This window comes from Numida meleagris, chromosome 19 (genome assembly GCF_002078875.1).
Source record: "Numida meleagris isolate 19003 breed g44 Domestic line chromosome 19, NumMel1.0, whole genome shotgun sequence".
In the NCBI taxonomy this organism is placed as follows: Eukaryota; Metazoa; Chordata; class Aves; order Galliformes; family Numididae; genus Numida; species Numida meleagris.
Window position 1 is genome coordinate 8,501,932 of NC_034427.1, and position 107,434 is coordinate 8,609,365.

At 44.9% G+C, this 107,434-nt stretch overlaps 4 protein-coding genes and 1 long non-coding RNA gene across 20 annotated transcripts in view; 3 read left to right on the forward strand and 2 right to left on the reverse strand.

The window, feature by feature from the left end:
* Positions 10,557 to 23,273, reverse strand: YTHDF1 (YTH N6-methyladenosine RNA binding protein 1). 2 transcript variants are annotated; one of them, XM_021416693.1, is made up of 5 exons: positions 22,905 to 23,273; positions 22,517 to 22,541; positions 21,005 to 21,084; positions 16,404 to 18,009; positions 10,557 to 12,066 (listed from the first exon to the last, which is right to left on the reverse strand). In XM_021416693.1, exons 1-4 carry the CDS (start codon positions 22,929 to 22,931, stop codon positions 16,435 to 16,437), a joined length of 1,707 nt encoding a protein of 568 aa, XP_021272368.1. In that variant the 5' UTR covers positions 22,932 to 23,273; the 3' UTR covers positions 10,557 to 12,066; positions 16,404 to 16,434. The 2 variants fall into 2 exon arrangements, with proteins under 2 accessions (XP_021272368.1, XP_021272369.1); XM_021416694.1 differs by having other exon boundaries at positions 16,483 to 18,009; positions 22,905 to 23,272.
* LOC110408205 lies at positions 23,367 to 25,547 on the forward strand. The gene is made up of 3 exons (XR_002444220.1): positions 23,367 to 23,664; positions 24,383 to 24,496; positions 25,375 to 25,547. It is a non-coding gene; the product is annotated as an uncharacterized LOC110408205 (long non-coding RNA).
* BIRC7 (baculoviral IAP repeat containing 7) lies at positions 28,189 to 37,958 on the forward strand. Of its 2 annotated transcripts, XM_021416749.1 has the most exons (8): positions 28,189 to 28,302; positions 30,640 to 31,165; positions 33,784 to 33,883; positions 34,110 to 34,188; positions 34,274 to 34,319; positions 35,173 to 35,391; positions 36,334 to 36,390; positions 36,864 to 37,958. In XM_021416749.1, exons 2-8 carry the CDS (start codon positions 30,649 to 30,651, stop codon positions 37,064 to 37,066), a joined length of 1,221 nt encoding a protein of 406 aa, XP_021272424.1. In that variant the 5' UTR covers positions 28,189 to 28,302; positions 30,640 to 30,648; the 3' UTR covers positions 37,067 to 37,958. The 2 variants fall into 2 exon arrangements, with proteins under 2 accessions (XP_021272424.1, XP_021272426.1); XM_021416751.1 differs by lacking the exon at positions 35,173 to 35,391.
* NKAIN4 (sodium/potassium transporting ATPase interacting 4) lies at positions 39,110 to 86,992 on the reverse strand. 12 transcript variants are annotated; one of them, XM_021416758.1, is made up of 8 exons: positions 86,570 to 86,988; positions 64,536 to 64,673; positions 63,959 to 64,039; positions 55,948 to 56,145; positions 49,968 to 50,050; positions 48,562 to 48,622; positions 45,384 to 45,468; positions 39,110 to 40,431 (listed from the first exon to the last, which is right to left on the reverse strand). In XM_021416758.1, the coding sequence occupies exons 1-8, from the start codon at positions 86,621 to 86,623 to the stop codon at positions 40,418 to 40,420; spliced, it is 714 nt and encodes a 237-aa protein (XP_021272433.1). In that variant the 5' UTR covers positions 86,624 to 86,988; the 3' UTR covers positions 39,110 to 40,417. The 12 variants fall into 12 exon arrangements, with proteins under 12 accessions (XP_021272433.1, XP_021272434.1, XP_021272437.1 ...); XM_021416754.1 differs by lacking the exon at positions 39,110 to 40,431 and adding an exon at positions 40,654 to 42,373 and having other exon boundaries at positions 86,570 to 86,992; XM_021416756.1 differs by lacking the exon at positions 39,110 to 40,431 and adding an exon at positions 42,387 to 45,291 and having other exon boundaries at positions 86,570 to 86,991.
* The window catches only part of ARFGAP1 (ADP ribosylation factor GTPase activating protein 1), an 18,535-nt gene continuing 4,096 nt past the window's right edge, over positions 92,996 to 107,434 (forward strand). Inside the window, exons 1-14 of one of the 3 annotated variants that reach the window (XM_021416371.1) lie at positions 92,996 to 93,116; positions 93,233 to 93,369; positions 95,616 to 95,679; positions 96,226 to 96,335; positions 97,168 to 97,339; positions 97,459 to 97,559; positions 98,313 to 98,402; positions 98,979 to 99,075; positions 100,193 to 100,249; positions 100,573 to 100,605; positions 103,332 to 103,388; positions 105,455 to 105,514; positions 106,677 to 106,753; positions 107,195 to 107,434. The exon at positions 107,195 to 107,434 is cut by the window's right edge and continues 4,096 nt beyond it. In XM_021416371.1, the coding sequence (XP_021272046.1) occupies positions 95,620 to 95,679; positions 96,226 to 96,335; positions 97,168 to 97,339; positions 97,459 to 97,559; positions 98,313 to 98,402; positions 98,979 to 99,075; positions 100,193 to 100,249; positions 100,573 to 100,605; positions 103,332 to 103,388; positions 105,455 to 105,514; positions 106,677 to 106,753; positions 107,195 to 107,434 (1,154 nt within the window). In that variant the 5' untranslated portion in view covers positions 92,996 to 93,116; positions 93,233 to 93,369; positions 95,616 to 95,619. The remainder of the gene's footprint in view (positions 93,117 to 93,232; positions 93,370 to 95,615; positions 95,680 to 96,225; positions 96,336 to 97,167; positions 97,340 to 97,458; positions 97,560 to 98,312; positions 98,403 to 98,978; positions 99,076 to 100,192; positions 100,250 to 100,572; positions 100,606 to 103,331; positions 103,389 to 105,454; positions 105,515 to 106,676; positions 106,754 to 107,194) is intronic. The other 2 variants (XM_021416372.1, XM_021416374.1) reach the window with 2 other exon arrangements.

Here is a 107,434-nt window from a genome sequence, read left to right on the forward strand (position 1 = left end):
GATCAACGAAACGGCTTTAATTGCTTTATTCCTTCCCGATCCCTCCCGATTCTTCTTCTTCTTCTTCTTCTTTTTTTTTTTTTTTTTTTTGAAATTAACATTTAAAAAACAATAATAATAAGTGGAGCGATCCTGGTGCCTCACCGCGGCGCAGCGCAGCGACCGGATCCCCGCGCCTCCCTCTGCCGCTTTCCCTTCGGGCTGAGAGCGATCGGCTCCTTCGCGTTGCGAGCGAAGGGAACACACGAGGGGGATTTTCCCTTCGTTCTCCTCACCGCGGGGTTCAGCGGGAGGAGCCCCCGGAGCCCCGGGGCACGGCGGCGGCTGCCCCCGGGATGCGGGCACGGCTCCGGGGGTCGCCGGGGGGGGGACGGGGGGGGTTCGCGGCGCGGTGCTCCCGGCTCTGCCGCCCGCAGCACCGCTTCTCGCTGCTCAGGGCTCGCGTTGCGGCCGTCTGTCCGTCCCGCGGGGTCAGAGCTGCCGGCTGGCGGAGCCCCGGGGGCGGCTTTGTGGGGCCGAACCCCCCGCCTTTGGGCTTTGGGGATGGAAAGAGGGAGGGAAGGGGGCGATGCCCGCCCTCCCCCGGCCCCGCTGAGCCCCCGCGGCCGCCCCGGCGGAGGGGAGCCCCGGGCCGCGGAGTGGCAGCGGCCCCTCGCTCACAGCCTCTTTCTCTCTCCCGCGACCCCCTCTCTCCTCCTGCCCTGCTCCGAGCGGGGCCAGCCCGAGCCTCTCTCTGCGTGTTCACAGCGGACCTTGATTTAATGTCCATACAATTAAGGCACGCGGTGAATGCCAAGAGAGGAGCCTCACAGCTTCATTTTCATGGAAATTGGGGACATACACCCTCTAATTACACTTAACAACAGCCACGGAGCGATCTATGGAGCATCCCCGGCCCTTTGACAAACAGCGGGAACAATGCGGGCAGGGCCCGAGGGGCCGGGGGAGGCGGCCGGGGGCCCCGAGGCCCCGCTCCCGCACTGCGGCTCGGGGCTGCCGCCCCACAAAGGGCAGCGGAGACCGAGCACGGCGGCTCGGGGAGGGGGTGCCAGCCTCGGGCCCTGTGCCGAGCTGCGGGACCTCCGGAGCGGTGCTGGGAAAGCGGCGAGAGGAGCGCGACGCAATGCTGGAGGTGCCCGAATAAACCACCCCCTCCGGAGGTTGCTTTTTTTTTTTTTTTTTTTTTTTTTTTTTTTTTTTTTTTTTTTTTTTTTTTTTTTTTTTTTTTTGTTTGTTTTGTTTTTGGTTTTGGTTTTTTTTTGGAATGGCAAGGGCTCTTTTTGCCGCGTTTTCCCTTTGCCTTGCTCTCTTGCCGCCCGCTGCGCCGCGGGGTCACAACGCGGGGTCCCGGGTGCCTTCCCCTTTGCACCCCAACAACGCGCAGAATTAAATCACGAGCCTGCTTCATTTATTTATTTATTTATTTATTTATTTATTTATTCCCCCCTCCCAAAAGCCGAATGGGCGCAGCGACCTGAGGGGCTGCAGCATCACAGCCGCCCCAGGGCCACCTCAAGGTGAGACGCGGCCCCTTCCGCAGTTTCCCCGCGGCCGTTCCTAGGTTAGCCCTTAGACCTCAATAAACCTCTGTTGTGTGACTCGTGTTTTCAGCTTCCTAAAGACACGCCGAGCCCCGGGTCCTGAGCCTCCTGAGAGCTGTACTCATGCAAGGGAATACCTCATTATCTGGCTGCGAAAAGCCGTGTAGCTGGATTCAGCCGCACACGCTCCGCACCCCCTCCCCTCGGCATCTCTGCTCCACTTTTATCAGCATTGCGTCTTGTCCGAGGAAGTGAGTCCATAGACAGCTCCATCCTCCATCCCTGCAGTGGCTGACGTGGGACACGCGACCTTGTCTGCAACAGAGATGCCAGTAGCAGAGCGTTTTCCTTGTTTAGGAGAGGGGCAAGAACAGCCCTACTGCACCTGGCGGGATCGCTTGGTTTCACGCTCGCCTGTGAAAAGCGGGCGCCTTTAGGGAGGGCTCCTGGGGGAAGCGGGACGAGGCAAAGGGAAGAAGCATCGGAGGACGCTGCGTGGCGGTGAGGAAGGGAGCTGCCCAGCTCTCTCGAGGCTGTTCTGCAGCAGACGCGTCGCACGAACAAGCAGTTGGGAACGGGTCTTGCCTGCAGCCCTGGGAAGAGGCAGGAGCGAGGAAGCACGCCGTGCCCATACGGCCACATCCAGCGCTGCGGCAATCCGCTCCTCCTGCGGACCTGATCCTGAGCATTGCTCCAGCAAGGCCAGGTATCGTGTAACTGCAGACGCTCCCGGGGCAAGAGGCTGCGAGGTGCAGGCAGCCCCAGATTCACCAGGAGGGCTCTTGAGGCACAGAGATGTATGAGAGAAGCTGGATTTTCCCCTTCCCTTTCCCAGTAGATCAGCGCAAGCACCAAGGTGTCGGAGACCTGCTTGCTCCCACGTCCATCAAGCACCGCAAGGTCGCAGGACACATTTTTGACCTCATTTGCTCCCACCATAAATCAGGGGCTAAGTGGTGATGTGCTCACTGCTGGGGACGGGACATCTGCACCACCCTGGCCTCTCTGGTGCACCCTGGGGGGCAGACTGCCAGCCACGGGGCTGTTCTGCTCTTGAAAATGCCTGGCTCTTTGCAAAGTAGGTATAGAGGGATAAGGAGCCAAGTTCAGGGAGCCAGTCCCCACTAAACCCAAAGCGGCCTCAGCTGGCATTAAGGGACAGAAGGGAGCAAGCCACGAGGCAATCTGCAGTGCAGCAGGAAAGCTGCTGGCTCCCTCCAGGGGCCAACAAGAAGCCAAGGACAGCTCAGCAGGATGCAGGTAATGGGGAGCTGCCGGGGCTGATCTGCACCGGGCCTGGTCCCCAACACTGGGGTGTGAAGGGGACCACGGATCCATACCCACTGCGTCAAGACTGTGCCAGACATCTCCTGCTCCTGCACCAGATTCCTCTCCAGGTTTGCAGAGGAGGGAGCGCATGGACTCTGCAGCACACAGGACTGCCGCGATGCGCAAACATTCCCTCCTCTCCCCAGCTTCCAATGGGCCCCCTTCCTAGCCAAGAGGGAAATCAGAGAGGTCAGATGTCTCAGACTAAACCCTCTTCCGCACACACAAAGCCCCCTGCAATGCAAGCACGCACATTGCTCCAGTGTCCCCAGGCTGCAGCTGGGGCTCTGTAGGATTGCCCTGAACGCACTCCTTGCTGCAGCATGGCTAAGGGGCTGCTTCCCGTGCTTCCACCCCACACAGCCATGAGCTGGAGGCTGCTGTGCTGCAGTGAGCTCGTCACGACTGCATGCATTCTGCAGTCACAAGAGATGAGAGCACAAGGCAGCGAGTCAGATCAGCTGCAGCTGGGGGAGGGAGAAGCAGGAAAGGCTGGGGACAGAGCAGCCATGGTCTCACTTTGCACGTCTCCTTCTCCTATACTGACCCCTGCTTGTTTAGGTAAGCTGGGACCCAAATGCCAGATGACGGCCAATGTACGCCCCTAAAAAAACACCCCTCTCTCATCCACCATGCTTTGTGCTCAGCAGTGGGATCCCACGTGCTCAGGGATGCGGTCCCACCTCTGTGCCAAAGGCAGCCCACGAGACCTGGCTGCCTGCCATCCTGCAGTGGCTCCCAGCTGGGGGCTCGCTCTGCCCGGGTTCAGCTGGGGGCAGCTCCCCAGGTCACACACCCTGCAGCAACAGAGCAGCACCGTCAGCCACGGCCTTGCCATCCTGCCACCGAGCCACCTCCAGCACCAGGCATCCATTCAGCAGGGGGATTTATCCAAGAGCAGATGCACTCCTGTGCCACTCATGGCATTAGTGGAGCCAAGTCCTGTTTCCTGATGGAAAAACACCAGGAAATAGGAACCGTGCTTTGTAACAGAAGGGCTAAGTGAGGCCATTGTATGACTAAATCACCACAAAGGGCAAATTGTCACCTTACTTTCTCTGCGGAGTTGCCCCACACTCAGGAGAGCTACACAGTTCCACTCATGAGGGGAAAACACAGCAGGATCCAAGCTGAGGGCAAGGAGGAAGGTTGGCCTTCAGCCCCCCAAGCACCCCTTCCTTGCAGTACACAAAGCACCAGTCCCCATCCCTCATTCACAGGCCAGCTGGAGCAGCTTTACATATGACTGCTTCATCCTATACAAATCCTGCCATCAGTCATTAAAGACAGATTAAAAAAAAAAAATACATGTCTGTGCTCTCGAATCACCACGTAGCAGATGGAGCTGTCCTGCATCCCACTGCACATGCCAGGAAGGCCCCGGGTTTGGGATATGCTGAGAAATACACGGACCAGTTGCAGATAGGATACGGAGAAATAAATGTGGGCAGATCAGTGATATCAAAGGGTAACATTAAAAAGAAAGAGGTTAAGGGAAAGATGTTAACAGTCAAGTGCTTAGGAAGCCGCAGTAAGGGGAAGGAATAATGCATCTTCCTATACCTGCGTAGGCAGAAACGGGCCAAGCCTGACGCAGATATTATTCAGGTATTAGGAAAAGAGCTTTCCAGTGGAAAGGAAGCAGAAGCACCCGAACAGCCTGGGAAGGAGGAGAAATCCCCATCTGGGGGAGGTACATGGGAAGGGCCTGAAAGCACTCCCAGGGCAGCGCTGGTCCCAGCAGCCCTACGCAGGTGTCCCCAGCACAAAGCAACTGCTCCACTGGCATCACGCATCCATCTGCCCCAGAACTGAGCCCCCGCAGCCATCTTCACCTCTTTTCCTGGGGCCCAAGTGTTTCTGTGTCACCACAGAGACCTGGAAAGGCAATGGCAGAAGGCAGCGTCCCTAAGAGCCCAGGGCTGCCGTCCTGCTATGGGAACAGGGCAGAGGCATCCCGACAGCAGGGACTGAATTCAAGGCCCCGTTTTCCTTTCCTTCCAGAAAGACAAGGGCTTTCCAGAAAGACAGCACAACTCCAGGCTGCTGCTTCAGGTCTACAATAAAATCAATCCCACGGAAACAATCCCGTTTGGGATTATTCCCTCACCCACTTTGTCCCAAGCCAGCTCAAAACCAATTGATGAAGCTGTAACACCCCCAGGTGACATACTCCGCGTGCCATCCCGGAGGGACTGCTCTTTTTTTACACTCTCCTAGTAGGCTCCTTTCGATGAGCACCGCACCTTGCTGGGTGCGTTTGCAGAAGCAGGAAACCGGTGATGACCTGATGCGTACAGGAGGGCACGCAGCTGTAAGGGCAGGCACATACACAGCTGTACCTTGAAAACGACACGCACAGGGGACTTGCAGAATCAGAGAAGCATTCGAGGAAGTTGCACAAGGACTCTGCCACCCCCCATCTGGGAGGAGGTTTTAGGGTCGTCGGGAACATTCACTTCCCCTGCAGCACAGCTTTCCCAGACTGGGCTGTCCGCTCTGAAGCTGAAGGTATGGGCTCTGTCCATGGGGATGGTCTCCCCACGGCACAGCCTGTACTGCAGAGCGGCCCCCCCCCCCATTGCACAATGGCTGTAGGGCCGTTACAGCACAAGGATCACTTTCAAGGGCTGCTCTCATAGCCCTGCAGGTAACTCCGCCGGCAGCCGCTTGGGCAGGCGGCACCTTACTTATGTTTTTATCGCCCTTCTTACAAAGGGAGAGCCAAGATAAAACCGGTTCCTGCACAAGCAGAGGAAACAATAGCGGGACAAAGCCACACTCCGCGCTGCAAAGGCGCGGGTGGCCGCAGGATGGCACTGCTGCCACTTGTCCTTCAGGGACACGAGCGCCGTGCCAGGAACCGCAGGCGGAGAGCCGAGAGCCGCTGCGGGCAGCAGCCGTGCCGGCAAAGCGCCGGGCGTCGGCCTCCCAGGTGCGGCCGTGGAATGATTCAGCATCCTGACTCCATCCAGGCACGGAGCCACGAATTCGGTTTCAAGGCTGGCGGCTTGAAGGAAATTACATTCCGAACCGCGGAGGCAGTTCTGCCTCCCTTCCTGCAGCCTGCGTTTTCTTGAAAGGGAGAGCCACCTTCCCGCTCCGTCCTTTACCGAAAGAGAAGCGATGCTTCACCCTCAGCGCTTCAGGCGGCCCGGCCCCGCCGCCCCCTTCCCACCGCGGCCTTGCGCGGGCTGACCACCAGGGGGCGCTGCTCTCCGCGCAGCAAAGCGCCGAGGTCGCTCCGCCGTGGGGACGCTGCCGCGCGGGCGCAGTTCGGCCACGCAGGGACCCGCGGCGAGAGAGGCTCGGCAGCGTTAACGCCAAGGAATCGGGCTGCAAAGCGAGGGGACAACTGAGCCGCACGCTCAGAGCATAAGCGCGAGGAAGCAACACCTAGATGTCTGGAACTAAAATAAGGGGGGAGAAAAGGGGCGGAGCACGCAAGCATTGGGAACCGGGGTGCTGCTCGGCCGCGTGCTTTGCTTGGGAGCTCCCGCTGCTCCTCCGGTTGACGCTCCCCTCTTCCCAGCGCAGGGACCAGGTAGAGGTGAGACCAAGTCAGAACCTTGCACTGCCAAAATCCCAACGCGAAACTCTGCCGCCTTGAAGACCACTGTTTCCCAGCTAAACTCAGGTGCAGACCCCAGGGCCAAGAAAGCTTTTGGCATCGTTACAGGAAAAGATCTAGAAGTGCTGTAAGGAAGTTCCATTCCAATTAGCTTCACATCAATGGTGGGGTAAGCATTACAAAGCGTTCAAAAGATCAAATGCAAAAGCGCAGCTTGAGTAATAGGGACCGAGCTGGTTTCAGCTAGGAACATTTGTGGTTAATCTGATGGAGCTCTTTGAGGCTGTAACTGCTGCAGCACTCAAAGCGGAGGGAACAGGCAGAGCACAATTAGGCTTACGGCACGCAGTGGACGAGGCTTTGCAAAAGAAGCTAATGACTGAGATGGGGAGTCCCACAATAAGTGGATGTGCCGTGGCTTTATGCGCTGGAAATTGCCCAGAAACAAAAGATGGGAGCAGGAAGGTATTGATGGAAACCTTCGATGTCGGAAGGGAACGGTTCCCGGAATGCAGCAGCACAGCCAGCTCGTCTGGAGCAGAACAAAAGGCAGCAAGGTGAGACACAGAGCTCCCCGGGGCAAGGAGCTGCAATTTGCTGCTGAACATCGTGTTCCACGGCGCCTCCTGCACCAAACAAACAACTCTCTCCTGTTTCCTAACACACAGAGCTGCTGGAACTCTGCTTTCTGTATTCTCCCCCTTATTTTTTGACAAAAGCAGAACCTTCTTTTGGAACAAGCAGTGCCAGTGGCACGCACAGGCCCACGTAAGGGAACGGCTGCAGCTATGGGCTTGGTGGGAAGCTGCAGCGAGAGCTACGCGGGATGGCACTGACCGAGAGTCACACACAGTCCCCTCCATGCATCCTGAAGCCCTGCACATAACGGGAACCCAGGCAATGCCAGGCAGGAGGAGACCTCATTTTGCAGCTGTTTGGTGAGAGAATGGGAACTGATGCACACGGGAGCAAATTCCAGGAGAACAGCACCGGAGCGCATCTCGCTTCCCAGGGCTTTGTAACCTGATGGTTACAGAGACAGAGCTGTTTTCTCCACGCCTGCCTGAAGGAGTCAGTGCTGCCTTCATGTTCCGAGGAACCAGGTTGAGAAACACATTTCTTATTACCAACCAGGTGAGGTTTCCAGCTGGGGGAACCCAGCAGCGTGGGGTTGTGCCAATCCAGGTCAGCTCAGGCACGCAGCAATGTCACCGTCCTTTCATTCACAAAGAAGAAGCCCGCACTATTTCTTATCACACTTCTCCTCCAGGCATACAACTGTACGTGTGTAAGACGTGTAACATACACACTCATATGCATGAGTGCATATTTGAAAAAAGAAAATAAAAACAAATAAAACCCTGTGTTTTGATGCGTGGCTCGTAAAATCTCTCTTTTTCCCCTCCTGGTATTTTACTCGCCATGGGCAGATTAGGTTTCCCATAGGAGCTCATTACTGCTGCTCTTTGCTTAGCATCAGGAAATCTCTTGGAGTTCTCTTTACTCCCAGCTGGTAAAAATTGCTCAGTGCGTCTTGTCCTGAATTACCCCTCCCACCGCACCCATTTCAGATCGGAATAATTCTGTTTAGAAAGCAGCTTTTGGGCCAGAAAATCCCACCGCGCTTCCAACCTTCATCACGATCCCTTGGTTGTCTCCTAACTTAACAGTGTCCCATAATGGGAAGCCTCACTGGCAACTTCTGCCCTCACAGCTCCTCCCCCGGCAGCCCCGATGCCCTCCGCAGGCTGCCAGCCCTCGTCCCCCTCCCTACCAGGTCACCTATGGCAAAGAACCCAGCATCTCCTTAAGATTCACACCGTGCAACCTTTGAACAGAACAGTCCCAAAGATCTACGTGACAGCAGCGCTTTATCCACCCCGCAGCCTTTGCACCTCTTCCACGCTCTCCTCGTTACCGAAGCCACAGCAGACACCGTATCCTACTGATGGAGCAGAAGCGCGTTTGGTGAAAACTTCACCAACTGTCTGTTGTCATGGTAACGCCCCAAGGTAAAAATAATTCCTTGAATAGAACTTACAAACAGACAGATGGCAGAAATCCTCCCACACGCTCCGACTGAAAGCAGAGTCGCTAAGAGGCCGTTTACGTACCAGCTCTGTGGAGCTCTGGAGAAGGGTTTTCTTCCACGAGTGAGGTCATTGCCATGGTGCCCATAGCTCACCTACAGAACCTGGACAGCAGCAGGAGCAGGGATGCTGCAGAAGCACCGTGATGGTACGGCAGCCAAGTCAGCACGCTTCCACGTGGGGTTCCCCAAGGGATTGGGAACACGCTCCAAAATAAAGATCCCCCACAAGATGCAGAAGTGAATCCAGCAGGAAACCACGGAGCTCACGGAATCCAGAGCCCCTCTGGCAAGTGGCGCAGTTAAGTCATTTCAGCATTTTGACTTGACTCCCTCACGTCTAAACACAGGCTGAATAAGGGCTGTCATTTCTCAAAAGAACTGTGGATAGGGCAGGCTGCTGACCAGGTGATTATCACAGAAAAGCACAGCGTCACTCACATTTGGTCTTGGGCAGTATCACAAAGTCTAATTACAAACAGGCCCTTTCCCCAAACTAGCAGACAGCTTCCTCCTTGAAGGAGCAGATGCCGAGCGCTGCTGTCATGAAAAGTCACAGATTTTTCCAAGTGAAACTGGTTGTTTGACCTAAAGAACTCAGAGCAACCGAGAGACACAGACAAGGAGTGTTAGAGCAGAACACCTCCTGCCTCCTATCTTGGCATCGCGTTTCATCGTTACATTTATCTGTTCTGAGCTTCCCTCCCTCCTCTCAACTACTTTTCTCAACAGGTATACAAGAAAACAGCGGTGACATTACAGAAGTTATTTTCCTTCCATCAAAAAGCTTTTTTAAATGCTCATATCTACTGGAATCTTATGTCTCCCCTACCTGAATAAATTAGCAATTATAAAAGCCAGGAGCTTGGCACAACCTGTGTTCTCTAGCGCACTGAAATTAAGCACAAAGGCAAGTTCCTTGGGAAATACTACTTGGTTTAAAGAAAGAATAATTAAAGCCTACGACATTATTCTACAACAGACACTAGACAAATGCTTTCCCCACCTCACAGTGCAATTTGTACACTCAAAAAAGCTATGCGTCTCTTTAAAGCAGAAAAGACAGTTGATTGAAAATGAGCATGACTGCCAGTCTGCAGTTCAGATCTCTTAGCACTGTGCCTGGCAATAGCAAAAGTGATTATTTTCCCACTTTGAAACATTTTCTCCCAACTTTTACTCAGCTACTGCTGTACAACGCGGCCACAAAACGCTGCAGTACCTGTAAGGGGAACCTCTGCGTGCTGAAGTTATGAACTCTTTCTGCTGCTCACAAGGCCAGAAGACAGGTTGAGATGCATCGTAGCTTTTCTTAACAATACAGCCAAGCCAGGTGGAGCCAACAGCTGTCTCTCTGTGGTAGAAAATATTTACATTGTCTCTAGCTAAATCACAGCAAATAAACTTTTCAGATCTAAATTAAGAAAATAAATCAAAGTTGTGTAACTAACTTTTCTGTTCAGGGCCTGGATGGAGCTGAATTCTTTTCAGCTCTGCAATCACCAGTTGTAAGCCTGCTGTCTCCCAGAAACTTACAGCATGTCCTTTTCTTAGACGTTATGAAATCCGGTATTGCTTTAAAAAGTCAATTAAACAAATCAAGTCAAATTACAAAAAAAAAATTAAGAGTGGCGAAATACAGCTTCTTGTTGTAAAAGGAACAGTTGGGAGCACTTTACCTCTCTTTGGCAGGTTCTTTTCTCCTCCCATTGCCCCACGCCCGCTGTTCTGAAGGCTACAGGGCAGCTTCCAATTTTAAACTCCAGCTTTCAGAAAGGGGAGCACCAACGACAGCCATCGTATGCGTGCACGCTTCCCTGGGATGGAAGCATTCAGATCAGCTGAAGCGTCCTCTGCAGAGCCCTGGGAAACCCTTCAGCCAACACTGAGCCTGCCGACAGCGAACGTCCAGCTTGTTATAACCAGAACACTTCTCAAATTAAATCTAATTCATGAGCTTGCATCATGGAAAGGCTGTAACTCAGGAGCATAAATGAGTGCGGAAAAAACGAAAATGACATCAAGCTTGCTAAATATGTATTGTTTATTAAGGCTTGTATTCTCCTAGAGGAAAAAGTTAATCCGATGCTGTCCATTACTCCTTACAGGCAGTAACAGTCCAGAGACAGTTATATGTTCTAAATACAAGTCTAAATGATACAGATTAAACTTTATTTAAATTGGAGGTCCTTTTGGAGTAAATAGTATTCAGAAGATACTTGCTTTCTAATATAGTAAAAGATCCTCTACAATAAACACGTGCAGATTCAGTGTGCTAGAGCAGCGGACATGAGCACCATTTCCATGCTTAATTGGAACTCCAGTTGGTGACAGGTTCTCTGACAGTCCCCTCACTCCACAAAAACATGACAGCAAATTCATTTTTCTTAAAACAGGTTTTTTTTACTCATCCAACAGAAAGAAATTAGACATACACACTGTCAATTTTAAACATCTGAGGCATAATCCATCATATTATCCATACTATTAGTTCCTACGTTAAAGCTCAGCATTATTGGTATAAAAACTTTAAATGGCATTGGGATTTGGGGGGGGGGGGGGGAGTAATGAAGGGAGGATTAAAAATGATCTGCAGTTAACTAATAACACCTGAAGCCGAAACAGGTTTAAACACATTGTCCAAAAACCCCTGCAATGTTGATAGCATCACATTATTATTTAATTATTAAGCTACAAAAACCATAAAGCAGAATTATGGCTGAGAGAAAGCACCTCGCTCACTCCCGGCAGGATATGGGATAACAAATGCACACTGAAGCACTGCTGAACAGAATGTGAAAGGGAAATATCTTCCAGAGAAACAATTTCACTGACAATTGGATTTCCTACTAGACAGAAAAAAAAAACCCAACGATGGCGCGTTAGCAATTTTAGAAGGGGAATCGTACAGATAAATAAAGAGGCATAGCAGCTGCACAAACTGATCTCAAATCCCGTAGTTTTCATCTCAAAATTCTTAAGTGCAGTATCTCAAAAGATTTTTAAATGGCAAGAAAAATAAAATAAAAAAAAATCAAGGCATGGTTTCTTACGTTTGCCATGAAGAAACAGGGTTTGGGAAGAGGATGAAGGAAGATTTGTCATGTATTCTCCACAATCTCCGCATCTGGCTAGGAACATAATCTGTGCCAAAATAAAGTCTTTGGGAAGCACTGACACTTTAGTATGCTCATGTATAGGTCCCACATTAGGTTAATAGAACTGTTTACCAACTTAAAAAAATAAAAAAGGAGACACACCTTTATTAATGATTTCTACAGAATTTTACATAGAAAAAGATACAAATTAATGCAGATCCACTTGGGCAAAAATAAACTACAAAGATGCAACAACTTAATTTCCCCTGCACGAGAAGATATATCGGAGCTGAAAGCTTTAGTTGGTCCTGATGCCAGGATACAGCACCAGAATACTTAAATTTTGATTCTCAGTCGAATTTAATATCAGTTCTAGTATATATATATATATCAAACTGTATATGTATATTCTTATTGTTTGTTTCGATTCTGACGTTCCTGTAAAGAGAAGAGAGTTAAAAATAGTTAAGGATTTTAGTCAAATGAACGAGCAAAAGCATTTCAGTAACGTTACAGCACTGATGCAATCCCAAACAACCATTTTATGCTTTGTTAAAAACTGCCAATACATTTTAAAGTACCTGACAAACCCAGTGACTGGCTTAGAACTTAAAACCCATGTACACCTTCAAAAGGAACAGCTGAGTAGATACCTGCAGTCACCCCAAACTGACAGCATCTGAAGGTCACAGCAAGGTAGGTACAGAATGCCATCAGCCCAATTAGAATCGACATCTGTAACGTTCTGCTTTCTCAATTACTTTAGCTACTGCAGCAGCAGCACAGTCTTGAACAGGAACTGCCTTTCGAGGCTGATACTCTTATTTCATAACAACTAGGAGTACATTATAAAGTATTTTGTACTTAACAGAACTACTGTTTTTACACTTCTACCTTACGCCAAATTTATTAGCCTAGCACTTCAGGCTCAAACTGTTTCTTTACTGAATCTAGTGAGCACTGATCACGAAGCGAGCCACTGACCACTGCAGAACAGTATCACTATTTAAAGGAGCCACGGCAAACAGAAGCTGCACGGTTGAACCCCCTTCCTGAGGGCATAAGTGTAGATGCGGTACTTAAGGACACGGCTTAGCAGGCAATGCTGGTGGCAGGGGGACAGCTGGACCAGGCCATCCTAGAGGTTCTTCCATGCTTAATGATTCTATGAAGTTATTCACCTTCTGACACAAGAACATCTTATCGTTTTATCAGGAACCACAATTCGCATTAGTCTCACAATAGCAATGTTCCTGCTTTTCACTGACGGACAGAACTTCATTCCTAAGAAGCTCTGTTAACTCAAGCTCACAGAAAGCACACCAGGAGGGAATCTCTACATCACGCTACAAGAAAATGAATATCACTAACACCTTACAACACCTATTTGCTGATAAGAAGAAATAAGCTGGCTGATTCAAGAGCTTTCTGACACACAACTCCTCTGCGGTTTCAATGACACCAAGGTGCAAACCTTGCAATCCCTGACTGCCATGACACGGACCAGAGGTGAGCACATCGTACCACAGACACCCAGTTAAACACAGATCTGCAAGGATGAATTGCAGACATTTTACTGCAGAACTATCCTTCTGCCCTACGAGTAGCAAACGAAAATACGAAAACCTGCAACAAGTTTCTTTTCAAGACTTTATTTTCTTCCTAAAGATTTTCTCACATGCGTTGCAACTTCACATTTTAAGAGCTTAAGCTCTCATCTACAGCTGCTACAGCAGCTTTTGGAACTGAGTGAGAAAAGCAGTGGGCAGGAGAAACTTCATGCCACTTGCACTTTGGCTTACTCCTTTCCTAGGTTCTGGATCATCAGATTAGGCAAAAAACAGCTTATTACTATGGCATATCAGAAGCTGGATTTGCATGTCAGCATGAACAAATCTACCATCAGTTAAGGAAACACTGGCTGGAAAGATGTTAACATTAAAAAAACTGAATGCAAGCAGCTTGCATCAAATAGATCACATGATGACATTCTTTTCCCTGGTAAACACATGCATAAAATAAAAGCATCCAAGGTCTCCACGAGTAATTTTTAAAGAATTCCAGCCTTTTGTCATCATGGCAGTGATGAAATGGAAGCACCATTTGTAACAAGAAATTGTACTGCTAAACAGAGTACGATGGATTAAAAAACAAAACATGCCAACCTGAAATCCAATTAAGATGCTCCAGATGCAAATAACCATTTGAAAAAGTCATTTAAGTTACCTTAGCCAGCAATAAGACTCTTCAAAAATTGTCACTGGGAAGTTGATTCTGGCATACAAAGGATGGTGCAATAGCAGGAACTTTGCAATAAGAAGTTTAATTGTATGTATATCCTGCAAAGAAACTCTTCCACTCATCAGCTAGACTTCTAATGTTCATTTATACGAGAGTGGGAAAAAAATTAGCTTTCCAGTCAATTCTGTAAAATGCATCCCAATGAGCAGCACCTTTCTTTTCACACCCTCGCTGCTGATCTGCTTTATTTCCTCTAGCACTACCACCTTCCCCAGTGGACTCTGATTTTCTATCCACCGTGCTATTTTCTAACCTAGCCAGGTGAATCTAAGAAACGTTAACGTAAACTTCAAAGTTTCTTTTCTGCACGTCATACAAGCTAGAGCCTGAGCTTTAAATGAGGCAAAAAAAGACATTACTGTTTTGCCACAGAAACAGCAACCTACTCAAGCATATCGTATTAACTCTTGAACTGAAAGTGCCCAGTAGCTGTGTATATTGAAGTAACACAAAGCGGGGTCAGCTCAATAGGAATATCAGCACGCTGAGCTACTTCAAAGCAAATGAAGCCCAAACTCAGTAAGCTGCCATCTGAACCTCCTCAGGCAACTGAGTTAACTGTTCAAGAAGGCTGGATGCCTATCACTTTCACTACTTGATGCAAATACACACCAACTGTTCCAGATTCCCCAGCACTCCCACTCCTCACACACATTATTCTCCCCTCCAGCCTTGGTAACAAGTCACAGGGAGACTCAGCATGAAAAACAAAACCAACCTCCTCCCTAGACTGTGAGCACTGGACTTTGACTTGCTACAGACAAGTCTGGTCAGCGGATCGAGGGATGTCATTCTCCCCCTTTATTCCACCCTCATGAGACCCCACCTGCAGCACTGTGTTCAGCTGTGCAACTCCCAGCACAGGAGACATGGACCTGTCAGAGCAGGTGCAGAGGAGGGACACAGGGATGATCAGAGGGCTGAGCACCTCTCCTAGGAAGACAGGCTGAGAGTTGGGGTTGTACAGCCTGGAGAAGGCCAGTACCTAGAGAAGAATACAGGAAAGCTGGCAAGGGACTCTTGGTCAGGGAACATAGGGACAGTGCAGAGCGTAGCAGTTTTTAAATAAGAGGGTAGATTTGTATTATATATGGGAAAAGAAATTCTTTACTATGAGGGTGGTGGGGCACTGGAATGTGCTGCCCAGAGAAGCTGCAGATGCCCCATCCTTGAAGTGTTTGTGGTCAAACTGGATAGGACTCTGAGTGATGTGACCTAGTGGAAGGTGTCCCTGCCATGGGACGTGGGGTTGAAACCAGGTGATCTTTAAAGGTACCTTCCAACTCCAGTCATTCTGTGATTATTTAGGATTCCATCCCACACATGAAAACAGCTCTCCTCAAGATACAGGCTGCATTAAATATTGAATTGCCAATCATCTACTGAACAAATGAAACGTTGAGATAATGACTTTTAGGTTTTAGTTTGAGAAACCCTGCAGAGAGTACAGAACAAAAACTTGCCATCCCTGCTGCGTTGAAGTATGCTACATATGCCATATCAGATGGTTAGAAAAAGTTGAGCTAGAAGTTCTTAAGACACTGATCTCCTTTTCTCTCGCATTTTAAGGGTACATTCTAAGAAGATGAAGGTTAAAGCAATTTTATCTTAATTTTTAAATACCAGTAAAGCCATTAAAATGGCAACTTCAATTTGAACACCACCAAACCTTGCTTTACAAACATTTACAAGCAAGTGTAAGCTGCACTAAACCAGCCAGCTCAATACATGCTTTATTTAAAACACCACTCAAAAATGCATACGAAACACTACTGATAAAGCAACTTTTAAGTGTTACCTAGCTGATAATTACACATCCCCACCAACCTAGTGTTCTGTCAGTACATTGCTTCCAGGCTGCCTAACTAGAGAACGGCATTCTTGAAACTGAGCTCATGGGACAGATGACTCTTGGGGCTATGAAAGCGTATATAAAACATTTACCATGCTTTCCCAGTTACTGCCCCAGTTTCTCACGCATCCTCAGCCAAGACTTTTCAAGAATTAATGAACATATTAGACCTGAGAACCATTTGCCTTTATTTACCTAAGGAATATACACATGGGACTTCAGCAGCAGAAACAATCTTTCTAGCACTATTCCATACTCCAGCAATTTTATGTAATTCCTTTTCCAGGGATTAACTGAACACTAAGATCAATCTTCTTGCTCTTAAAGGTAATATACAAATTTCAAATGCCAACACAGGTATCAATTTTGGTAAGACAAGTTCCTGTCAAACAGCACTGAGATACCTCATATTTATGAAGCAAAATGCTTATGGGGCAACTCTGAAATAGAAACTAGCTTCTAATCTATCAATTATTTTAAGATACTACAAAAACCTGGACATGACCTCCTTTACCTGCATCAGTGATTAAGCTTTTGCTTTGAAATATATTTGCTATGAAATTACGTGACATAAATAAGCATCAGTTGAGACGTATTAAAAACATTTTTAATTCCTACTTACATTTTTTTTCCATTATAGCAGCCTTCACATTTCATTTTCCCCATATCTGTGTATAAAATAAATTTTTTAATAAGTTTACCTTCCGCACCACCTCCTCCTCTTCTTGGCGCTTTTCATAATGAGAAAAGTCATCAAAGATGGAGGTCGTGTGCTTGTAAGTAGCAATAATTTTAAGCACTTGTTTTGCTTTTTCTAAGGGCACCTCCTGTGTATCACGGGAGTTTGTAACAGGTTTGTTGTCATTGTTCTCCAGCCGGATGTGTCGGAGCTGGTTGTTGGGCACATCCTTCACAAAGATCCACTTGACATCAAATTTCCCCTTCCACTTGTCCTGAGACCAGACACCTGCACTGGTGCCATAGTCCACAGGTGATTTCATCTCTGCAACTCCACAGAAGTGTCCACTGCCATTGACACTGAATAGCAAGTAGACTGGGCCCTTACTATTCATGGACCGAAAAGCACTGTCCAGGCGTTTGTTGCCATGCTCCGTACTACACCAAATAGAATACTTAATGGAACGATGAATATCATCCTCAGAATAGCTCTTTATTATGAACACGCGTCCATTTTTAAGGTTCCATTCAAAATCTTTAGGATTATAGCTGTGAGCAGCTTTCAGTTTTTCAAGAACGGGATGGGACTCACCGCTCGGAACGGGGTTAGGCTGGGTACTGCCAGCTGAATTGCTGTCATTACCAGTTCCTCCGCTTTGGCCAAAAGCTGCATTTCTGTTGCGAGGAGCAATCCAGCGATTTTGGGGTGGCTGCTGAGGGCTCTGATACTGTGGTTGAGTCAATGGAGGAGGCTGAGCTGGAACAGGCTGAACAATTTGTTGCTGTGGCTGCGGAACAGACTGAGGAGAAGGTATCTGCTGGGGCGCAGGAACTTTTGCCACCGGGCCCTTATTGTCCCAAGTACCTATGTCCATATTATGCTTTATAGGAGGAGGAGGCAACGCTCCTCCAATCACAGGTCCAGTTTTTGTTTTCATTTTAGGCTGTGGTTTTGCAGGTTTGCTAGCTATAGCAGCCCAAGAAGTTGGTTTAGATACTGGCAAGTTTACATTTGATCCACCATTCCCAGAGAGGGCACCCGTCATCCCAGCACTGTTAACAACGGAACCTACTGTTTTCACAGCCGAAGTTGTAACATCTCCACCAATCTTAAGTCCAACCATTCCCTGTTCAATACTGTTCATTCCAGGAGCTTTATTTAATGTATCGTTATGAAATCCTGTTTGTCCATCCACGATGGTACCTCCCAGTGAACTAGGTGGATAGCTGTAACTGCTCCCATACGCTGAACTTTGAGTCTGCTGTCCTTGGGATCCGCTTGTTCCCCAAGCTGAGAAGGCAGGATTTTCGGGGAAAAAATTAAACCGGTGTTGATAGATATTATTTCCCAGACCCCCAGGCTGTCCAAAAACAGCATCATGCATAAAATGATGATCTCCATTACTGAGCTGTCCATAGGTGGTGAGATACGGGATAGGAGGATCTCCTCCTGTAGACCATGGCGCTTCACTGAGAGAGTAAGGAAACCCAATAGATGGTGGATAATAACTTGACAGATAAGGATCAGTCATTGATGGATAGCTACTGTTCTGTTAAAGAGAAAAAAAAGTAACTTGAGATATCTAAAACTTTGTATACAAATAGCCACAGCACTACATCACCAAACAGAAAAGAACAATGGGGCTAAGGGAATTAACTTCTAATTACAGATCCTACTTTACATTCCAAGAACAACTCAGTGTATTTTGGCCCTACCTGGACATTTACAATACGCTCCAGTACTATTGGTTCACAATGATGTTAGTACTTGCGATTTTGAGTCTGTACAAATTTAGTTACATTAGTATAGAGTCTTTTGTGGCTTCTTCTAGAACTATCTAATCTGCTAACACTCCAAAAGATTTCAAAGAACTTTAATAACAATACGTTTTGTGTCTCAAGAGAACGAAGGATATTTAGTATATCTTAACTCTCATAAAGTTGTAGGTGAAATTGCTTTAATATGACGGCAAACAGAAAATATAAACACAGTCCTCATTATGGGATTGTTCTGAAAAGCCAACAGATCTTAACAAGCAAAACATACCTGAGGTGGTAAAACATACAAAGGCTACTTCTTTCAGACAGGACCACAGTAAGATCACATACTAAGAAACGTGTCAAGTCTGGAATAAGACAATCCAGTCACTAGAAACTGAAATTAAGTTGGCTGATGCGCTAGAGACAAGTACACAGACATTATACACGCCAGTAAGCTAAACTGTTTGAATGGGATTTGTCACAATTGTTTCTCAAAGTCTCTTCTTCCCTCAGCAGCCAAGCTACAGAGTGTCTGTAACGGTCCTTCCAAACAGAACATCTTTTTCACTCTATGAAATAAAAGACTGACCTGTAATAAACCAGCAAATTCCTGCAAAGAATAAATACAGAATACTCTAAAGTGAGATTTCTAATTTTTAAGTAAAGTTGAAACATAGATACTGGAGACATTCTAAAAATGATACCCTAAATGTAATTACCAGCAAGGAGGAAGGAAGGTCAACATCTCCTGTTAATGAGTTGAGCAGTAGTTACCCATTCCTTACTCACAGCAAAAGGTGATTTTCAGAAGAGGAACTAAGATTTCTTTCAAAGTGCAAGATCCCAATCCTAAATATTCCCTGCAAAGCCAGCAAAACTGCACTGGAACTCCAGTCATTTTTCCAAGCGTAAGATTACTTCCTAGCTTATTCAGAAAATGAAGTAAAATGACTCCCTGCTGAAGATGAGCATTAATATCCAATTGATAAGTTAGAGTCATTTTTATTACCCGTTTTTCAGTTTATTCTCTTCCACAGCATCAAAATTAATAACCTTTCCACAGAAAGAATGACACCATAAGATGCCACCAAGTCTTACATTCACCACCACAACCACTACTGAGATTTCAGCAGCCTAAATTCAATCTTGCTGATTCAAAAGACATCACCGCTGCCAATGCTCACACTGCCTTCACATACAAATTCTATCACTAACAAGATGTAAACCATCTACCTTCCTGAGAAGGTATGAAAAGACACCTTAAAATGGAAGAAATTATCTAAGCCTCCCAAGCCAAAAGAATCTATATTTAGTACAGGAAGAGTTTTTTTTCTTCTGGGAGACTCTAAATCAAGATTAATATCAATGCATTATTTCTTAAATTGTTAACGCAGGAAAAATGTAGAAACAAACGCTGGCAAAAAGGAGGGGAGAACAGTTCTTACAAGATACTTACTCTTGTATATTCCACAGATAAACAATTTGCTAAGACTGAGAAGTAATCTAGAGAAAGCAGGTGTTTCGTTCTGAAGTATTTCTGCCAAAGGATTCTAGACAGTTACTGAGACTCACCTCCTGTCATCAGTTTGTAAAGCTTCAGCAAGGTTAGTAACACTATTAAGGAAAGTTTCAGCATCTTTACAAAGCATGTAATCTATTTTGACTGGCATTATGCCAGAGCATGTAAGAGAAACCCTGACAGAGATCCTTCACTGCAACAGCAGTGACATTCATTACAACAAATTTATCCTTGACCTTTTCCTATTTATTTTTTTTAAACAACCATTGTATTAATTAGGAAGGGAATCCTTTCTCCAAGCAGTACAAGATCGGAGTCCTATTCAATGCTACTGTCACTTTCCACTTAGAACTATTAAGACCACCTGGTTATTTCTTGCAGCATGCCAACTTATTCTAATGCTGCAGCAAGAAGAGTCAATGGAGCTATGCTTTAGCATACATAGGTATCTAGACTTCTAAGCACATACAGGTTCTTTCACCATCATGTTCAGCAATGTCTCCAACATTAACAGTGGCATCAATTAGTTTCAGACTGAACTGCGCTTTTACTTTTTAAAACATACCATTTAATAATAAATGTACCTCTGCCAGGACTCTCTCAAGTTTCTAAACATTTTGTTCACTTTAAAAAGATTGAAAGTTAAAACAAAAATTACTTCAATTAGAAGATATTTATAGCAACAATGGTATTTAAGTTCTGGATGTTGATTTAATGTACAGTATAATGAACAGAATTATATTCAGAGTTTGCATTACAAGGTGTTCATTACCTTTAAAACGATATGTTTTTCAGACTTGATATATTTTAGAGGACAGGAAGAAGAGCAATATTTGTTGAAGTGTGAAAAGCAAGCAGGACATCTGCGATCTTTTCTTAAAAGCAATATCCAAATTTCAACAATAGCAATATCTAGGATTACTGAGAAGACGAATTGTGAGACCCCAAAATCAGCAACTCCAGACTCTCAAATGCAACTTGCCTATCAAAGAATTTCTCATAGTCCAACTATATCAATAACCTGCAACATGAAGAGCAATCAGCAGACACTAGTTGGAGCATTAACAATTTTCACTGGTGGCCATCTGGATATTCATAGTAATACTAGCTTTGTGAGCACAAGGCTAGTTGTATCACTAAGTAACACAATATGCCTGTCATTTCTTTTTCCATTTCTGTTTAAGGAACTTGCTTCCTCAACACAATCCTATGGAACTGGGTGCCAAAAGAATGCCTAAGATGAAAAAAATTAAAAATACACTAACCTGATTTGATTGCCCAGAAAGGTAAGGTTCAAAATCGTTGTCGTGAACTGTATCCTTCTGATGTAATGAACCATTTTGTACTACAAAGAAAAAAGTTACAAGATATTATAACACTGCTTAGGAATATTTCAGTAGAGTTCCGCTTGATGTTACTTTAGGAAAAGCCATACTTGTTCACAGCATGAAGAATCTCAAAGATATAGAGATAACTTCTGTCCCCTGATTTCGCTTTGTATTACCGCTTACAAAATTGAGCTTGAGTAAGTTTTTTAAAATCAAGCTTTCCTACAAATGAGTGAAAAGACAACCCCTGTGAATCATCTCTGAGCCAAAAAAAAATACATGAGTTTTGTAAAATAAAAATAAATTAGGAAACATCAGATGTTTTGGTCCATAATTAGAACTCTCAGAAACTAATTCACAGCTCTCCCAGCATGTGGTGTTCACTGCTTAAGTTAAGTTAGCTAAAGTGAGATCAGGTGGGCTTGCATTTAATTATAAAACAATGACTGCTGCGTGCCTTGATATTCTGCTATTTTTAATCAAAATTTAAATATTTTAAGTCTGTAAAAGAGATATTTGCCTTACCCAAACGCCTACTCATACAAAAATTATTATGTGAAAAGCAATCAAAACCCATTACTTAAAGCTATACAAAAGCAAAATTTATTTGGTTACACCAACTCATTTCCTTTGCTGTTTTAAATCTGAAGAAAAAAGGTCAAACACCCCATGACGTGATGAGAAAATCCAGCTACTGTTCCACAGAACATATGAAGTAAAGCTACACAAAACGCAGCGTTTAGCAAGCAAGTTTGGGAATGCATGAGAATAACTCAGGAAAGATTGTCCATGGAAGCAAAAGAGTGTACGCAAATATTGGCAAGCTTGTGACCAGAGATAGCTGGATTTTTAAGGCAGGTTATGATAAATTAAAAAGCATTTATGAGTTGAAGGTATCGCTAGTTTGTAAAGCTGAACAGTTACACACTTACATAGCAATCATAGAATGAATCAGGGTATTTTCATGAATGACTTACTGAAATTAAAAATCAGCGTGTGAGTGTTGACGTGAAAAGTTTATTATTTAAGGAATTTTAAATAGATATAATTAAGTTTGTAGGCTTATTTAACACAGATCACACCTACAGAGCCAACAGCAGCCCAGTAATGGAACTGTATTTGTACAGCGGGAAATGACTACACAAAGTATGTAGAAATACTCATACAATGAACAGATACCCTTACCATTTTTTGTTGTTACAAGGATGTAAATATGCTTAGTATTTTCTCGTATTTCTTCCCACTGCAAACTTCATAGCAGTAAGTGGGATGCAAGCAAGTCCATGCAAATAACAGTTTATACATCTCTGAAACAAAGCACAACTTCCTTTGTTCCACATGTTACCCACAGGGGCTGCGAGCAAAACCTGGCTGTTAACCCACAGATACCTGCAGAGCTCATCTCCTACAGGGCTTACTTCAACAGCAAGATCTCAGCGTGATCCTCACCTTTATTATCCTGTCCTTTCGGTCTCTGGAAAGCCACAGCGCACGATTAGGTACAGGAAAAAAAAAACCAAAATAAACAGAAACAACAAAAAAAAGAGGGAAACAGGTAAGTTGATTTTAGGAAAACGTTCATATCGACACACAGCTGATGGAGGGGGACGTGGGGGGGGTCCTCACAGGAAACAGCTGTAACGCACCGGGGGCTGGCTGCACCGAGCTTGAGGAGCAGCTTTCAGGGCTCGTAAAGCCCCGGCCTCCCCCAGAAATACCCCGGCCGGCAGCGCGCTGTGCCCGCGGGCGAAGGCACCGAGAACGATCCGGGCCCGAAAGCGCCGAGAGGAGCAGGGCCGCCCCCGGCCGCGGCACCCCCCGACCCCGCGCCGCTTACCTGAGGGTCAACGCTTGTGGCAGACATAATTCATGTACAGGGCCGCCGTGGTTCAGCAGAGAGGCCGGGAGGGAGGCGGGGCCGCCTGGAGCTCCGGGGCGGCGGCGGCGCCTCGCTGCACAGGGCCGGGGAGGGGAAGGGGCCGAGGGGGAGGGGAAGGGGCCCGCGCGCCGCCGCTCGGCGTCTCTTCAGGGGGCCCAGAGGACGGTAGGCCGACGCCGCTCGCACGCCTCGCCGTGCCCTGCCGGCCCCGTCCCTTCACATGCCCCCGGGCCTGCCCGCCTGCGCCGGGCCGCTGCGAGGGACGGAGCCCGAACCGCCAACTCCAATGGCGGCGGGCGCCGGGCTGCGGTGACGTCAGGCCCTGAGCGCGGGGCACGCCGGGACAGCGCGGCCGGGCGCCGGCGGGAGGCAGGGGAAGGCGCGCGGCGCGCGGCCGCACCTGTCGCGCATGCGCAAGGCGGCGCGGCGGACTGAGGGGCGGGCGGCCCGAGAGTGATCGCAGCCTCTTCATCGTTCCCCACCGCCTCCGCTTTTGGGGATTGGGGGTTCGGTTGCCTCGGCCGATGGGGTGGTGGCTGCGGGGCTGGCACTGTTGTGAGGTCTGTGAGGAAAAGGCAGCGAAGGGCTGTGCCCCAGGACAGCAGCCCCGTGGCTGTGCGGGCAGGAGCTGCTGTCACACAGAGTGCCAAAGAGCGCCCTGTGGAGCATCACCAGCATAACTGCTGGCTGCCGGTGCTCTGCCACGGCTTTTTATCAGGTTAAGTCATCTTATTTCCCTTCCAGCTGTCGCTTAGCAGAAGGGAGGTGAAATCTTGGTCCTGTTAGCATCGTTGATGCTGATTTCGGAGGGCTGAGAAGTGAGCAAGTGGTTTCCGAGGGTTGCTGACCTCCATCCACGCACCATTCTGGGAGAGCCCAAGGAAATGAGGCAGCACTGAAGAGGCCTGCTGAGCTGTAATCCTGCAGCGCTGACATCTGCCAAAGTTGAATCTTTGTAAATTTCAGGGGAGCCGGGCATTTCCTTAACAAGAAAGGGGGTGAAATAAAAGCAGTAACGCTTCTATTTCTAGCATTTCTAGTGGTTTGGTGGGATATGCGGTCACCAGAATTGTTGCAACTTTGTGATAGTTGTGAGAATCCTGCTTAGAATCCTTTGGGCAACGTAAAATTAATAGGTGTTGCACAGAACAAAATGGCATTTCATGCCCTCCCCAGGGTCCTGCAGTTTCTTAGATGATTTATTATTATACAGAAGTTTGTATGATCATCTTTTATATCTATTCGGGTTCTGATGGCCAAAAAAGAAAAGTTTCACCCCAATGCTCCTATACAACAGTGGATCTTCAGTACTGTTGGAGATTTGTAGAATTGTAGAATATAATGTCTGACTTCGGAAACTGGTGCAGTAAAAGGATTAGTAGCAATGTTAATTGACTAACAATGATACTGAATCTATCTTTTAACATCTTACATAGGTGCCTGATGTCTGTTTGGAGAATGGGAATGACCTTAATTTGGCCTTCTAGCCTGTTTTTTTTTTTTTTTTTTTCTTCTTAAAAGTTTCAAAATATCTGCAGAGATTTAGTTTGGTAAGTCTCTATTGCCTTTAAACATACTTCTTGTGTAGGTTTCTTGACATAAAACTACCACTTACTGTTACCAGATACACACAATATAAGCGCATTTGAGAGAAAAAATGGATCCAAATTAGATTCTCAATATATGTATAATGTGTAAAGTAAGCAAACCTGTGCTGTAGAGAGTCCCTGGGTGAGCCAGAAAGGCCATCTTGGGGCATTGCTTCAGTAACGAGTGTGAAAAAGCAAACAGCATGGCATGAGAGTGGAACATCTATCAGAAAGAAAGAGGAAAAGGATAGTCCTGGGTGCTTGGGTGATGGGCACTGCTTTGAAGTCTATGTGATTGTATATATTCACTAGTCTTGATATAGAAACTGTATGACTATGAATCATCCTAGCCATGAATGTATGTAGGCAGCATGTGAGTACTGTATTTGCTTCAACATCCTAAGGTACAGTGAACTAAAGCTATTAGACAATACCTGTTATTTTAGATTAGAAGACAGTGTATGTCAGTGATCTGTGTATGTCCAAATCCAGGTTTGTGGGATTTTTTTTTTTTACTTTTGCATTAGGGAAATGTGAGTTGTTGCTTCTTCCTGGTAACTTTAAGAACACTTGTCATGCTGTCTCCAGCTATACTTTAACCCTTGCAATTACTGATTACTTTCCTTCCAAATCAGCCTGGTATTAGCAAATATATTATAATTGTGTTTATGTTCATTTCTGCTTAGAGAGTTTCCAATCACTGCCTAGCATGGATTTCTGGTAATCCTTGAAATGAGCTCAGCAATGTAGAATTTACCACTTTACTCATACAGAGGCATGGTGGTGATGCTGTCAATCCTAGCTGATGTTTTCTGTTTCCTACATTTGTTTTCCTGTAGCTCGTTTACACTCCTTGGTTTAAGACAAGCTCAGAAGCTCATTAGGATGCCTTAATCCTCTGAAAAAGAACTAGAAGTATATACAAATTGCTGACAAGGATAAATATTAGTTGTGTACAACACATTATTGAATATGCTGTTTGCTTTCAAAATTTTGATGTGCTAAAATAAAAGTCCAAAATCTATCCTTGAGCATGCTGGCTTATTTTTTCTCTCTTCTGCAGACTTGTCACTTCATTTTCTTCTGCTACAGTGACCTCAGTAGTAGTACTTCTGAGCTTTCCTTTGTTGGTGAAATGCTCTCTCCAAAACCTGAGTGTCTCCCCACAGAAAACTAACCTGAAATCTGTCTTGAAGATTGCACAATGTTCAAAGAATGGTACATTAACAATAACAGCAACAGCAAAACCCACAGCTAATAATCACTGCCGGAATCAATCCAATTTTGTAAATTGTCTTAGGAGATGCCTTTCAGTTCTTCTTAAATTTAATATTGCTTTTCCCTCCTTAAGAGACTTGGTGGATAGGGAAATGACAATACAGAAAAAGAAAAGCTCGTTCTTAACACTGCCCGAGGCATCTCACAAACCTGACAAGTTACTCAGCTTCCACGTGTTCAACTTCACCATCTTTTAAATGGAAGTAAAGGATATCTGTGATGTATTTTGAGAGATTTGCCCTTGAAGCAAAGCAAACGTGGAACCATATCTCCAGTCACCATCCAACCCCAACCCCAGGGGCTCTCCCTGGAAGCAATGTAATTGCAAAGGCTAGGCAACTCAGCACACCTCTACCACAACACTGCAGTGCATCAGTACTGCCTTCCATGTGCCACAGTCAGATTTCTTAAGCCTTCTGTGACAGCATCCCTGACATCTGCCTGCAGACTGCTAACACCTAGGCATGAAGCAAGCAGATCGAGGAGCCTCTCATGTTCCCAGCACTTCCTGAGGTCACATTTAGAAGAAAGTTGATTTATAAGCAGTAGAAGACCAGGTCATAGCTTGTAAAATGCTTCCTGAGAACAACTAATGATTCTTACCTAGGAGCAGGTGATTTGCTACAACCCATTAACAGAGCCCTCAAACAACCTCTGTAAGAGGGATTTTGTACATTCTGTATCTTACTTTTTTATGATAGGTTCTTCAAGAACAGGATATGTGGAGCAGATGACAATGTACAATTACATATAAATTCATTACGGAAAAATTAAAAAGAACCAGTTCTGCGTTACAGTTCTGTAAATTTTGTATATAAGTACTGCCCCCTACTGCTCAAGGGATTTTCACAAATGTGTATTTAATTTTTAAAAGTTTCAACTTTTTTCTTTTTTAATTAAAATGTTTGTGAAGGCTTGCCTGTAAGAAGAGGACATGTGGATCCTTTTTCTTAAAATAAAAATCTCCATTTATCATTTTTTACAAGCATAAGACACCTCTGTTCATTCTTATGATAATGGGCAAATTATGCTTTCCCAAATACATTCTTCAGAATAAGCTGCATGCATCTTCTCAGGCACAAAAGCCATAGAGATAAACACATTTTCAAGTAAGTGCACCTTTCAAAACTGACCTTAAAATTCTTTATTCTAAATTATGACTGCAGGAAGGCAAAGGAATAGAAAGATTTCAAATTGTAGAGATGTGATGGTAGCAAGAGTTAGTGTTAATTCCCAAAGTAAGGGCAAAGGAATCTACTCAAGCATTCTTCAGTGAATTCTTGTTGATATTAGTACATTTTCTTGGAAATTTTAAGGTGCGAAACATACATTTGTGAGAGCAAAGTGAAAAAGATAAAGTAAAGCTATCGTAGTCACAGCATTGCTGCAAGTGCTGGGGGCTATCAGCTTCTTTCTAGGGAACTGCTGTCATACCCTGGTGCAAGATACTGTGAAATATTTGATGTATGTCATAACTTACATCCGATCAATCTCCTTTTAGAATGTGGTTGTGTTTGCCTCTGTTATTATATCAGTAGAAATTAAAGAAAAAATCATTGTTGCACAAAATATCATTGATTTAGGAAAAACTGTGCTTTTCTGTCGTGGTATAGATCAGTGTCATCTGCTCTGGTTTGGAAGCAACTCCCTCTTAATACCTTGTTGCATGAGTGATATTTGGACCTGATTCAGCAGACAATAAAATCCCTCTGTTTCTCTGAGGCTTTTGGAAAGCTGTATTAAGATGTCTGTATATTTGCCATGGAGGTAATTTCTGTCTACTTAAAGACTCCATTACATTGCCAGATTCCAAAGGGGCTTTAATAGACATCAGCATCAGACTAATTAATCCTTAGACCATGTTTCTGAACTAGGAAATATACTAGTCCTTATTTTAGGGATGGGGGAAACTGCAGCACGGAGTCTTTCAGGCCTTCAAGCAACTACTTAATTGCCTATTAGAAAGTGGATTTAACATCTGCAAAATCAGGAGCGCACTGAATGTATCCGTACTCGAAGTGTGTAATAGATCCGTCCCACCGTGGAGTCATTAAACAGTGCCCAGTGCCGTGCACGCTGCTGTTACTGCCATTTGTATGTAATGTTTAGTGATTCCTCTGTACATCTTCACAAGTGCTGAGGCGCATTCTGTTTCTTGGAGTTTTAACCACACCACAAAACTGAGGGGCTCGAACAACTGCCTTCCACGAGAAACTTGAAATTGACTCCCTATCTTTCCCTGGTGGCTCACGCTTACAACAATGCAAATCGGGCCACTTAGCCAATAGAGAATTTCAAAACAAAACCAGCCAATCTGGGGAAAATGAAGCATTTAAAATGGCCTCTGTGGCAGGTGGGGTTGCTTACATCTTGTAAGGGCTTCTGCTGCTTTTGTGGAAGGCTTGTATGCTGCTGAGAAGAGTATCAGCTTGAGGCTTGTGCGGTTGGGAGAGGCTTACTTATTGGTTGTGGTTTGTTGTTTCCTTTAGGTAAGCAAGGCTCTTTTGTTGTTGTGTTGCTTTTTAATAACTTCTCTACTGCTTTTGTCAGAGAGTATTGTTGCTCTTAACTGTGATGTTGCTTTGAAAGTATGTTACAGAGTAAAGATAAGCAGTGGTTAATAGGAGAGCATTGTCTTTTATTTGTGTTACAGCATCAGTTTGGAGAGTTCTGTTAGTAGTTATCTATGTGCTTTGCAAAGAATCAAAGGTCTTTGAAGTAGGGACACCACAATATTTTTTTTCCACAACTAAATCATTTTCCTTGATCCCTTGTTGTACTTTAAAAAAAAAAACAACAACAACTTGATTCTGCTGTGGGCTTGGAGTGTAGTAACTCTATCTTTTCCTTTTGTAGTTTTGTTGTGAGGCTTGCTACAATGCTTGTAATGTGCACTCACTGAGTGGAAGTAGCCTACAATAGCTCTTGGTCATCTTCTAGGTGGAAAATAATGCTTTTTGTCTCTTGAGAACAATAATTCTCATTTAGCCTGGGCCCATGATCAGAGCAGCTCTCCAGCTGTGGAACTGCTCCTAATGATTGAGTCTCTGTCACTTCCCTGTGTTTTGAGACCAAAATCTGCTGGGTAGGCTGAAAAACTGTGTGCTTGTAAAATTGCTTAGTTAACAAATTCTGCTGTGTGTTGGTGCTAATGCAGCTTCTTGGTTTGTTTTGCTATGGATTTTTCTTTCTATAAGCAGCTTAGTATACCAGCAGCATAGTTCTCAGTTACTGCTTCAATATATTAAACAAAAGCACAGTTTCTAAAACAAGCACGTAGAGCCATTTTCCTTACCATTGTCTTCTGTGATTATGGCTATAGAAGAGAACTCTGATTTCTAATGAACTTCCTTTTCCTTGCTTCTGGGAGCTGAGCAAGCATGCTTTCTGCTTTTAAAATCTCATTCTGCAATGCCTGTGAAAAATGGGTTTATTAACTTTTCCTACAGCTCTGGCATCTAAAAGGTCCTGTAAGTTGTCTTCCCTTAAATGTACTGCAGTGCTTACTTCAGAGGAGTAGTCTTTCAGAGATGCTGGTGGCTTAAGTGCCTCTTAATTCTTATATGACCATGCTTACTGTAGAGTAAGCTGCTGTGCTGGTGTTCTCTGTGTAAATGTTTCTTTTTTATATAGTGTACTCAAAAAAAAAAATGTGTGCTGCAGTAGTTAGCTAGCAGTTTAAACTCTTGGTTTGTATGTCAGGTTTGAAATGGTATATTTCTTTCTAATCTGCATGTGTGGTGCATTGGATCTGTGTGCTTAAGTGCTTACTTTTGATAACAAGTAGTCTGCTTTTCCTTGAGACAAGTTGACCTGCTGAGCTGGGTAATGAAAGGATTTTCAGGATGCAATTCAAAAATAAAAGTAAATAGTACTTACCATTTAGTCATGTGTGTAGTGGCTTCACTCCAAGGGGATTCCTTAGGTATTAAATAAATTAAATTGATCCTGATTCTTGGTTGTGTAACTGTATGACCTTTGCAAGTGTTTGCTGTCCATCTAAACAGTATTAGAAGCAGTAGCTGAGCTGTGACTTACTTGTTCCCTGCATAATTAAGCTATTACCCCCAGAAGGGTGGGAGCTTGGAAGACTTGGCATTCAGTAACTTCTTATTCTGCCTGTGCTAGTTCTGTGCAGGAGGTTTAATGTCTTACCTTTCCTTGATTGACCCCCCTCTCTAGAAACTGGACTTAATTATTTTGGACTGCTTCCTGCAGGGTAGTCTGTAATAGATATTTCTATGTATAATGTTTAATTCCTGTAATAAGGCTATGAGAAATCTATTGATATCCTGCAGCACTTAGCTGTTAATTGGATATTGAGAGGATGCTTGTTTGAGCGTGGCTATTCTTGGCTTTATGTGATGTATTCTGAGAGGGTTGTCAAGTTTTTGTTGTATTTCTGAGGTAGGACGTAGTCCTTCTGATGTTAATTTAAAGGCTGAATAAAGTGACTGGGGATTTAACACACAGATCAGAGCCTGAAAGCTGGATTGGCTGAGCAAGAGGCAGCATAGATTTTCGCCCTCCACTATTTGTTCCTGCTAGCATTTCTCCTGTAAATTGGTTGAGAGGATCAGAAAGTGCGAGTCTTTTCCCTTCAGACTCACTAGTGAGGATTCAGCAAAACTTGAGCAGTAAAGTCCAGAAGCACCAGACCTCTGACTGGGCTGCAATTCTGAAACCAACTCAGCTGTGTAGAGACCATGAGCATTCCAGAATGCACATGGGGATGAGCTGTGGGGATGTAGAACAAATAACACAGGCTGAGTTCAGCCTGACACCAGGAATCCAGCTGACTGCTCTGGATTCTCATTCTCTTTCAGAACGAGGACATGGCAGACACAGCACCAGCAGAGGGGACTCATCTCAGGACTACTTGCTGCCAGCTGTTCAATTCCAGCATGAGGGATGAAGCAAGAAGACTGAGGACTTTCTCGCAGTGGCCACGCAGCTCACCGGTGTCTGCCTGGGATTTGGCCAAGGCTGGCTTTTTCTATGTGGGTCCAGGAGATCAAGTGCAGTGCTTCTGTTGTGGGGGTGTCCTGAAAGACTGGGAGCCTGGAGATTGCCCAATAGCGGAGCACCTGAAGTTCTTCCCGTTCTGTAAATTCATCTACCATGGAGCTGTTTGGAGCCAGCAGGTTCCTCTTCAGGGAGTATTTGACAGTGTGGATGGGCAGTTCCTCAGCCTCTTGCAGAGGATAGACAGTGAGGAGACAGCCCTGCCCAACCAACCAGAATACCCAGAAATGGTAACGGAGGAGATGAGACTATCAACGTTTCACAACTGGCCACAATATACTGAGATGCGTCCTGAGCAACTGGCTAGAGCAGGATTCTTCTACACAGGTAGGGACACCCAGCAATGTCTCTTCTTTCTGTCTGTGTAATGCTGTGGAACAACATTTATGTAAATTGCTGTATGGGGAATCCATAGCTGAACTTTGATTTACTGTACCAGTGTTAGAAGAATTGTCACTACTTAACATGAGCTAGAAAGAGAGGAGTGAGATTCAAGTTCTGCTTAGCTGGACCATTCTGAAATGCAAATAATGAAGTCACTGTGGAGCCTGTAAACAGTACTTGAGATCACTTGTTAATAGTGTAGTGTGAACATTACATGCACATTGTAGGTCAACCAAATGCACAGAGCAATGTGTTTATTTGAGGGCTCTGGTAGAGTAAATGTGGTCCCATGTAAAACAGTATCATTGTACTTATGTTCTGCTGCTGTACAATATCTTCATAAAGGCAAATGTGTTGCAAGGACACCTTCAACTGCTACCTTGGTTCAGACTCAGTATCCTGCAGTAACTTAGAATAGTTGTTGGTGTTGCTGTTTTTTGGTGCTGCTTGTGACTTCATGCTGAAATATTTTTTTAACTTTTTGGTAGTGAAACTCTTCTGGCTCTGTTCTGGTGGCAGGAATATGTGTGTATCAGCTGATATTCTTATATCAGCTTCTAGTTATTTCAAGCACTACTTTAAGAACTGCTGCATTTTCTTAGCTCTTATTCAAGTCATCTTTTGAAAGATGTCACTGTATGTTACTGTTCTTGCTTGCTCAAATACTTGCAAGTACATCTGGTATAGTTATGAACCACATCCTCCTGTGTGCTGTTTGCCCACTTGGGTAGGATTCACTACTGTGCTGGTATCTGGTTTGGATACTGATGAGTCCACTACTAGGTCTTCTCCTACTAGCAGGAATGGAAAGGCAGTAAGTTTTAAATCGGTTTTACTGGAATGAGTGTGCTTTAAGATGCATTGAACCTATTTACTTGTGCTTTTAGAAGGACCAGAGGCACTTCCTTGGCATGCTGCGTTTCATAAGCTCTGTTGTGCACTCCAGCCTTCTCAAAAATACAAATTTGAATAAATTTGTGAGACAGCAAATTTGGCTGTCACTGTGGTTTGTTGCCGTAAGGACTTGTGTTTTTACTAGTTTGGTAATGCTTTTTGGCAAAATATGCAATATTTCTTATCATATGCATATAAATATACATCCTCAGTTGTTTCTCCTAGGGAGGGCTATGCTGGCTAGGAAGCAATTCTGAGTAAGTACTGCTTCCAGGAGTGAGCAGTTGGAAAAAGTCTTTACAGTACATTCATGATTGACTGTAATTCAATATTGAGTGGGGGTGGGGAAATCCTTTTTGCAGTCCAATATAGTGATACTTGTGTTAGAAACATCCTGTGGTAAAGGAACCTATTGGTTTCATATTTCCACATCAGTAACAGACGTGGAAGGGTCTGCAGAATAAAACACCCACGTGTGTGGGAGGAGGGACTGTGAAGTTGTAAAATTGTACTGCTGTTCTCTAAGTACTTGGTAAAGATGAAAGGGAAGGGCAGCCTTAAATGTGGTGAATTTTGAGATGCAACTCAGCAACATGCCCATCGGAAAGTCTGTCTAACTGATCTGATCTTTCTGGCCAGCTAGAGGAAGTGGCTGGCTTGCTCACTGTCAGCTTCTGCAAGATTTTCACTGAAACTGTAACCTTGTGGTAAATCCAGTTAAATACTAAGAATCTATGTCTATTTGCTCAGAGTGCAGTGGTGGGGGCTAAGCAGCATGCATGTCTGTAACAGCAGAGCAATATAGGCTTTTTCATCTGATCTACTGCTTTTGTCTTTTAAGTTGCAAATCACAAAAAAAGAGAGCAGCTTGGCCGGGAGCACAAAATGAACTGTGAAGCAGAGTCTGCAGCTGAAATCCCATCTTCTGTTGGACTGGGTCACTTGTGGAAAACCAGCATAAGAGTCCAGCAGAGAGGCTCACTTTAGGGATCATTATTAGGAAGCGGTCTGTTCTGGCACTCCCCTGCTGTTACTTGAGCTGGAGAACTCTGGTAACAAATGCTCAAACAGTTTTCTTAACACAAGTGTGTTTAGAAGATTGTGACTGTAACCCACACTTACTGGCAGGCTTCACTGAAATTTTCATCATCCTTCAGACAGGGCAGTTGTAGGTAGTTCTTAACTGTGCTTGGCTTTAATTCCACCTCTTGAAGGGTGAGGTGAAGGTAGCAGGGTGTGGTGGCTTGGGAGTGTGCTGTGAGAATTTATGCCTATAAAACAGAAGCAATGTTTGTTGTCTCACTATACCAGCTGCTGATTTATGGCAGATCGTGGTAAGGAAATAATGTTTATAGGTATAATTACAGCTGTACTCTAAATCCAGGCGAGAGAGGGCTGGATGGTATGTGTGTACATGTGAACTGTGGTGCTCCCATGCATGTTGCTTTTTAGCTTGTGACTCAGTTCTGGAATCAGCTAGCTGCAGCTGTGGGAGTTCTGTCTTTGGACTTTGTGCCCCTGAACAACTTGTATGATGCTGATAAGCTGTCATGTGCTCCTCTGTTCTGTAGGCTGTGATTTGTGCTGAGCCTCCTCAGGTTCTGATCAAGAGCTAGGAGAGCATAGGGTGTATCAGATGTCAAATCATCTTGTAATGTCTTTTTCAGGACAAGGTGATGTGGTGAGGTGTTTTTACTGTGACGGAGGTATGAGGAACTGGGCGTTTGGAGATGATCCTTGGAGGGAACATGCCAAATGGTATCCAAGGTAACTGTCTTGGCTTACAAGTGCCCCTGTAGAAAGCCCTAAAGACACATGCATTCCACTCAGCTCTTTTGTTTCATAAGGCAGAAGTACTACCAGCTGATAGTCCCAAGTGTGCTGGTAATGGCTCTAAACTCATGGCACTAATTGTTTCTAAATCTTAACACTACTACCTTCTTACCCTCTCAAGAGGTTCTGTACTAATGTGTTGAAATCTTTCTGCTTATAGGTGTGAATTTTTGTTGCGGTCAATGGGGAGAGAATTTGTTAGCAGTGTTCAAGAGTCCTTTGCCAGCACTCCACTTCCAGTGAGTCATGAATATTTTGTGTGTAGTGAATGAGAGTTTGTTGCTGGGGGGAGTTCTGAGCACATTTCTCTTGTGGCATTTTCAGAGAGATTCCAGGGATCAGATGGGACAAGGATCCTCTGCTTACCAAGGTTGGTGCTGTGTTTTGTTTAAGTGCTGTAGCTTTTTCTTCTACCCTATTCTTGCCTGTGTATTCAGAGTTGGTGTTGATGTTTTTATATTTTAGAAGCAGTTTCTCATTGTTCTTGGGAAATGGTCTCTATCACAAGGAGTACTTGTTCTTGTGAGACCTCTTAGCCTGTTTAAGACCAATTGTGTTTAGCTAGTCTGGATAATGACTTGTTTGTCTCATCTTACTTTTACTTGTCTATTCCGTGATGTTTTTGTCTGAGTCTTTTAGACTACAGCATTTTAAGCAGGCCAGAGAACAGCTAGAAGGTCCCTGCTGTTTATGAAAGCATTAGTCTTGGGGATCTATCCTCATCATTTGCTGCTGGAAATTTAAGTAGGTTAAACTTGGCTCCTATAACTGTGGAAAACTGATTTCCTCATTCTCTTGAAGATCCTGTCTGATAGGTGAGCTTAAAAATTTAAGCCTTTGAATGAGCTGCCAGCTGAATTTTGCATTTCAGTATTTACTGATGAATGCTTGAGCTAGACTGAGGTAGAAGAGGCGCATCAATTAGGAGGTTCTACTTAATCTTCATCAAAGCTGTTTTGAGACTTCGGCTGTTGGACTGGGGCCAAAAATGGGAGACTTTCATCACTGATGCTGGAGAATAAAACATCTAAAGTTAGTCTCCCAGCTCTTATGAAATTTCTGGTTTTTTTTGAGTTATGATTGGACGTAGATCAACATCAAGATTTACAGTTTCTATATAGATATCTTCAGAAGATTCGAATTAATGCCATTTTATATGTAACAGCTTCAGAGCATAGCATACTTGCTCTTTTTTTGTGAAGTGTCTGTTCACTGCTTTACAGATCTTTTAAGGAACTGGAAATTGCAGTCTCTTCCTTCTCTGGATCAGTTTTCCGTAGCACAGAATGTCCTGGAGATGGGCTTTAACCCTGCCTGGGTGGCTAGCCTAGTAGAGAACAAATACATACTGACTGGGACTTTCTACCTTTCTGAGTCTGAACTGATTTCTGATCTGCTTCGGCCAGAATGGGAAGAGAGCAGCAGTGCAAAGGAAAGCAGAGGTATGCCTGATTGATTTGCCCACCCACGATCCTGGTGGATGTTCAACCTCTTATTCACTTCATCTTGAGCACTGTTGAGAATGTCTTGTGGGTCTGCTTTCTCTCTTCCTGGACTGGAATTAGGAGTAGTCGCATGCCAAAGGCTGCCTTTCTTTGAGAGGCTGAAGAGTGAGACACTTTAAAGAAACCTGGAGGGTCTGTGATTACTGGACTAACTGATTCAGATACAGTAACTGTCTCTAGGTTGTGGCTTAGACATCTTTGACGTTTTCTGCTGCTCTGAACTGCAGTAGCAGGTGTGTTACGTGGGGCTTGTGCACAAATTGCAGTCTGTAGGCGTAGATGACTAAGGCGATTGCCTGAAGCAAGGCTTTTAGGACAAGTGCATGTTCTAACAATATTTAAGACTGCATCAATAACTTCATTAAAAATAGCTGCACTTGAGTTTGGATAACGCATATTCTACTCAGTTTATCTATGTCTGTTTTGTGTTATCTGTTTCATGGAGTCTGCTTGATAAGTGAAGCTTATTTGAAGATGTGTTTCCCTGTAGCCTTTCTTTAGTAGCAAGCCTGCTTTCTAAAGCTACTGTCTCCATATTATTTTTGTCTTGTTAAATGTAGCAGACTAAAATGACTTCTCACAAAGCTGAGAGTGATTAAATAGCAAAGGAGCAGGAACAAGCATCTGAAGGCTCCTGCTGCCTGATAGAAAAAACAGCTTTGAGAGGATAATATGACATAGGAATGTGTTAACCTCCTTATGAGGATGTACTGGTGTAAGCACCAGAGAGCATCAGCTTGACCAGGCTGAGCAAGTGAGGTTGACAGTTCTGTAAAGGCTGCTTCACTGAAATAAGGATTTTTCTGCTTTTTAAGCAGCATTGTCTGAAGAGGGTGGAAAGGAATACGTTTAATGCCTTCTTCTTTCCTGGTTAAACAGATGCTGTTCAGAGAGAGACTGAAACATCAAGTTCAAGAGGAGAAATGAAACAAAAAGGTGCACTGGGGTGATAGTGGTGGGGGAATTATGCCCAGGCATAATCAGGATAGCTTTTGTAGTAGCACTATCAGTGATGGTTGTATTTTTTCATAATCTTGAAAAGGAATGTGTAGTAGCCTGAACTGTGGCAGAATGTAGAGACCCTGCTCAGGATTTAGAGCTCCTTTGATGCAAACTTATCTTAAGACAGTTAGGGTTTTCATTAATCAGGGATAGTACTGAAGCACAATGATATTCACATCTGTCCCCACTCACTCCATGATGTGCAGGTATGCTAAGTCTTAAGTAGATAAGCTAGAGTTTATAACAGCTGTAGATAATAATACCTAAGCAAAATCTGCTTGAGAAAAGTACTTCTGCTGTCACTCTGAGAAACTGCACAGTTGCTCTGAGACTTCCTAAGAAAATGATTTGCTCTCTGGAGCTGTTATAATACTAACACTTTGGGTTTTCTTTTTTTCTTTGTAAAGAGGAGTCTCCATTGAGCACAGAAGAACAGCTCCGACGCTTGCAAGAGGAAAGGATGTGCAAAGTGTGCATGGACAGGGATGTGTCTGTTGTGTTTGTTCCCTGTGGCCACCTGGTAGCTTGTGGAGAATGTGCCCTCAACTTGAGACTGTGTCCTATCTGCAGAGCAGTCATCCAAGGAAGTGTGAGGACTTTCATGTCCTGAACCACAATGTGCAAAAAGGAAAAATAAGCATCTAGAATGCACTCCTAAGGCAGCAGAGAAAGAAAATAGATGTTAGTTACTGGACCAGTCTTATTTGCAGAGTAGCTTGGCCTAAAGCTCCTTCCTATGCACAGCACTACCAGTAAGAGCTGCTCATTAGCTCTGATCTTGCTGTAGGACTGCTCCAGAGAAGCTATGCTAGTTTTTCCTCATTCAAAATGAGGCTTTCACCGGAGTTAATCCTCCCAATTCTTGACTTCTCAAACCCCTTTTCTCCGCTGAAATCAAAAGCTGTTCTCAGCAGACTGTCTAGTTGTCTTCATTTAGCAGTTTAGAGAATATCCTGCTAGGGCTGATGGATTCCTTCATAAGTGTGTGTAAAATTAGAGTATTTTTATACCAAATGTGTTCTGCAGTAGCTAGGATTCTCAGTAGGAATGTATTGGGAGGGGATGTAGAAAGGAGAATCTAGATCTTCTGAGGTTGAATTTTTTTTCTATTGAATTTTCAACAGCTGGAGAAACTTTTCTTTTTTAACAACACTCAAATCTCCTTTACCCTGCTCTGTTTCTCCAACCTCTTTGCTCTCAGCTCATTATCTTCCTAGACAGAGGTTGAGAGACTCTCCGATGGTCTTGGTGACAGGATGATCTGAAACTTCCTCGTGGAGCCTCTTCACTGGCTGTCAGGGAATAGTCTTCTGCTCAGAACTTTTTTTTTCAAAGGAAACTTACTCTTTTAGGGCTTCTGTTTGCTGGCTAAACCAGCTTTTAATCTAGATATAATACTCTATCATGTAGCAACGGACTTGTAAGCATGCTAACTGCAGGGAAAAAGGTGTTTTTAAAATTTCCTGTTCTGTTTAACTGAATAAAAGGCTTGTCTTGTGGAGGTCTGAGTATCTGATTCCATATAATGCCCTGCTGGTGGGGGTGGGATCCTAGAATAGCAGTGGGGAGCCAGGCTTAGGTCATTTAAATTTCCATCCTTTGCAAGCGTGAGTGGGAGAAGCAAATTCTTACCATCCATTAATTTCCTTTGAAATACACAACACAGTGTGGGATCTCCAGGTTCCTAGCTGCAAAATAAGGGACAAGGGAGGATAAGGACCAGATACATGAAGTTGTATAAGTGGGAATAATTCTGTGTCTGAACTTGATGGAAATCTTTAGTATCTGTCTCCTAAATGCATCTATGGAGACTGGAGTGCAGGCTCTAACCCTGGATGCTGAACAGGGCTGTACTCCCCTCCCCGGGCCATGTAGGAGGGCAGTGCTCTTCATATTCCTTTTCAAGAGAAGGTAATTCTAATGTAGCTCGTGGCAAAGATGAAATTACTAGCTGAGCAGTTTAAACTTTCAGACTCTGAGGGTTGGTGGATCTCTTGCCAGCCAGCAGCTCTTGTAGGGAAGAATTGTACCCCTCTGATAAAATAAGTGTTGTGGCAAGGTTCAAGCTATCATTGGCTTTATTTTGCCACTATAAATAACAGCAAAAGCTGCCTACATTTAAAGTGGATGTGCTAATCTGTGAAGGGAGAAATAAAAAATAGCTCAGTGTTGGAGTACTGCTATTTCCTCTTAAACACAGCTCAGAGCCTGGAACCTAGCCTAGCATCAGAAGAACTACAGGGTGTGAAATCGCCCAGCTATTTCTGGGATTTTCTTGTAGCTTTTCCACACTTAAAGAGTGTGGAGACGCTGTTTCTAAGGAAAAATGTCCCTTCAGGAACAGGTGCACGTTGGTTTTGACTGGCTGTAGTCCCGAGTGCTGCCTATCCCCAATAGAGGGCACTCCTAGCCTCTGATAAAGGGACCCCCTCGTGAAAAAGCTATTGCTCCTTCACCTCATGGCATGCTGGAGATGCAAATAGCTGCGAGTCACTGCCCTAACAGAGTATAGGGTCATTGTGTAGTCTTGCAGTACTTGGAGTAAGTCTAGTGCAAGCAGACCAGTAGGAAAGCTTTGTCAGAATACAAAAGGATAAATTTCTCTACTAACAAAAACTTAGAGGAGGTACAAAGAAAAGTGCATCGTTCTACCTTTGACTTTTAGCACTTAATGTTTTTATTTTTTTTTAAATCATTTCCTTTTACTTTCCTTCCCTTGCATGGCTTCTGGCTTGGCTCTTTTGTGAAGCATTATTCAAGAATCCCAAATGGTCTTAGACTAGACAACACAAAGAATTACAACAGCTTGTGGAATGCTTCAGCCAAAGAATGCCATGCATGGCAGACAAGCACTCTTTTTCCCTGCTTGATGCTTAACATCCTGGGAGATGTAGCTAACAAAACTGATGCTGTTTTTTTAATTGCTGCAGCTTATTAATGCAACTTAATTACAGTTCTATTGCCCCTTTCTTCCTCCCCACTCCCTCCCTTCAAAATTACCCTGCCACAAAAATACCTTCCAGCAGGAAGCTGTTGGGCCTGTGCCTGGAGTAAGTGTGGCTGCTTGGCAAAGAAAACAGGTACAAAAACATATGATCCATGAGGAACTAGAGGTTTTCCAGCGTCCTTTAGTAGGTATCAGCTGTGCATGTGGCTATACCAGTAACTTAATGTGGATGGGCAAACCCAGAGTAAGCTACAGCTGCTCTAAGTTTGGCATGTTGCAATGGGGTTAGGCTCCATACTGAGTACAGATTTGGCAATTGTACTAGGTTTTTTTTTTTAGCTGTTCAGCATTTATAGTAGTTAAATCACAACGTTAGAATCCAAGACAAATTCCTTACTACCAAGGAGGTGATAACTGATCAGGAGCGGAGAATGAGGGAGTCCTGGATAAAGGGGAGAAAGGGAAGATCTCTTATCTACAATATTTAAAAGAAAAAAAAAAGGGGGGGTGTTTAAGAGAGCCTAAATAACTCAAATAGCCCTTGCCTAGTTTTATACAGGCAGGGAAGAGTTGAAGCTGTATTTGGGGATTTAGGCTCTTTCCAGAACAAAGGAAAGGAGAAAGGGAAGAAACTAACTACAAAACACATGAGATGTCCCAGGTTGTTGCAGTGTTTCCTTCTCTGTGGATCCATGGTGGAAGGAAGCAGCTCCGACTTGTACTGCATCTCTTGAGATAGGCTCCTAGTGAACTTCTGCCTGAGGATTCCCAGTCTGTGCCATTTGGCTAGAACCACCTACTGTGGTAGGAATGGTTCATCAGGGCACTTGTAGAGTTAAGAACAGACTGCGTGGTCATCCTTCAATGTACATTCATTGCATTTGGAAAGAAGAACAAAAAATGGAATGGAGTTCACCATCCTGCATTTCCTCTGCCATAGACCCAGGCCACAGGGGATTGTTTCCTGCAGCACCGTTGGTGGAGTGCAAGATTTATCCATCCTCTGGCTCCTCCTCATTTACGCAGGCCTGTAAAGAAGAAAGAGTGAAGGCAGTGCATTAATGTAGAACAAGACTTTTTTTCTTTCTTACTTAAGGTAACAAGCTGGAAATAATGATGACAAAATGTTTGGTTTTTTTCTGTTCCAAGTTTCTAAATGTGGTTGACTACATATAAGGAATAGGATTGAGAAATCAGATACAGTGTGGTTAAGTAATCTTCAAGTCTAGAAAGAATGTTATGTATATACCAGACTTGAATATACTGTAGTTAGAGCAGGGAATAGATGTGAGCCAAAGTGTTAGATCCGTGTATTGTGAGCCTTGGAGATGCATAAAACTTGGTTAGGAATTTTAAAAGCTAGGGGTCATCTCTGGAATCAAGTAGCTCTGTAAAAAGCGTATCACTGCAGTTTCAGTGCAGAAGCATCAGTATAAGCAGATCTACTTCTGTAGCCAGCAGTAAAGGTGAGTGAACATTTTCAGCTGAATCATCACCTCTTAAACATGTAGCTTCAGGTTGATAGTCAGCAATTTTTATTTTATTTTTTGTTTGGGAGGGAAGTCTACCTAGAAAGAAAAGCAGAAGCATTTGTGTATCTGTAGTTCTTCTTTGGTTTTGCCTTTTTCCTGGCTCCTTTTTCCTGCTCTAGTAAAGGTTTCCTTTGCAAAGTGTTCTGATCATAAAAAACAGTTTGGAGGAAACAAAAAAATCAATCCTAAGGAAGTTTTAGTTTTTCCTCTTCCCTCCCAAAGTGTTTCATACCTGTCTGCTGCAGTGAAGAACCTACTCTCAGCCTGCTCTAAGTGTTATCTGCAGTCTGCTCCTTTAACTCTACATGCTCACGGCTGCTTCATGCCTATGGCTAGCAGACTGACTGCACCAGAGAAGAATGGATTAGCAGGTATTAAAGTGGGCAGTTACCGATGAGAGCCTGTAATCATTCAGTCAACCAATACCTGTTGCTATCCTGTCAATACTGAAGTCAGCATCTGATAAAAGTCACACTTGCTGTTACCTTATGGCCTTTCAGAGTGATAGATGTGAGGGAAGTGGAGTCAGTGAAATTGAGGCTATGTAACTAAAATCAAATTAAAGCTCTTAAGTTACTAATGTGATGTAGTACTTAGTGTGCCAGATTGCATTAACATTATGGGCAGGAGCTTTACAAAATTGTGTGGTTTGCTGCTGGTCCTGTAAGTATGGTGTTTGAAGGTGGGGAGATGTTTTGCCTTTCTCTGTATCTTTAAAATGAAGAGGCTACTTCCTGACATCTACTGTGTTCCTGGTTTTGCACTGAATGATGTCCAAAACCATGCTACAAGACTTCTGCTTTACAACTGAGATTACACAGTGTTGCTGCTTGAAACAAATCTGGAGAACGATGTCAAAAGAATGGCTACAGCCTCCAGGAAGTGCTGGCCGGTTATCGGGGTGATCTGAACCTCCTGCTGTCTTGGCAGGCATTACAGATTACTTGGAGATAACAGCTTTAGTAAGAAACTGCAAAGCTGTGTTGATTAACCCTTTTAGTTACAGTACAAGAATACTTTTTTTTTTTTGCTTCAAATGATAATTCTTTTACTGCAAAGACAAAATAAGAAAAGCATGTCTGCCCTGATGTCCTTTCCTATGAATCCGGGACGGAGACAGTAGTGGAAACAAGCACAACATGAATTTGAGCTTTAACTAATGAAAAGCAAGGGCTCAGCCTTCTCTCCATTTGAAAGTGGCTTTCAATAACTAAGTTATTGTTGTGTCATTAAGTATTTGCACCCAGAAAGTAACAATAACAATATATTAGGAATCTTGATAAGTACTTAGTGTAGTACGTTGAGGTAAACAGCAGTGAGATTAAGGGCAACTCATCTACACAGTGGAACTTCTAGCAGTCTCTTAAGTTTGTGACTTGAAACAGGAACCAAACCTCCCTTGAGGCAATGAAATGTAGAACAGAAGCAGTTGTAGAACCTGAAATAGAAATAGCTGTATTTATAGAACATCACTGTTGCCCTCTGAGTGGTGGAAAGGCTAAGTAAGATGAAGCATATTTAAATCATGCCTTTGTAAGCAGTAGTACAAAACCATCAGTGATTGTTTGAGGTTTTTTTTCAGTAAAAATAACAGCTGGCTTTGACCACTTGCTTGGTTTTCCATAAACTGGAGCCTTGCAACTGAACTGAAGTCACGTTCAGTAGTAGAGTCAGAGATAAAGCAGGCTGATAAGAGATACTTCCAGACCACAGCCCAGTTACCAGTTATAGTTTTGGGGGGTGTTTTTCAATACAAGGCAAAAGTATTTAAAAATCTCTTTCAGTGCAGTGGGTAGAAGCTGAAGGCTTGAAATAGGGTACATGTCTCCAATACTGAATTTAGTAGCTGCTAATCACTGAAGTAGATTAACATAACAGTCTACATTTAATAACTTTGAGAGTATATTTAAAAGTTATGTAACTCATAGGCTGTATACTCATTACAGAAACTATGGGGGGGTTGGTCTCATACTTAAGCTATGCATAGCAGAATAGGTCACTGTCATTGTTCTGTGGGGCCTTCACATCTGTGGAAATCCATAGATTTGGAGAGATAAGAGACTAGAGAAATAGGTTAGCCAGGACAAGGAAAAGGGCAGAGTCAGAAGAAGAAGGAATGTGATCTTGTCAGAAAAGGATAGGTAAAACTGGTGCGAAGATGATAATCCCATTGGACAAGGGATGAATGAAAGTGATCCTGTTTAAGAACTGTGGCAACAGGACCATTTCTGGGGAGAAGCTGCCTACTGACAAATTTCATCCTAAAATGAAACTTAAGTTCACAGCTCCAGTTAGCTCAGTCAGTAGCTGTAGAACGAATCTGGATTCATGCAGGGCTTCCGTCAACAAAAAAAAAGGAAAAAAAGAATGGAAAGCATGTGTTCCTTGCCCTTGTCTGCTCTAGAAGTTTCAACTTGAAAGAAGTTGGATGTATTTGTTGTTTTGCATCTTGTTGGAAAGATATAAAATGTCTTTGGTCACTATATTAAATGACAAGGGCCTTCGGCCCTCAGTGCCCCATACTGCAAAACTCCCCCTCATCACTAGTTGAAAATCAATTATCCACTCCTACTCCCCCTCCTGCATATGGAAGAGAGGCAAGAGCTAGCCTGGAATAAATAAAAATTAGTATTTGGTGGCTGTTATGAAATTTATAGAGGGTCACCTTATCTACTCCTCAGCAGTTGTTTTCACCTCCAGTTAGCCAGAAAGAAATATTATACTGTGCTGGCAGAAGCTATCAGTATGTGAGTGATGGTCTGAAGAACAGAAATGAAGAACAGAATTATTAGTAGCTTACTTAAGACCCTTTTAAGGAAGTTTTGCATTTCTAGTTTCCTCAATGGGGATTACAATCTTCCCATACACAAATCTTCATGTATATGTAGAAGCTTTTTTAACAAACATAATTGTCATTTTAAGACAAAAGCAACCCAAACGTCATACTATAAAAATACACCACTGTGTCAAGCTAACAAATCATGGAGCTGCCTAAAGAAGTTCCAAAGCTTCTGCTGACTGTGGAAAATCCCATCTCACTGTGACAAAATGAGAGATAAATCAATATTTAATCTCCTGTAGCATCCTTGCTAATAATACTATTGTACCCTCAAAGTTATAGGGAATTTAGCTGCTTTGCAGAAATGACTTGTTCTCCTGGTTTTGCGCTGCAGTGACAAAGTGTGAAGTAAGTTTTTACTACATTACAAGGCCACATCTACAAATCTATTTTGAGGTAGTTTTTCTTCTCTCTACCCCAATTTTCTCTTCTATCCTCACACTTTTTCAAAGAGCTCTCTGGTAACATTATTCCCCAAAACCAACCTCCCTTAGCGGTTGCTTTTAAAAATTTCTGCACATTGAATTGCCTTCTTGCGGCTTGGTGTAAGAAGCATCAGAAGTTCAGATCTCATTGCTGCTTTAAGCAGATAATACTGGCCTTTATGTTTGAGAATCTCATTAATAACCAGCTTTCAAGTGGACTGCATGAAAGCATGCTCTTGTGCATTCAGCAGCAGAAGGGGATTAGCAGAGGGCAGAAGCTGGAATTTAATGTCTAACATGTTGGTGTAAGAGGAGCTGCTAGGATGACTGCCCTTCCTGTTTCCCCCTCACTACTAAACTCTTGGGATGCCACGTGCATACAAGTTACTGTTCTTCTAGGCAACAGAATTCCAACTAAGTTGAAACCTTAATAGCAAACGTGTCCTGCGTACAAACTGTCTAACACTCATTTTTATTTGGTGATGTGATAGTTTCATAACTCACAAGATCTCTAGAAGTGCAGACAGATACAGGGAGACTCTGCAGGCAAGACAGAGTCAAATTTAATGGTGCCCTTATGAGAAGATTATGGAAGGATTGCAGAGACATGGCCAAGACTGCATTGATGCATAGGTCTGAGTTCAGCTGTAACTGCCCACAGAGATAAGGTATGGCTTAAATAACTAGCAACTGCATATATTTTATCCCTGTAATTCAGGCTTGACCTGACATACCATAATTCAGCTTTAAGACTGAGAATCATATTCTGCTATTGCTATGACTTATTCTCAGCATTCACTGAGGCTGACTCTTCCCTCCTCATGGCTCCTACCTGTACCTGCTCAGGCAGCACTCGTTGCTAAAGTCTCTCTTTGCTTTCTTCAAAGAAAAATCCATCCACTAGTTTCCTTATAGTAACATCCTACAGCTAGCACAATTGTGTCCCTTCAAACTGCACGGTCATAAGCTGAGCATAGCAACACAAGCTTCACCCTTGCAAGCAGGAGCTGAGGAGAGACAGTTTCACCCTTTCTGGTGTTCAGCAACTTATTCCTTCCTTCCATACCTGAAAAACCTGCTGGAGAAATTGACCTGTGAGAAGGAAAAAACCCAAACCCATGGCACCCCTGAGCCATCGAATGTAGAGGCATGCACTGCCTCTTAGCATAGAAGACAATACTTACAGGTATGTCTGCTTGAACAAAAGGTTGGTGGGTTTTTCATTGACATGGTAGAGAGGAAATGGATCAAATCCACCAATGAAATCAACTGAAAAAAAATCAAAACTCAAATAAACAAATAAACATGGCCAGAAAGTTGAAAGGAAATGAAAGGAAAAGTTGGTGTGTGTCATGGTGTAACAAAAAAACAGAGACAGAACAACAAAAATATGTTTTCAGGTATGAACTGTCAAGTGGAAAGTTCTGCCTGTACAGACCTCTTTTCCTGGATCTCCTAGGACAGCAAGTATGCCAAGGAAGAGATTCAGCTAACATCAAACTTAAAGCACAGAGCTAACAAAGGAACCAAACCAAAACAAGACTCCAGAAAAACAAGTGGACCTCTCAGGCTTCTTGAGTATTACCACCATGCTGTGACTTCATATGATAACTGAGCTGACAAAACCTCAGACATTTAATCATGTGCTGAAAGGAGGAAGCTGAGGACTGGCTTGGGAATAAATGCCAGCAGAGAAGTTGGCAGCACAGCAGTCCTCATGAAGGTTACACAGTGAAGTGGGTACTTTATTGCCCCACTTGTCTTTTCTGTAAGACAGACTGAAGCAGCTTTGGAGAACTGCAGATAATACCCCATTATCTTCAGTTCTGATATTTTTCAGGTCCTCTCTGCCAACTCAATTTCTTTTAATTGTATATAAAGAGGAACAATGCTTCCCTTCTCCAGCATTCACAAAAGGGCAATGTAACTAAACAAGGAATGCTTTAAGTGACAATTCCCTTAGTAACCATGGAAGAATTTTTCAAGTCCCTCTTAGTTCCCCTGAAATTAGGCCAAGTCTGTATTACCAAGCTGGCCAACATAGCTGAATCAGGAGCAGTAAGATGTGGTGCAATTTGTGACTCACCTAGTAAGCCTTGCAGAAACCTGTAGCGTTTATCCAGTCTAGATCACTTCTTGGTGCCAAGTCAGGGCATCTTGTCTGGAAGTGTGAAAGCTATCCCATTCAAATGCCACTTAAATATAACTGGAACATTACTAACTATATGAATGCCTTTTCCTTTCCTGAAGGTGGCACTATTATTTTAGATTTTAGCTAAAGAGTTTCGGTATTTTTCTTAATGAACAAACAATAGAAAAAAATACTTACTGAATATATATGATGGGAAAAAACTCTGAAAATACATTTAGAAACCCAAGGACAATGTATCCTCATAAATTCCATATTAATGAACAGCTTCATGATGATACTGTGAGTTTATGGGAAGTCTGCAGAGGTTCTAAGTAAATTGGGGTGATTATTCCAAGTAGTTCCAGGGAGACTTAAAATTTTCTTAATTACTTTTTTAGTTTTTTCTTTAAAAAAAAAGATGCTAACTGTATTACAACTCATTTGAAAATGAGTAAACCAGTAAACCATAAAAACACAAAATTTTCAGTAACTGTCTAGTGCCTGGCACAGACAAGAGTCATTTCAACTGAGCATCCTATTGTGTCACTTAAAAATCTTAACTATGGATCACTGTTGCTACCACCAATACATCTCAGTGCACTAGCATGTCTAAAATATTCCTGCCCACAGTTCAGCGTTAGTAGATCTCTACTGCTGTGTTTTCTCATGAAAATCACGTTAGCATGAGCTTCCTGATTAATGTGCCTCAGCACTTATAATTACTTCATGCCGCATATCAAAGGAACATTTAAAGGAAACCACAAATGGAAAAGAAAATTAAAACGCAGCTCAGATTTGTTCGGGTCACTGGAAGGATCTACCACTGTGAGTGTAAAATATTGATGGTTTGTCATTGTTAATTATTCAAGCTGACATTTTAACTCCAAGCTGAGAAACTGGGAGGGAAAAATAATTTGTTAGTGGGGAAAAAAAACCACCAACCAACCATATCCTGAAATTTACAGCTCTGCATTTCTAGATAATGCTTCCTCCCCACCCTAAAATAAGCCCTGTCAAGTTGTTACTTTACAATATTCAAAAGAGGCTCAGGATTCAAGCTATTTAGCTAACTGGAGAGCTATAGGGTAATTTTTAAAATATTACATACAATCTAACACCTTCACTAAATGCACTTCCGCTCTGAACAAATGATCTATAAAGCCAGTAGAATCGCAGAATGAGTTCAGCCACATAGGAAACAACAGCCAAACATGAGGACAAGTCAGATAAGCAGCATATCTCATCTCACCCATGTGAAACCACCATTCTTCACATACTTTCAGATATCCAGTTCAAAGCTGTCATTTTTCAGCTAACATCCATACCAGCTGTTCTTTAAAACAACAGAGCTACTTGCACGAAAGGAAGTGATGTTCAGATATAAAGCCTTTGAATCAGATCCTGACCTAGAGTAAACTGGCCTAGACCCACTGATTTCATTAAGGCTATTCCAATTTAAACATTCTGAGAGTTCAAAAACAGAAGGGCAAAACATTGCCATTGAAAGCAGATTATATATTCTTTTGAACTCTATGCATCCATTCTTTTATTTATGAAAGTATTGGTCTCAAGAGGAGTTTTAGAAGGGCAGTAATCCAGGACCAGGCTATAGGTATCCGCATAGATCCTGCAGACTCAACCATCCATGTGATTTCTCTGAATCTTATTTTCTGACTCATCATAGTGAATACATGACACGTGAAAGATTTGCCTACCAAACACAATGGAGTCAGCTCCCTCATCCTTCCTGTAACTCACTTCTTCTGCTTTTAAATTAAGGTCAGATTGGTTCTTCACAAGAAAACTCATGTTCTGCTTTATCCTCCTCCATTTTGGCACACGATACTCATCAGGTGGCCCAGTTAAATACCAGGCTGTATTCTTCGCTATAGGTTATCCTAGTTACATTTCAGTGGTATTACTCTTCAGCTATAGAAGCTTGAGAAGCTGCCCAGTTTCTCTAAAGCCTCTCAAGTGAGTAGATAACGCCAAGCATTTTTTTTTTTTTAAAGTGTGATCTAGCTGCTCCTTCAGAACAATCTAACACTTACTGGCATGGGGAAAAAAATCTCACAGAAAAATAGCCAATCTTTGAAAGGTACATAGTACCACATCACATAGATGGAGAAGTGGAAAGAAGTCTTATGGCAACTCATTCTTGATAGATGAACATCTGAGAGACAGAAAATTTAATAAAATCTTTGCCAAAGGATCTGTTGATAAATACTTACAGCTGTCTTCTTCTTCTGTAAAAACACTAACAACGTAACAGGCGTAGACAAAACCCACCAGCTAGAAAACAGAGAGAATAAATCATTTCAGCATCAATCTTGCAAAGCTGGTCAGAACTCACTTGACATGATTTTAGCAGCCAATATTTATTCTCCGCTTGGCAGCACTACTGAAATGGTGTCGCCAAGTCATATTTATTGTAAGGTAGGGAGTGCAGGTGTAGGTTTAGATGAAGACACTGCAGGGAGTGTACTCAAAGCTCAAAAGAAAATACTTGTGAGACCCATCCACACCTTCAGAGTAGCAACCTGCTGTTGCCAGAATGATTGGGAAAAACCATGAGCTTGCTTTATTTATTTATTAATACTAGAACTACCATGTTATGTTAACTTTTAGTAAGAAGTGATGGGGATGCAGGAGTGTGCCTGATATAACATTTTAGACTGATGTCTGCATACAGGACAAACACACAGACATACAGTGATAGATGTTATTAACAGGAACAAGAACACATCAGCTCTGTATTTCTGTAATAAAGGGCATGGAAGGGAAGAGAAATTACTTGGGTGTAGGAGTTACCAGCAAGATGCGAGTAGTTTTTAATGCAGATGAGACAGAAATTTAGTTAACCAGAAAAACAGAGATGTTGTAGCAGTAACATTCAGAACTACTGAGATCTTTTGTAAGTTAGGCTTGGAGATCAAAGTTCATTGGAAGGAAATCCCAGTCTTACTCTACTCTAGGTTCACATTTTTTAAGTATCTTTCTATCTTCGGAGAATAAACACTTCTGCGTGAAGTAATCAAACTCTGGGCATGCAAAGTAAACGGGCTGGAGCATGGTGACAAACAAAGCAATAGCAGTGGTTTTAATTTATACATTGCATAGGCTAGCGGAAATTGCCACTTCCTAGGAACCAGATAGAAACAGTAAAACAACAGGGTGCCTCTCAAGTAACACCTACCCTGGCATGGTGTGACCATCATGTCACCTGATTACACAGAGCAGCATTTAGAGCAGAAAACTTGAGTGAACATTAAAGAGCACTTTATGACGGCCTAGTGAGTCTTTACTTAGTTGATAGTTTGTAGAATTTCTACAGCGTCACAACTGCCTCGTTCCATTTCCGTACGAAGTTTTTACCTAGCCTGAACAGGGAAACAAACTCTAGGTACTATGGGATTTAAACATTCTAGATCCAGCAAGGTTTTATTTTCCTCTGCCTTCTTTCTGTTAATCAAATATCCTCTCCATCCTTCATTTTACATCTTTACATAACACCCCCCTTAGCAGTATCTTGGTTGACAGTAACTGTATTAGTAAAGTTATTGTGAGACATAATTGTTTTCCACTGTGAACTCAATTTTCTTGAACAAGAGTTAGAATGTAACATACAGTGACTCACTCTATGGGAAGACAGAATGATGCATGATGAACCCGGAAAAGTAGAGTCCATTCATTTCTAATATGACAGAAACATACATCACACTAGAAAACAAAAGGCAAGTTAATGAGATTTCTACTGGGAAGTTATAAGGTACCCTTGATTTCCCAAGCTCTCCCAGACAAAAAAAAAACACCTCGGTGGAAGGAAATGAAATATTTTCATAGCATCACTAAGCCTTGTATCTCCTTTATAATCTCCTATAATCATATAGGAGACAAGCTAGCTCTCTCTTTTGTTTTGGGTGAACCCTGTCGAAACATATCCCAGTTCCTTGGTGGAGTTGAGGTGGCTCCATGCATGACAGGGGGGAAATTGAATGCATTTCCAAAAAACTAAAAAACTAGCACTGCTTCACACTAAGTTTCTATAAGATACAGCATACCTTGCTCAGAAAAAAAAAGGTCCTTTCAGGCATGATGAAAACTGCAAGGCCACATAGTGGCCAGCTGATTTGACCTGCTGACTTTGACAATTGCCCCCAAACAGAACTATCGCTTTTTAAAAGCAAACGAACAAGCGATCAGAATAGCCGGATATTTTCTTTTTTTCTCGTGCTTCTATTACGCTAACAACAACGGCTTCATTTTCCTTCCTCGGCCCGTTGGGCGAGGAGCGGAGCTGACCGTGGTGCTGAAGCGACCCGCATCTGCCAGCACCAGCTGCACCCGGGCAGGCGGCGGTAAGCCAGCCACGCGAACCCTTACAAACGCTCCTGGAAAAATAAAGTGCTTCAGCTTAAAGCCATCACAACATTCCATGGGCGTCTAAGCACTTTGCTGCACGCTCTTGTCTCTGATGTGTGTTTGCTGTCACCCCATAATCTGATTAGGAGTGTGGTTACACACATTCTTTGCAATTGCTCTGCCACACTTTTTTTTTTTTTAAGCTTGAAGATCCAGCATTTTACGTTTCACAGGATGTAAGGTCAAACCATGTGGTTTACATGCACACACATATCCAAGCAGGAAAGGTGCACCTTGAATGTATTCTCTGATTCCAAGGGAACCCTAGGGAGGTCTCCTCTTTCCCCAGATTTTCCTGTCACGCCTCAGAGTAGGAGCTTTGGGTTAATAACCATGCAAAATGCATTTCTGAATCCATCCACTATTACTGAATGCTATAACGTACATACACAAACCTTATCTAAGTCTGTAATTCCTGATATCCATGTCAGGAAACTCCTAATTCCAGCTCCATTGGAGTGGAGAGTTCTGTTTTTAATTATCTCCTGATTGTTTCAAAATGACCTGATTGACGTTTAACATTTTCTTGCATTGATCTGATAACCCATTCCTTCTTGACAAGAGTTTCGTCAGTAATAAATTGCTTACCCAATGTAATATTTTTATTCAAAGAATTCTGCAGCCTGTCCAGAACAGGATAGCTTCAGTGTGAAATGAGAGAAGAACCTTACAATACAAAAATGAGTTGGAGTTCCATATTGGCTGACCTAAACTATAATTGAAAATATCACCTCAGAAATGAAGCAAACTCCTGGGACTCCCTGCATCTTGCCTCCTGCACGAATTGTGAGTGAAAGATAGTTAGAGAGGAGGAATGCCATTCCTATTGTCTGGTCCCTTTCACTGGAGGTGTCTGCTAGAACATGGAGTGAGCAAACTCCAAGAAGTACCAGTGGTGCCCTCCTGATTTCATTATTGATGAAGTCACATCAAGTCCCCAGACATCACTAAGGTTAGCAGCAGTTAACACAGAAGAAAGCTGCACAGAGGCCAAGAATTTGGAAGTAATTTCACTCCTGCTCAAAACATAATCTTTGTTGCTGATTTCAGTAGGAAAGAGTTTAAGCTCTGCTATCCCAGGGAATAGCAGTAATTTCAGATCTTTGCAAATTATATAGGGGAGGTGGAAGAGGAAGAATTTAGCCAACTGAACTTGTGAAATACTGAAAAGTCAGTGAAGTAAAATGACACTAAGCTATAGCTCTAATTCCCCAAAGAATGTTCTTGGGCTTCAGCCCCTGCTGCTGTTACTCTGCTTGTTCTGCATGTTCAGTACCAGCTTCCTCCAGGCTGTACAAGTACCCGATTAAGCTTTTCATTAGGAACACATGTTGCAGACAGGTGTGTTCAGTCAGTCTGTCAGACAGCCTGGGAATGCACACACTTCTGAACAAGAGAGGATGGATCTGGGATGTCCCAAGCATTCTTCGGGCAAGTCAGCAAAGCAAGAAAGGCAGAGATGACAAGTGTACTCAAAATTACAAAGAAAAGAAATTAATTCCTCAATCATCTGAAGTAACTTTTCAAAAGCGAGTTGAAGAATGCTCATGGAAGAAAAGCACTGAATTAAAGTACTGGAGCCACAAACACTGAGTTATAGGAAGAACTAAGGAAATAGACTGTCTGGCTGCAAGTGTACAAAATACATGAAGAATGGGAGGACAAATTTTAGGAGATGTTACCATTGCTTGTGTAAAATTTTAGCTTTAGTCTTACATCTGTCCTCGTAAAGATTCCGGGCTCTTCAAATCTTCTATCCAGAGAAAAGAGAAACCTGCCATTGCTTTTTTTCCACCTCCCCAATACAAAGAATACGTTCAGAGTCTCCTCCTTCAACGCAAGATGAATTCTAGGTTTCACTTCTAATCAAAGCTAAGGAAGCACGCATGCTCTCAGTGCAAAAGGAGGGGGAAATAAAGAGATCTGTGGCCAATTCACAAGCTGCAAAAAGCAAAAACCAGTCTGTGAAAGAAAACTATTGTGACCAGATAGTCAAATTAAGCAAAATCCTTTGATTTCCTGACCTTCTTTACTTTTTGGATGCAATCACAACCACTGAAAATCTAGCCTCTGCCAACAGCAAAGCATCTCTTGCGCCTTGCTTCTCACATAACATCTGCTGTCAAAGCTTGCATTGCTGCCTTCCTGGGAACCTTCCAACCTGTCAGTTGGAGTGAAAACAGCAGACAGGCAGGCAATGGGAAGAGATTTCCAATTTCCATCCCATTCAATGGAGCCTCAGGAAAAGCCTAACCCTCCCCACTCCCAGAACTACCATATGGATAGCCCAGAGCTATGCCACATATTTCAAAACCAGAAATCTCTCCTCTCCCTGCTGGCTGGCAAGATGGGGAGATGCAAGATAAATCCTTGCTAAGAATACAAAACAGATTTTTTGACAAACTGGTTGCTGTTGCATTTCCTGATTGGGTTGGGAGGATTAGTTTTATGGTGACATTTCTATACCAGTACAGATTTGAAAAGGTTTTTTCCTAACAAGTTTTTTTCTTCCAATATCTTCTGTGCTAAAGTATTGCACAAGAGTTTCATACTGGTCCATACAGCTATTCATATCATGTGTGTTGACTGATATGCCCAAGTTTGATTCTGCTCCAGATTAAAGGAGTTGCTTTTGCCTTCAAGGAACACAGACAAGCTCTAAACAAAAGTAGGCTGAGACATTGTGCATACTCTTCAAACGTATGCACAGGAGTGGGGATAATATATTCAGCAGGAGTCAAGACGACAGCCAGCACTGTGTTTGCCATATGGACTAGGATTTGGTTTCCTTCTCCTTTGGCATGTAAGATCAAATTCAGTGATATTAACTCAGCCTTCCCCCAAGCACACAACACAGCACACCATAGTCCCTCAAAACTCTCAGGGAATTGGTACCTCCAGAAAACAAAGAACTCCTCAGCTAGGTACTGCATAATGAAAGAACATGGATGTCACACTGCTGTATCAGGAATTAAAAACAACAACAAAAAAAGCCCAACTTCTAAAAACCCTTAAAGCAAAACCAACAAAAGAACACAACAGTTTTGTGTATCCCTTCCCCTTCTTAACAGGGTACTGACTATTCAGATCTCAAATGTGCAGGAGACAAGGAAGGAACTAGGTCATGTCCACTGGTGCATCCCCCGAGCCTTCAGTTCCCAGTCCTGTTTTTGTACTATTGATCCAGCCTCTCTGCCCGTCTGCCACACAGTACCTGCCAGGCACTCTGGGAAGAACAGTCGCCTGTAATAAAATCTGCCTTAAAATGAGATAAAGGGAACAGAAAAAAAATACTGGCAGGGATCAAAGAGTTTGACCCTTAGAGACTAAAATGGGAGAGAACTGGATGTTTTCAGGCAAGGTCTGAATGAGATTATGAAAAAGCTTTCTTTCTGCCTTACCTCAGCAAAGCAAGGAGAAGTAGTTCTATTTTCCCCTCTACATGACAAAAACTATATGAGCATTTCAGAGCTGGCAGGAGCTACAGGCCTGGGGCTTCAATACTCTACTTTTATTACAGGACAAGTAGAAATTTACTTCACTCATATGAGTTTGGCTTTCTTGCATATGAGTATTGTGGTCTCATTTTGAGAGTTTAGGATGCAAAAACCTGCTGCAACTGAAGTCTCAGAGAGAATGATAGAGAAAATATTTACCTACATTCTATTTTATAGTTTCCTCTTCTGTTTCCCTATCTGCCCCTTATGGTATCCTGTGGATGCAGACATATCTGTGTGACCACTTAGATTAGGGCCATCTCCTCAAGTTAGTTAGATGACAAAGCAAAGGTCTTTCTCATCCAACTTGGGACTGTTTGTTGGCCAAACTTCTAGCTTGGGGCACAGGCACTTGTGTCAGTTCAGATGTGTAGGAAGGATGCTAACAGCGACACATTTCCACACTTTGAGTCCACTTCTGGGATGTTCTGACTTCAGTCTGTCATTTGCTTCTCCAAACTCAGGAACAGCACCAGATCATCAGCATCAATCCCGTTCCAGCTAACAGCTCTTTATAGAAGAAAATGAGTTCTAATCTTTTGGATATCTAGGTTTTCTCATACAAATGCATTGATGCAACTCACAGATCCTTTAATTTGGATCATTTTCCCCGAAGGAAAACCCACAGAATATTAACAGCCTGCATACAAACCAGGGAGCCCATCCAACTCAGGAAACAGGGGCTTCTTTCTCTGCCTGGTTTGTGTGACATAGCCAGAACATAGCCCAAGTCTTGCCTGCTCCCTGCTGTTCACTGGGTCACATGGATTATCCCAGCTAATAGGAAATACAGGATGAAGACAGTGGAAATTTGTACCAAGAATGTGCAGAGAAACACTTGGAACTCCAGAAGCTTGGAGTTTCTCTGCATTTGTAATCCTTATGATTTTGTCAAGGAAAGTTACTCTTTAAGCCAAAACTGAAAGCTGAAATGTCCATATTTCACCAGTCCATGTCAGTTTGTACTTAAAGCCACTAACCACAAAGTAACAAACCAAAGCAGATTAGAAAGATGTGGCCTGCTAACTCCACTACAGCTACAAAAGTCAAGAGCACCCATGAAGTAAGGCAGACAATGGACTTTCTCCTTCAGTTAATTTTACAGACAAATGAGAAGCAATTAATTTACAGTGAACATTAAGGATGTTGAATTACTGCAGAGTATTTTTAAAAGAATATGGAAAACTCAGACGAGGAAAGAGTCAATAGAAATACTTAATGCACATCTGAAGTGTCAGCAGAAATAAAACATGCTGCTTTCTGTGCTTCCTTAAAGTGTATTTCATTTTCTGACAACAACGATTTCCTCCCTTCTGTTTCTTCACAATAAACATGCACGTTTTTGTTCCCTCACCCATCACTAAGTCGCATAGAACAGAAGAAAGCCTTCTTCAGAAAAGTCTCTGTCCACATTAAAACACAAGTTTCCTCACTCCAGTGGGGATACAGAATGATTAGTTATTGGATGGTTGTGTGTGATGCATAACTTCATCAGATTCCTGCTATTCATTTCCAATTCTTTATAGCAATATTATTCAGAACAGAGAACAGGAAAACAAACAAAAAAAACATTTACAGAGGCTTTTGCAATCAGATGATGTAAAATCAGAGGAAAGTATAGGCCACCCATGCACCTGGAAAGAAAACAGCCCCTCCTGAACAACCGCTGCCCTACGGCACTCTCAGCACTGTACTCACCGCGATCAGGATCTGGAAGGAACTGTGCATGACCTCAATGTACCGATACTCCAGGGCACAGCCTATCACAGAGATATAGGAATGGCTATCCAGTCCTGCGATGCCAGACATTGAAGCCTCCTTCCTTACACAGCCAGGACCATTTTCACTCCACCATGACTGGTGCCGGGAGATGTTAAACGTCAAGAGCTCACTGTCCTGAAGAGGAAAATTGCAAAGATATCTCAGTTTACTCTGAAAGCATCTGACATGCTGTCTGATGGAGGCCATATTAAAATCAGTGGAAACTTAAAAAGTTCCTGACATGCCCACTCTCAAGAAATGCTATCACAGATCAAAATACATTGGCCTTACATTCATTATTAAAAAACATCCCGTAAAAAACAAACACACACATGTGCTATAGGTGTGCTCTTCCAAGCACTAGAAGCAACTCAGAGAAATGAAAGCTATGAGCTTCATACCCCCAAGTGAATTTCAAAACCCAACAGATCTTCCCGTGCTCCTAGCTTTTAATCCATCTAACAAGTTCCCCCTACTATTTCAAACTGTCCAGTTTCCTTCCATGCTCTAACATATGGTGTTTCTGGCCTCTCCTGTTGACCTTACACATTGCCAGCCTCAGGTCAAATTACCCAGCTGAGCTCACCTCACAGTGATGATTGCAGCTTCTTATAAACACTTTCCCAGCAATCCCTTATCAACTCTACTTCAGCAGGCTTTTTTGTTTTGCTCTTATCTTTGCTAATTCGATAACCAATGGCATTGTGAGTGTTACATGGTGTAACACCATGCAAGTAGTGCAGGAGTTGTGTGTGCAACCAGCTGCTCATTTAAAAGTGACAACACGCCTGAGAAAAGAGTGGTGCCTGGTGGTATGCCCAGGAGTGCTTTGGGATTTTGAGCTTATAGGACACACAGATGGCAAAGCACAAATTGAGAACTAGCAGGAAGACACAGGAAAGATCAACCACATCACTGCAGAGAGGAGTGCACAGTGCTGGGTGCCCAGTATCATTCTGATGCAGAATCAACAATAGCTTTTTACCACAGGGCAGAGTAAGGGATTGGACATTTTATTCTGAAGGATAGATTGCAACATGGGTCAAGTAGACAATCCATGCATCTCTATTGGGTAGAAATAAATATTGGATACACACCCTCAAGGTAAAATGTTCAGCACCAATCCATATACTACTTAGCACCCTCATGCTAGGGTCCTACATGCTGCCTGCAGGAAAGAGGCAGCTCCCAGAAATGTAGCAGTCCAAGCCTGGGGTATTCACACTTCCTAACGTGAGACCTAATGGGGCAGCTCCCCAGCCTTTGTTCCCCAAAGAGTCCAGAAGGAACAACAAACAGAGCAGCTACCATGCCCCTGTCTGAATCACCAACAGGAGAGAGGGCTTATCTCTGCAGCCAATAGAGGGAGCTCAGCCAGGTAGGTCCGCAGATGCATTTTTGTGTGTGTCCGTATTTGTAGCCAGGAGCAAACCTGAGTTATAAGAGCAGAAAATGAGAGTGGCCACCAGATAACTTGTGAACAGAAGCCAGCCGCCCCAGTACACACCGTGTCAGAACCCTCCATTTCAACGCAGATATTCAAAAACAGTTTGCAGAGCTGTTATTAAAATATGCTGCAGGAAGGACATGTGAAGAAATGTGGACAATTAAGTGAGAAGGCAGCTGCCAAGTTCCCGACATAATCACTACAACAGATGGGATGTGTTTTACAGTAGATGGAGGAGGGCATGGAGATGAAGTATGGCACCAGTGCAAAAGCAGCGTGAATAGCTAAGGCAAGACAATAGAGAAGATTTAACAGTTGGGAATGTAAAGAGAGCTGTCTGCATTTTAAAGGCTGAGAGGAATAATGAGGTTGGCAGCTACAGGATAACACAGTGCAAGGTGCTGTGCTATCTACATTTCAAGAGACAATTTCCTCCTGTATCTTCTCGCAGCTCTGGCAGAAACATTTTCAGCCTTCTCCCTCTGCTGGGCATTGCTCTCCAGTGGCCCACAGAGATTCCATCTTTTGACCAAAGGGCAAGCTTTGCAGAAAAGCTTGCTCTTTCTCTCCCAAATCTGCATGTTCTGAGATGCATGGATTTTCCCACCTATCACCTGAAAAAGCAGAAGAACAAGCACTAGGCTGCAGATAGACAGGTAGAAGAACAGTAGGTCCTAAAAGCCTAAAAAGCAGTCACTGTTTCTCACCCACAATTACACTCCAACTCTGTCCAAAACATATTATACTCCAGTTAAGAGCAGACTGGAAAAAAGGAGCACATTTGAATTCTGAAAGTACAACAACTCGCATACATGGGCCATCCATCTCACAGATGTAACACGAATACTGATTGCACACTGGAGTTGCGCATGCCCTCAGGTTCACAGTGCAGACACCTTTCTGAACATGCATCTGTCTGCAGCACTGCAGGGCACAAGGGCAGCGCAAATGAAAGGAGCTCAACAAGCAAAGAAGTGCTGTTCTTTTGCTTGTGTCCCTGGATGAATGTCCTCAGAGGATACCTGCATGAATGAGGCATAATAAAAGAGCATTCAAGAAAAATCAGTTAATTGACCTTCTGCTGTTCAGTGCTTGCTAGGAGATGAGGAAAACAACCCTAGGATGTCTCCTGTGGTTTGCGAGCTTCATTTGTGAGGAGATGGTTGAAGAGAAATGAAACTATAAAACAAGGTACACTAAAACCTTGAGAGAAGGATCAGTCACAAGAAAATTCAGGAAACAGCTGTTTCCCCAAACATGTCTGTAAAGCATTTGAAGTCTAAACATGCTGAAATACTCTTAAAAACAGTATGCAGCTTGAAAGATACTAATGAGTCCCAGAAGGGAGCAAGCCCTGCTGTAGGGAGAGAATGAGCTGTGTAACCACACTCCCCCTTGCTCCTTGACAGGATGCTATTTGAAGGGCTATCGCTTCCTCTTTAACCTTCAGCCCCCAGAGAAATATGAGCAAAGAGTGATACGAGCTCCTTCCCAGGAGCGTGTTGAAGGCCAGCCAAAAATCACATCTCGCTCTGAACTGCTGTAGCACCTGGTTGCTATCCATTTGCCATCAGTGCGAGAAGGAAGACAGCAGCACTAAAACTGTAGTGCCTGCCTTTTACGGAGGCTGTTTTCTGCTCCCAGCTTCAACCCACTGTTTCCCATGGGGAAACTCACACCTAGCTCTGGCACTCAGGGAGACAGCTGTGTTTTGTAAGCTTTCTTCTCCTAAAATATTATTTTTCTGAAAGCTTTTTAAAAAGAATTTTTTGAGGGACTGATCAGAGATGGTTTTACTTCTTGTTACCTGCCTTCTGAACTCCCTCCCTGGAATTTCCCTAATTACCAGACAAGGCAGCATTAGAATGGTTCAGGAAACAAGCTGAACTCTGTACAAGAGCTCCCAGAATTTGACGGCAGAATCATTTTACATCTTTTAAGTTGGAAATGTTTGTATCAAACTGGGAAATGTAATGTTTATCTACATTAACATCATGCGTGCTGTACAGCCTCATCACCCTGAGACAGAGAAGCGCTTCCATTGGTTCTCAGCAGGCTTGCTGACAGTGCCACAGCATTGAGAGGGCAAAGGACAGGCTTCCAGTTCCTAAATTAAGGTGGAGTTGAGGGACAATTGTAGCTGCGCATACATTTATCCATCCTCCTATCAGGATTTATTCAGGTATAAAGTCATCCCCAAGATGCGATCCAGATTCTCTGGAATAAAAATATCCTCCCTCCCCAGCCCCCCCATCTGGCTCATAAGGACTTCCTTTTTCCTCTTGTTTCAAGAGGAGATTTAGACCACCGTGGCTCTGAATTCAGATCAAAACATTATGTAGACCTGAGAGAATATAAAGGAGGAAGGGAACAAAAAAGAAACCATATTCAGAAGATGAATAATTCTGAGGGGAAGCAACGAAGGAATCAGTTGAAACACACAATAGCAATTCCTCAAGTCTCTCTGAACATTTCTCAAGTACACGATGAAGAGTCAGTCAGCACAGCAGCTGGACTGACCAATGCTCATATGTCTTACCAGCATGATTTTAATTATTAATTCAAAGAGACAATTCATACCGGTGTGTTGCAGCAGAGCATGCTTTGCACTGAGTAGGCAGGGAGAAGTGTAGCATGTTATTTCAGACACAGCCTACATATTCAGAAGATAGCTTCCAATGGCTAGATAGACAAAAAAGGGAGATAAAAAGGAACAAACTAGAAGAAGAGGAACAGCAGTCTGGAGCAGCAGGCTATCCATGAGTCCCACCAAGCACAGTGATATAGAGCAGCAGTATTAAACTTCTAGAGACAAAATTTCCCCTATACACTACAAGCGTGCTCAGAACTCTGAGCAGACAGAGAGGCAGAGCTGCCAAGAGCCTCTCAGAGGCATATCACCATCTCGCTGCTGGTGCTGAGAAGCAGCTTTTCAAATCCAGATTGCTGCATCTCTTGCCTGCTCACTGGCGAAGCACTTCCAGTAAAGCTGGCATATGCTAACACACTTAGAGGCCTTCCCAGCAACTAGAGAAGTGCTTTCTTAGATACCTGTGCAGACCCATTTGTGTCTGTCCACCTAATGAAATTCTCCTGTGCCATAGTTCATATTCCTATATTGCTACTATGAAAAGATAGCAAGAAAAAAAAAACAGGATAGAAAAACAGAAATCAGGCTGGTTTAGCTCTTCCAGGAAATAGAAAATAGATTCACAGAGCACGAAAGAACATTTTTCCCTTTGGATTAAAAAAAAAAAAAAAAAAACAAAGCCTTAAAGGTAGTTATAACTAGTGGTTAGGGGGTAGCTACAGTTCGCAGGTCATTATTACTGAGCACAGGTGGCCAGAACAGCCATCCTCAAAGCCCCCATGGCCAGCAGAGAGCAAGCACTGCTGGAGGAACCTGGAGAATAAAGGAGCACTCTAGGAAATGTTGGGAAAGACAGGAGTAAATAGAGGGTAGGAAGGGACAGACAGACAACTCAAAGGAGGAAAGGGGCGGTGCAGGAACAATTGCTTGATAAAGGAAGGAAAACAGCAAGCCCCTGAAGTGCTGTTCAACAACCACACACCTACCAGCCCATATTCTGTGGATAACACTGGGTTTATAACTGAGAGAGTCTCTTAACCTTTCTGCTGACTTGTTTATGGGCTGAAAGAGGACCTCATCTCATAGACCTCACAGCTGTGGTTTGTTTATTCATTCAGCCAGGCACCCACACAAGCTTCTGTACCCACTGCAGCCCCATCCTGCAAGGCACTGCCCTATCTGCAGCCCATACTTCCTCACCACAGTGAATTCAGGTTTAGGCAGGAAAACAAACAATTTTCTTGCTATGAGTGCATATAACTATCTGTAACACTATAGTGTGATGGAAAACACAGCAATAACAATAGGGTAGCAAAGTCCTAGGCTGCAGCAAGTGAGGATAAGCCCCAATGCAGCAGCCAAGGACACAGAAACAAAGGAAAAAAAGTTGCTTACCCTTCAAAGGCCTCAGGTACACAGGAATCTCCAGCAAGGTGCCCTTGCCTCCGCTGCCAACCCTTAAATGAGGTGTGGGAAGGGGTGGATCCTGGCTCCACCCCTTCCAGTCACTCAGGTGCATTGCATGCAGCTGAGCTCCCCTGGGTTGGCCCTGCCTTCCCACCAGGTCTCAATCACTGGTTCAAGCCGTGACTTAGCATTTCTGCTACACCATCATAACCATTTCCTCAGTTCTCCAGGCATATCCTAAACCTGTTACAGAAGAACCACTTGAGTCCTTTCTCCCCTCTCTCACCCCACCTATCACCTGCCTCAGTTGCACTAGGCTGTCATTATCAGCCACTAAGTTAACAAACCCCATTCTTTCTAGCTTACCGCCCTTTCTGCATTCTGTCATTATAAGTTGCCAGCTGCTGACAGATCTCCCTGGCAGGCTGCCCTTGTCAGGAAGGCAGAGGGGCCAAGCAGGAATGCTTCTTTCCCACAGGCTCCTCAGGAATCAGAGGAAACAGCACCTGAAGACCTTGCTCAGAGCTATCAGCTCCTTACAATCTTGTACAGGGACAGAGCAATTGTGAAATGCTAGTCTGAAATACTCTCTAACATATTCATGCTTAGTCTAGTAGTTAATGAGTTACCCTTTACCTGACCAGCTCCACCAGAAGCTTTCTTCTAATATTTAGAATCTACCTGCTTACTGCTGGACTAATTACAACGAAAAGGAAAGAAAGCATCATGAGTTTTTCTTACAAGACAGCCTGTTAAAATGAAACAACTCAGGAGGAATAGAGAAAAGGCTGTAAAGCATTTCACTGCAAACCCGCACAAATAGCATTTGGTTTTGTTTTTATTTCCCCCAGCGCTGTCACTAAACCAGCAGCATGAAATTTTCATTGCAGCCATGGAGAGAAACCCACCACATTGGTAACAACACATACTGCAGCCCCGTTCTATCAGAAGTCCCCAGTCACAGCAATCAACCCACAGGCCAAATAAAGGTTCATTGTCTGCTGGCTTTGCTGAAACAAACCACAGCACAGAGGAAGGTTATGAGGTGAAGCTTCTCTGCGGTGGAGAAAGCAGAGTTCTTCATGCTGTCTGAATTGCAGAACAGCAGCCTCACCTCACCTGATGCGGAGCAGGTTGGGATTAGTAAACACAAATAATCAGCAGGCTGGAAGCAAACGCTGCTGTCAGGGAAGCTCCCAGAGCAGTTTTTCAAGCCAATGTTTGCTCTCATAAGGGAGCTTTAAAACAGTTAGATAAGATTATTTTTTTTTTTTAATTGGTCGCAGCCGAGATGAAGATCATCTCAGGCTGAGATTCCAGCTCATGAGTAATTGCTGCTTTGGGCAAGAACTCTCTCAAACTTTCTATGGATAATTGTGAGGGGAAATGGAGATTAACTGAGGAATTAAGAAGTTACATGTTCTTATCTGCAAAGGATTTATGCTGTCACTCACCACTTACTGTAGGCCTGTTAAAAAAATAGAAATGAAGTGCTGTTCCAATTATGACTGCAACTTAGATGCATGACCTGGGAATTCAGGCCAGATGTAGAGTGCTCTGAAGTGAACCCATAGCCCATAATCACCCTTAGTCCGCTAAGCTGCAGCAACACTTTGCATTCATTGCTCACAGCCTGGGCTTAGCTTAGGGCTCACCTCCCATTTTTATTATTTCTGCCTCACCCCTCATTAAGCAGGCAGCAATGCTGAGCTCATTTCATCTTTAAAGAGCTATCTTTGAAGAGATACTAACTCACAACTCCCCTGGACAGAGGCCATTGCAACTAAGAAGGAAGAATTAAGACAGGGAAGCCACACCACCACTGAGGCAGCATTCAGAGATGCACCAGCCTCTCCTATGTGCCTTTGTTTGTTCCCAGAAGGTGCAACACCAGATGACTTGCCCAGTGCATCCACCACAGCTACCCGTCCCTCCTAGATCTTCAGCAGGAGCAGGAGGTAAAAGATATCAAGAGATATCTTAGAAGGAGTTCCAGCAAAGTTCTTAGTCCAAGTGAGCCCAGACTGAGTCCCTGCTGGGCCTCTCCTCAGGAGAGTGAGCATGCTCACAGCTTCCCAACACCTTCCTTCCCAGGAGCTATCAGATCACAAGGGGATCAACCATAATCCAGTTAGCTCACAACCTTCCTCAGCCACCTCTAAATCGTAGCTGGGAATTAGCCCTCAAACCCCACCTCCTCACAGGATAGCTCTGCTGGCAGGCTTGCCCTTACCTTTAAAAAGCAAAGAAACTTTATCCCATACACCAGCGGGGATTATTCCAGCCACTACTTGCACTGACCAGCAAGGGACTCCAGATGAACTATTAACCCCCCATTCTTGCCATACAATAAGCATTATTCCTCCACCACAAGTAAAGCAACCCTCTCAGTATTAGAGAAAGCAAGGCTAGTTCCCAGGTAGTCCCCTCCCCCTTCTCTCACTACTAAGCCCTGTTCTCTTTGCAGCAAAGCCTGAGCACGCACTCACAAAGCTCCCACTCACCTTTGAAAGCCCTCCCACTTCTAAGTAAAAACAGATGATGAAAATGTTCCAGGTGACCCAAACTGCAGTCCAGATGGCATACTAAAAGAGAACAGGAGGGAGAAAGAGAAGCAATAAACATGAGGAAGTCACCGGAATCAGCTTATATATATACACATATATATGATCCAGCTGGGGACAGTTAAATGCACTGAGTCAGCACCATCATCTTTTTCTCTTCCTCTGTTTCTCATATGCAGAAGGCCCCCTACCCAATTAGAGGCACAGGGGCAGAGCTTTGGAGGGAGTAGAAGAGCTCCTGCCATGTGTTTGTCCAACATCTATTTCTCCCTCTCTGTTCCGTAGTGTCTTTGTGTTATTTTGGTACAAGTAATAAACATCTGAAATCTTCCAAGTTTGGAGCAACTACAGCAGAAATGCGGAACACCGAACAATGTGTTCTTTAGCACAGCCAGGCACCTCCTGCTAAAATTGTTTGCAGTGCTCATGCCTGATTTCCCAAGGGCTTTACTCGGTTCCTCATCACTTGCTGTGTCCCACCAGAGGAAAGGCTCAGAACAAAGCGGATATTACTTACCACCACTATGTAGCGAGGTCTGTACTGAATGGTGCCAAACAGGCCAAGGATAACAATGATGATGTGGAGGAAGTTGGCTAGGATAGGAGCCCACTGGTATCCCAGGAAATCAAACACTTGCCTCTCTAATGCGGCGAGCTGGAAAGGAGAAGAAAAAGGAGAGTTACAGCTTCAGGACTCGTGACATTCATTCTCAAGGTTTTGACATGCTCCCTGAGCACATCACTGCAGCAGCTGAAGTCGTTACTCCCATCCCAAAGCAATTTATTGCCTATGAACCAAGTCAGTAGCACAGGACATGTACCTACATCCCCCCCTCTTCTTCACACCCCTCCCTTTCCCTCTTGTGGCTGAGCTAATGTGGACCATGAGCTCCAGTGCCTAAGTGGGGGCATGTCCTCTATTCTGTGCACTTTGCGATGGGGAGGCAGCCCTGGCAGTGAGACACTAACACCTTAAATGGCTGCAACAGGACTTTCAAGAACTCATATATCAGAGCTTTCAGCATCACTCCATCATTCCTGACACCTCTCAGATTTCTGCTCCGCAGCACACATCCATCAAGGTGAGAGGGAGGAGAAAACTCTCCCCTCTACCTTCCCCCAGCAGAAAATTCTGCCATCCAGCAAAGAAATTCTGCAAACACATTGGCTTTCCAGGAAGACACACTGTGTTCCTTTCCAGCACTAATAACCTGGTTCAAGGCTAGTACTATGTTCTAGAAATAAAACTCCATTAGTGTTGAGGTGCTGGGGTGATTTTCAAGTGTATTTGCATTAAGATGTGCTTTTCATCTGTAACATATTGTTTGTGTATCAGGCAAGCAACTGCTCATCTGGTTCTGAACCGCTGTGTTACGCATGCAGCTGTAAGAGCAAAATAAGCATCCAGTAGCATGCTAGTCTTAATGACCCCACCAACTGTAAATGTTATGTCTACAGGTGAAACAGCGAGTGGAGGGAGCAAAAGGGTTCCTGAGGCTTTTTCCAGCAGATTTCAAAGAGGACCTTTTCTTGTAAGATCTCTAAGTGTTTAGTTATCAGAGTAGCATCCTGCAATCACATTATGACTTTTCGTATTTATTTTCTCCTAAATAAATCGTTACCATTTACCATTGATAGTCAATTTAACTACTAATTAGACATCAAGCGTGGACGATCCTTGTCTACTATGTGTAATCAGCTATGAAATGTGACATCTTTTCCTGGTTTGGCTTTTAAACGGCAGCTGGGGGCCAAGCACTGGGGCTCCTGTAATAACTTATGGACATGAGCGGTTGCAGGTCCCCATCTCGCTGCATGAGGAGGGAAACCACATCTATCAGATGGGCATCTCCTTTTCAAATCAGCAGGGAAATCACCGTCACATCTCTTTTGGGCTAGAAGGATATTGCAATTCTCAACGTTATCTTGGAAGTTCAACAAAAATCTCCGTTTCAAAGAAATCCATATTGGCCCTGGGTAAGGGAGCTCAACCACGAAGCAGCTTTCCTCGCTGGCATCTCTTCACCAGCAAAGGGGTATGGAGAGACCAGGAGGAAACAGTGACAGTCTCATAATCTGTCTCATCTGCAAATGAATGAGTCTTCCCTCTGAAGCAGTTCTGATCAATTCGAAGCGGCAGGAAGATGCCATGCGATGTGCATCGTGGCTGTGTGCCGCCTCCGGGCCAGCACAGGGCAAGGACTGCTTGTGTCACCGCTCAGCCTGGTCCCCCCGAGCAGGGAGATTTTCTGTATCTCATCAGAAACAGCAGTAAGAGGTTAAACGCTTAATCTTTTAGGAGGGGATTAACGCACATACCTTAACGATATTTGGAAATTGTGAATCCTGACTGGCTGGCACTGGGTCACTTGACTGTGACCGCTTCATCCAATCAGGCATTTAATTGGCTTTGTGTGTCCCATTAGCGTGAGAGCATGTGTTGCACAGAGATGGCGTGGCTGTGTGTCACGGAGCCGAGAGGACCAGTGGGTGTGTGTTCTGCACAGATAATGCCCTGATCTGCTCAGCTTTGCCTCCTGCCTTCAGGCCCCCAAAGGGGATAAAGATAGATTCTGTCCACACGTGCACTCAAGAATCAGGGCATCCATGTCTAGAAACATGTTTTCTTCTCACAAATGAACTTTTCCCGTTAGGCTGTGTAAAAGGGGAAAGCTTGCCCTTTGGCATCTTGGCATTTCCTGGCTTGTTTCGACCTGGGAAACCATTGGGTTTTGAACTGAGTGGTACCCAACCATCCTGAAGATGATGTACCTAGGTTCCCGTGACCAAAGGGTGAGAAGAATTCTTGCGAGAACTGCAGGCTAAAACACCTTTGCACAACTCGTGGAGAGGCCACTCGCCCTTGGCCGTACTGCTCTTTTCCCAATGATCTTGACATTAGCTTCACATCATACTTTCTTCCTTCAATTGTCCTGATCTCCAAGTTGTTTCTGTTCTGATTTATGTTCCTTTGCTCCTTTTCCTGCATTTTTAAATGTTTTTGTGTCCCTGGGAACTGCAGACGTAGTTCAGCTACAGGGAGCAGGAGCAGAGTCAGTATGATTCTACATGATGTGAGTGCTCAGACAAACTATTTCCTCATTTATACAAACGGAAGCAATGTTACATAGGATGGGCATTGATGGCAAACTCAAATGCTGCCAATGGAACTCTAGCACTGTATTATGGACATGCAGGTGGTTAGGCTGTGCTGCAATCCAGCTGCTGGAAATGCAGTCTGAAGTTACCCTGAGCTTGTCCCTGTCCCCCTAGGAATCCAGGATAATTAAGAAAACATTTGCTGTAAACGAATAGATAAACAACCGTTTCACTCATTACACTACAGTTCTGTGTGCAAAGCATCCCCACTAAATGCCGCTGAGATTTGCAGGTACACAGGGCTGATGTTTCACTAAGCTGGCCTTGATCTGGGCTTGGTAACAGCGCAGCAGAGGTAAGGAATGCAGTCGTACCCTTCCTGCCTGGTGCCTGCAGTTTGGCAGAAATGGCAGGGCCAGCTCTGCCCCAGCCCACGTGTGCCCACAGACCTGCACTCTCACACTGAGCTTCTTTGCAATCCCTCTTGGTGAGCGGGGGAAGTGCCATATCTTTGCTGTAGCATTCTTTACAATGGATGATTCATGCTATTCTATTGAGAAACCCTATTACAGTCTAGAGGTATTGGTTGTAAAGAGAAATTTCACAGGTTGTGGCACGGGTTTCTTCTCACTCAAAAATGACAGGACCTTTCCATCAGGGAGAACAATTTTTTCTTCTTTATGACTATTCTTATTAAAAATAGTATTTCTTCTGCTCTTTTTGCTTCTCTGGACCATAGAACACTTTTACCTTTCACTCCTTAAGTTAAATGATTTGTTGCTGTACTAAAATCTGAATAGTTGTGGCGGACTTCCTTCTCCTGAAATAAACCCCATTTCTGCTGATCTGAGTGAAACTGGAACAGCAAATAAGCACGTAAAGCGCTTGTTAGCCAGGCACACAAAACGAGCTAAAGCTCTTTGTTGGGCTGTCCTTCACTGATACAGCTGGGAAAGATAAGAATGGTGAGAAGGCAGAGTTTATAGAGAGCCCTATCGCATAGCTCACACACTGGAAAAGGCTCCGTGAGCCGGCTAGAAGGGACGTGCTCATGGTCTTCTCAAAATGTAGCACAGCTTCTCGCTGGAGGGCTGAACCCCCACCCTGGTTTGGGGTGGTAGTGTCACTCCGAGCTGCTCAGCATGGGCTGGGGGCGGCTTGTTTAAATTCTCCTTATCTTTTGGATCCCAATCATCGCATCTTCATCTTCTGTTGCTCCTGTCACATTGGCTAGCTGGGGAGTCCAGCCTGTTCCCCCTGTGCCTGCACACTGCTGAGGGGGGAGGGACGCAGACAAACAGCTCACAGCTACCTGCACCCAGCTGATCTCCGTGTGTGCACCTACACCTTGGACACAGGCAAAATGTGTGATGTAAGCCCCGTATTTAGTTTCCCACCTGCCTGAAGTGCAAGAGCCTCCAAGCTGCTCCTGTGGGACCCACTGTGCCCTGCAACATTCGGGCTGTCTGGCTGAGTCCCCATGTGTTGACTCAGCTTTTGATTTCCTGCCAACTGGCTTTGCTTTTTAAGGAGATGCTCGTTGTTTGTCTGCTGTGCAAACACCATCAGGGCGGCCAAGACTTTCGCTGAAAAAGGTCACGGGTCTTTTCTTTAGGAAAAAACGGCATTGATTTCCTGCGGTATTTTGGTTGATGGCTTGAGTTCAGGGCAAAGTCACAGCTCTGCTATCCCTGTGAGACATCATATACAGATGAATGTTTGAGTGCAGCTAGTGGAAACAGCAGGAAGAAATTAAGAAAGCCTCAGATGTCTCCTTTCAAAATCTATCTATTTAGGTTTTGAACACAAGTATCTTTTTGTTTTGGATTCTCCCCAAACAGCTTAAGTTTGGCAACGCTAGATACTTGTCTGGTTTCATGGGTAGAAAAATTATTGAGTTAAACGGTGAGCTTGCTTTTACCACAGTGACTGCATTTCTAAATAAATATTAATGCTTTTAATAGCTGTTTAATTAAGTTTGTCCAAAAAAGAGAAATTCACTGAGCCGCTACTTCACATCCCCCTAACTGAGGGGCTTGTTTGCTGGGTGCCGTGTCCTTGCCTCTTCTAAAGTCAGCATCTCACGTGCTAATGCACGCTGCATTCATGAAACCTCATTTTTCTTCAGTAAGTGTTGTCAAGGAAACCTTCCTTGGGGCCTTGTGATCCACAGCTCCCTTCCCAGCATCCCTTTCCGAATCACAGAGGTCAAGAGACTAATTGCACAGGAGGTCTCTGGTTGTCACTTTGTCTCTCAGACGTGTTTGGTCCTTCTGGACACTGGATACAATAAGCCCCATTCTCTGCTCAGCTTGGTGCGCTCCTTCCCCAGGAGCTGTTTAAACCCCTTCTATTCACACAGACCTCAGGGAGGCCTCCAGTAGCAGACCCTATACCCTTAAATCATTTGTGTTCCAGAAACAAACTGGTCACTCCCAGGGCTGGGGACACAAATGCTTCCAAAGACAAGGCTGCTGGAGAAACCCCCACTGCAGGTCGGTGCCCAAGCAGCTCTCACACTGCTCCATGCCATAGCTGAGGATCAGGTCCTGCAGAGCCTGGGCAGGCTTAGCCCCACAGTGTGGGTCAGCACAACCTCCTATCAGCATCCTGCTGCTGCACAGTGCAGATTTGCATCCTCACCTCCCCTTCCCTGGCACATTTCTGCTCTGGATTCTCCCATTCTGTGAGCCGGCACCGATGCTCTCAGGAGTGTCACTGTTCTGACCTTGATCACTGTGTCTTCTGTCACTGATGCCTTTCACAAACATCCTGGCTGCAAAGATATGTAATTATTCACTCCCAGATGCCTGAACGCTGCTTAGCATTCCAGGAAAGGCACAATCCTCAATAAACACAAGGGATGAGACTGGCACTGAGGTACTCTTGGTTTGTGCTTAGAATCCAGCTTTGGAATGACTGGGGCTTCCCATTACCCCACAGTTCATGGTGCCCTACCAAAGGGCACGTCCCCAGGTGCAGCACAGCACAGAGCTGTGAATAGGGCAGCTGGCAGTACAGGTGAATGGCTCTTGCACTTAACATTGCAGAGGAGAAAAGAGAATGTCCAGCACTTTCTGAATGGTGTTCAGAATACAGCTCCCAGGAAAAAGACCGCTTCCTACAAAGAATTTTTTTCAGTGAGATTGTTGCTCTGTATTACCCAAATTCTCCTAAATCAGTGTCTTGCTTCAGGCCCATTCTGTTTTGCAGGACCACATCTCGCTGCAGGGCTCAGCCCGACACCAGAGGTGCAGGCAGGTGCTGCACAGCAGCGTCAGAAACTTGAGCTGCTCTGCTCCCTTCTCTCCCGCTTGTGCCTCCTGATAGCATCTGAATCCTGCACACTGCTGTGATTGCTGATTGCCGAGATCAGCAGCCAGGCTAAATTAATAAGCAGGTGCCTTTGTGATTCGAGCAAAAAAAGCACTCTGACAAGAACGAGGAACTTGTTCTATTAGTAACCTACACCAACATTCAAACCTAGGATTCCTCAACATAATTAAATTAATCAGTTATGCCCGCAACGGCCCTGCCCCCAGGTTTTCTCCTCCCTCTGTGTCACAGCTCTGCAATGCCTCTGCAGCCTTGCAGTGGAGAGAGGGGACACGAGAACAACGAGGAGATGACTGTTTGCAACAGACACAAAGATAATGAGCTTCTTCAACAAGTGCCTGACGTTTTCCTCAGCCAGGTGCCCCACATGGCACAGCCCCATCCCAGGCTCTGGCTTTTCCCTTCCTGCTGGAGGACTCACAGCCCTGTCCCAGCCGCCTCCTACCAACAGCGCTGGGCTTGCAGAGAGCCTCAGTGGGGAGGAACCATCTCCCACCAGTAGCACAAATTTCACTGTTGAGTGAAGTATTTTGAAGACGTGCCATTAACTCACCAGCCATTTCCCTTGGGAGATCTGCTACCACTTATGAAGCCATCTAAACACTAGAAGGGCTATGAGGCAGAGCAGCGCAGGAGATCAGCAGGAATTTAATTTTGTACTAGAGAGATTTATTTCCTACCAGTGGGGCATTATATTCCGTGATCTCTGCCTCTGCCCCACCAGGAAGGCTGCACAAAGTTTGGGTTTGTTCTCATGGCAGGGATGCAGGGAAAAAAAGGAAATTCTTGAAAATTTGCAAGGGAGTGGTTGGCTGTAGGGACTGACCCTATAACTTCTATCTTAAGCTTGGTCTGCTCAGCTAAACAGCTAAGTAGCACCTTGCTCTCACATCTTGCTGCTGGAAGAAAAGAGCAAGCACATCAGGGGTTGGATCATGATTCACAGAGTGAACATAGCTCATGAGGTACCAGTTGGACACCGTTTACACAGAATCATTGCTATCCTTGTTACCTTTTACGCATTTATTAGAAATTGCAATTTTATTTTCCATCTGGTTCCCCTGAAGCTGAATTGTCAAATATTCTACGGATGGTTTCCCAAAGGAGGAAGAAACTCTTGCTTCAGGCTCAAAAAATCCAAGCTCAGTTCTTCCCCTGTCCTGTGCAGGGAGGCTCACTGTGACACCGAGAGCATCTCCCACCTTGAGCTCCACAGAACAAACTGTTCACGTCCTGTGCATCCTGCAAGTCTCACTCCCAGCTGGCACCTGCAGCACCCTCTCCTTACAGAGGCCTAAATGTGGCCTGGGAGTAAGAAAAGGGCCTCTCTGGGACCTCCTGACGCTGTTTTTCTCACCCAGGGAGCTGCTTTCCCCATCTCCTTGCTGCACGCAACAGTGGGAGCTGGAGCAGCTGAGCCCCTTAATTAGGTCACGGCTGGATCACGCGTACGGTGCTTGCACTGCCCAGAGCCTCTGTAGGAAAATCACATCCTAGCTCTGCAACTGGGGCAAGGCTCAGGAGGGGAAGGATGTCAGAGCAGGAACAACTCTTCAGAACTTTGTCCATAGGAAAGTGCAGGGTCCTGTTTCAGTTTGTGCTCAACAGCTGGCTCCCTCCCTTCCTGACATTGGAGATAAGTGGTAGCATTGCTTTAATTTCCTCTTGCTCCTGCTGCAATGCCAGATTGCTTGGATATTCATAAACAGAAGGGGTTTAATGAAAATTATAATTAGAGCCCTGTGGTGCTCTCGCAGGTCGCCTTTACACTGGGCTGCCTATTTACATTACAAATCAGGCTGGTGTCACTGCAGAGTCTGCAGCAAGAGAAGAGGATTCATTAAAAGGAAAGTGCAGGGCTTGTGAGAAACATGGGAGAAAGAAAATGATATTGTTATTATTAATAATATAGGAAATCGGGAGCTGCCACGGTCTCACTGCAACTTTGCTCCGAGAAGAAAAGCCCATTTGTAATCATCCTGCAGCAGGCAGGGAGACAGCACGGCCACCCAGCAACTTCCACCGGTAATTACAGTACAAACGAACCCTTTTCATAGAGCGTCTGTTTCTCATGGAAAGCAAAGTGGCAATGAAGATTTTATCTCCCTCACCAGGACGCAGAGAAGCCCTCTTAGCACTCCAGCCTAGCTGTGAAGCTGTAGGCACAGGGAAAGACAACATGTGAAGCCAAAAGGATGGATTCCCTGTGATGTTACAGCTTTTCCATTCCACCTGCCAGCAGTTACATATGGTGCTTTTTGCCCTGCTGTAATAGCACCAGGAGCAGCTCCTCGAGACTGGCAGAAGCCCTCATTCTGGTGAGCACTGGAGCTAACATGAGGCAGAGTGTGCGTCCAGCTGCAGCCTGGTGCTGGAGATCCCTGTAAGATCTGGGCCCAGCTGAGTGGGAGAGAAGAGCCCATGGGCACAATGCAGAGGCTGTGTATCAGTGCAGCAGCACTCAGCCTGGCTCCCACCCCAGCCAACACAAACCAGCGTGCTCCTAATTACAGGTCTGTCTCCTGGGTTTGGCTTAGCGCCATCCAAGTGGTCCAGCAGAGGTGTTAACCTTCTGTTCACACCTATACATTGAAATTAGAAATAATACCCTCATTTCGTACAGAGGATAGTTGGAGATTTAGGTTGTATTTGCAAAATTCTTCTTTAATATTTCATATTAATGCACCAGCAGGAATGGTATCATTATCGTAACAGGGTTTTTATTGGATGCCAGCATGCCCATAGCGATTACCAGAGGTGACATTTTAGGTTGGGAACCTTTCCGTTCCCCCTCTCCTTCCCTTCCACTGTCACGCTCACAGAGCAGAGCGCTCACCCCAATTCCATGCCTGCATCCCCCAGGTTCAACCCTGTCACAGGGCGATGCACCCAGAGCCAATCCCAGCGACACCCAGCAAAGGATGCTGCATCAGTTCGCTGCCAGACTCCCCACCACTGCTCGCCCCAGCTATTAATCTCACCTTGCCCTCTGCGGTCGGAGGACGTCACTTCAGTCTCATAAACAGCTGGGAAGCCAGAACAGAGCAGATGAGCTAATACTGCAGAAGTACTTGGTTAGTGTATCAAAACTGACTCAGGAGACTTTCCCTTCTGCACGTCATGGCAATATGCGGAAAGTTTTCAGGCAAATTCGAAGCTGGATTATTTTAGGAGTCTGGCCACAACCCGGCCAAGTGATTTGCTTGCATTTCGTGCACGCTATCGTCAGTGTAAAATCACTCATACTGCGACAGCTGAGCTGTAATCATCACTAGTAACACTCTGTTGTTCGTGCTCTGCCAAAAAACCGCCCTAGCGTGAAAAAGTGCTTATGCTGCTTAATAAAAGGGACACGAGTAAAATTCCCCCTGTAAAACTGTGTTTGAAAAAGTTGTCATTTTTGCAGCTGAAAAGTAAATACTGGTGAAGAAATACTGACCGCTCTCCCCCAAAGAATGCACTAGCAAACTTCCAGGCCTGTCATCAAAGCACCAGATGGGAAAGCACTGGGAAAAAGAAAGAATATTTTGGAAATGGAAGCGTTCAATGGTCCAGCTTCTGGTTTCAGTAAAATGCTTTTGACAGGAAGGGTTTTAAGTTGAAACAAACAGGAAAGCAACTGTTCTGTTACAAACAGGCACTGTCAAAGGCTTTTGGGGTATCTGAGACTTTTCCAGTAACCACAGTCCCCACAAACAACCTCCCTGTTACAGAGTGGCAGGAAAATGAATCAATCACTATTGACTTTCATCGTCCCGTTGCTTCACCAGATGAAAATCAATCCTGTTTATAATTGATTCATCACTTTTGTGACTAAAGGTAACACACACAGCTCCCCTGGCCTCCCTAGGACTGCAAAGTGCAGCTCTCGGCTCTCCTCCTCGGCTGTGACCCCAGCAGAGACCCAGCTCCCTTTGCTTTAAGTCAAGAAAAGGCAGAGAACAGAGACACAAAGGCTGCTCCAACAGACGAACCAAGTGAGGACGACGTGCAGTGGAGATGCTGAAGTTTCAGCACGTCTGGTGGAAGAGATGCTCAAGTGCATCTTTTCTCCCTGGTGGTTTGATTAAGCAGCTCGGGGAGCACGATCTGCTTTGGGTGGTTGAGAAAGGGTAAGAGCGCTTCTATGCTACAAACCAGATCAGTGCTAGGGTCGGCAAGAGAATGAGCCCAGCGGAAGTCAGGGAGCCCACGGTGTTCTGCTGCTCCCCAACCCCCGTCCCCATCCTGTGGATGTCAGCTGTGCTGTACTGGGGAGGACTTCAGTAACGCAAAAGATCCTTATCAAAGATATATTGGTAATACAGCACTGTGCTTAAAAAAAAATAAAGACCCTAAGGTCTTTCACGTGTATTAGTGGCGTCGACCGTATTACTTTTTGTGCAGTGTTCCCTTTGTTTTTTGCGTTTCAGCCCAAGCAGATGATGAAATGAGACCCATGACATTCACTTTGATGGAGGCGAGCTGCTGGCTTTCCAACAGTGTAAATAAGGATTCAGTGCCTTTTAAAAAGCATTATTTTAAAAGCAAAGCCCTTTTGAGCGAGGGCTCGAATGGGGTTATTTTCCACATGACCAAGCGTCAAAAGGAAAGCAGCAGCCCTGTCCATACTCTTATCACCCTTCCTGAGTCACCCACTGGATAGATTTGTCACAAGGTGAAATAAGAGCAAGTCCTCGATTTATTATCATTTTCTACTTGTCCTCCCTAATGCAGCTCCTGCCAGGATGAGTTTGCTGTGGGAAAGTGGAATGAAACCAGGCCTTTCAGCGCTGCTAAATAGGGCTGGGGGAGGGTTTCTTCAGGAGGGGGGATCTTCCTCATTATAAGTGGAAAATGTGCAACGCGGAGTTTTCATCGGATGCCGCCCAGCCTCCCAATTAGGATGGCTGAGACAAACAGTGCCGTTATTATATGCAACTGTTTATACAGTGTCACTCAGCCATTGTTTATGTCATGAGCATAATTTATCTCTTCTGTTGTGCTACCCAATTTGTTTGGATTTCCAGCCCAGTTTCATCGCACACATCTTTTGGCCTCCCACCAGTCCGTTCCCCAATTAAGTTTCTGAGTGCGTTGCACAGCGGCCAGCCCCCCCGTGCCTCGTTTCCCGGCTGATGTCCGCGTCCTCTCCTGGCTGCAATGCTCCCCGGGGCTCCCGCCCCAACCCTGCTGGCTGCCCGCTCCTCAATGCCTCATGGTTTATTCAACAGTCAAGCTGCATTTCTCTTTTCCCTCTCTCTCTTTTTTTTCTCTCCTTTTTTTTTCCCCCTCTGCTTTTTTTTTTCCACCCCCTGTTTTTTCCCCCCCCCCCCCCTCTTTTTAAATCAGAGGCCAGTCAGTAGGTCCCACTTTGGCAGCTTGGTTCTTTTGCAACAAACCTCAGCCAGCTGTATCTCTGCAATGCAGCCTGGTGACTTTGCAGGGGCTGAGCCCTGACCCATGGGGCGGCAGCTCAGAGGCAGAGCACTCATGAACACTTGTCTCCAAAGGGGTCAAAGACATGCCCTCCATTAACATCTGCTGCAAAACTTCATCCACGCTTGGCCCTGCCTTCCTGCTCCCAGTATTGCTCCCTTTGGGGTGAGATGATTTCTCAGCCCTGGAACACTCCCATCCTTGGGCTGCCTCTGCTCCAAACTTCCCAATCAGTTTGCTCACTCTTCTTGCTTGCAGCTCTGCCTTCAAGGATTAGCTAAAATAGAAAAGTGCTAATCCACATTATGGAAATTCAAATCCTTGTTGCTACATTGAGTTGTTTCAAGGAAGTTTAATCTGGCAAGACTGGGAGCTGAAATCCACTGTTCAAAGCGGTAACAGAATCCATGCATCGCTTCTTCTGTTAGTGTGAAAGCACTGTAGGTGGAGGAAGCAGCCTTATACTCCTTGGTGTAGCAGCTCTAGGCTATCACTATCTCTGATGTGCTCCAGCAAAACCCCATTGAGCACTCAGCTCCGGGTTACAGCTGAATGAAGGATTTGCTGCTCCATTCCCATTCCCACTTTGTTTGCCAGCATTGGTTTTCCAGGATTTCTGCTAGAGATCTGTGTAGTGTGTCACCACCAAACAGTGGGACTCCATCTGAAACGCCCATTGTTTGTAGGTTAGCATCCAAAATGTCAACGATGAACTTCATGTGGCCATGGGAGCCACCATGAGACAAAAACTTGGCAGACATGAAACCTGGGTTACGTCTTGTGTGAGGAAAGCATCCTTTGGGTAAGTGATCTGCAGAGGAGTTTACTGGCTCTCCACCTCCCATCACTATGAGCTGCTTCAGAAATTCATCATACTTTAAATGATTCACTCAAGTAGCCATTCAGCCCCAGTTCATAGATTGCAGAGCCTCTATTACACAGCTATATATTTAGCACTGAAACGGTTCTCAGCAGTTGTAACAGCCCTGTCATCTAAGGAATAAAACAAAGAGCCATTATTCATCAGAAGGGAGACACAGTCTTTATTGTCTGAAGCCATGGCAGAGTTTTTATATTGTCCTATCTGTTCTTTCAGGCTGTCACACAACTCAGTTTTAAGCTGTTTCAGCAGCAGCCCTGGAAGCCCAAACCCTCCTGTAACATCTCATAGCTAACTTCCCAGCTCATGTTGGCTTAGACTGACAGCAGCATTGATCCTGAGCACACTAGATATGGCCAACAACCTAAGAGCAACAAAGCTAACCTTTCTAGAAAAGCTTGAGGTAGATGGCAGTCTCCGGCTGGGTAAGGAATAAAAGATGAATGGGTTTATTTAAAAGCACAAGGCATGGTTACAAGCAGTAATAGGTGAGTGTGTATTTTGTGCACTGATTACATCCAGAAGATCTGGGTCCAGGCTTGGTGTGATGGCAGAGATTTGTGTGGCTGTAGGATGCCAGAGGTGTGTGTGCCAGCTGGTGTAGATCCTGCTGCCTGCCAGCCCTCCTGGGACATGTCCTGGTGCCCTTGGTGGGTGCACATTCAGCATGGGGCTGGAGGAACCAGCCCAGTTCTCTGGATCTGGACATCGTGAGACATACCCAGCATCTCTGCCTAGCAGTTACCTGACTTCCCCTGCGCTTTTGGGAAATGCAGCCAGATTTGGGGCCAGAAGACTTCTTTCAAAGTGCACTTCCACTGTGCAAATGAGTCCATGAAATGCAAATGAAGCAGCACCACTCGCAGAACCAACTACCGTTGCTTTCTCCTCAGGCTTCTGAGAGCATTTGAGAATCTGTTGGCATCAGCATGAATGCAGAGTAAAGCGGACACAGAAAAGATGCATCTGAGGAGGTGCTGTGCACGGGCTCCCAGCAAAGCAGCTGTCTGCACAGTGAGGCAGACCTGTCCTTCCTTTGAATGTTTCCTCTCTGAATAATGAGATGGGAAATTTGAAGACCTAGAATCTTAAAAAAGTGGCACACATTAAAGAAAGAATTGCCCTTTCCCTGCTTTGTAATTTGCTTTAAGACTGGCAATCGCATCCCAAAGCCCCATGCTCCCTTTTCTCCATACGCTCGGGAAGCGCAGGGCACAGAGCAGAGCGACAGTGAGCTCCCATCACACTTCTCCCAGCACCCCGCCGAACAGCCAGCAGCCTCCTAGGCTAATTAGCCACACTGTATTCTGCACATACTTTGCATTTCTGAGTAATTAGGATAATCAGATTTCTCCCTTAATTCTGTACGTATACGCTATAAGCAGGTGTATTGCCTTTCCCACCATGATATCACAAGAAGCGCGTTGTCTGCTGGAGGTGCGGATGCCAGCCGCCTGTCAGAGCCCATTCTCGTCTCGCACATGGAAATCTGCTGCTAAGGGATTACCAGGAGTCATGGGAAATTAGGAACCGAGCTTGATTTGGGTGAGTAGCCAGTAGCTCAGATATTTGTGCAAGCTATCTAAATGCACAGAGCCTTCAAATCTGGCCAGAGATTTGGCCATTCTCTTCGCAGCCCTCCGGGGAATTGCTGTGAGCGTGGCACAGGGGTCGCTTGGCCCAGAATCTCAAAGGTGTTCAGGGTTCTGGGAAGTGCAGTAGTCCTGATCTTTGTCCTTGAGCATTTGGGCTTGAGGCTTTCACAAATATGGGACTATTTCCCTCTTAACAGAGCATCAAGGGCACAGAATCTTTGAAGAGGGACGAGGAGGCTCCCACGTTCCATAGCATGGAGTTAGGTGCTCCTGAGAGACCTGTGCTGTGCAACTTCCACAGAAAGACCATCTATCTGCTGAACTTCACATACAGGGAAAGTTTGCTTGTAGAGCTTAGAGCACAACCCAATGGAGGCAAAGCGATGCTCTTGTTGTAGTACTACTGTAAGAATAATGTCCAAACCCCACACGTATGAACAAAACGGATTATGAGCAGGGTTTAGATCCCTCCTGATCTCCAGGTTAACCTTCCTAGTATTAAGCACTCATTACTACAGAATTAGTTTTCAGGTGAAGCTGAAGACAGACAGTGACAAACTGTTAATTGTGGTGAGGCCATTTATCCATGTTGGCTGAACACACCATACAGAGCAATCCACGCAAGGTTACACTCAATTTTTTGTAAGTTCTGCATGGGTAATAAAATACCCCATCCCCTTCTTTAGTGTCCTCTGTCTCACCTTCCCCATTCAGCTGGAACGGTGCTTACAGATGAACTATCTCCAGAAAACAGCACTTGGAAAACATAATGCAGCACGAGGCACTTCAATGAGTCCAAGGCTGTTGTCAGGGTCAGCACAGACAAGGGAGAGGTCCCAGTTTCCCAAAAAGGTCTCACAGGACACATCTTCCCAGGTTCATATATTTGCTGTCATTGTATATTCATTCATTCGAGCACCAGGGTTCATTTTTTATTAAATATATTTAGCTCTGGAGAACTTCAACCAAATTTTCCTCAGTAATACTCAGTTCATGTTCTCTCATGCCTTTGGTCAGGTCACCAAGTGCTCAGTAATGAAAGAGAGTGTGTGACAGTTTGTGTGCTCATTCTGACCCACCTCCCTTAGGTCAGCAGCATCCCATGTTGCTCAGGGGTGGCACAACGCCTTCTCTGCGGGCCTTGATGTGTTCTCATCTCCTCTGAGATGCACAAGGCATGGAGGCTGGATCCCACGCACACTCAGCTCTCCCATCCCACTGCTGTGCTGCTGTGACAGCGTGGCAGCTTGTGCTCCTGTGCTTCTGCCAGCCAGGGCTGGGGCGGACATCTGTGTGCTTGCTGCATTGGCGTACGTTGGTGATCCTGGATCTCTGGAGTTTTGAGCATCGGTTGAAAGAACCAGAGAAGGAAAAGTAGGGAAGAAAGCAGGTATTTTGCTGGCCTGAGAGAGACTGGAGAGCAGGTGGGAAGCTGCCTGCTGGGCTGGCCAGTCACTGAGAGGTGGCAAAGGAAGCTGGCACAGCGACTCCTGATGTCTGCCTCCTCCAAGCAGGTGACGAAGGCAAGCTGTTGCCTCGGTTCCCACAGTATATTTTCATTAAGCTGTGGCAGATGGCAGCGGAGGTCACCGCTTCCACACCATCATCCTTTCAGCCGAAAGGTGTCAGGGAATCTGACACCTCAATTACTAAAGCAAGATTCATCCAAACAGCATCCAAGATGAAGCGGGGAAAGGGAATTAGAAAAGCTGCTCTCCTAATTTCCATGAATCCTCACCTTTGAGAGAAAATCTGGGACGTGAACTTCCCTGATAAACAACATATTTCTGCCTAACATCCTGACACAGAAGCAGCTGCGCTGAGAACCAGTCACAGACACCAGAAAAATGGCAATTAAGTCCTTGTGGAAGTGAGAGCAAAAAGCACCCCTTGGAAAAGGCTGTTGATGCTAATGAGTTACAGCAAAGTCAAGGGAGGATCGATTGATCTTACCCCGGCAGAGAACTGCTGCTCGCTTCCCTCTAGCCTGTGAAACGTGGAACATGAAGTGAAACAAAGCTTCTGCACTTTGCTTCACCAGGGTTTTCAGAAGTCAGCTAACCCACAGAGGCACCAGTGCAACATCACCATTGACTTTTCTGTGTTCTACGTGAAATGCGGTTCTGATACAGCGGTGAGAAGCAGGATCCTTGCTGAGACACCGGTCTTTCTCATCCCAACTGTGAAAACCCACTTTCCTTTTACTACTTTACCACTGCTATTTCCCTACTTGTTACTACTGTTAATCCTTGCTTTTGTAATCCCTACAATTATCCATGGCAAAGAAGATGAAGTGAGAGTCTGACCTCATCAGAACTCAATGAACAAGCAAAGCAGGAGTTATTTATTCTTATTTTGGGATCTCAAAATCATAACGTGGTTTTGGAATGATTACAAAATATCTCAGGTAGGCAGTTCTGCATGGTGTTACTCATTGAGTTTCCTTCAACAACAAAAACACCAAAAAGCATTGGCCTATAAGGACATAACAAGTTCAACAAGACTGAGCAACACCAAAGCCTGTGCTTCCTTTGTGAGCAGTTTTTCCCCTTAGTATTTAGGAGTGACATCAAAACTCCCAACACGAATACATCAGAGATATTTGGAAGATGAAAATATCCAGGACACAAATTCAAAAAAAAAACCACCAAACCCAAACTTCTTTTTGCTGAAACTTTTCAACTTTTTGACAGAAGCTTGAAAACACTTCTGAAAAGTTCATAATATTTGGGGTTTGGCACAATAAAGCCCCCATCATTTCCAGCAAACATTGCTAAATGCCAAAATATTCTCATTTTGGGGCCAGAACTGTCCTTTTTTTTACTCGCCTGCTCTAGAGATGGAGAATGGAAAAACAATGCACTACTTTTTAGATAAAAAATGTTTCCACTCCGTTGCAAAGTCTCTTTCAGTCAAAGCTCACTGTAGACACAACCTGTGCAGTCAGGTCCGCTCATGACATCTACTCCAGCCAATACAAAGGGAACACCACATAAAGAGCATAAAGACATTAAATCAAAAATTATCTCTGCTTTTTAAAATGGAAAGGTTCGATTCTACTGACCTCAAACTCAATGCTTTGTTAAAGGGAGTGGGGAAAGCTACAGCTGGGGCACTTAGACCTTGCTAGATTATATGCATTTTTTTAAATGCTCGAAAAGCAATGGGCTATTCCAGGGTTTTCCTGGAGGAAAAGCGATCACAATCTGGCCTTTGTTACCCAGCTATTCTCCAAGAGTTCCTACTTGAGGGCCCCTGGAGCAGATTCTTGGAAGAGCTCCATTTTGCACCCCAGCCAGAACGCTCCGAGTTTCCGTATATTATTAGCACACAATGGAGCAACGTCAGCCCGCGCTGGGAAGGGCCCCTGGCAGCCACAACACTCCCAGCCCCAACTCCACACCAGGCAGGGCAGAGGGGCTCCCTTCTGGGGAAAATCCACCTCCTTCTCCTCCTGCATGGCCCTGGTGCTCGGGGACAGAAAAGGTCAGAGGCAAAGCAGCAGAGAGCGGTCAGGCAAAGGCATGGAGTCAGCCAAAATACAGACCAAGGGCTCCGGGAAGAGTTGACTTCAGCACCAGCCTGCCCTCAGCTGGTTTTTGGCTTGGGCTTTGCCAAATGGCATTCATTCCTAGTCTGAAAGCGCTAGATGGGTTTGGTCGGAGGGCACAAGGAAACTTGACTCCTGTGAGTCACTTGCGGTCTCTGCCACCACCACTATGGGAAACACGGACGCGGGCTGCTGGCAATGCACAATCTGCATCAAAACACCCTACGTGTCCCCAGGCCCCTCTTCCTCAGAGCTGCTCAGAGCTTTTGGGCTCAGACCACTGCTGCGTTACTGACTCCAGCTGCTCAAGGAAAAAAAAAAAGAAAAGAAAAATCTCCTCATGCAAAAATTCAACTTTTTGTAAGAAAAGCCCCTCAACTCCAAAATTAAACATGCTCGCCAGCACAGCAAGCATTTGCCAGCACATTTTTGATTTTTTGCCAAAATATTCTGGCCAAAACTTTGGAGAAAAAACACAGAATTGTCTATGGAAAGCAGATACTTCTCACGAAAATATTCATTTAGTCAAATCCCCAGGTTTCTACTGAAAGTCAGCATCAGTGGAAAATGCTGACGAGCTCTATTATTGGCACAGCTTTAATTTTCCTTTGTCTGGAACAGACACGGAGAAGACAGCATCTGTCAAGTGTAGTCTTTTGACTTATGTTATTATTAAGAATGGAGTGTTGTACGTGGTCTTTGGGAGAGGTTCAACCCATCACAGTGCTGGGTGCCGTGTGTACACACAGTCTCTTCTAGAGGGATTATAACTGGAGCACAAAACCTGGAGAAGATAAACAGCTGGAGCATTGGGTAACTTCACATTGGTCCCAATCAGTGTGATGAGCAAAGGGACGCCGTGCTCACCCCTGCACCTGCTCTTGCCTTTGGTGCTTTGTGCTCAGCCGTGCCCCAGCTGCCAGGCTTGGAGCTCCCCAAGAGATGCAGGAACCTGCCCAGCTCTGTGGGCAGCTGCGGAGCAAAGAGAGATGGGCCCCTACCCATTTCCCTACCCCTCCACAGCAATCCTGTTTGCTCCTTTCCATGGATGCTCTCCCAACCTCCCTTCTGCAGACCCATGTGCATTGACCACATTGAGCCCACCACACATTGAGCTAACTGGGATTATTTTTGCCCAGATCTTGCCTTCCCTGACATGTGTGCAAGACACATGCCTGTCTGCCAGGCTCCCTTCTGCCTCAGCCCCATCGCTTCATGTCCTGCCCGAGCTAACATGGCCACTTTAGGTACAAGGGAGCAGTTAGAGCAAGATCTGCGCTGGTTTCAAATAGTTTCCAGCACTGGTCACCCCCTTCTGTAAGAGATTAAGAAGGCATTGCTAAGAAGGGAGCGAGGGAGAAGGAGAGCACAAGAAAATAAATAAATAAAGGTATATAGTTACTTTTGGTTAGTCTTGATGTGCAGTCCCGTCCCAGGGCGCCGTGTTCTGCGCTCATTTGAGGTATTAGTCACTTTTTCCATTAGAAGCTCTTATTCTATGGGGATTTATAATGTATCTGTAAAATTGTCTCCAGGCTTTGCTTGGCATCTGAGCTCTCGATTCATGGACAGAATGTAAAGAAACTGCAGTTGTTTGATTTACTGGGGCAGGGCATGGGGAGGGAGGGATTTTTTCCATGCTCAGCTTGGTGGAAATAAATTCACATAGTGATTTCAGGACACGATCACTGATTACTCTAGAAAATACACTGGTTGGGTGCAATCCCAGACCGACAGAGAGCAAAGCAGCAAACCAATGGGTTTTTTTAATGTTTCACTGCCTGAGAGCTAGTCCTCATGTATGTTCTCCCCTGCGATCCACCCACAAGGAAGGCCTGCCCTTGACAAGCCTTTTCCAACCCTCATTTCTACAAGGGACAAGGGTGCAAACTCCGGGATCCAAGCAGCCTGCTGCCTTTCCCACCCACAGGGTGCTCCTGGCCCGGCTGTTCCCCTGGACTTCTGCTGCAGACAGGGCTGGGTTGGGAAGAAGGGCAGGATCCGGTGCAGCAACACACAGCGGGACCTGAACCTCCTCGCAGTGCTGATCAGAGGCAGCAGGAGCCCGAGGTGGACGTTGCAGGCGAACAATAACCTAAAACTGGAACGTGGCAAATTATTTATTCAAACGCCGGCCTTCCTCTCCCCCTCTTGATTAGCAAAACCGCTGGGGAGCCAGCCCTGATTTTCTGCAGACAGACGAGCTCGGCTCCGCTCGCCTCGCTCAGCCCCGAGCTGCCCACGGGGGCTGCAGACCTCGTTGGTATTCACGCTGCATTGCAGCCCTCCCTTCCCTTCACGGGCTCTTCTGCTCTCCAACCGGATCACAAACTTTTTCTCTGCATACACAGCAGTGATTAATAAGTTTAGTTTCTGCCTCTTTTTTTTTTTTCTTTTTTTTTTTTTTTTCAGGGAAACATTTGAGCTGCAGTTTGCAAACACTTCCCTGTGCACTAACTCAACTACTCGCACCTAATAATAAAGCCATCTCCAAAACGCACTGCAAGCCAAATTCTCCTTTTTTTTTAAGGAGAGGTGTCATTATTTCATGTTTCCATTCATTGCGTATAAATGAAGCCTTGAGGAGCAGACAGGAGAATATATAATGAAACAGAAGGACGTACTGCAGAACCGGAGTGGGAAATCCCACAGCTGAAATCCTCTCTCCCATTTAAATGAAAGGCAAAACAAGCACTGCCCACAAGGAGCCAGGATTCACCCCGGCACTTCGGGAGACGCTGTGCCCAGCAGCACACGGGGAAGGCTGGGAAGGGTTCAAAGTATCAAATGAAGCAGAGCAGAGACATGAGAGGAACAAAGGAAGTTCACGTCATTGTAATTTATTGATGATCTTGGCCTGATTGCTTCAGTGTTTTGTCTCAGTGGAGCCCACTGCGCGGCAGCGAGTCCTGCAGGTCACTCGGCCGTACTGATGTGGAAATGATGCGACGACTTACAGACAAGTTTGACTTACAAGAAAATAAATAAAATAAGCACCAGGATGGGGCTCAGCCTCACCCAAGCACTTGCTGGGAAGCAGCCACGATCTCCTGACCTCGCTCCCAGCGGAGCGGAGCTCCAGGAATTCCCTCCCCATAGCTCACATTTTTCCAGCTCTACCAATTCACCCAGCGAGTGCCATGGGAAATCGCTACGGCTCAGGCATCCAAACTTGCTTAAGAATGAGCCAAACCGATTCTTTTCTTCAAGGAGGAGGGTCTTAAGGAAAATAAAATGCTGGGGGTTCTTTGTCCCCGTATCTTGGATACGGAAAAACTCCCACGCTTGTCAGAAATAAGAGCAGCACCGGCAGCTCTTTTTCTTACTCTTTTTTTTTTTCCTTCCCTCCAGTGTGTGCAAGTGTGTGCCTTAAAGCAGGACGACACAGTGATGGGTTTAAGAGACAGTGAGTGTTGAGATGCCAATTTCTAATGTAATACAGAGTGCAGCTTCTTTCTTCTGTGATCACGGGTGAAAAATCAAAAGAAATAATCCAGAAGGCTGAATGCACTCCCTGGCCATTCAGCACGCTCATAAATATGCCCAACGAGAGGCTTTGTGTAGAAAAGTTCTATTCTGCATTTGGTTTAACTGTGATTCAAATCTTCCATCCCCATCTTCCGACTGCGCTCCTCGCAGTTAGCGGGGCTGCATTCCCACCCTGCTTCCCATCAGTTTTAGGCCGATGGCTTATATTTGAAAACTAGCAGGTTCCTATTTTTTCTATTGATCTCTCTCCCACCTCCAGCCAAGTGCCCGCTCGTTGGTTGCCTATTGGCAGAAAATAAACCGCTGTCACAGTAAGCAACTCGCAAACAAAGAGTTTTAACTAGATTCGCCCCTTGGCACTAGCTCACTATTCGACAGAACTTAGGAGAAAGCCTGCCATTTCCTGCACGCCGCTAATGCTCCAGAATAAAGCAAATTTGGAAATGAAATTAACTACATATAAGCTGTCATTTCCTTTTTAAGGCTGGAGGAGCCCTGGAGACCATCAGCTACTGACAAGAAGGGGACCCTCCAGATCCAAGCTGGATGCACAGACGCTCAGGAACAAGCAGACCTTTGTTATCACCACTCACACCAACACGCACGCAGATGTCACGGGGACGAGCAACGTTAGCCCACAAGGGACGCTTTCTGCACGCCGGCCAGTTTATTCCTAAAGAAATATGTGCATAAGCACATTGCATATAAGCACATCACCCTGAGGACGGCTGAAATAATTCCTTCCACGCCTGCACAGACCCGTCCAGTGCAGGGTGGGATCCAGCTGCTTTAACTCCTTCTTGCAGCCGCACGTAGAAGGGCTGAAGGACCGGGAGGATTTGGAAGAGAGGAAGTTTGGGGTTGGTTTTGAGCATCTCCACCAAACCTGCCGGGACGCCTCTGACGGACCGGTTTTCTTTAGTTGTATTTCATAAACACAAACTTACTTATCAGTTGAGGAGTTGGAAAGAAAAGAAAAAGGAAAGAAACAAAAGCGGAACAACCACGCTTCTCCGAGTGTTAAGAACCAGCTCTCCCAGCAGCGCAGCCCCACTGCGAAACGAAGTTGCGGAGGGACCGTCCCGAAGCTCCCCCGACCCCGAGGCACAGCGGGCTCCGCTCCGGCCCGGCAGCCCCATCCCCATCCCGGGCAGCCCCCCGGAGCGCGGAGAGCCGGCACTTACCAGCTGCAAAGTGCAGAGGAAAATCAAGGTGCAGCGACCGGTGCAGCATCCCATGGTCCCCGAGTGCGCCGGGGCAGGCAGCGAGCTAAGGACAGCAAGGACAGGGACGGCAGGGACAGGGGTAGCAGGGACGGGTGGCAGGGACAGGGAACCCGGCTCGCCGCAGCCCCGGGGCTCTCCCCGCCCGCAGCACGGAGCGCAGCTGCCGCTCGCCGCCGCCGGGAGCGAGGCGGGCGGGGAGGGCGGAGGGAGGAGGGACGGAGGTCGCGGCTGCCGGAGCCCCTCCGGGAGTCGGGGAGGAGGCAGTGGGGCCACAGCTTAAAAGGGCAATGCTCCGCCGGACGCTCCCGTCCCGAAAGGCCGGGGCCCTTGGGATGAGCCCCCCGAGCCCCGCTGGGGTGCTCCCGGCCCCCCCCCCGGGCTCGGCCCGCCCCCGGTAGGCTGAGCCAGGCAGTCCCTATTTATTTATTTTCCCGAGATGGGAGACCCTGCTGCCGGCCGAGGCTGTGCCAGCACTGTGTGGATAGGGGACGGAGACTATAGAGCAGCTCAGGCAACAGGAATCGGGACCTGCTCTCCCCTTGCCACTTGTGCCCCTCACCTTCCTCCCCACGCAGATGCTGGCTTACTCACCCTGAAGTCTTTATGCCCAGGATTAACCTAGAACACAATAGTTGTTTCCATAAACTTTGTCAGCTAAAGTGCGCATGAAGACAAACGCAGGGGGATAAGACACGGAATTCATTAAAACGCACATTTGTGAGTGTCTTAAAGTGCTCAGGTCTGTGCATGGGCCACATCACACCTCAGTGGTCTCAGAAGTACGTAGGGGAGCATCTCCTTCTGTGGAGAGCTTCCACAAGGGCACCATCTAAGAACCACCCACCTGCTGCATCTGCAGCAGAGCAGGTCTGCCTGCTTCAATTGCAAATGGCAGAGCAAATCCGGGAGCACACGGCCACCTCTTTTACACCACTGAGCCCTCCACGTTGCTTCTTGCCCAGAGGAGTGGGAGCAGAGTGTTTCTGTCACCTCTCCTTGCTTCTGCTCAGCCCAAGCAGCAGGTGACACACACACACACACACACCGGGATGGGGACGTACTTACGGCGAAGCTCCACCAGAGTGGGATGAGAAGCTCTGGGAGAGGCACGTCTGATGGCAGTGTCATCTCTTTCCAATCTGCATGGCTGCATGATATAGCTTGCTTTGCTCTCAAGCAAGTCAGGGCTCCATTCCTGCCTCCAAAGTAGTGTGACTTTGGTACTGTGGGTAATCTGCCCCACTGCCCTCTAAATACTCATGCCAAGTTGCTTCTTGCAGTAGTGGAGATGGAGACGGCAGCTGAAATGACAGAGGCTCTATCATTTTATTCGAGGAAAGCATTGCTTGATTATAACAGAATGAAGCAGGGTTAGTCCTAAAGTGCTGCGCATGTTTGAAACCTGATATTAACAAAGTTATTTTTATTCAAATCAGACACAGGGAGAAAAAGAACAAACAAACAAGCAAACTGTGAATGCCTAAGGTTGGGAGACAGACTCTGAAATGATCTCGAATCCTACTGTTTTTAAATGGTAAAGCGTATTGATTATCTGACCTGTGCACCGAGCAGAACCAGGGCAGCAATTAATGCAGTCAGATACAATAAGAGACACTTTATTATGTGTGAAAGGAATACACCCAGTGAAGAAACCAATTTACTTCACCCAGAAAACTGTGGACGGAAGAAGCTTTGGCATTAATTGTATTCCCAGAAAGGTGCATTTTGGATGGCGGAGGCAATAAGAACAAAGACCAGTTTATTTTTTGAATGAACATAGATGAAACACTCCTTACAAACTGCACAGCAAGGGCTCACTCTGCTCTGCGGGCTCAGGCAAGCTGACATCAGAGGGAGAAGGGGAGCTGAAGGCTGCCAGGCACAGGATGGGGTCAGGTTGGGGTGCTACGGGCTGTGCGAGCTGCTGGAGCAGCGGGAGCAGGCAGGGATGCAGCTGTGCAGGTTAGTACCGGCTCTTTGGGCCACTGCGTAGAGTTTCCTGCGTCTTCTGTTCCATCTCCTGCTTCTAAAAGCCTCCCATAAGCACAGCTATTTTCCAGCATAGCTGTAGTACAAAGGGGACGCTGTGAGAAACAGCCAAAGGTATTGCTGCTGAAATAATGCTTGACACCAACAGGATTTTATCCCCCTGCACTTTTTTCTTGATAAGCCAAAGGCAGCTATGTGTTGGCTGAGCCCCGCATGCATCTGAAGGAGAACACACTGACCTTTTTAGCCTATTTAGAAGGTTAAACATGTGACATGCATCACAAAAAGAGACTTAAACCTCCTAGAGCCTGCTCATGTAATCTTCATTTATATGATTTCTTGGAATACCCTCACTCAGAGGTATCTGCCTTTAAGTATCCAAGTGGCCTCACTGGCTTTAGTGCAGCTGTTCCCATGCCAAAGTTTGGATGCTTGCTCCAGTGCCATGCTCTTCAGCATCTTCTGGATATGGACACCAGAGGAGGTGCAAGCAGCCTGAGCACCCCAGCAGCAGGGCTGGGCTTTGGGTCACTCATTGCAAGCCAATTAAAAAGCCTCCTGCAGACTTCTGGCAAATCCCTTATTTCAGTCTGAATAAACATTAACTTAGGTGAATTTGGACCTAAGTTAAAAAAAATGGATCTCCATTAGGTGTATTGAATTAGCAGGTGGATTAACGAGGCACCATTGGATGAGGCAGTCCAGAGGCTGCCAAGCCACCAATGTGCACTGTGCCACCAGCGGTGTGCCATGGGCCACTGCACAGGGCTGCTTGAAAGCCAAAGGGAATCATCCTCAGGTACAAATGCTGTTCCAGAGGCCCCCAGCCACAGTGCCACATCCAAAGGCAGCACGTGCCCGTCCCCACGCTGCTCTCCCCTCCCTCAGGGCTGCCTTTCCAAGGTGGTACATCACATCCTCTTCTTCTGTCACGCACTGGAAGTAAAGCTTACTACCATTCCTCTGACTGATGGTTCCTTTCCATTGTGCACAGCACAATCTCACAAGGGGCACGTTCAGCACGATAGGTCGGGAGCCCTTATGTAAGAACCAGGGGAGCTGCTCCAGGACACCGTGGATGTTCAGCACAAATGGATGAGGGCAAATCATGGGGAATTTGTTGGATGCTGTGACAGCACCTCACCCATGGTGACCAGATGTGCCACCGCTCCAGAAACTGGGCTTTGTGATGTTGCAGGGTGTCATGCTGAAGACTTTTTACATAGGAAAGGATTATTGAACCAGCTAGAAAGAGAGAGAGATTATGTAATAAAGGGCAAGGACTTTTGACCTTCTAATTTTAAATTTGTCATTTCTTAAAGCTCCCATTACCTGGGGTAATATCTAGGGAGCTGCTCTGGGACCGAGGCCAGCTGCAGCCAACACTACTGAAGGAGAAGAAGGCTGAAGAGTTGGGGAGAATACATTGCACAAAGCACAGTGTTTTAAAAATCGTTCTCATTAGAAAGGAAACAATCCCAATGACTTTCATGCTTTGAAATAGCTTCCCAGCAGCCAAGGGTAATCTGTAAGTTTTATCAGAACTGGTGTGTGAATTCTGTTGTTTTCTTTCTGATCCCCGTGAAGCCTTTGATGCTGGGAGGGGACGGCTTCTAATCAGCTTATATGGCATTTCAGCACCTCATTCTGCATCTGTAATTCCCTACCATCACCTTGCTGAGCCACACAGCACATTCCCATCACTGTTTGATGAGGAAGTGGAGGATGGCAGAGGTGGGAGGAGGACTCAGAGCACACAGAGAGGTGAGGGTGTGGGCAAAGCACACCTGGTGCACATACCTTGTTCGCAGCAAGTGCTTGCACAAAGGAAACATGACTGGTGTCACACTGAGGTGCATTTTTCCTCCTTGGGATTGCACACCCACATTCCCAAAGGAATGGCCTGGAGCAGAGAGGAGGGAGTGCCCGAAGGGTTAATTCCTGCAGGAGAAGAGAGCTATGGCAGCTGACATCACAGCCCTGCAACCCGAGTTCCTGGCATGATTGCAGCCACATTTCCAGCTGCAATTTCATGAGGCAGTGTGACCAAGAAGTAATTGAATGCAGCTGCCAAAGTCCATGGGTATTGACACCAAGTGATTGTCTGAGGCTGCCATGCAACAGTTGCATTTCTCAAATGATAGGACACAAGAAGAGCTAGAAGGAGACAGGAGCGTACGGTTTCCTAACCCCGCCAAGTGCTGCCAGTACCGAGCACCTGTGACACAAGGGTGTCACTGAACAAGTCAACCTAGAGATGCTACAAATATTATCTGTACTGTAGCCAAGTAAAATTAATTCTATCTGAAAGATCTCAGCATGGAAGAGACTGTCCCTGCCTTATGTTTTGTTATGTTATCCTATTATTTGTTCCTTGTGGCATTTCGTCTGTGGGTGACTCTGGGCATAACAATTACAACAATGGCAATTGTGCAAAAAGTATTTGTTATTTCATGATAGAACCAATTCATAACTCGAGAAAGTGGTGAGTAGGGAATACAGTGAAGGATGCCTTTGTAAATGTTATTAGTATGGCATTATCTATTATCTTATAATAGATATTTGCCACACATTGCAGAGATGGGAAGAGAGCTATGCACCCAGCCCAAATTCCGGGAGCAGAGCAAACTGGACTTGTCAGGGAATGGCGTGCACTTATGTGCTTGCTAAGGAAGGCAGATGCCTGTGGCTTCCCTTCATTCCTGCTGAAAACCAGTCCTGTCCTGCAGCCTCTGCACCTTCCTTCTCAGCGTACACCAACAGCTTCACGATGACTGCTGGCTTAGGGCAACTTGCAGTGTGAACACAGCAGCACTGCTTCTGTTGGTTGGTAGCAGAAGTTTTGGGCCTGGGAAGATGAAGCTGCTGCAGCAAGGTTTCCTGCCCAGACAGAGTGCAAAAGTGCATGTTTGGGACATGAAGCAAGCACAGAGCAGACATCGGGAGCTCAGCCCAGCAACACAATGGATGAAAAACATTGCCCGACACTGCTCCCCTGAGGCTGCGAGCACAAGTACCGCATGTGGGATGTAAGCCCACTATCACTGGGTTCTATCTATTCTACAGAAAAACTGAGATTAATATTCTCATTAGATGTTTTAATACAGTGTGCGCATGATGGGAACCTCATTGTCCATTGGTTCATGTTTACCTGAAAATAACGGTGCTTATCAGAAGAGACCACTTTGTCCTCAACTGGAAGAGCAAATTATCAAAGTAGAATTTTCTTTATGTTTTGTACCCCTCTCTCTCTCCCCTTTGAATGCACACACATTTATGGGCCCATTATCTTCTTGCTGATGCAGGGGGCTTATGTGTGTAGCCACCATTAATGTTAATGAAAATGGCTGTTGTTAATCTCTCATGCACCGATGGTAAGATAACAGCCTACTTATTAAGCAGGGGGGCCAGATAGGAGTTGTACTGAAAACCAGCAGCGTATTGTCTCCGTGGGATTCATATGTAAATGTTAAAGCTTCGCTCCGGCCTGTCTACGGCTGTTGATTAAAAATAAATTAGTGATTATTATCGGTGCGCTCTCCAGGCACTTGTCTGCAACCATCACAAAGAGCTTCCACCTTTCTCCTATTCATATCCTTTGATTTCTCATCACCTTCAGAGCGTTGCCGGATGGCAACGAATGGAAACCGCCCCCCAGTGCCACACAGAACCATGGAATCATTGAGGTTGGAAAGATCCCCAAGTCCAGCCCACCCCACCGTGCCCACTGCCCATGTCCCTCAGTGCCACACGTCCACGGTGCTTGAACACTTCCAGGGACGGTGACCCACCACCCCCTGGGCAGCCTGTGCCACTGCATCACTGCTCTTTGGAGAAGAAATTGTTCCTAGCTGAATGTCCCCTGTTGCAGCTTGAGGCCATCACTGCTCTTTGGGGTCTAAGATGGCACCAAACAGAGCCTGCAGGAGAGCCTGCATGCCGGGCCGGGCTTGAGTCTGGTTGATCAACACAAGCGCGTTTCCCCTTATTGAGAACGATGCAATATTTTAAAATACCTCCTTGACCCAAAGCAGGCTTCCTGAAAGAACGAGTCTTGACTAGCAGTGGTTTTGATGAGCATTTTTTATTCAAAACAGATTCAACCTCCACGTAATATATATTAAAAAAAAAAAAAAAAAAGCTTTCCAATACTTCTTCCAACATTTCTTTGCCATTTTTCCACCAAGCTTTCCCACATGACGACTCCCACCCCGCGTCTGACGATGTTTTTTGTCTCAGTGCCCACAACCAAAGCGCTAAGCCCCGCATTTTCCAGATACCCACAGCCCCACGCCCGCCTGTGACCGGAGCCCAGAGGCCAGAGCCGGCCCCGCCGCTCATCCCGCCACGTCTCAGGGCCGCCCGCCCCGCCCCGCCCGGCACGCTGTGGGTTAACCCGGCGCCCACAATTCCTCGCGCCGCTGCAACGTCGCCGTCCGTGGCGTGGGCAGCGGCTGCGCCGTGCGGCGCCGGGCGGGACCGGAGCGGCGGCCGCGTCCGTGTTCGTGTTGTGCCGGTGCGTGCGGCCGGGGCTTCTCTCCCTCCGCTCCGGGCCCTGCTGGGGATGTTGGGCTTTTGCCCGCGGCGCCGTTTTGCCTTTCTGTTATAGCTGTCTCTGCTTTTCTTTCCCAGAGGGAAGGAGCCGTGCGCTGACTGGAAGCTGGCCATGTTCTGAAGCGGCGCTCCCGGACTCGCCTTGGATCCGGACGGCGCGGTTCACGGCTCTTCGTGGAGGAGCTGCCCGCCCCGCGTCCCCCGCTCAGTGCTCGGTGAGGTGCCCGCCGGTCTCCTGTAGCAGCAGGCTGGCAGCTGCTCCTTGGCTGGCCGCTTCTCATTCCGGTCGTTTATCCGCCGGCGCGGCCTCTGAGGTCTGTGCCCAGGAGGCTGGAGCCAGGCGGCGGTCGGCCTGTGCTCCCGGTGGCCTCACGTCGGGCCAGGGCACGGTCAGCTTGGGTCAGAAACAACGGTGATGCAGGGGCACAGGCTGCCCGGGGGGGCGGGGGGAGGTCACCGTCCCTGGAGGTATCCGATGTGGAGATGTGGCACTGAGGGACGTGGTGCTGGGCGTGGTGCTGGGTTGGGCTTGGGGATCTTAGAGCTCTTGTCCAACCTCAGCGATCCCACGCGTTGTGCAGTGTCACACGCTCCGTCTCCACGCAGCGAGTGGCAGAGCTCTCTGCAGGTCAGCTCTGTGCGTTTGCTGCTCCATCCGAGGAGCAAAGTCCTGGTACGGCTCGCATCAACTTATGTGTAGCAACTGCCTGTGGCACGCTGGAGATTCCTAGCGTAGAAACTGAGGTGATGCATGTCCAGTTATTGACTGAGAAATAAGTGTGTGAGGCTGAGCTGCCTGGAGCTGCGTGTTTCCACCCTTAGTCCAAGCTGTCTGTACTCATCGGTGGAAACTTATTCCTAAGCTGTATGCTTTGTTTACTGTGTTACATGACAATAATATTTATTTCAGGTATGTAGCACAGTCCTTGGCAATACGCTGCAGAGGGGCGATGTGCCCAGCCAGCTGCTGTGGCTCAAGTAAACTGCGATAACAAGATCCCTTGCCGTTTGTGGTGAACTATAACTGGAAGTAGGTTAGGCAGCTCTGAAGGCATCGCCTATTCTTACAAAGCTTGGAGCCTGACTTTTGAAAGGTGGGAGGCTGTACTGAGCTTGTCTTGTGGATGGAGCTGTATCTTTGCACCAGAGACACAGGGTTTTGATGAGGCAAGCTGGTGTCTCTGGAATGGACAGATGTGCAATCCACGGTTGGCCAAAGGTCTTTTGGTAAAGGATTTTATCCAGAAAGGCAGCGGAGGCAGACCCGAAGGCAGGTGATTCCTCTGTCAGCTTGGAGGCAAAGATTTGAAACTTGTGCAGTCTGTGACCACTTGAGTGCTGTGGACATTGCCTTGGTCTGTAAAAGATGCCTGGTTCATACACCGTGCCATAAATTACACAGAATTAAGTGCTTGTCAAAACACGAACACAGGAACAAATGCGTTGGGTAAAGGCCATGGGTTCTGCCACAGATGACCTCTGCTTTTATACCGCACAGATAAAATGTTGAGTTTCTTTCTTTCTGAACCATGTTGTCTCAGCTGGTGATGTGTGTAATTGTATTTGCACTGTTCCATTGCACTGCTGTGGCTGGAATTCACAGGGAAGCTGTTCTGCGTTGGAGATGTCTAATAAATCCGCATTGCCTCGTTCACACGAATTTAGCATCAGTTTTCTTACTTGTAGGATTTTATGCTTTTGGTATTTAGTTTTCCAGTCCCAAGCATTTTATGTCCTTTGCTTTTTCCAGGCTCTACACTGTGAGTGAGTCACATCTCTTTCTTAATGTGAATTGTATCTGTAGCTCGCCATTGCTCCCTGCAGCTGCATTTCATGCTCTGTGAAAAATAGAGTAAGGTGATGTGGTCTGCGAGCCGGAGATGGCTGTACTGGAATTCAAGTTCTGTTTTGTGTAAAAGGTTCCAATAATCGCCTTATTTTCTCAGAATTTAATTGATAAGGAAACCCAGTACTTCTGATAAAACGAGAATCTTTTTTGTGTCTTCTCATCAAGTGCTCTTTTAGCAGCGTGTGCGGTGCTCTCCAGTGTCAGAGTCTCTGTCATTCTGTGCTTCGGTTGGTGCATCTGTGTGTGTATGGTCCCACATAACCGTGAAGAAATGCTTCTGGAAGGAGCAGTGGATGGCACCAGTGGGTGTTGGGTTGGTAGGAGGTGGCCATAGGAGGAGGAGTTCTGTTTCTCTTCCCCTGCCTTTTCAGCTGTGGCTGAATTACCGCTTTCCGACAGATGAGGTGGGATGACTAAAATTCCCCACTCTGTACAAAGTAAATGGAAATGCAGGACTGTGGATTCTTCTTTTTACTTCTGTTTTATTCCCTGCTGTTTCTGTGGTTTTCTTTGTTAGCTTATTTTCATCGAGACCATGCATGTATGGAGCTGAACATCACACCAGTATCCAACTCTTGAGCATGACTCAGATCTTGTTTTCTTCTTTTGTAGAATCATGGCAAGTCCAAGAACGAGGAAAGTTCTTAAGGAAGTCAGAGCACAAGACGAGAACAATGTGAGAAAACTGTAATCTTCTGTAGTTTCCCCAAACTGAATTTTCTTTCTGTCTGCTCCAGATGTAGTTGCTGTCTGTACAAGCTAACCTATTTGTAGCACTTGTATGTCTAACTAATGGTAGCATAGAAATATGGGTCTCTCTTATTTACATTAGTTCTAGTGACTTTTATTCATATGTATTGTAACCCATGGCTGTTTGTTTGGCACAAGGCTTTCAGAGGCTTTGAGTGCTGTAACCCTAAAGTCCAAGCAAGCGATGTCTTGGGTATGCCTTAATTAAAACTGTTATTTGTATTTCCCTACTGCTGTTTGGTACTTGGTCATTTTATAATACAACAGGGAAGTGAATGCTTTCCATTCAGCATAAATAAATATTTAAGGGAAGCTTGTGCTCTCGGGTTGGGGGTTCCATCACAAAGAACTCTCCCTGCTGAGCTTAATTCCTGCCCAGTTTCATGACCTGACTTTTTGAGCTGTGCTTTGGGATCTTCCATGAGGCTGAGAGCTGATTACGAGCTAGCAGTGACTGTTTTCTCTCTCGCAGGTCTGCTTCGAGTGCGGTGCATTTAACCCCCAGTGGGTGAGTGTGACCTATGGAATCTGGATCTGTCTGGAGTGCTCAGGAAAGCACCGAGGCCTGGGAGTCCACCTCAGGTCAGCCCTGCAGGCAAACGCTGCACTCAGTTGGGTTTTCTTGGGGGGTGTTACGGCTGTGAACAGAAAGGATGATTGTGGGGGGGTGTAGAATATCTCAGTTTCAGCATTTCTTGGGCACTTCTGCTTTGTGCTCCTCTCCAAAGTGAGCTTTATTCTTTCTGCCTTCACTGGAATTAGCTGGGGCATAGCTGCGTTGGTGCTGCTGTGTTGTGCCCAGGTCTAGAAAGCAGCGTCTCCAACTGGAGGTTGTGACCTTGTATTTAAGAATAGCGCACTGTCTTTTAAATATAGTTTAATGAACAGTAGTAAGAATTTATGGCCCAAGGGAGAGCTGACATGTTAACTGCAGTCATAAAAGCACTGGGATGAGGTCATGCAGGTTTTAGTGTAGGCCGCATTAGGCAGTTGAGTTGTCATTCCTGGTGGTCATTATGAGCAGAAGCATGAAGCGGGGCAGGAGCTGCCCTTGCAGGGCACTTGCATGTAACACTGAAAATAGACGGGGAAGGAAAACTTCCGAGTGAAGTCATCTCTTATATAGTGTGTTAGGTTTCCTGGCTTGTTGGAGAAAGCTGGTTTTTCTTTCCCTTTCCTTCTCTTGACGGTGTCTTTTAAGTGCCAGTAGTTTATATTTGCTTCTTTCAGTGAGGATTTGCCCACCTTCTTAAGGCACTCTTTCTTTCTACGCTTTGAGAGTGTTTACTGACTTTTCTGTACCCCCAACCTTTGAGATTGCAATAACCTTTTTTTTTTTTTTGTCCCTGCTGATATATCAGGAAGTTAAAACAAGCCGTGATTAATTATTTATTTATTTTTAAATGATTTTCAGTTTTGTACGTTCTGTAACTATGGACAAATGGAAAGATATTGAGCTGGAGAAAATGAAGGCCGGAGGTAACAGCAAATTTCGAGAGTTCTTGGAGTCTCAGGATGACTACGATCCCTGCTGGTCAATGCAAGAGAAGTACAACAGCAAAGCTGCAGCTCTTTTTAGAGATCAGGTAAGTTCCATTGTGTGTGTTCAGGTGGAAAGCCAACTTGTCCTTGCTTTACAGGACCACTGCGTATCTCCTATGAAAAACTGTAGCTGGGATTCTGATTGTTTTCCTACTCCTTTTAGGTTGCTACAGTAGCTGAGGGCAAGGAGTGGTCCCTTGAAACTTCTCCTGCCAGGAACTGGACACCACCTCAGCCTAAAACATCTCTCTCTTCCACCCATCGGTATGCATTGTTGTTATTTATAGTTGGTATAGCAACAGCAGGTTCAAAACCTGATGCTTGAGTGTCTGCTGCTTTTATTCTGTTGATGGTGTTGTCTGAACAAGCGTTTCTTTTGCTGAAGCTTAGGAATATGAGGAAGCAGAATTTCTGTTCTTGTGACTTCTACCCCCTCCACCTGTATCTTAAAAGAATGCATCTGAGACAGTTGAGCAGGAGGGGAGAACAAGATGACCTTTCCCTGCCTTGACTTGCAGTGCACCTGAGATTCATCATCGTGTCAGTCATGCGTAGTGTGTCACAACTTTACCTTAACTGCAGTTCTGCTCCAGTTCATGACTGAGTGCCATGGAAGAAGAAACAGGCTTTTCCTTATGGTGCTAATTACTAATGAGAGCATCCAAGCTGGAAAGCAGTTCTGCTTTTCCGTGTTTGCCTGTATGTTTGTTATTTTTTGCAATAAGGAGTCAAGTTAACTGAAAGAGCAATTGTAAATTGGACATACAAGTGCTTCGTACCTGGCCATCATCCAACAAAACCAGTATCCTGAGTAGCATTTTCTGTGGCTGGGTCTGTGTTGCTTTATTCATTTGATACTCTAGTGGCTTTTAGTGGTTACATTTGAGTTCCCTGCGTGCTAGACCAAAGAAATAATCAATTTCACGCCTGGTTTGTGATGATATACAACCAGATACGCTGCTGAAGTAGTGGTTTTTGCTTTATGTAGTTTCATTTGTTTGAATCTTTCATTTTAAGTAGTTCTGCTGGACATCCTCAGAGTACAACTGCCTCTTCTGACAAGGCTTTTGAAGACTGGTTAAATGATGATGTCAGCTCCTATCAAGGGTAATGCAATATTTATTAACTTTTTACTTGTGCCTGGCACTTGGGATCTTATGCTACAGCTGTGCAATTGTGATGCTGACTCACCAGGCCATACTAATTAAGAGTTAAATCCAAATATTACAGTGGTAGGCTCCAAACTAGAAACTTCTTAGTGTATATAATATCCTTAAGTGTTTTAGTTTTAGCTCTATAAATACTTCCACTTACACTGCTCTTCTCCTTTTTTCCTCCCATTTTCTTACATTGCTTCATTAAGATTTACTTAAGTTTCTGGTATGAGTGATCTGTTGGAGAATCATTAAGATGACACTATCTTGTGTAAGAGATGCCTTAATTAGCAAGGATTCACCAGTGGATCCTTCTTGGTGTTATGTTTCTGTCTAGTGGGTGGTATTGTATTATGGGTGCCAGGCACTTTGATAATTCAGCACTCGTGCAGATGTCAGCACTACCAGCCTTTTTCTTGCAGGCGTGTTTTAAAGTCTGCAAAATGATCATTCTTTCATACTTTTATATTTTTGTTTAATGTCTTGAGTTAAAGCATGCTAATACAGATCCTATTTTTTCCTATTGTAGTGGCCAAGAGAATCGCTACGTAGGGTTTGGAAATACAGTAACCCCTCCAAAAAAAGAGGATGACTTCCTGAATAATGCCATGTCTTCACTGTACTCTGTAAGAAGATACTTGAAGACTTCCTTGATCTGCAGTAGTATTTTCTTCTGTTTCAAACTCTGTTATTGGAGTGCAAGTAGAGAAGAGAAACTGAAGACTGCACGTAGATACAGGGAGATGTAGAGCAGTAGTTCAGTTCCCAATGTAGGGAAAATACTGGAGGACTTGAAAAGTTAAGCGTCGTATCTGAGATCTGTTCTTAGATAAGGAAATGAGGATATAGCAGTGAGTGAGGAACTAATACTCAACAGCTCTTGGAGCACTAGGAAAAAATAATTGGCTTGGTGGGGTGATGGTGGCTGGGGTGGGAATGCTTTAAATAGATGATCTCTATTAAGCATGTTCGGTGGAAAACAACTGAAATGTTTGCCTGTATGCTGCTGGAAGCCATGAACAGGGATGAAAACATTTGAAATACTTCAGACATGGCATGAAGAGATAGCAGCATGTGGCTGTACAGTTGCCACGAGTAAAGCAGAGATAGTGAAAGTTGTTGGAAGCAAATGTGGGGTAAAGTCAGGAGCTGTCGTATGCTGCAAAAGTGGCAGGGCAGGAGGGAATTTGGCATTTAGAGGCACTTAGAAATGTAGTAAGGTTTTCTCCTAGGGTTAGTGGTCAATGGTCTTCTGTAGAGCACTGTCATATGATTTGGATATAGAAAGCTTCCTGTGTTAATGTGCTCAGAAGTTGTATTTCTAATTATGTTGTAGACTGTGGGCGAGAGAGTTAAAATTAGGAACCACATCTGTATTACATTGCAGATGTGCTTAGGCAGCAAAAAAGAGGTGGCACTGTGTAGTCCAAGTGACTGTCAGCTGTTACTGGAATACATGATGTCATTGAAACACACAGCTAAAATGCCCTCTTCTGACCACGGATGCATATTACAGTGTAATTTTAAAGCAGCTATGATACTGATACTGTTTGCATGTGTATTCATCCTAGTGAAGAAACCTAAAATGCAATGCGTTACCTAAACATCCATTCTTTAAACAAAACATCTGTACTTTGATGGGATTTATTTAAAAAAAAAAATCATTAGAATAATAATGAACACTTGGTTATTGTCTGCTATTGGCGTTCACATGACTTGGTGCATTCTTGCTTTCTTTTAAAGGGATGGAGCAGTTTTACAACAGGAGCAAGCAAGATTGCCTCGGCTGCTAAAGAGGGTGTAAGTAAATATAATATATTTCAGTGTAATTCTTGTAAACTGACAGTGGTTCCAGTAGACTTCTGATAGGGGTCTGTCTTTAAAAGCATTACCAAGAGAGACTGAATTCTGTTTGTTGCATCTCTTTGCCTACAGTGTATAAAATATTGGCACTGAATGTTTGTATCTGCTGTAAGTATTTCTCGTGTTTCTGAGTGGTCATTTCTTGTAAATTTAATTGCAAGTTTTCCATTTGTTTTGGAAAGGATCTCTCAGCGTTTCAGATGTGTATGTTTGCTAGGAGTGAAACCTTTTGATTTTTAAATTTGAACTTCTTTTCACAGGCTACCAGATTTGGATCTCAAGCAAGTCAAAAGGTGATCATAGATTTAGCTTGATCTTACTGACATTTAAAAGCCAGTTGTTGTCATGCATTTGTCTGTACGAACTGATTCAGGCTTGTGTGTTTACCCTCATGGTGCACAGTAATTCTTAGGTTCTAGCTCTTGTTTCCATGAGAATTGCAGTCAGTTGCTGTGATCCAATTGAGCAGAAAACAGATGATGATAGTCTGCTGTGTATGTAACTGTCAGGTGTATTCAGTAGGCAGTAGAACACGATCCTTCCATTTGTCTGTGGACAGAAAACACTCGTATTTTATTTGTGTGAAGCTTAAATGTCTATCTTAAAGTAGTTTTCTTTTGTAAGTGATCTAATGTAAAGCACTCCATTCATAAATCCTGTTAAGATATTGGAAATGTGAACTGCTCAGTATTGTTATTAAGCTCATTCGATTGGGTGCACTTAAAACAATAGACATTCCAGAAATATTTCCTCTTTCAAACTAAGCTTAAAACAGAAACAGTTAGTCCTGAGTTATGCAGAACAGTGGCATAAGCAAGATCTGTTTGCACAGAAGAAATTTAAATTCAACCTGTAAAAGGAGAGGATTCTTAAAAGTGCCAATATTCTGAGTGAGAGCCAGCTTGCATGTGTTAATGCTTTGTATAGGTATTTGACTTGGAGCTGTGGCTCCTTGTATGCACAGCGCTAGCCCGGCGTGCTGTCTGATGTGGCTGGGATGCTCTCGTGCCATACAAGTGTGAAACTGCAGGCGTGGGTCACTGAGCAGGAGATGCTTGCAGTGGGATGTCAGTGCTCCACAGAGCAAGCCAAACTTGTGTGTGATTTTTCACAGTGAGCAAAAATGCCTTGTGAGAGCACCCAAACTTCATACCTGGAAGCTTTAAAATATTTGCTGTTTGGTTTACCTAAAAAAAAAATGCAGTGTTCTACAGGTCTTCCTTTTTCAATTCAACCAGCAGTTTCCCGTTCAGAAAACTCTTCCTTCCTTTAGGGTTATTAACACATGTAAATAAAAAGCAGAGTGTACAAGCTCATTGCATCTACTGACAAGGACCTCAGCAGAGTGGTGCCCTACGGCCCAAGCCGTGTAATTGAAGCTTACATTTGCTTCCTGAAACGTGTTCTATTCCTCTGTAGAACAGGCCTAACATCTTATTGTTGGATTTATTAAAAGTGTGTTTGGTGTCCGGTGACCAAACGCATTCACTGTTACTCTTGTCAGTAGATGTGAGGTTGGAGGAGGTTGGTGCTACGTAACTTGCCTGAAAGAGTGCTTCCAGATTTTTGCTAAAAGCTGCTTCTTCTACCTTCCTTGCTCTTTCTCTTTTGCTGTCTGGGTAAAGTTTTGGGGCTACAAGCAGCAGCCAGAGCCGGTAACACCCTCGCATACGTTCTTGTGCATGGACTCCTTGTCACTGTTCGTGCTGAATATGTGCATTTGCTCTTGAGCTGTCTTTTTTTTTTTTTTTTTTTTTGCCTTAAGTCAAATCTGTTCAGAATAATGTTGTGTGTTTCGTATGGTAATGTTCCTTCAAACCTACTTAAAATAGATGAAAATGGATAGAGATATCCAGGCTCCCTACGCCCAGAAAACATTCTGTGCTTCTTTCCATGCTCCTCATAAACACAAATTTCAGGATTTCCTTTTGCATGTCTGATCCAGGAATGCAGTATTCATGGAACTACCCTGGGGTGTTGTTTCAGGGCAAGCCCTCTAATAAATGCATCGTGATGCAGTGTTAGTAATGGTCCTATCCGAAATTCAACAGTAGCAATGATAGCCATTTGGAAGGAAACATACCCAAATCTCATCTTTCAGCATTTATGAAATTGTGTGATTGAGGAACGGGGTTTATACCAGAATTCATCCTGATGCTAGCAATAGCTTCACTTGGCACAGCTTAACCATTCTACCTTGCGTTAGGTAACATCTGCTCAGTTAGACAGGCTCGGGTCTCAGAGGGATCTATCATATTTGAAGAATCCTGCTCAGTCCCCTCTGTTGTTTTTCTGGGACACTTTCTTGGCCTCACTTCCAACGTAGACAATGTGAAGCATTTGCAAACCTTGCTGTCATGTGTGACTTACGCTGCGGGCTCACGGTTTTGTAAGATGCCCTAAAGTACAAGGTCCGTGTGCAGCTTGTTCCGGGCTGTAAGAGAAGTTCTGAAGTACTTTGTTTCCTCTCCCTGCCTACCTGCAGCCTTAAAAGGGATCCTAGAAGTCTTCTGTCACAGCATTGCCCCTTGTGTATGGCTTAGAAACCATTGCCTTGTAATTAACGGATGGCACCAGCAGCGCTGCAAGGCAGAGGAACTGGAGAAAAATAGTCTGAAAAGCTCTAATTCTACAAGTATGTCACTGGGGGGAGAACAGGACAAAAAAAGAGTGAATGAAGTCAATTCTTCCAAATTCTCAGCTGTGGGCTTACCAGGGAGGGGGCCCGTCCATAGGCTATTGCTGGTTGATCCATTGCTTCTGCTCCTGCTGCGAGCTCAGGTTTTGCTGCCACGCACCTCTGCTCTTGGTTTTCTGCAGCACTGTACTGTGTGTGCTTTCAGCTCGTTCTGCTTGTACCAATCAAAGCTTAAGGCTTTGTGTGTTCTTGGAGATACCGCTGAGAAACTGGTCTGCCGAAAATGTTGGCTGTTTTCTTTTTGTTGTCGTTGTGTTTGCTTTTGTTTTTTTCTTTCAAGGAAAATATAACTGACGTTGTTTTTGTTTTGCTTTTAAATAGGCTTCAGAGTTAGGTCAGACATTAAGTGAAAATGTTCTCAAACCCGCACAGGAAAAGGTAACTTTGGAACTAGTAAATTCCTTACAGAATACGATCACAACGACTCAGGGAGCGATTGTATCCTCCTGCCACAACTTCCCAAGTTGTCAGTGTATCCTTCTGTTGGGTTTTATTTTTTTCTTCTTTTACGAGCACAGCAGTGAAGGGGAAGCATCAAATAACTCAGAGCTAATAAGTCACCAAAGAATGCTTAATGAATGCATTTCTCCCTGCTACAGTTCTCTGTGTCCATGAGAGTCTGTTCAAGTCTTTACCATTAGATATTCTTGTATAGATTTCATCGTTTCAGTAATGGAAGGTGGGCTAAGAGAAAAATACACCCTCAATAGAGAAATCATTTTTGTAAATACTAGTAACTTTGAGTGTTGATAGTCTTTCCCCCCCCCCTCTGCATGTCAGCAGTTTTGAAATTCAGCCAAGCATCTTTAAGCCACTGTTGTTCATCTGCTGCCTCATGGGAGACAGTCAAGTTTGAAGCAAAGTGTGTGTATGTGTATATATATACATGTAGGGTGAATGGGGACAGGTTATCAAATAGAAATTAAAAAAAAAAAATCTTGCAACCTTTTCTTGGTATTTGTGCAGAAACTTCTGGTGGCTCGTACCAAGTTTTGCATGCATTCATCAGCAAAATACGGTCTGAAGTAACACTCTGATGAGCTGTTCTAGTTGGGCTGTTTCTGGGAAACATAGTGTGTAGAAGATTTTTCTTCTTCTTACAGTTGTTATTGACCACAAACATAGAGCTAATGGCATTTTGAACAGTGCTTATGTGGAAAGCACACCTGGGTGAACGTAGGAAGCGGCCATACAAAAAAGCAAGGCAGGCAGGCCTCCTGAATGCTTAGTGAGAGCTGACACTGCCTGTTTTAGGGTCATAGAGTGGCTTGGAGTGGAAGGGACCTCAGGGATCATCAAGTTGCAGCCCCCCTGGCGCAGACAGGGCCCCCCTGGTTTCACCTCACGTCGAATGTTGCCTTCCTGTTTGCTGTGTTTAAAAAAACAAAACTGGTGCTTCTACATCTTCCCCACTTGGCATGCGTTTGTTCTGTGCTTCTGGAATTTTGGATCAGCTCCAAAATTTTGATGAAGTCTTTCGTGACGGTGTGGTGATGTACTTCCCTCCGTTCCTTTTCCCCCATCGTAGGGATTTTGCTGAAGCAGACTGGTGTTGCTTTCCTAAGAGAGGCGATGCCACCGCTTTGGGGTGTGGGTTAACTTCCAGTTTGAAAAGTATGGTTTAATAACAGCAGGCATTCTCTTGCATTCCCTTTATTAATTCAACGTTCTTTACTGGGATTCTTCTGTGATTTGAAATGTTAATTGGTTTTGTCCTCCCCGAAATTACCCGCAGTTTCTTTCATAGTGACTGGGAGTGTTATTTTTAGGGCTCATTTTCCTGAGCTGACTTTCATGGGATGATTTAATGACGAATGTTAGATTCTATGTTTAAAAAAAAAAAAAAAAGAAAGAAAAAAAGGTGTTACTATCTGAAGTATGTATTCAGTGATTGCTGCCTGACACATACGTGATTATAGGAAGTCACCTGATTGGCAGAAGCTGTTGTTTAATTGGTGAAAGATGCTACTTATATTCTGTTTGGCCAGAGGTCAAAGCCTTTTTAGTATACGCATAAATATTATATATAAGATTGAAAATAAATTGGTTCTAATTCAATTTTAGCCTCTCCAAACCAGATCCTTTAATGTAGTAAAATGTATTTATAAAATATCAAGCTTGCAAATTTTTGGGGGGCGTCTTTGTTTTCAGTGCTCAGCATTAGTGTAATGCTGCTCTCCTCAGGTTCTGTGTATGTCCATAGAACATTTCAACACATTTCAAAGAACTGAGGTTTGTTCCACTGGAGATCAATGGATTTACTATTATCCAAATGGATTATTATTATCTTAATCTCGTTAGCCTTGACTTAGGGTTACTATGATTCACTTTGGGTTTTTGTTCTTGTTAACTTCTCGTTACTGGCTGAAACCACAAGAAAACTTGTCTTAAGGCTTCAGCAGTGCTCTGTTGGATGACTAATGACCAATACTTTGATTCATTAGGTGAAGGAGGGGAAAATTTTTGAGGAGGTCTCCGTGGGGGTATCGCAGTTGGCCAGCAAGGTATGGAGAGGCCTGCTTCCCTTTGGGGAAGCCAAGCAGTAAGCCAGTCTCTGTATTCTTATGCAGCATTTTGAGTGACTGCAAAGCATCTTTAGTCTCTACTTGAGTGGTGAATAGGAATGTCATTTGCAACGTGCAGTACTTGCTGGGGGTATTAAAAGAGCTCTCCAGCTTTGATGCAGTCCTTCTCATGGTTTCACTGAGGGCACAGTGTAGAGCTGTGAGACAGCTGGTGTCCTAAACACACAAAGAAAACCTCTGCTGGAGAATACAGAGACAGCTTGTATTATGTTTGTGTGGTTCAGCTTACTAATGTTGCATACCTTTTTCTTTGTCTTCCTTTGCAATCATTGCTTGGTAATGTGGTAAGTGCTCTCTACGCCTGCTAGGTGCAGAAGTCTTGCAGAATCTGATATGTATTTTGGTAATTTTACAGTGTCACTTAGGAGGGTCTGTTTGTCTTTTAAGCACTGTGAATCATACTGTATAACAGCTCAGTGCCTGAAGCTGGGAATGTTTGAATAAAATGAGTTTTGTGTTACCTGTGCTGCTTAAAGCCTGGCAATTTTGAATCTAAATTCTGGGATTCCTCCTCCATATCTGTGACTTAGGATAGTGACTTCCATAGGCTTCAGAATTTGTGATTCTAATCCAATGCCAGTCCAAAATAATAACCCTGAAATGGGTTTTTTAGTCATGCTTGCTCTAGAACTCAACTTCTGGCCTGTTCACATGAGCACTGGAATAATGCTAGTGAGAATGAGTGAAAGAAGTTTGTAAAGTATGAGAGATATCAGTACTAATCACATGGAACATCCAAAGAGTAGTACTGCCATTAAGCTTAATTTCGAGTAAGAGGTAATTCCAACAGTTTTGTCAAGAAATTCTGAAAGAGAGTTCAGAAGCTGTTACTGGCAAAAGTGGGTGTAAATGCTGAACTTTATGTACTTTTCAAATCATCCAGCAGTGTGGTATTGTGAAACGTGTTTATTTTACATCGACTAGAAATTGCCCATCAAAAGTGTTAATATTAACAAGTGGAGTGAAATTTTTCATGACATATGTTATCTGCTTCTGAACAAGTGGGGGAATGCGTTGTGACTCTTGCTGTTGGCTTTGGTGCTGGCTCAGTCCCGATGAGAAGTGTGTTCTTTCTGCCTAGGTTCAGGGAGTTGGAAGCAAGGGATGGCGAGATGTCACCACTTTCTTTTCTGGGAAACCAGATGATCATTCTGGAAGGTATTTCTTTTGTTATTATTTTCTGTCTCTTTAAACTCATTGTTTTGTCTCCTGTATGTTCTCTCCAATGTAGTAGTACCAGCTATTTTTTTTTTAATTCTGTCTTTTGGGAAAAATTGCAAGTAGTCCTTCTCTAATGTAGTTCAGGGGCCCGTAAAGCTGTTTGCAGTTGGAGAGCAAAGCCGTGCACTGCACCTTGATTTTAAGTGTATGTCAAATACACCAGTGCCTTTGTATTTTAGACTGTTACCAAAATATTTGAATTAGAAGAGTAACTAGTGCTGGTCTGAGAAATGCATCTAATTCTTTGGCCTTCATCTTTCATTTTTGTTTCAGCAAAGGGCAGTAACGTTATCGTTTTCCTTGTGGTCATTTCTGTTTATGGTCGTGTTTGTGATCACTAATTTATTTCTCCCTTCTTCTTTCTCCTCGCCTTGCCAGTAACAGACCAACCGAGGGAGACAGCTACCAGAACAGTGGAGGGGAGGGCTACCAGAACAATGCTGTAGATCAAAGCTTCTGGGAGACCTTTGGCAACTCAGACCCACCGAAAGCTCATAAATCTCCAAGCAGTGAGAGCTGGACCTATGTGGACAATTCCACAGAGAAGAAGAGCTCCGATAGCTGGGACGTGTGGGGCTCGGGAACAGTCTCCAACAACAAGAACAGTAACAGCGACAG

Coding starts and splice junctions, on each gene's coding strand:
- YTHDF1 (XM_021416693.1), bottom strand. CDS start 22,931: ATGTCTGCCACAAGCGTTGACCCTCAG. Junction 22,542..22,904: donor CCACAAGCGTTGACCCTCAG/GTAAGCGGCGCG, acceptor GTGGCTTTCCAG/AGACCGAAAGGACAGGATAA. Junction 21,085..22,516: donor GAAAGGACAGGATAATAAAG/GTGAGGATCACG, acceptor TTTTCTTTGTAG/TACAAAATGGTTCATTACAT.
- BIRC7 (XM_021416749.1), top strand. CDS start 30,649: ATGGCAGACACAGCACCAGCAGAGGGGACTCATCTCAGGACTACTTGC. Junction 33,884..34,109: donor CATGCCAAATGGTATCCAAG/GTAACTGTCTTG, acceptor TTCTGCTTATAG/GTGTGAATTTTTGTTGCGGT. Junction 34,320..35,172: donor AGGATCCTCTGCTTACCAAG/GTTGGTGCTGTG, acceptor ACTGCTTTACAG/ATCTTTTAAGGAACTGGAAA.
- NKAIN4 (XM_021416752.1), bottom strand. CDS start 86,623: ATGGGATGCTGCACCGGTCGCTGCACCTTGATTTTCCTCTGCACTTTG. Junction 45,469..48,561: donor TACAGAAGAAGAAGACAGCT/GTAAGTATTTAT, acceptor ATTTTTTTTCAG/TTGATTTCATTGGTGGATTT. Junction 45,278..45,383: donor TTGTTCAAGCAGACATACCT/GTAAGTATTGTC, acceptor CAATTTCTCCAG/CAGGTTTTTCAGGTATGGAA.